The sequence below is a fragment of the Rattus norvegicus genome, chromosome 16 (assembly GCF_021556685.1).
Source record: "Rattus norvegicus strain SHRSP/BbbUtx chromosome 16, alternate assembly SHRSP_T2T, whole genome shotgun sequence".
Lineage (NCBI taxonomy): Eukaryota > Metazoa > Chordata > Mammalia > Rodentia > Muridae > Rattus > Rattus norvegicus.
In genome coordinates, this window is record NC_141549.1 from 91824388 (window position 1) to 91968566 (window position 144179).

A 144179-nucleotide genomic window follows, 5' to 3' on the forward strand; every position below is an offset into this window, starting at 1 on the left:
GCTACACACCTCCATTCAATTTCCAGACCCTCTCTCCTCCCCTATCCCTTCCCACACCTGATTCCCTGCTTTTTTCCTCCCTTGCCTCTCACCCTCCCAAAACCTTCCCTTTATCTATCTCCCATAAATATTTTGTTCCCTTTTCTAAATAGGACTGAGCATCAACACTTTGGTCTCCCTTCTTCTTGAGGTTCATATGGTCTCTCAGTTGTATTGTGGGTATTCTGAGCTTAGGGGCTAATATTAACTTATCAGCGAGGGCATTCCATGTGTACTCATTTGTAACTGGGTTACCTTACTTAGAATTACTGGTCTTCAATAACAGCAAAAACCACAGAAATCCCACATATACTTGGAAGCTGAGAAACTATCACAGGAGGAAAATGGAGACAAAGTTTGGAACAGAGACTGAAGGAAAGGCCATCCAGAGTCCGGGCCACCTGGGGATCCATCCTATATACAGCCACCAAACCCAGATAATATCTCAGAGGCCAAGAAGTACATGCTGACAGGAGCCTGATACAGCTGTCTCCTGAGAGGCTCTGCCAGAGTCTGACAAATATGGAGGTAGATGCTCACAGCCAACCATTGAACTGAGAACAGTGTCGCCAATGGAAGATTTAGAGAAAAGATTGAAGGAGCTGAAGGGGTTGCAACCCCATAAAAAGGACAACAATATCAACCAAGCAAACCCTCCAGAACTCCCAGGGACTAAACCACCATCCCAAGAGTACACAGGGATGGACCTATCGCTCCATCTGAATATGTAGTAGAGGATGGCCTTGTTGTGCATCATTAGGAAGAAAGATCCTTGGTCCTGTCAAGGCTTGATGCCCCAGTGTAGGGGAATGTCAGAGCAGAGAGGTGGGAGGGAATGAGTGTGTGGGTGGGGGAGCACCCTCATAGAAGCAGGGGGAGATAGCAGGTTTCTGGAGGGGAAACTGGGAAAGGGGATAACATTTGTAAATAAAAAGAAATCCAATAAAAGAAAAAAACATGGAAAAAAGAATTTCATCATTTCATTGTTTTTAATAGCTGTGTAATACTCTATTGTGTACATCTACCACATTTCTGTATCCATTCCTCTGTTGAGGGACATCTGGGTTGTATCCAGCTTCTGCCTATTATTAAATAAGCCTGCTATAAACAAAATGGAACATGTTTCCTTGTTATATGTTGGAGCATCTTTTGGGCATATGTCAAGGAGTAGTAGATCTGGGTTCTCAGGTAGAACTATTTCCAATTCTTTAAGGAACTGTAAGACTCTTTTCCAGAGTGGCTGTACCAGCTTGCATTCCTACCAGTTATGGGGTGTAGAAGAATTCAAAGTGGTCCATTTTTATCCTCTTGTACAAAGTTCAAGTCCAAATGGATCAAGAACCTCCACATAAATCCAGATACACTGATTCTAATAGAAGAGAAAGTGCAAAAGGGCCTGGAACACATTGACACAGGGGAAAATTTCCTGAATAGAACACCAATGGCTCAGACTCTAAGATCAACTATTGACAAATGGGATATCATAAAATTGAAAAGCTTCTGTGAGGCAAAGGACATTATCAATAGGACAAATTGGCAACCTACAGATTGGGAAAAGATCTTTACCAGCTCTACATCTGATACAGGGCTAAATATCCAATATATACAAAACCTCAAGAACTTAGATTCCAGAGAACCAAATAGCCCCACTAGAAATGGGGTACAGATCTAAACAAAGAATTTTCAACTGAGGAATCTCAAATAGCCAAGAAGCACCTAAAGAAATGTTCAGGCCTTCTGCCAGCTTCACAATCCAGGTCCGTGAGCTCAGTCTGATAGATGGCTCCAGGCATCTACATCTGCAATGGTTAGTTGCTGGCAGAACCTCCCAAGGAACAACCACACCAGGTTCCTTGTCAGCAAGTGCCTCTTGGCAACTGCATCAGTGTCAGGGTTTGGTGTCTGCACACAAGATAGATCCCCCCCCGAGGGGGGGCATTCCTGGATAGCCCTTCTTTCCGTCTCTGCTCCACTTTTTGTCTCTGTCTTTCCTTTAGACAGTAACATTTCTGGGTTATAAACATTGAGAAAGGTATCTGGGACATGCCAGTGGCTATCCCCTGTTCCTCATTCTCAACTGCTACATAATTTTATTTGATTTCCTGGTCCTTCACACCTCTCTTCCATCCCCGCTAGTACCTGATACTGCCCCCCTTATTTCCTCTCCCTCCTTTCTGCCTCCCAGGCTCCCCCTCTCTCCATCTCCCATAATCATCCTGCTCCCACCTCAATGCAGGACTGAAGCATCCGCACCCCAGTCTTCCTTTTAAGTTCCATACAGTCTGTGGGTTATATCATGGCAACCTCATAGGAAGAACAATGTTGGCTGGCCAGACCACCCAGTGCTCCCAGGGACTGGAGCACCAGCAAGGAGTTTACAGGGAGGGATCCATAGCTCCAGATAAATATGTAGCAGAAGATATCCTTGTCTAACCTGAGAGGGAGGAGAGGTCCTTGGTCCAGTGGAGGTTTGATGCCCCAGCATAGGGGGATTCTGGAACTGTGGGGTTGGCGATTATATGTGAGGGAGTACCCTCATAGTGGCAAAAGGAAGGGGAAAGAGGGCAGATGTGAGAGGGAATTCTGTGGAGGGGTAACTGGGAAGTGGGATATCATCTGAGAAATAAACAAATGGAATGATTAATACAAAGAAAAACAAAAAGAAAATAGAAGTGTTCAACATTCCAACATCCTTAGTTGTCAGGGAAATGCAAATCAAAATGACACAGAGACTCCAGATCACACCAGCCAGAATGACTAAGATCAAAAACCAGGGAACAGCAGATGCTGGCTAAGACGAAGAGGAAAAGGAACGCTCCCCCATTGCTAGCGGGAATGCAAGCTGGTTCTTCTGTCTTAAATACAAAAGTTGGAGAATCTTGATTGCAACGAAGGGCTAAATCAAGGTACATTTGTGACTCATTTCTTTTTTTTTTTTTTTAACTTGAGTATTTCTTATATACATTTCGAGTGTTATTCCCTTTCCCGGTTTCCGGGCAAACATCCCCCTCCCCCTCCCCTTCTCTATGGGTGTTCCCCTCCACATCCTCCCCCCATTGCCGCCCTCCCCCCAACAATCTAGTTCACTGGGGGTTCAGTCTTAGCAGGACCCAGGACTTCCCCTTCCACTGGTGCTCTTACTAGAATATTCATTGCTACCTATGAGGTCAGAGTCCAGGGTCAGTCCATGTATAGTCTTTAGGTAGTGGCTTAGTCCCTGGAAGCTCTGGTTGCTTGGCATTGTTGTACATACGGGGTCTCGAGCCCCTTCAAGCTCTTCCAGACTCATTTCTAAACTGGTTTTGTAAGTGCACCAATTATTATATGAGGTAGAATGATACCAGATTAACAAACTAACTTACTCATGAACCTGCCATGTTCAAAAGCTAAAATAGAGTATTAGCAATACAATATGACTCCTAGACTTTCCAGCAGTTGACAACTGGGAAGCAACCTGAGAAAGCTATTCATCCTCCTCCCTCCTCACCTCCTCACCCAAGGACATATACTCCAATTTCAGATGTAGCTGATAAAGATGATGGAAAGGAAAAAGTTTTAGAAAAAAAAAACGTGGAAGCTCATTTTAGAAAGTAGCTTGGACTTCATCAGAGAATACGTCTTATATTGAGGGTATAGAAACTAATACCCCTTCTCAGTGAGAACCTATACAGCTCTTGGCTAGTGGCTACTATCTGTCATCTTTACTGTGGTAACCCTGTGCCTACTCTACCATTATAGCTTTAAAAAAGAAAGGATATATAGAAAGAGCAAATTTATTTCATTTTCACTGTTCCAAAGTTGAGTTTAAGAACATGTTTCATGAACTGGGTCTATTCTAATGTTTTATTTTAAGCAATATTTGAGATATGATAAGATTTTTCATACCTTAAAAATAAGTTACCTTATAAGGAAGAATAGTTAACATACTCAGGTATGAATAGTAAAATTTCTGACTTTTAAAGAAGGTCCTAATACATTTGTAATCTGTGTTTAATTATTGGACTGGTATAATGTAATAGAAATGCCACGTCTCTCTTTCTATAAAGATAAAGAGTCAGATAAGGAGATTGATATTATTTCACAGGATTGTAGTTTGGTTGACAGTACCCATGTCTTGCAGCTCAGAGCCATGTGCTACTCCAGTTCCGAGGGACCCAGCTCCCTTTTCTGATTCTAAGTACCAACACACAGACACAGAGAATTAAAAAAAATAATTTTCTTTTTATGAGTAGAAGAAGCAGTGTGAGTCATTGTTGTGAATCCTGATACACATAGTTCCACAAATAACTGCTCTACCAGCAAAGGAAACAATGTGAGAATCAAAGACGAACTCCTGTTACATCTTGAAGTACTGCAGGCTCAAGGAGGAAAGCAATGTAGCTTTAGACAATTACAACCAGGCTTCTGTTACCTTGATTTCACTAATATACCTAGACCACAGCTTCTTAGATAGGGTTTACTGAGGACATTTTCCACCAAGATTTCACATAATCTCAATGTTTAAGTGTAGAAAATACATATGCAAATCAAATATTTACTTAAACCATAAAATTATTTTAAAACAACTTAATTGTGCATAATATTTATTAAGGATAGGAAATTTGCATTCTAATGAGGTGGAAGTGCTTATTTATTTTGACATAAAGAAGTAAAGCTTAGGTGAATATTTGGTACTACAAGATATACTGGATCTTCCACATTTTAGGGTTTAATTAATATGTTATTATAATCATCAGTGCAGAGAATGAGGCTTCCAGTAAACCTATCCAAATTCATTAGATAATATCTTATGAAACTCATCAGCAACTAAACAATATTTTTAACATCATACATTCTAACACAATTCAATAGAAAGATATAATAATTTGATACATTCTGAAGAGCGCCAATAGGAAAATATTGTCTTTGCTTTTCATAATTAAATCATTGTGCTTCTATGGCACTATAAAATGTGATTCACTGTAATTGATAACAATAATCTGGCATCTTAGTTTAGGTATTTCAGACAGTGTTTATTGATGTTGGCTGTGAGATGGTATGAACAGTACAAAAATGGCATGTTCAGTACCCAAACCTGCAGAGAAGTCAAGGACTGCAGCCATAAACACCACAGAGTCACTAAATGTTTGATAATAAATTTAGGTTTTCATCATTGTACACTGAAAACTTTTTACTGCAGCCAACCTACATAAAACGAGATACACTGAAACTAAGAGAAGAGAAAGAGGGGAAGAGCCTCGAACACAGGCACATTGGGAAATTTCCTGAACAGAATACCAATTACTTATGTTCTAAGATCAAGAATAGACAAATGGGATCTCATAAAACTTCAAATCTTCAGTACAGCAAAACATATGTCAATAGAACAAGATAGCAACCAACATATTGGGAAAATGTCTTTAACAACCCTACATCCAGTAGAGGGCTAATATCTAATATATATAAAGAACTCAAGAAGGTAGACTCTAGAGATTTAAATAATCCTATTTAAAAACAGAATACAGAGCTAAACAAAGAATTCTCAGTTGTGGAATATCTAATGGTTGAGAAGCACCTAAAGAAATGTTCAACATTCTTAATCATCAGGGAAATGCAAATCAAAGCAACCCTGAAATACAACCTCATACAAGTAAGAATGGCTAAGATCAAATCTAAGGTGAAAGTAGATGCTGGCAAGGATGTGGAGAAAAAGGAACAGTCCTCCATTGTTGGTGGGATTGCAAACTGGGACAACAACTATGGAAATCAGTCTGGAGGTTCCTCAGAAATTTGTACACAGTATTACCTGTGGACCCAGCTAGAGTGCTCCTGGACATACACCCAAAAGATGCTCCAACATATAACAAGGACACATGCTCCTCTATGTTCATAGCAGCCTTATTTATAATAGCCAGAAGCTGGAAAGAATCCAGATGTCCCTCAACAGAGGAATGGATACAGAAAATGTGGTATATTTACACAATGGAGTACTACTCAGCTACTAAAATCAATGACTGCATGAAATTCTTAGGCAAATAAATGGAACTAGAAAATATCGACCTGAGTGAGGTAACCCAGTCACAAAAGAACACTCATGGTATGTACTCACTGATAAGTGGATATTAGCCCAAAAGCTTGGAATGCCTAAGAAAAAATTAATAGATCATATAAATCCCAGGATGAAGGAAGACCAAAATGTGAATGCTTTAATCCTTCTTAGAAGGGAGAACAAAATACTCATGGGTGGACACCATGTTGAGCAGGGACTGAAGAAAAGTTCATCCAAAGACTGCCCCACCTGGGTGTCCATCCCATATGCAGCCACCAAACCCAGTCACTATTGCTGATGCCAAGAAGTGCTTGCTGACAGGAGCCAGATATGGGTGTCTTCTAAGATGCTCTACTAGAGCCCTACTGATACAGATGAGGATGATTGCAGCTAACCATTGGACTGAACAAGGGAGCCCCCGTGGAGGAATTAGAGAAAAGACTGAAGAAGCAGAAGTGGTTTGCAGCACCATAGGAAGAACAACTCTATCAACTAAACCCTACTACAGCTCCCAGGGAGTAAACCACCAACCATGAGTACACATGGAGGAATCCATGACTTCAACCACATATGTGGCAGAGGATGGCATTGACCAGAATCAATGGAAGGAAAAGCCCCTGTGAAGCTTTTTCTCAATGCAGGATAATGCCAGGACATTTAGGTTGTTGTGGGCTGGTGGGAATGGGAATATCCTTGTAAAAGTAGGGGGAAGCAGTATGGGAGAAAAAGTGGATAACATTTAAAATGTAAATATGTAAAATATCCAAGAAAAATAAAATTACTAAAAATAGCTTGACTAACAAATAAACATGACATAGAAATAAATGTTAAATATTTTATTTTATTTCTAGAAAATAGAAAAAACTAAAACAAAGGTGACCATAAAGTTTTGGTAGAGGAATATCATTCTGGAAAGCAAAGTCTGTAAGTCAATGCTCATCCACTGACAAGTAGAAGAGAGAAGAGGAAAGGAGAGGTGAGGAGAGGAGAGGGGAGAGAGAGAGAGAGAGAAATAGAGGTCCCCACTTACCACATCCTGACTACTAGGTAAGTGTAATATCTCTAAATGCCATTTTCTCCTTTAAAGACTCTCTGAGTCTTCTTTTTTTTCCCCATCACATTTTTATTAAACTTATTTAAAACAATTCTACAGAAAGTCATTGATTTGCAATGGAATTGTTTGTCTTGTGTTTTTTATTTTTTTTCACTCTTATAATTTTTAATCATCTTGAAATTTTAATCTCATAGCTATATTAAAGCAGCCACTCAAATACTTGCTCAATCCCCAAATCTATGAATCTCAGTAAATTTCTATAAACTTGGAATGGCTATTCTGTAGCCATGGAGCATTGCTTGATGTTTTACACATAAGTTACTTTCTTGCTGACTTATCCACCATGCACACACAAATACTCTGATGAAACAGAAACTTGGAAAACTATTATCTTTATATATTTTTCATGATTTGGGTTTTTTGTTTTGTTTTATTTTGTTTTGTTTGCTTTTTCAATACTTCCTTGTCACAGTGCTGTGCCTTCTTAGTCTCCTTTATAGATAGTATGCTTTGCTCACATTTACAGTCAAATATATGAATACATTATAGGCTAATACTCACATATGAGAGCGAATACGATGCTTTCCACCTTTAGAGTTAGGGTGACTTTACTAATGTTATAGATTATAAATCTGTGTATTTTCCTGTAAATTTCATGATTTTGCTTGGTTTTACAAATATATGGTATTTTTAGCTTGTGAATATGCACCATTTTATTTACCCATCTTGATAGATTTATTTCCTACCTAACATATAAATTTTTTACTGTCTAAGCTAATGAAGAAAACAATGACGTATTTGTGTGGCGATAAACTCTTTCATTTTAGTCTTTGACCTCACACAATTACCAACTCAGATCTTAAAGTCACTTGATATTTAAAACCAAAATTTGAGTACCTGACAAGTAAAACATGTTATTTCATTAGATGGAAAGCTGCCTTAAACAATGAAACAAAATTATGACATTAAAAATGTGTCAGTGTAAGGAAAAGGTAGAGTATTTCCTGTCACACTTATAAAAATATAATCCTTTAGAACTTTCAAATGGAGAGGGGTTCAGAACAAGATAGTTTTAGAGAGTAGAACACAGAGTAGATCTATGGGTCCTACCCTAAGTGGTTCTAGAGATGGTCCCATCCTCTAAGATATTTACCAGCTTCATAAAATAATTATGAGTTTAACACTGGCAGAAACAGATGATGGTGTCCACTACCTTTCAGTGCACAGAATTCATCCTCACCCCATGACAAATCATTACCAAGCTCAAAATCTTAACAGTGAAATTTGAACTACTCTCTTATAAAAGGTTCTAGAATTACACATAATAACTATGTTCCAAAATCTACCTGCACAAAACATATTTTTCCTAATGTTCATGAAGATTTCTTTAAAGAAATCATAAGATAATTTTCTAATATGGACATTTATATGTCAAATCAAAATACCTATAATGAATATAAATACTTTTCTTTCACCCAGATTTTACTTAAAATGCATTTTCTCATTATTAGCTTTTACTTCAGGCAAATGCATCAAATTGCAATCTTAATTTTTCATTTTATACAGAGAACAGAGGCATGCTTCCATTTCTGTAATGTTGTAAAGAAATAAGGTGTAATATTCAGAAGGAGGAAAAGGGACTAACAGAACTGGCCTGCATAGTTCTTGCCATCACTATCACAGTTTAGATGGGATTGTGGGAACACTCAAATACTGGGCTATTAAAATTGGAAAGGGCTAAGGAATGCTGATAATGTCCTACTGAATAACCAACGTAAAAGGATGCACAAATAATATATTATGTTTTTTTTCAGAATTTCCTGATTTGGTTAATTTCAGAAAGGTTTGGTGTTATATAAAATAAAAAATACACCATCCCATGCTAGTGCCATCTACTCTTGGGCCTCGGGCATCTTACTGTCTCCATGGCTCCCCATGGATTGCTGCCCATCTCACAGTTCTCTTGTGTGGATTCTGCTCACATTACCAGTCATCTGCCCTCTGTGGTTAGCAGTCACAAACCCCTGTAACCCAGTAAATCAAAATTCTAGAGGCTTGTAATTTATCAATCAGATTTATATCAGTAAATTCTCACCCCACAAAACATCCACACAATGAACTCAGAGCCAACTGATATTGATATAAACTGCCCACCTAGATAAGACAAATTGTCCTGTAATTATCCATCCCTTATAAGATACTTATAGCTACCTGTGGCTGTTTAAAGACACGAGGAATCTGGATTGTCTTTATCTTTCTCCATCTTCCTTCCCATTTCCTCTTAGTCTCTCTGTCCCAGCTCAAAAATAATCAGCCTGTCTTCCTTTTCCACTGCCCAATCACAGGATCTTGCCTTATCTTATTCCTGTCCTCACTTGCATATAGACAGCAATCCACAGTTTGGGATACAGCTGCAAAGGAAATCTTCTAGAGAAGTCAAAGGAAAATGATATAAACAATTTGGAGTGTTTCTCACCACAGATAGATAGATAGATAGATAGATAGATAGATAGATAGATAGATAGATAGATAGATAGACAGATAGATATTATGTAATCAGGGAAGTTGTACTGTAGATGCCCTTCAGTGACTCCTGAAAAGTTTTATCATCTCCTTAGATACAGATAAGAACAAAACCTAACAAATAAGAGATGGCTAAATAGACATTTAAGTCTGACAATTTTATCATAGTATATAGGATTGCATTTGAACTTCAAGAAAGACACCTATTGAGGTGACCACAAGAAAAGGAAGTCAAAGTCTTAAAGCCTGGGATAACCTTAAACATGATTTGTAAGTTACAGATCTTCAGCCATAATGATATTCTTCCAATACCAAAAGTACTATTGGTGTCATCCTTTCGCAGGGGGCATGTTAATCTTCCCTGCATCTTTCCAATTTTAGTATATGTGCTGCTGAAGCAAGTACATTTACACAATGGAGTACTACTCAGCTATTAAAAGCAATGACTTCAAGAAATTCACAGGCAAATGGATAGAACTTTAAAATATCATTCTGGGTGAGGTAACCCAGTCACAAAAGAACATACATGGTGTCTTCCTGTCTTAGGGTTTTCCTGATATGAATAGACACCATGACCAAGGCAAGTCTTATAAAAGACAACATTTAGTTGGGGCTGGCTTACAGGTTCAGAGGTTCAGTTCAATATCATCAAAAGAGGAGCATGGCAGCATCTAGGCAGGCCCAGTGCAAGCAGAGCTAAGAATTCTAACTTTCATCTGAAAGCTGCTAGGGCGAGGGGCTTAAGCCCAAACACACCTACTCCGCACCTCTTAATAGTGCCACTCTCTGGGCTAAGCACATACAAACATCACACATGGTACAGACCCATTGATAAGTGAATATTAGTCAAAAGGCAGCTTGGGATACCCACCATACAATTCACAGAACCAAGAAGGAAGAAGAATACACCAAAGTGTAGATGTTACAGTCCTACTCAGAGGGGGAAGAAAATAATCTCGGGAAGTAGAGAGAGGAGGTGGAAGGAAAAAGGGGGGCTGGTTCAGATACCGGAAGTGATGGGGAGAAAGAGGGTCAGGAATTTGAAAGGAGGTATGTAGCAGTGGAGCAAGGGGATATAGGAGTAGCCACTAGAAAGTCCCAGATGCCAGGGACCTAAGAGGTTCCCAGGACCCAAGAGGTAGAACAAAATACCCAACAAAGTGGAAATAGAACCTGTAGAGATCTTATCCAATGAATAGAGACAGGCCTCAGTAGAGGGATGGGGCCACCCACCCATTTTAAAAATATTAATACAGAATTCCTCCTGTCAAAAGAAAATTCAGGGAAACAGAGTAGAGCAGAGAATGGAGGAAAGGCCATCCAGAGATTGCCACACCTAGGGATTCAGCCCATCTACAGGCACCAAACTCAGGCACTATTGCTGATGCCAAGAAGAGCTTGCTGACAGAAATCTGGTATAGCTGTCTCCTGAGAGGCTCTGCCAGAGCTTGACAAATACATATGTGGATGCACCCAGCCAAACTGAGCAAAGTGTCTCCAATGGAGAAGTTAGAGAAAGGACTGAAGGAGCTGAAAGTGTTAGCAACTCATAGGAAGAACAAAAGTAACAACCAACCAGATTATCCAAAGCTCCCAGGGACTAAACCACCAGCCAAAGAGTACATATGGAGGAACCCATGGCTCCAGCTGGATATGTAGTAGAGGATTACATTATCTGGCATCACTGGGAGGGGAATCCTTTGGTCCTGTTGAATGTTCAATGAACCAGGGTTAGAAATGCTAGTGTGCTGAGGTAGGAGTGGGTGGCCATGGGTTGGGGAGCTCCTTCATAGAGGCAGGGGGAGGAGCATAGGAATAGAGGGAGAGTGAGGGGAAATTGGTAGAGGGTAACATTTGAAAGGTAAATAAATAAAATCAATTAAAAAAAGGTAGTACTTTGGAAAGTCAATGATTCCCTAGTTAAACTTCAAAGTTAGAGCCCAGGCCATATAATTTCCTGAATTTTAACAGGAGATGCTCTGAGCAAGAAATTTAGTTAGGCCTTTTCTGACCTAAAGCGACTGTAAAATATTAAGCACATTTAGGAAAAGCCACTGAGGATGTGACAATTTTGTATGCAACAAGAGAAAACAAAAGATTAGTTAATGGCATCACTAGTGACCTTAAAATAGAACTAATCTTAGATATCTAAAGAATTATCAAGGGGATACAGAATATAAGCAATTTACATGGATCAAACATCCATTATTTTTGTGTGATTCAACTATCATATAATCTGATTTCACAAAAATATTAGCACACACTTCCATATACTGACTCCTAGGAGAACAAAACTAATCACAGCAACAAAAATACATTTTTACTACTCTACTGACAATTCACAACTGGTTTGCAATAAATATATGTCCACATGAAAATTTTAAACACGGTCCATGGATAAATGGAAAACAACTTAGCCAGTTTACTAAGCATAAACGTTGTAGTTGGCAGTACTTGTATAACATCAATGTACTAGTAATCTTTATGTGAATTGCAAACATTGTAAAGCTTTTAGCATAATAAATAGCAAATATCACAGGTACATGGAAACTGAGGTTGTGACTAGTTATTGACCAAGAATAAGATCAAATTAAATGGACCCAGGGAAACCCTGTTACAGTTGAATCATTTAAAAACCATGACCAAATTTAAACAACATGTATGTCTCAGCTATACCTTCCTTTGTTTTACAAACTGCCAGAATGAAAGGCAATTTAAATTTATTAAAAAATTATGTTTCAGTGTAATCCTATTTAAGTATGAAGAAACAGTATGATGATCATAACAAAAGAAGTATCACTAAGAGCTATATTTCTGGGTCGTAAAAAAGTTTTGAACAAAACAAAAGGATAATTGCATGATGAAGGCAGCAGCATCCACAGGAGCCACACCCTCCCTCTGAAACTAATCAAGTCCAAGTGGAATGAAGATTTTCACATGAGAGCTAGTGACAGTATTGTTACAAAATATACAAGTATTTAAGGGATTGCAGAATTATTTAGGTGGTACAATGATGCAATATGGGACAGCATTTACACTAACCTTCTTGTTTATATAAATGTGTCATAATGTTGTGATGGAAATCAATTAGTTGTTATTGTACTTAAGCAAACATATAAATAAAGTATTAGGTAAAAAAAAACCCTCCATAATAAGCATTGACAATGTAGAATGATAACAACAATAAAGACTTTATTTCAAAAAAGCCTGAAAAGAAAAAGTAGGAGAAAGGTTAGTCAAATAATTTTGTTTTCCTTATATACACTAAATTAAATAATAATGCACATACTTATTCTCAGGATAAAACTAAATTACACTTAATAAAATAAATTTATTACACAGAATGTAGAATTTCTCATTGTTAGGTGTTGTTTCTTTAAAGCAATCCAATCTCTAAGGGAAACCATGTTACCTTTGATGCAAATTATAACTACTGAGAATTTTCACTGTGGATTCTCTGTTGAAAGACTCCCAATAAAAAAAAGCCTTTAAAGAATATCGTCCTGTATTATAAGATTCCAAAACCAAAGATGAGCCCAAAAGGTTATTTGTCTTCTTCCAACTCAGTACTAACATGATGTGAAAACCCACAGGCAACAAATCACTGCAGTGTGGTATCAAAAGGAAAAGAAAAAAAAAGAGAGAAAACACAAGGTTATGCTACGTTGAAAGTGTCTTTGGACAAGAAGATTCATGATTTATCTAAAAAAAAAAAAAGAAACAAACTAAAAAGCAAACTGGAAAACCAACTACAGTTAAAATGATAACACAAGTCATTTCCGAATAATTCTGAGTGAACTTTTCCAGGCAAGAACTCAAGGAGGGAAAAAAAAAGACTCTCACCCTAAAAAAAGTGAGCATAACCTGAAGAAAGGGTTGGTTATGGTGACAGAAGCTACTGTTTTACATCATTGCTCCAAAGTTTCCAAATAAACAAAGCATGATGACAACCTATTTTAGAAACAGGTGCTTTTCTTAGAAGCATTCCAAATAGAAGGGGCATCGGTAGTATTGTTAATTCTATCAACACACTGCTTGGCAAAGCTCAAATGAAGTAGATAAACAAATTCAAATAATCCTGCAAGCAAGCGCCTCCTGCAGCTCTCTGAGGTTTCTGAAGTGGTGGTGGTGACAGAGCATAATTCACAGGCTCTCTGGAGTGTTATAGTTTAATGGCATTTCACAGCCATGGTGCATCACATTACATTATGATCTCAGTGTCACCACATAAGCCACAGTACCATAAAGTGATAACATCGTATAATGAGACATACAAACCCAATGTAATGTGACATACAAGAAAATCAATGCAGCATATCACTGAAAGTATCCCCTCTTTGGAAAGGGGGTACCTATGGGCATTTCAAATGAATTTACAGATCATTCATTTTGTACATAATTTTACTTTATTTAATTTCTGTGCATCTGCAAGCTTCCACAGAGGAATCTCATGTTGAATTTGCAAGCTGTGCAACTGCACAGCCATGCTTCTTCTCCGGAGGAAGCCATGTAGTAAAATGCAAATATGTAACATAAAATATTTGAAGGAATTTAAAGCAGGGTAAGTATTTCATTTTTAGAAAGAATATTCTCCTTGCAATTATTGTGTAAAGGGCCACATATTCCTTAAGTTAACTGGCAGTATCATAGCATATCTACATTGAAAATGAAAGCATCTTGAAAATAAAGAAATGACACTGGTAAAAGGGCTAAAATTCAGAATTCATCATGAAAGGCAGTTTTGGGTATATACGGCACATGGAATGCTGGGTGGAATTAGACACTAAAGTAAGACTTCCCTTGGGAGTATAGTCTATTACAGGAGGAAATATAATCACAGATGAAAGCCAAGAACCAAGTTCCTAAAAGAACTGTACCTCCAGTACCCAGCCACTGGTATTACTACCTCTGTTCTTTATACAAGAAGCATAATAATACACTTAAAAACTTTTTTGGTGAGCCCAACAAGACACCAGTGAAACCAAGAACAAGGAGGTATGAATAAGAAATACTGAGGGCATCTGAGAGTCTGACTAGTCAGGGTGAATGCTGAACAAGAATCTGAAGTTCAAGACGATAATAAACACCTACTATTATTGAGCTACATGAAGGTATTATTAGTATATTACTTATAGAGTATGTATTTCATTTCCTGCATAATTTTACTATATTTTATTTCTATGCATCTGCATGCTTCCAGAGTTGAATACACACACACACACACACACACACACACACACACACACACACACACTTTTTTTTTTGCAGTATTGCTCTCAAGACAAATTCAAAGAAATTTAGGGAAAGAGATATTAAATGGTATTAAAGTGTAATGGAGGGTAGCCTTCCCAAATCCTCTGATTTACATTTTCACAAGTTCAGAATTCCATCTTATATAAGACTGTGTCACAGGATGCAAAACTTTTGACTCTATTTAACTTGAATTTCAAGATGGCCCCCGATGGAGTAATGGCAATATTTTGGGATGCGTGAAGAGCACACCAAGAAGTTCAATTTCTTTTCTCCCCAGTTTAAAAGCTATCCCCTTGTTTATTATGATCCTCTCAATATGAAACTTGGAAGATAAATAGGAACAATTTCAGAATTTGATTAGAAGCAATGTTAGACATTTAAGAGTGGAAATTATGTATTGTTTCAGTTGTTTTATCGTTACTTTTCATCACTGTCTTTTTTGCTGTTATTATTGTAGAACAAGACATACAAAATGAGACCTAGTATCCAAATACGTTTCCAGTTACTAGTGAACCCTTCTAAGCATTATAAGTATGGTATTAAATAATATCTTGATAAAGTTCCTCACTTTGTATGATTAACATTTTCATTATTTATTTATTCATTTTTGAATTTTTGTTTTATGAACTGTCTTCTAACTTACAACAGTCATCCTGCCTCAGCCTCTACGCCCTGGAATTATAGGCATATACTACTGCAACTGACTCACTTTCTGCACATTAAATGGTATTTTCACATTTTTCCCTCTTCACAACTGCTGACACTCAGTTCTACTCTTTGCTTAAATAACTTTGATTATGTTAGTTAGATAGCTCACACAGCCAATCATACAATATTTATGTTTCCAAGACAGGCTGTTTTACATAGAATAATGCAAGTTTCACTCATGCTGTCATATTTGACAGGATCCTCTTCTTTTAATGACAGATTAATATTATGTTTTATGTATTTAATAAAATTTTAGATGTTGTAAAAAGAAGCCACTATTATGTAAAATTAAGTAACATTTTCAATTATTTTTATACATTTCCATCTCTATTTCTTTGTAATTAAAAATAAAAATATATAGATTAAAGATAATATAAATGTATTACAGGTTTTGTTATAATATTTAACATACTTATCAAATCTTTCAATTTTCAACTTTAATAATCTATGAATTCAGTTTTATCTGCTGCCCAAATCCTGTTAGTCTATATTTGAGTATATGGTTTGTTTAAGAGTTAGTCTCCAATTAGTAAATTAAAATTAAATTGCCTTTGAGTTTCAAACATAAAATTCAAATAACAATAGAATTGTATAATCTTACAGATTTTCATAATTATGACAACATTATATATATTTTTTTGCCTATAAAACATATTGAAATGCTATAATCAAGAAAATTGATCACCAAAAATGACATGTTAAAAGTAAGCTGTTTTTATGCTCAAGTCCAAGGAATACAACATCATGAATCTCTGTTTTTTCACAAGGTCTATATTGTAGGACCGTTCCAAATTTTTACATGATATTTCATCATTAATAAAAGTTACTCCTGTATGCAAAAGATAGACTCAAGAGTTCAACTTTAATCAATGCCACACAGAAGGTAACATTTTTAAACTATTCCTTTCCAGCCCTTTTCTGCCCTATTGTCACTACTTTAAGAGCAAGAACATTCCCTTTTTTATACTTCCCAGTAAATATCCAGAACTTTTCTGCAAGGAGAGACATTTAGGAAGGAGACAGTCATCAATAGCATTAAAACATCTGATTCTGTAAAACTGACAGTCATGTGACTGTATTTCCCTTCTCTATCACCAAGAAGCAGCCAATGAAATTCTAAAAAGCATCTTTAGCAAGTGCTTGCATCCACACATTCACCAAGGGCATAAAGGAGTTAGAAATGATTATTCCCATTTCTTTCTTAAGTAAACACTGGAAATGAACAGAAATAGCTCCTCCTCTCTACCCTAATTTGAAATGGAATTTTCTAGGGTATGTATCTAAGACTGTTGCCTAAAATTCCTGGCATCAATTCTGGCACAACATTTTATTCTTTATGACAATGTGTCAGCACTATATTAGCCATTAGCAGAAAAATTTAGGGATACTTTGGGGGAGGTTTTCGCTGTTTGCCTACTCACTAGATTTCTAATTTAGAGATCATTGTGATTTCAGAAAAAACTTTATATTAGTAAAATTAATATTATTATAATTTGTATTTTACTTTTTTGTAATTGTTTAAAATATTTACTTATTTATTATATATAAGTACACTGTAGCTGTCTTCTCACACACCAGAGGAGGGCATCAGATCTTATTACAGATGATTGTGAGACACCATGTAGTTGCTGGGATTTGAACTCAGGATCTCTGGAAGAGCAGTCAGTGCTCTTAAACATTGAGCAATCTTTCTTTCCCCCTCTTAATTGACTTTTGAATACAAGGTCCCACACTAGCCTGGAACGCCATATCAAGCCCAGGGTGCCCTCGAATTCCTAACATCACCTCCTGCCTAAACCTCATAGGTGCTAAGGTTTTTGGGTATCACACTATTCTCTTTCTGGACTTTTAAAAGCAGCATCTCTAATAGCAGATTTATTTTATTTTTCTTTTACTTTAAATGATTCTTATAAAAGCAAAGATTGCTCTACAAATGTGCCTCCAAAGGAAAGTAATTTGAAAGTCACCACCAGTTTTTGACATGTGAAATACTGTAAAATTTGAGACAAGCTGAAGAGTTTTCCTCACATGCTTGAAAATGCATGTAGATCGCTCCTGAGAGACACAGCCAGAATACAGCAAATACAGAGGCGAATGCCAGCAGCAAACCACTGAACTGAGAATAGGACCCCCGTTGAAGGAATCAGAGAAAGAACTGGAAGAGCTTGAAGGGGCTCGAGACCCCATATGTACAACAATGCCAAGCAACCAGAGCTTCCAGGGACTAAGCCACTACCTAAAGACTATACATGGACTGACCCTGGACTCTGACCCCATAGGTAGCAATGAATATCCTAGTAAGAGCACCAGTGGAAGGGGAAGCCCTGGGTCCTGCTAAGACTGAACCCCCAGTGAACTAGTCTATGTGGGGAGGGCGGCAATGGGGGGAGGGTTGGGAGGGGAACACCCATAAAGAAGGGGAGGGGGAAGGGGGATGTTTGCCCGGAAACCGGGAAAGGGAATAACACTTGAAATGTATATAAGAAATACTCAAGTTAATAAAAAAAAAAAAAAAGAGAAAATGCCATGCCAAACTTTCAACAATTTTTCAACTATGCAAACTGCACAAATGAAAACTTAACTTGTCTAAATATTTCAGACTTGATGGGGTAAATACTTTATATGTAATGGTCAATCAGAACGCTTTATGTGTAATGGTCAATCAGAACAAGAAAACCGTTTTTGCCTAAATTGTTTTAATGGCCTAATTTTTGTCCTTATAAATAGACAAAGCTTCTTCGTGAGAACAAAACTCTACTTAAAAGTATTTTTAAATAAGAATGAAGTTATCCGCTTTTCACAAGGCTCTCAATCCTCATTACCCATCATAAGTAACCTTTAACAAGCTCTCTGTGGACACAACCACTCATTCACCACATCATTCAGTGTACTTGACCTCATTCTGCTGAAATGAAAATCACCCTAAGCATTTAGGTGGTTTCTATTTTTATTTTCAAATGCAGATCAAGAGACTTAAAAAGAAGAAAGTTGTGCCATGTTCTGATATGAATGTCTAGATGGGTGACTTTCAAGAGACAAATGGATGCTCTATGAGTTTAGCTGTCAGAAGTTCGCTTGTAACTTTTATTCACTTAGTGTTAAAACCAATGAATGTCATCTTCATCATCCTCATAGCTTCTGCAACAAAGGAAGAGAAAAACTCTCAGAAGCATCTTTACATTGCTTGCTAAATGGATGAAGTGTCTTTATACGCATGCTTAATGAAATGAGTAAGGAAATGGAAGGCCAGATTCTGACACAGAAAGATATTCTGAACACACATCTTTGAAGCAGATGTCGAGGATATTTATTGCTAAAAAGAAAACATTTTGATAGACATTGAACTCAAAAGCAAAATCAAATGCTATATTATTTTTAACCATACTGGACTATGTAATAAGCCTTCACTTCTTATGTTTGAAACTTTGTTTTTACATGGTGACAGTGACATTTTATATATTTAGCCCACAGTTTTAACAGCTCCTAAATATTCATAATGCTAATTTTAAGTCACAGCATGACTTGTTAATTCTTATAACTTTGCTAAACCTTGATAAATTGGGCTAAATTTGAACCAGATTTCCTAAGCTTCATAGAGACATATTAATTCAATATTATTACTGTCAAGTATAAAATGTGTTTCAAAGTTCTGCATCACATCGCACTACTTCACAGCTGAACTGGCACTCTATTCCCTTAAACTGACTGACTTATCTTCCATTGAAACAACCAATAATGTTTTCTATTGTTCTTGTGTTTCACGGTGTTCCTTCCTTTGGCCAATTCTGTGAAACAGGGAAGAATAATAAAGGAAATTAACAATGTTACGTAGCTTGGACAGTTAATGATCTGATTGAAAGTGAAGCATCATGTTTGACAGAATTTAGACCTGTCAAGAGGCTAATTGTTGGTCAGCTGAAAGATTAAAAACTGGTAAATCACTATAAATGAGCATACTATAACATGTCTCTTTTTATAGGGTCATTTCAAAACAAATAAATATAATTTATCACTTTTTGTAATTTGCTGTGTATTAAAATATATCAATATCTTACCAAGATAATCATATTTCTGCAATCTGGAAATTCTCTTGTGTCATCATCTTTGAGTATCAATTACTCAGAAGACAAATGGCATGAATATTTTTCTAGTAAAATAACCCCTCATATATTTTTACTCTTTGTTGACCAAATATAAATGGCTGATTCTATGGGAAGTTCTTTCTTCAATGAAACTTTGCTTACTCAGCTGGATCTGAACTTTTGATTTGGAAATGCTGCACTCTTTCTTGTAATTTCCATTTCCCCCTTTTGGTCTCATACTGCATGAACTGATTCCATCTTGGAATAGAAGCAAGAAAGTTTCATTGACTATGCTTCTTTCACTGGCTACCATTCCATCTCACCTCCTCTTTAGAACAAAACTTTCCTTGATATCTTTTTCACGATTCTCTCAAATTTCTCAAATTGCAATATATGTGTTTTCTACAAAGTGGCTGTTATTAAAATATGTTTGCTTCTTCCAGAAAAGAGGGTTTATTTTTAGAGCAGCCTTATCCAGTGACAAAAATTTAAGCAGAACCATCAGTGTTACCCTCTGTTATCCAAATGACTTCCAGCATCGTCTAGATGCCCCACACAAGAATTGCACACAGGATTTTTATAATCCATGAAACAACATTTACATGCAATTATTGATTAAAATGTATAGCTATATTAGGATTTATTCTTTAAGTTTTACCATCTATAGATTTTGATGAACTTATGAAAAACATGCATCCATCATTTAAGCTTTAGATTCAATGTTTCAATCTAATAAGATTGCTTTGTGGTTTATTACAGCCACTAATCTTATTAGTTATTTCATACTTTATCTTTAACATATATTTTTAATAATTTAAAGTGTTCTAAATCACCTACTATACATTATTACTGTTAGGATAACTAATAAGTTTGCTGAGCAATTTTCAGTGGGTAGCCTGTTATTAATGTGACCTTTGTTCAGTGTTTCAATTAATTAGCAGTTAATTCCCCCTCTCAATTGAAAAGATCATTTATTTTGTCTTTAGATGTTATCTTGTGATAGTTAATCATGTGTAATTTATTCTTTGAGAAGTTAATCCATGTATACAGTAAAATATGGTCATAGCCACCTTCATTTTCTCCTCAACATTCACCTAGATTCACTTTATATCTCCATGAAAACTGCATGTCCTCATTTAATTTCAAATTACTCAGTAAGTTTTACTAGTGTTATTAAAGTGTGCATTGGTATGGGACCATATACTAGAGCATGAGTAACCCATCAGTGGTCAAACTTCCCTGAAAGAATAATGATTATGCATCTTTCAACTGCTAAATTAACAGAAGTACATATATATATATATATATATATATATATATATATATATATATATCTCAGTAAAGATTAAGGAGAGAAATATATCTCTATAAATGAATAAGTAGACTTCTATGATATCATCAAAGATCTCACTATCAATTACATGAATGTACGCTATGCTTCTGCCACTTAGTCACTTGTTGGATAAATTATGAATAGTCCCAAATTAGTTTTATTGCCAATTAACTGTGTCTTCAATAGAATGCTATATATCTCAAATAAATAGTTTACTCAAAGCACTTTCCAGTGTATGATCTGTAACATTCTTCAAAGTACCAAAATTTACTATTAGTGTCAATTATGAGAATAACTGTTCCTGGGGTTGGGAATTTAGCTCAGTGGTAGAATTATGGCCTAGCAAGCACAAGGTCCTGGGCTCAGTCCTCAGCTCTTGGGAAAAAAAAAGAAAAAGAAAAGAATAACTATTCTTGATATGTTAGCTACCTTTTTCTCACTATGATGCAGGCCTACTTGATGTAGAAAGTATTTAGTTTAGCTAGTGAATGCCAGTGATTTCATTTTATCATGGCCACAATGTATAACACATGGCACTTGCTAGCAGAACTGGGACTAAGTTATATCATTACTGATGCTACAATCCAGGGAGCACTAGACAGGCTCACAAGAAGTCATCCAAGGCTAGCTCCTAGTAGCCTATGTATGCCATCTAGACAACCAGTTCTCATAACATCTCAAAGCAATACCAGCAACTGGCGAGCAAGTGATGAAACCCATGAGCCTACCCTATGGCAGACATTACACAAACAATGATTACCCTTGAGGAAGTGAGTCATAGGTCACGGTGGATCAAAACCTGCTAAGGCATGAAATCAAAAAGGTTTACAAAACTCCAAGATTAAGTTTTAAATATTGGTAAATGTTAAGAACATATGCATGTCGAGAGGAGAACATGCAGTTTTAGTGTTGATGATATTATTGTCCGTAATGAGCCACTCAGGATGTTAGAGAGCAAACAGCATGGTGATCACTGTATATTCAAATAGTGGTTCCAATAGCAAATAGAAGGAAGGTAGTCATGAGTGAATCAGGAAAACCAATTGAAAGGCTGTAAAGAATTCAAGAAGAGGATGGTAAAAGCCTGACCAACAAAGAGAAAATGAGGAAAAAATAATGACCCATATGAGAAGCAGTAATACATTTTTTGAATACAAGTGAACAGATTCACCAAAAAGAATCTCACAAAACAGTAATAGAAAGCAAAATGTGAAGACATCTTTTGAAATTGACATTTTACCATTATAGAACTTTGACCTTGAGGCACTTCAGAATTGTACCCAGCACCCTGATCATCTGTCTTAGATTTTCTTGTATTTCACCTCTGTGCCAAACAATCTGCTTCCTGCCAAGGATGAAGGCAGTGACTTACTGAATAGCTAGGAAACAATATCTTAAGTGCCTTGTTACACAATATGTAAGACTTACATCTTTCCCAATGACTCAGTTAGTGTGATGGTCACTTATAGAAGCCCTTAATTTGTGACTGTATTAAAGGAAGATGTTTTCTGCAGCTGAAAGTCTATGCATTGATGTCATGTTCTTCAGGGATGCCACCCACATATGCTGCCTGCAATTTCTTATTATGTGCTTCACATAATGGAATAGGGCACTGGTTCATTTTTTCCAATAAATATCACTCAGAATGACCTTGAAAATACCCTTTCTCCTTCAGCTATTCTTTTTTCTAGCTCTAGTCATTCATCAAAAGAGTCAACATAATAATGTTTGTGTTGATTTGAAAAGTAGAAAGCAATGAATAAATAATATGTTCACATAAATTTATTCTTTGATATGGCTAATTATATTAAATGATACATTACTGTGATAAACATAACTATGAATTAATGTATATACATCTAAATTGATATGCATGTACAAATTCAATTATATTATCTAATATTCATTTAATGTTATTCTGGCCAAACACATTTTCAGTGCTTTATACTTGCAACATTTTTTTCACAATACTAAGAGGATAGTTGTATTACTGCCATTAGATATTGAATAAGATGAAGTGCAGAGGGTAAAATGACACCAAAGAAAAGGCAGTTGTTTTTTATTAGATTACCCATCCAAAATTCATCTTCAAATTCAGTTGACATTGTAACAGTGCTGAAGAATGTTTCTGATCAAGAAACCACTGCCAATATGAGTATATCAGTGCAAATACTTTAAAACTGAGTATCTCTCAAAGTGGTATCCTGATGAAAGGATTGATAGGATTGTTTCAATGAGAATAATTTTCATAGGCTTATATATGTGAATGTTTAGATTCCAGTTAATGAAATTATTTAGAAAGGATTGGACATGTTGGACAAAGTTAATCACTGGAGGTGGAATTTGAAGTTACAAAACTCCACTCTATTCTCATCCTCCACCCCAATTCTTAATTGTCTCTATGAGTCTTTCAGCTACTATCCCAGCATCATATCTGCCTTCTTGCTGCTATGTTCACCACCATGATTGTCATGGACTCTACCACACTTTGAATCATGCACCCGAAGTCAAATTATTTCTTTTAAAAGATGTCTTGAAATACTGTCTCTTCACAGCACTAGAAAAGTAACTAAGAAAATTTTGTGTCTGCTATCTTCCCCTTGTGTCTCTCTATGTGCCATATATTATTGTTTCTCCCACCTTTCTACCATGGCATTATATAACACATCCATCCTTATGATATGCTAGTGCCATGCTTGTGGCTTGCAAGACTAAAGAATTGGGATTTCAACAAAATTCTATCATTAATAAGTACCCTGAGTAGTCAGTTAGATCTATAAAAATGAAATAGGATAATCATGAATGTAGTAAATTTGGCATGAGATCCTTAGTCATATCATGATGTAGGTTATTGTTTATTCTAATAAGTCTAAATCAGTTTGAAAATGCATGTGTAATATGCATTCAAAAGGAGATACACATACATATGATCTTGATTACATGCACTAACACATACATACACACACACACACACACACACACACACCTTAACATTGTACACCTCAACGCAGATGTTCTTTAAAGTCCCCTTTCATGAATAGTTGTCTTATGAGTTCAGTTTGTTATTTTTCTTCTTTCTTTCATTTATTCCTAATTCTATATTAAACTGTATGAAAGTCTACAATTATGCTCCCATCAACAGTAACACACTAATATTAACAATTAAATTAAATTTACAAAAAACACCTGGCAATTATTTTTAATGCATGATTTATAATTTCAAACTCTATAAGAAACTTACAAATATAAATACAAAGCTATATTAACTTAGGAAAGTTTGAAAGTATAATTTGTAAATAATTGAAATTATGGGAAAAAGGCTCTAACTCTCAAAACCAGCCTGAGGTATGACTATATACTAATGAGGGTGTTTTAAAAAGAAAATAACAATCAACCTTATATTATATAGCAGAGGTCAAAATTTGACATGCAAGAAGCAAGATTTTGCCATGAGATATATTATTTGTTTCACATATTGGTTGCTTGTTTAGCATTGTAAATCTTTAGGAATAATTACCTATGAAAGGTGTCAAAGAACACCTTTGACACAACAGAGTAAACTATGGTAGGTGGAAAAGTATGGCATTGGTGAACAGGGTCAGTGTTAATGGCACCTGACAGGAGTTGGTACTGATAGCAACTGACAGGGTGGCGCTACTGGCAGCCTGTTGAAGTCAAGTCAGGCCTAGTTCTTCCTCCCAGAAATAAGACTCAGACCCAAAATGTGTTTAAAAATACCTTTTCTATGTAGCTAGGCTGTCTCTGACTATTTATAATTTAAAATATCCCATTTGTTTTAGCTTACCTTTGGCCACATGGCTTGCTACCTGTACTCATGTACCATCTGTCTGTCTCATCACATATTCCTGGTGAGTCTGTTGCCTGGCTCTATCCCTGAATACTCTCTCTTCCCAGATGCCCCACCTTCTATTTTCTGCCTAAGCTATAGGCCATAGACTTTTAAATTGACAAATGATACACACACACACACACACACACACACACACACACACATACACACTGAGTGGTTAAAACAAAAGTAGGCTCCAACAACTTCCCACATACAAATAAACATATACAACATACATACATACATACATACACATACATACATACATGCGTATACACATATAAACACATACACATTCAAACACTGAATGGCTGGAGGAAACAAGTAGGCCCCAAGCGTTTCACACAAACACATATCTACATATCTAAATATCTACATGCTACATAAATACATGTATACATAAATGCATATGTGCATTATACCTATATACTTCACATATAAATCATGTATTCATCATTTACAAATATGTACACATACACAAATACAGATAATCACATATAAACATATATCTGGTGGATGGATGGAACAAAGTTCCAACAACTTTATCTTCCATATCTTATATATCTTATTAAACTCTATTATAGTCTATATTTCTTCTAGTGAATGATTATGAAAAATCAGTATGTTCTCAATTACTTTAGAAAAAAACATTATGTAATACAAGTAAAGAAAATTATTCCCAAGAACCCATGTACATTCATAACTAAGTAAATCATTATAGATTAACACAATGTGAACAAGCAAGATAATTTTGTCAGCCTGTTTTTTCTTACAAACAGGCAATAATTTACAGTTACAAAAAAGGACTAATTATTTTATTATTTACTTTTAAAAGTAATATTATAAAGATCTTAAAAGAATTACAGTTTCTGGTTTCCACATGTGGCCAGAGCTGACTGGGTCTCACAGCTCTCTGTAAACAGATCTCCAGGGGACAGAGCTGGACTATCAGAAGTATGGACAATCCTGAGAGCAGAGGGGGTATCACCACATCTGCTCACATCCCTGGCCCAAGAGAAAACTACCTGGAGACCTCTGGACACAGGAATTGAGGAGAAGTCTGTGACAGGAACCTTCTGGTTTCCCCTGTGTCAAAAGCTGACCCTGTGACACAGCTCTCTGTACCCAGATCCTGCTGGTAGAAAGCCAGTCTTCAAGATTGCTTGCTGACACACAGGCTTACAGGAGGGTCAGGCCACTGTTAGAGACAGCAAGAGCCGCTAACACACGAGAAAAACGGATGGCAAGAGGCAAGCACAGGAACTTGAGCAACAGAAACCAAGACTATTTGGCATCATCAGAGCTCAGTACTCCTACCAAAGCAACTACCAGATATCCCAACACGCCATAAAAGGAAGATTAGGATTTAGAATCAAATCTCATGATGATAATAGATGACATAAATAATGCCCTTAAAGATATACAGGACAACACAGGTAAGAAGTAGAAATCCTTAGAAAGGGAACACAAAATTCCCTTAAAGAATTATAGGAAAACACAACCAAACAGTTAAAGGAACTGAAGAAAATTACCCAGGATCTAAAAATGGAAATAGAAACAATAAAGAAATCATAAAGGAAAGAAACACTGGAAATAGGAGACCTATGAAAGAGATCAGGCAACATAGATACAAGCATCACCAATAGAATACAAGAGAAAGAGAGACAATCTCAGGGTCAGAATAACCATAGAAAACATTGACACAACTATCAAAGAAATTGTAAACCTCAAAAAGTTCCTAACACAAAACATCCAGAAAATCCAGCATACAACGAGAAAATCAAACATAAGGATAATAGATATAGACGAGAGCAAAGACTCTCAACTTAAAGGGCCAGTAAATATCTTCAACAAAATTATAGACAAAACCTTCCCTAACTTAAAGAAGGAGATGCTCATAAACATACAGGAAGCCTACAGAATTCTAAATAGATTGGACCAGAAAAAAAATACCCATCATATAATAGTCAAAACACCAAATGCACAAAACAAAGAAAGAATATTAAAAGCAGTAAGGGCAAAAAGTCAAGTCAGTTATGAAGGCAGACCTACCAGAACTGCACCAGACTTCTCACCAGAGACTGTGAAAGCCAGAAGATCCTAGTCAGAAGTCATACAGACACTAAGAGAACACAAATGCCAGCCCAGGATAATATATCCAGCAAAATTCTCAATTAACATAGATGGAAAAACCAAGATATTCCATAAAAAATCCAAATGTACACAGTATCTATTTACAAATCCAGCCCTACAAATGATGATAGATGGAAAACCTCCAACACAAGGAGGGACACTACATCCTAGAAAAAGCAAGAAAATAATCTTGCAACAAACACAATTAATTCCACCTCTAACAACAAAAATAAGAGGAAACAATAATCACTTTTCCTTAATATCTCTTAACATCAGTGGACTCAATTCCCCAATAAAAAGACAAAGACTAACAAACCAGATACAGAAAGAAGAACCAGCATTTTGCTGAATAAATGAAACACATCTCAGTGACAAAGACAGACACTAACTAGCTCAGAATAAAAGGCTGGAAAACAATTTTCCAAGCCAAATGGTCCGAAGAAACAAGCTGGAGTAGCCATTCTAATACTGAATAAAATTGACTTTCCTGCAAAATTCTCAAAAAGAGATAAGAAGGACACTTCATATTCATCAAAGGAAAAATACACCAAGATGAACTCTCAGTTCTGAATATCTATGTTCCAAGTGCAAGGGCACCTACATTCATAAAAGAAACTTCACTAAGCTCAAAGCACACAATGCACCTCACCCAAAAATAATAGGTTTCAAAACCTCACACTCTCAGCAATGGACAGATCAAAGAAACAGAAACTATACAGAGACATAGTGAAACTAAAAAACATTATGAACCAAAAGTATTTAAGAGATATCTATAGAGCATTTCATCCTAAAACAAAAGCACCTCATGCACCTTAGAAAGCATTTCAGCACCTCATGGTACCTTCCCCAAAACTGAACATATAATCAGTCACAAAACAGGCCTCAACAGATACAAGAAGGTTGAAATAATCCCATGTATCCTATCAGATCACCATGGACTAAGGCTGGTCTTCAATAACAACAAAAATGCCAGAAAGCCCACATACACATGGAAGCTCTCCTCAATGAAAACTGGGTCAATGAAGAAATAAAAAAAAAAGAAATTAAAGACTTTTTAGAATTTAATGAAAATGAAGGCACAACATACCCAAACTTATGGGACCCAATGAAAGTGGTGCTAAGATGAAAACTCATAGCTCAGAGTAGCCTCCAAAAAGAAACTGGAGAGAGCAAACTTTAGCAGCTTGACAGCCCACTTAAAAGTTCTAGAACAAAAAGAAGCAAAAACACCCAAGAAGAGTAGAAGGCAGGGAATAATCAATGTCAGGGCAGAAATCAACCAAGTAGAAACAAAAAGAATTATGCAAAGAATCAACAAAACCAGGAGCTGGTTCTTTGCCAAAATCAGCAAGATGGTTAAAACCTTAGCCAGAGTAAACAGAGGGCACAGAGAGAGTATTCAAATTAACAAAATCATAAATGAAAAGGGAGACATAAAAAGAAAAACTGAGAAAATTAAAAAAAACATTAATAGATCATCCTAAAAAAGCCTATACTCAATAAAACTGAAAAAATCTGGATGAAAAGGATAATTTTCTGAATAAATACCAGGTACAAAAGTTAAATCAGGATCAGATAAATCATCTAAACATTCCCATAAAAGCAGTTATTAAATGTGGAGAATTCTTTCAGATATTTATAAAAGACCTCCACATAAAACCAGATACACACAAACTAATAGAAGAAAAATCGGGAAAAGCCTCAAACACATGGGCAGTGGGGAAATTTTCCTTAAGAGAACACTAATGGCTTATGCTCTAAGATCAAGAATCTGTAGATGGGAACTCATAAAATTGCAAAGCTTCTGTAAGGCAAAGGACCCTGTCATTAGGACAAAACAGCAGCCAACAGATTAGGAAAAGGTCTTTATCAATCCTACATCAGAAAGTGGGCTAATATACAATATATACAAAGAGCTCAAGAAGTTAGACATCAGAGAATCAAATAACCCTATTAAAAATAGGGTACAGAGCTAAACAAAGAATTCTCAGCTGAGGAATATTCAATGACTAAGAAGTACATAAAACATGTTCAACATCTTTCGTTATCATCAGGGAAATGCAAATCAAAACAACCCTGAGATTCCATGTCATACCAGTCAGAATGGCTAAGATAAAAATATCAGATGAAAACAGATGCTGGCAAGGATGAGGAAAAAGAGGAACACTCCTCCATGGCTGGTGGGATTGCAAACTGGCATGACCACTCTGGAAATCAGTATGGAGGATCCTCAAAAAATTGGATATAGTACTACCTGAGGACTCAGCTGTACAACTCCTAGGCTTATACACAAAAGATGCTCCAAAATATTACAAGGACACCTGCTCCACTATGTTTATAGCAGCCTCATTTATAATAGCCAGAAGCTAGAAAGAACCCAGATGTCCTTCAACAGAAGAATGGGTAAATAAAATACGGTACACCAACACAATGATGTACTACTCAGCTGTTAAAAGCAATGACTTCATCTAATTCATAAGCAAATGGATGGAACTAGAAAAAATCTTCTTGACTGAGGTAACAATCACAAAAACCACTCATGGTATGTACTCACTGATAAGTGGATATTAGCCCCAAAGCTTGGCATACCAAACATACAATTATAGATTACATGAAGCTCAAGAAGAAGAAAGACAATAGTGTGGATACTTCAGTACTTCTTAGAAGTGGGAACAAAGATATTCAACAGGAGGAATTATGGAGACAAAGTTTGGAGCAATTTGGGCCATTCAGATCCTACTCCACCTGGGGATCCAGCCCATATACACACAGCCACCAAACCAGACAATTTGCTGATGCCAAAATATCCATGCTGACAGAAGCCTGATATAGCTGTCTCCTGAGAGGCTCTGCCAGAGCATGATACATACAGAGACGACTGCTCACAGCCAACAACTGAACTGAGAATGGGGTCCCTATTGTAGGAGTTAGAGAAAGGATTGAAGGAGCTGAGGGGGTTTGCAACCCCATCAGAACAATAGCAACCAACCAGAACTCCCAGGGACTAAACCACCATCCAAAGGGTACACAGGGACAGACTCATGGATACAGCTGCATATGTAGGAGAGGATGTCTTTGTTTGGCACCAAAGGGAGGAGAAGCCGTTGGTCCTACCAAAACCGTACCCCCCCATTGCAGGGGAATGTCAAGGTGGGCAGGCAGGAAGGGGTAAGTGATGGGGGAATGGGGATATTTGAAATGTAAAATAAAACATCCAATAAAATAAAACAAGTAAAAAAAGAATCACAAGTCTAAACTTTTATGTAAAAAAATCAGTAATCTATTTTAAATCCTCAGAATGTACATCTATTCATCAGTAAGTCATATAGTGAAGCTAAGGGCAAAAATGTGTACCAAAAATTAATCTTCACCTGTCTATCTTCATTGATAGACACATCAGCCCACGCTGCCATTTTTGTTACCTGATCTTAAAACTTCCCTAGCTCAATTTTTAGGAGTATGCCCTTCCAAATTTCAAATTGTTCCCTAAGTTTTTCCACATCAGAGCCACTAACAAAAACATCTTAACCTATCTTCACTAACAATATTGTATTACTAAATTCTTTTTAATAATGGTGGTCAGTACTGGCCATCTATATTCCTAAGCTCCTTCCTAGGGTGGTGATTAAATCATTAATCTGCCCCAGTAACAATGCCTAAAAGACATCAAGCATTATTATTGTGAATCACTGCTCAGTGATGGGCAAGAAACCCCCTTAGAATTTCATACAGTTCTTAGATTAAGAGGGATGTGAAGGCAACAGGCAGAACAAAACTCTATAACAGCATGAAGTCCTGAGGACATGAAGTTCTCAGGGCTATGCCTATCCTATGCCAAGCCACTGGGGCTGAGTTAATTGGTGAGCCACATTCCATGATATCTAAAGGCATTTGCCATTCTCCTGCTTGCCCCTTGGCAATTGCCAACATTTAAAAATTAAGAGATGCATTAAACCTGGCTTCCCATTTCTTTTCAATGGGTTGAGGATTTTGCATGTTTGACAATGTTTCTTTTGTGGCAGTTCTGATGGTAACTGGTTGATTTTAAGGCATTAAACTCCCCATGTTTCTGCTTCCTTTCTTTTCGTTGATCTACTACTGTTTTATTTTCAAAGCTCTGTGTTACCTTTATTCATTCATGTTATCTTTGTAGTATCTTTTACTTATTTGATATGTTCTTTGAAGTATGATTGTTTGGGAATGTCAGCTTTTGAATCTGTACTTCATATTTCTTTGTTAATAAATCTATTGGGCTGAATGGTATATACATCTCCTGAGAAATATACCCCTTCTCCTACAGACTCAAGTGGAGCATGAATCTTGACATAGTCATGAAACGATAGCTGTTATGAGTTCATCAGTATCTTTTGGCGAATCTAGTAGACAGTTTTTGCTCCAGTAATACTTGATTGACCTCTGAAGTGGAAATAAATTCATGAGCCCACACTCTCAACTGAGAAGTTATGAAAAAGTGATACATTCTAGAAGATTAGAAGACAGTCCTCATTAACAGAGGAACTCATAATAGGTCCATCATGCTCTAGTAGATGGCCTCAGATATAGAAATGTAAGGACAGCACAAATTTGACTTGATGAATTATTAACTTAAAAGAAAAAAAGAAGACAAGAATTAGGGTATGGGAAATTGGAGCAGGATCTTACATGGATCTGACTATCAATATGATCAAAATACAATGTAAAAAATACTCAAAGAATTAATGAAATGTTAATTAAAACATAGTGAGATAATCTAGGTAGGCTTGGTACAATGTAATGAGATTTTTATTCTAGGTTAGTTATTTATCTGACAGACAAGAGAGGAGGGTGTGGGCAATTGCATTGTTGTTGTCTGGGGAGACCAGAGTAGCCACTGAGAACAATATCAAGGGCCAACCAACCAAGAACTGTGATACAGATAGAATGTATTCCCCAGCAGAAATCTAGGAAAAAATAAAACTCCTCCCCCTACAAATACTAGAAAGTGTTCTCTGTTCAAAAGCATGCTAGGTAGAAAAAAAGCTTGGTTCAGATGAGAACCGCAGTGCTCTGCTCATTGGATTCTTGAATAGAAAGTTGAGTCAAGGTGTGCACAGTTTATAAGCAGAAATGCAAAGGTGATATTCTTTGATTTTTAAGCTTTAGGTTTCTTGGTACTTTTAAGGTAGTTGTAGAAATATAATTCTGTAGCCAACAATACTTCCGGTAATCCTGGAAGTATTAAACCTAAATATCAATGTCAATATCACAATTTCAACTTAGTTACCTGGAAATGTTGGTTTCACCCAACTTGCTACTTTAAATTTTACTCACTAGTCTCTGAAATTAGGTTGGCCTGTGACCTAGCTTCAATATCTGTGATGGTTGGCTCAGGGAGTGGCACTATTAGTAGTTGTGGCCTTATTGTTATAGGTGTGTCACTGTGGGCATGGGCTTTAAGACCCTAGTCTTAGCTACCAGGAAGTCAGTCTTCTGTTTGCCTTCTGAACAAGATGTAGAACTCTCAGCTCCTCCTATACTATGTCTGTTTAGACAAAGTCTTGCTCCTGCCTTGATGATAATGGACTGAACCTCTGAAACTCTAAAGCAGTCCTAACTCAATGTTGTCCTTGTAAGAGTTCCACATGGTATCTGTTTACAGCAGTAAAACCCTAACTTAGACAATATGTCTAGGTTTTTCTTCATGATATAAATACATGACAGCAACAGTTCCTTTATAATGCTTTTAGAAGCACTTTCCAAATACTTTAGTAGTCCCTATTGATGCATTAAAGAGTGAGATGTGCTCCCAACACTTCCTTTGTCACTTGAATTCTGCTTATTTGCAGGTTCAGTGTTTCTCATCCTTTTTGAACTTTCAAAAGCCTAATCTAATTAAAGGTAAGCAACTGACACTTTTATTGATGAGTTTGTTAGGTTGTGAATTCATTGGAGTAATAGGACCCATTAGAAAATAATCATCATTCTGAGGCATATAGATTTATATTCCTTAATTTCAGTTTCCTCAAAAACATTAAAATTATATTTATGTTTTCACTGTTTATCATTTCCTTAAATCAAGTGTAAGACTATTAAACCAATCAAAATAAAGATTAATGCTATCCAAGGTGAGTTGTGCATATATATATATATATATATATATATATATTTATAATCTCCAGGTGAAGTCATATTATATGGACTGTCATTCATTCTGAGTTCAGCTGCAAAGGAGACCTAATTATGGAGATTGATGCTTCATGCCAAAAGTCAGGGCCAAATGGTGTCATAGCAAATGTGATGAAAAATTCAGAGTTGTTTAAATGAAAAATGAAACAGAACTATGAAAGAGTTGGATGACAATTGGCTCATTAGTATAAATTCATTATGTTTATTTGGGGATTAACAATTTAGTTTGGCAAAGCCAAGCCAACACATGTATAATTACATTAATTTTGTTAGTTGGATGTTATTTTATCATAGAACTTATATCTAATTTATAAACTATGTTTTGGATTTATAGTTATTTGTTTATTTAGAGATTAGATATGATTTTTTGTTTGTAAATGTTGTAATAATGGGACACAAATAATTGAAGCTGATGTAGAGAGAGTAGTGTATTTATACCCATAGTTTTCTTCTTCATGAAGAATTTATATTTTAATTTAATGTGTAGAAAAGACGATCTATAATTAAGAATGAGAGTTTTATTGCTTTTTTGATACAGTGTCACAGGTAGTGCAAACCAATCTTTATGTGATTCCTGATCTACCTTTTACCACCTTTTAAGTACTGGTGTTACAGACAAGCTGTATCACACAGAGCATCAATAATATGAGACTTTAAAAACTTAAAATTTAGTTTCAAGTATCATTTTTCTACTTGTAATCTTCAAAAGGCTAATTTTATAAAATTATCCCATAATTTTTCTCATCAGAATCAGAACATTAAAATTATGCCCTCTCGAGATAGTTTTATTGCAAGAAAGAATCACTTTTTATTATTCATTATGTTAAAATCTTGCTTGCAGTAAAGCTGCCAGTTTTTACTTATTAGGACAAATTCATTCTATATATTTTATGTCTTAGGGAAATCTTGACTTTTCAAGAGTGTTGACTATTAGAATATTAACCCCACACTCAGTTTTCCAGATTATTTATTTTGAAAGGAAGTGTTGCATTTTCAGCACATAACAAGCCACTCTCTGTCATGATTACTCAATTTTTATTTGATATTTAATTTATATCATGAGATTTCGTCTTGAACATGATGTGTTACTTACTCATTTTATTAGTTGACTGAAATAATGGTATATTCATCTATTATTTACATATGCAGAGGTTAGTAAGCCACAGACTTTTCATTCTTATGGTACAAGCCAGGTTGATCTTGGACTTAATATCCTTCTACTTCAGCATCTTGAGTAGTAGATTTACAGGATTGTATTATCATCTCAGCCTATAACAGAACATTGTAGCAGGAATTGTGTGGATAATCATGTATGTTTTTCAAAATTATACATGACAAAATTCATTATTAACACACACACACATATTAAATCTTTGAACATTTGGCTTGATTAGTAATGTGCGTCTTATGAACAAGAGCCTGAGTTCAAAACTTTGGTAAAAAACTGAGAATGGTTAGCTTGTTTAGTCAATCCAATGAGATCTAGACTCAAGGTGGTGGGGAGAACACTTTCTCAAAAATTAAGACAAAAAAACTGCAAAAGACAAATTTAACAATCTCTAGCCTCAACATGCATGTACATACATATGTAAACACTACTGAATATATGCACACAAGCATACATATACATACACAAAATAAAATATAGACATGTTTCTGAGATATCTTATGAAATGCCTGAAAATACAAAAATATGACTGGAAATAAAATTAAATAAGGACTAATCAAACTTTAACAATTTAAAAAGTACTTTTTCTGAAACAGGTAACAGATCATCAAATCTATCATCCTATTTTCTGTGATAATTGAGTGGTACAGAATTTATGGCAGGCTTTTATCTAAGGCAAAGGTCTATTTCTCCCAATGAATACTCATAGATCTTGCAGTCAACTCTTCAAAAATCAATTCTACACAGAACTGATGTGTAGAGCTTGTACTTTACTGCCTTAAAAATACTCTTGTATGTTTTCCTTGTCAATCTCCATCACAAGAGTTTTACTGGGACATGCTGGCACCCTGCCATACTATATACCTGTGGTGCATTAAGATGAAGGCATAGATGACTGAAGAAGTCTCCAGTGTGCCAATGTGGAGCATGCACGTTACCCAGGGAGATACATGTAATTGAAGCAACCACCTTTATTCAAACATTTTCACTTCTAATGTCTGAGGAAAATTGGTATATGAACAAGCAAAGCCAGAAGGGCCCAGGGCTTTTCGTGTTGACATAATAAAATAGTAAAAGCAAGTATTTGGCTAACACTGAGTCCACATGGCTATTATTTTAAATTAAATGTATAAGTTAAAGGGACAAGAAGCCAGATTAATGAGGTAAATAAATATTTGGAAATTTTCATGATTTATCTGTATTCATTAGTCTTATAGTAGAAATAAATAATTACCTTAGAAAAATATTTGAGAATTCTTTTTGATCAGATCCACTGGCGTCATGCATTTTCAGACAATAAATTTTAGGGAAATGAAAATCTGACTATCATGTAGAAATAAATTGACTCTCTGTACCCAAATCCTGTGGGGGAGAGAGCTGGACTCTCAGAAGTGCAGACAGTCCTGAGAGCCCAGGGGAGACCTCCACTTCTACTCACTTCTATTCATGACCCAAGAGGAATCTGCCTAGTACCCTCTGGATGCTGGAACCCAGAAACTGGAAAGAACTCAGATGCCTTGCAACGGAGGAATGGATACAGTAAATGTGGTACATCTACATAATGGTGTACTAGTCAATTATCAAAAACAATGACTTCATAGGCAAATTAACTGAACTAGAAAACATCATCCTGAGTGAGGTAAATCACAAAAAAAAACCACACATGATATGGACTCATTGATAAGTGGATATTAGCCAAAAAGCTCAAATTACAATCCACAGACCACATGAAGCTCTAGAAGGAGAGCCCAAGTTCAGATGCCCCAGTCCTTCTTAAAAGGAGGAACAAAAATATTCATAAGAGAGGATATGGAGACAATGTTTGGAGCAAAGTCTGAAGGAATGGCCATTCAGAGCCTGGGGATACAGTATATATATATATATATATATATATATATATATATATATATGGCCACCAAACATAGACAATATTGCTGATACCAAGATGTGCATGCTGGCAGGAGCCTGATATAGCCTTAGAAGCTCAGCCAGAGCATGTCAAATGCAGAGGTGAATGTTAGGAGAAAACCATTGAACTGAGAACAGAGTCCTCATTGGAGGATTTAGAAAAAAAAGGATTGAAGTAGCTGAAGGTGCTTGCAACCCCATAAGAACAACAATAGCAACCAACCATAGCTCCCAGGGTCTATACCACTACCCAAAGACTACAAATGGCCAGACTCATGGCTCCAGCTGCATATTTAGTGGAGGATGGCCTTGATGGGCACCAATGGCAGGAGAAGCTCTTGGTCCTGCCAAGGCTGGACCCCCCCTCCAGTGTAGGGGAATGTCAGGAGGAGGCGGGGAAAGGGGGGTGTTGCCAAGGGGAAAAGCCCTTATAGAAGAAGGTGAAGGGGTCTTATGGCCAGGAAACTGAGAAATAGAATAACATTTGAAATGTAAGTAAAAAATATCCAATAAAAAAGAAAGAAAATGAAAAAAAAAGAAATCGATGCTTGCCAAGATTAAGGGCAAGAAGTGCTAGAAGAAATAAACACATACAGACATGTCTTGAAGAAATGATCTTATATTTCACCCAGTTGCACAATCCTGATGCTCAAGGTGTAAAACCTCAGACAATATTGATAATTGCTTAGAAGCAAGAAAAGAACATCTTTGAGTTTTCTTTATATGATCAAACACTTGCTGCCATTTTTATGGGGTACAGTGTACTGAACTTTCCAATTAATTTCTGTAGTATAATGTTTTTTTTTTCTGGACTGACTGCATTGATTATCATGTGATTTTGTCTAAGCTGCACTGCCTTAATTAAAAATTCAATCCAGATTGCATTTGTTTGCTCTTTGCACTCCAAGTCTAAGATGCATGCAAGGATATTAACAGCACAGATAGGGACATAGCTGACATCCACAGATCACAACTCTGCCATCTTAACTAATAAATTGTATTTATACAGTACATATAAAAAGGGTCCAACCTAGTCATTCACAAAGCTTGTAAGACTAAGAAGTGCTTCGTAAATCACTAGTAAAACACAAGATAGAGATTTCAAGTTTTCTGAACTATGAGAGCATAAAGTGAGTACATGTTGTGGTTTGCCCTGAAGTTACTGTATTTTGATGCTAATTCCACTGCCCCAAGGACAGTTGCCTAGTCACATACTCAGGACTCAAGTGACTTCACCAGAACCACCTCCCCATTGAATTTGTAAAGTACAGGTGAAGGATAGAAGAAGGCCTGTCATTGGAGGAGAAGGAAGGATGGGAGGGAGAAAAGTTTGAAGGAGGAGGAGGAGACTAGAGGAGACAGGAGGGAGAGAGGAGAGAAGCCTTGGCAGTACAAGATGGCAGGTGATCTTAAGATGCTGCTCTGTGTATTTACAGGTTGTTATTAATGTTCTCAAGGGATGGATAGTACTGGGCTTTGTATGTTTAAGTGGGCAATTATATCTTACCAGTTGGATCTAAGATTATTGTGTTGTGTGTTCTTTTATGTGAGGGTTTGAGTGTAGGAAGTGTGTGGCTTGGATGTGTTTCCGCCAAGATAATCTAGCAGATATCTGGTCACCACAGTACAGAGCTAGCGGGGAAAAGACTACTATTCTTTTATATTTATATTATATATTTATTATATATAATATATTATTTATATTATTACAACAACAAGTACATCATAGAAATTAACTCTTGAATATTGGTTTTCTTTCATATGTGCGCTAAAGCCTGGTGGGACCTATGGTGTATAGGCTCTGAAGAATAAAAACCTCTGAGGAACCTGCCTCCAGTCTAACCCTGTACTTCAACAGTCATGGATGCCCTGTAATCTTTTGAGTGAAGAAGCTTCTCTTGTCACACTCTTTAAAAGCCCCATTGTCTAACAACCATACCTCAATATCCTGGGAAAGACACCTAGAGTCTGAAAGTCACACCTCCAGATGATTCTTACTACCTGCTAAATCGTGCCAAATTTTGTTCTCCAGCTCTCAAATACATCCTATTTTCTTTACTTATTCTTCTGAGGTGAGCTGATCTTTTGTCTTTGAAAAACCCTCTTTACATTTAACTGTGCAGATTAAGTAGCACTTCTGCCCCTATCTGCTCACAGAACATCTAAATTTTGTTATATGCCTTTTTACTTTCTTCAGCTATTTTATTTAGTGGTGCGTGACATTTTCTGTGAGGGCCTAAGTTACCATGCTCAAACCAAAAACTTTCTAACGGATTTCTTATCATTCCATAGGCTTCCTTCCACCCTCTTAAATGAAACACACAGGCCTTTGCACTGAGAGAACAAAATGCCGCAGGCTCATACACGTGAGCTCTTAGGATTCTTTCATCTCTTTAAGCAGTAAACTACAGATAAAACTAAAAAAATAACTTACACTTATTGAACAAATGACATTTTCTTTTTACTTTATGCAGCAGTGCTGCAGATATGACAATGCTGTTACAAATTCAAGTATCAGTAAATAGATATATTCTATAAACTCTCTTATGATTGCTCAGGCAAGTTCATAATAGAGAACAGAAATTTTATTCCATGAGTGGAATATAATTTAAAATATTGTCATGAAAAGTATTTAAGGGTTATAGGTTAGTTGGGGTTATTAAGGTATAAATTTAAACAAAAATACTTTATAGCTGAGAATGAGTTCAGAAATTGAAAAGCAAAAAAAAAAAAATCCCAACTTAAACTTGGTTTAAGCCTTAAATTGAACCACCAATTGTCATATCTGTCTCTGTTCTTCAGTTGTCTTTAATTTCAGACTACATCTAGAATCTTTGTGGACTTAAGGAGTAGATATCTTTTTATTCCCTGTATCTGCTGTTTGAGGTCTTGTTACTAACTGATGAAATTAATAACTTAAGCTTAAGAGCTGTAATCTAGTCTAGGTAGAGAGGGAGAAAGTGTGATGAAGGGGACAGTGAAAGAATATAGTAAAGGAGAGAAAACAATTAAAAATAAGGGATTGAAGGCAATGAATGTTGAGGAAGACATGGTTAATATATTAGAGACTGTAGTTAATATAATGAGACTGTAGTACCACGGATTTGATGTCCACTTCTAGAGTTCATGGGCGTTCTAAACATTTGCATATACATGAATTCAGACATACACACAATCCAAAATAGCAAATGATTCTTTTTAAAAGTGTGCTAAAGTAACAAAAATGTCTGGTTCATAACCACAAAAAAAAAATCAATTCATCGGGAATACAAAATTATCATAAATAGAGATTTCCTTAAGGACAAACTCTTGAAGTAGATGAAACAACACTCACAAAATTAGAAATGCTACTTACAAAGAGAAATATTAACAACTTTTTGCTCAGTAGTTGATGAAGAATCTAAGAAGTATGAATATAAACTTTGCTGACTATATTAACATTTACAGAACATTGTACTTTATGCCTTCAGCAATTTCCAGTAACAATTTCAGTAATATATTCAGAAAAAATTATTTTTAAATTCACACTGCTACAGGTGCCAATCCTTATATAGGGTCATTGTAAACCAGATGTGCTTTGAAAGATTTAAATGTGCAATTGTCCATAGAATGTGTGCAGTGATGTATAATGAATGGAGCATCAAGTCTCATTTTAAAATCCCCCAATGAATGAACAACTAGCTTGCTCATTTTAAAGAGCCAAATACATCGCAGTGATTAGTTATGAATGTTTCAACAGGAATTGATCTTGGACTGTAAATTTTATGCTTAATGCATTGCACCACTAATATGTGATGCCTGAAACAATATAGTGTTCTTTATTTATCTGAAGCTAGAATATCAGAGTATTTACAAAAAAAGTTGAAAACATTAAGAGGTTAACAATGCTCATCTTTAGTCCTTAACATGTGCACTGCTTTCGTTTATGACTTAAGCTATTAGAAAGTCAAATTCTAAGACTTTATGTTATAATAAAGTTAGAAGTTTCAAGACACTCCAGCTATATGAGAAATTTTCTGTTTATTCTCATACAGGACTTGCCTTCAATTGATGTTTGATATAGATGCTATAGTAAATTAGGAGTAGTGAAATTATCAAAATATTTTACTGTATTTTTAATTAAGAAATTCCCAGAAAGCAATATGACTGCGTATAGGAAGTTGGAATTTTGCATATTTATCAAAGAAATAAATGAAGGTAACGAATGAATCTTTTCTATTCTATCATGGAAAATGAAATCTCAAACATTTGGCTATTATTTTAAACATTATATGAACTGTTCTTTCTGTCTTTAGCATTGAAATGATTTTACTTTCAATGTGCATAGATTATATTCATTATTTTCACAACTCATTTTGTGAGTATATTTTCAATATAGGTATTTTGCATTTATATTATGGGAAAGGCTTTATAAAAACAAGATGGCCTTTATAAACAAGAAAGTTTAGACAATAGGAAGGATGGTATTTCTTAAGATGTAGCCCATCTTGTGCTGTACTTGATAAGAAAAAGTCAAACAATAACCACAATGTGTCTTATAAAAAGAAACTCAATTGTCTATAACCAACTTGAGGAGACTATAATGGAATATTAAGAAGAAAGGATGATTCTGGAGAGATTTTACAGCCTTGGTTTGCAATGCCATTGGCAAAGACAGTGAAAGAAAAAAATAGTCAAGCACTTGAGTAAACAGTTAAACATGAAATTACTGGCTGGTAACAAATCTGTGGTCAAATACACCTGCCACCCTGCTCCTGGAGGAGGGAATGGCTTAGCACTGCTTGCAAATCAATGGAAGTCTATGTGTAAGGGTCAACACACAGGCAGGCAGAAAGGAAGAGAATGTCAATCACCAAGTGCTACCTCTCCATGTATATCACATTGGAATTCAGCTGGTAGCTGAGACCTGAAAAGTGAATTTATTGTTGGAAGAAAGTCAATATTTTACAATAACTTTGGACAGTGATTTAAAAGGCCATTTTGTGCACACCATTTACTTCTTCATACACATACATATTGCTATTCATCACTACAGATATCAAGAAGCAATGAGATTCTGTAAGACTACTATATTTTAAACAAGGATTCTTTCTTTACAAAGGAAAGGCTGTGGGTCCTTCTGGGTTATTAGAACAAACTCTCTGAATTTCAAAGAGTACCACATTTCTTTACTTTTCCTATTTTTATTAACTAGACTCCATTTTCAATGAAATCTATCTCAAAATTACTGTGGAATTTAACCTTTCTACCCTTTACATTGCCACATGATTCTATAAGAACGAGCCCATAAAAAAGCAAATTTCACTTTCAGAAGTGAAGTAACTGGGTAAAAAAGCAAAACACACATATACTTTTCCATAAGACCTAGTATTCCATTCTGAACTTTGATTTTCATCCTTAATTTTATATAAACACAATATTATTGGAAGTTACTTGAAAAAGAGACTAGTATTTTGTATAAATATCAGTTATGTATGTGTTTATATGTATAAATACTTATGACATAAACACAAATTTAAGAAATTAAAAAGATTAGCTCTTGTTGTTCAAAGTACGTTTTCAGTTAATATAACCATGTGGAGAAAAATGAGTTTTCTAAATGTAGTTATTTGTACTATAAAAACATTAGCTTTAGGCTTGTGCTTGTGGAAGAGGGGGGAAATCAGAATCCAAGTCCACTGACTCATCATTAGTTAATTGTGAGCTTGATAGAACCTAGAATCACATGGATGAACATCCCGATGAAAGAGTGTATAGAACAGGTTGACTTGTAGCATGATTGAGCAATTGCCATAGTTGTTATTTTAAGTGGATACCACCACTGCTTGACTTTGTGTCCTGGACTGAATACTCACAAGCAAGGTTAACCAGACCAGCATGCATACATGCATGGATCCATTCTCTGTTCTGGATGGAGGATGTGACGAGCTATCAGTTATTGTCACTTTCACTTCACTGCAATGAAAGACTCAAACCTGGTATTCTAAACTAAATAACTACTTTCTCCCTCAAAATTGATTCTTCACAGTTATTTTATCACAGCAATTAGAAAAGACATCATGATGAAAATCACTATTGATGAGTTTGGCTGTTGTGACAAACTGGATAGTATAGCGTTTTTAGCTTTAGGAAATGTTTTTGGGAAGAAAGTGAAATGATTTTAAACTTTGGATTAGAAAAGCCAGGACATACTGTGGGAAGAGCTTAGTGAGACATTCGAGCTAAAGTTAAGAATGTTGAAGAAAAATAGAGTCTATTTTGTTTCCGAGAAGAGCTAGGATTATATTAGAAACTGGAGAGAACCCATTCAGGAAATATTTTTGCCAGGGCTATGGTTCTATTCTGACTGTATTCTGAGAGATTAAATGAAGTTGATTTTAAAGAAAACACATTAATTTTTATTTAAAGAAACTATTCTGAATTTTCTGAGAGACTGCCAAACTAGTTTCCAAAGTAGTGTAACAGTTTTCACTCTTACGAGCAATGGACGAGTGTTCCCCTTGCTCCACATCCTCACCAGCATGTGCTGTCCCTTGAGTTTTTGATCTTAGCCATTCTGATGAGGATATGATGGAATTTTGAATTATTTTGATTTTCATTTTATTGATGAATAAGGAGTTTGTATATTTCTTTAAGTGGTCCTCTGCCGCTTGAGATTTCTCTCTTGAAATATCTATTTAGTTCTCTACCCCATTTTTAATTGGGTTATTCATTTTTCTGATGTCCAATTTCTTGTTTTCTTCATATATTTAAGTCCAAGTGGATCAAGGATCTCCATATAAAGCTAGATACACTCAAACTACCAGAAGAAAATGTGGTGATGAGTATTGATCACATGGGCACTGGAGAAAATACCCTGAACAAATAAACCAATGGCTTATGCTCTAAGATCAAGAATCAACAAATAGGAACTCATAAAACTTCAAAGTTTCGATGAGGCAAAAACACTGTCATTAGGACATAATGGCAACCAACAGATTGGGAAAACATCTTTACCAATCTTACATCTGATAGAGGGCTAATATCGAAAATGTACAAAGAACTCAAGAAGTTAGACTCCAGGAGCCAAATAACCCTATTAAACATGGGGTACAGAGCTAAACAAAGAATTCTCAGCTGAGGAATATCGAATGGCTAAGAAGAACCTGAAGAAATGTTTAACATCATTAGTCATCAGAGAAATACAAATCAAAACAACACTGAGATTCCACCTCACACCAATCAGAATGCCTAAGATCAAAAACTCTGGAGACAACAGATGCTGGTGAGGATGTGCTACATCTACAAATGGAATATTACTCAGCTATCAGAAACAATGACTTCATGAAATTCATAGGCAAATGGATGGAACTGGAAAATATCATCCTGAGTGAGGTAACCCAATCACAGAAAAACACACATGGTATGCACTCATTGATAAGTGGCTATTAGCCAAAATGCTTGAATTGCCCTAGATGCACAGAACACATGTAACTCAAGAGAGATGACCAAAATGGGAATGCTTCACTCCTTCTTTAAAAGGGGAACAAGAATACCATTGGCAGGGAATAGGGAGGCAAAGTTTAAAACAGAGGCAGAAGGAACACCCATTCAGAGCCTGTCAAACATGAGGCCCATACTTATACAGCCACCCAATTAGATAAGATGGATGAGGCAAAGAAGTGCAGGCTGACAGGAACCAGATCTCTCCTGAGAGACACAGCCAGAATACAGCAAATACTAGGTGAATGCCAGCAGCAAACCACTGAACTGAGAATGGGACCCACGTTGAAGGAATCAGAGAAAGGACTGAAAGAGCTTGAAGGGGCTTGATACCCCATGTGAACAAAAATGCCAACCAACCAGAGCTTCTAGGGACTAAGCCACTACCCAAAGACTATACATGGACTGACCCTGGGCTCCAACCTCATAGGTAGAAATGAATAGCCTAGTAAGAGCACCAGTGGAAGGGAAGCCTTTGGTCCTGCCAAGACTGAACCCCCAGTGAACATGATTCTTGGGGGGAGGGTGGGAGGATGGGGAGGGGAACACCCATATAGCAAGGGAGAGGGAGGGGTTAGGGGGATGTTCGCTGGGAAACCGGGAAAGGGAATAACAATCGAAATGTAAATAAGAAATACTCAAGTTAATAACGATTAAAAAAAAAAAAGCTGTGGTCTGATTTGAGACGTATTAGGCCCAATCATGTTTTGTGTTTCTATCTCCTGACTATATAACATGGTGTAAGTTCAAATTTATTGCTCCTTTTCCACAAGTGTCTGACTGCCACCATGTTCCCTACCATGATGAATGTGAAATAACCCTCTGAAATTGTAAGCAATTCCCAATTAAATGCCATCTTCCAGATATTATCTTTATCATGGTGTTGCTCTTCAGCAATAGAATAGTAACTAGGATACTTGTCATGCGCTACTCTGACTCTTGTCTCTGAAGAAGGCTGGGTCTGCACCACTGTATATAGGGAGTGTATCCCTATTTTGTTTTTGTTATTGTTGTTTTGGGCTTTTATCTTACAGATAAAAGCTGAAAGAATATTTCTGAGTACTGAAAAATGGAATTTTTAGAGTATGAGGACTTTAAAAGTTGAACTATTTTACATTACACTAAGATAAAACAAATGAAACTTTGGGGACAGGATTAGAAGTTTTGAACATGATGTGTTTGCATGTGAAGTTGACAAAAGTTTGTGTTGTGAAACTCAAGACGGATGATCAAAATGTGAATGCTTCACTCCTTCTTTAAAAGGGGAACAAGAATACCCTTGGCAGGGAAGGGAGAGGCAAAGATTAAAACAGAGACTGAAGGAACACCCATTCAGAGCCTGCCCCACATGTGGCCCATACATATACAACCACCCAATTAGACAAGATGGATGAAGCAAAGAAGTGCAGACCGACAGGAGCCGGATGTAGATCGCTCCTGAGAGACACAGCCAGAATACAGCAAATACTGAGGCGAATGCCAGCAGCAACCCACTGAACTGAGAATAGGACCCCCGTTGAAGGAATCAGAGAAAGAACTGGAAGAGCTTGAAGGGGCTCGAGACCCCAAAAGTACAACAATGCCAAGCAACCAGAGCTTCCAGGAACTAAGCCACTACCTAAAGACTATACATGGACTGACCCTGGACGCTGACCCCATAGGTAGCAATGAATATCCTAGTAAGAGCACCAGTGGAAGGGGAAGCCCTGGGTCCTGCTAAGACTGAACCCCCAGTGAACTAGTCTATGGGGGGAGGGCGGCAATGGGGGGAGGTTTGGGAGGGGAACACCCATAAGGAAGGGGAGGGGGGAGGGGGATGTTTGCCCGGAAACCGGGAAAGGGAATAACACTTGAAATGTATATAAGAAATACTCAAGTTAATAAAAAAAAAAAAGTTTGTGTTGTGATGGTACTTTTTAAGTGTCAGCTTGAACCAACTGGGAAGAGAGTCTCAGTGCTGGTTTTGTAGATCAGGTTGGTTTGTTAGAGTGTCATTTGAACTTTTTAATTGACAAAAATAGGAAGATCTTCCCATTGTACTAAAATTGGGCAGCACCATTGCACAGTTTGAGTCTTAAAGGGTACAAATGAGGAGAAAGAAAGCTGAATGTAAGCTTATAAACACCCATTCTCTCTGTGGATTTGACTTGCTATCCCAAGTTCATGCTGACTGGACTTTACTACAGTGACAAACTACACACAGAGGTAGAAAGTGAATAAAACTTTTCTCTCTTAAGGTTGCTTTAGTTAGAGCATTTTGTCACAGCAAGTGAAAAGGTAAGCAGGATGCTAACATCTGTGATATTTTGATGTTTCGGTTGATGATTATTCTTTCTTTTCAGTTTTTTACTAGTAGTAAAAATCGCACTTCTGAAACATAATGTTAGCTGCAGAATAAACCAGCTAAAGAGAATATTAAAAAGCATGAAAAGATAAAGGTTATCTTCCAATTTGTTTAGTCACTAAAATCACAGAAAATAATCACAACCTCACTGCGTATGTGCAGCACTGCAGATTCCCCTAATACTGGAGTTGTCAAAAGACTCTCTAGGTAAAGGAATTCTTGCAAGATCACTACACAATAAGCTTTATTATGCAAGTTAATCATGATGAATTAATGTCCCAATAAAGGACAAATGAACCAACTTTCTAGCTTACAAATACTGTATCATTTGCTGTATTTACTCACAAAAGTCTATATAATATTTGAGAGCGATGGCAAGTTCATTGCATACCTCCAAAGTTGAACCATTGGATAGCTGACAAAATTTAATGGTGGATTGTGGCCCTATCCAATTAAAAATACTTAAATTGATCTTGGTAGTGGCAGAGTTACTCGCTACCAGCCACAAAGTTCTTGATTCCTGAATGAAAGACAAGCATACACTCACCCTTTATATTTCTATGTACTTTAAACAGTTCAATGGTTGGCCACATCCTAACCTCCATGTGGCTAATCCACCTCCCTCTGATATTCCTGAGCTATTTCTAAAACCCATATTCCATCTGTGCTGCTGTGGACCTAGTCAGAGAGCCTTCTTGGGGCAATTCCTCCTGTCCTGAGCTTCTATATGGTGGCTATGCTCTCTGTCCTGCACCTTCTCAGGCATGGCACCTCTCCTTTCCCCGCCCTTACTCCTTCCCCTTACTCCTCCCCTCTCTTCCCCTCCCCTCCCTCTCCCCCCTTCCCCTCCCCCTCCCCCTTCCCCCTCCTTTTCCTCTTCCTCCCTCTCCTCCCAGCATGGCAAATCACCTCTCCTTCCCCTTGGTCCCTGGCCAGTAACTTTATTTACAGATCAATTAGGGGCAGGGTCCCTCAATGTATTGATTGTGGATTTTCAGACAAATAATTTGGGGAACCCAAATTTATCTAACACATGCAGCATTAGGCCCAACCCACTACAGTGGAGTTCTAACTGGTTCACAACTTAGAATAATTCTTCCATTTCCACATCCTCCACTAGTATTACCTCTCTAGATCTATCCTCAGCAATCATTTCAGTATTGAGGTTCCATTAAGTTTCTCTTTCTGTATTCCCTGTTTCCTTTATCTTCCTCTAGTTATTTATATGCTATTGGCTGTCTTAGATAGGGTTTCTATTTGTGTAATAATACCAAGACAAAGATGAAGACAACTCCAAAGAAACTCAAAACAAAGCATTTAATATTTAATTGGATGCTTATTTGCAGTTTTAGAGGGTTAACCCATAATCATCATTGCAAGAAGCAGAAATGCATGTCATTAGTGTAGTACTTGGAAAATTTACATCCTGATTCACAGGTGTGTGTGTGTGTGTGTGTGTGTGAGAGAGAGAGAGAGAGAGAGAGAGAGAGAGAGAGAGAGAGAGAGAGACAGAGACAGAGAGAGACAGAGAGACAGAGAGACAGAGAGACAGAGACAGAGAGAGACAGAGAGAGACAAAGAGACAGAGACAGAGACAGAGAGAAAGACAGAGAGAAACAGAGAGAGACAGAGAGAGAGACAGAGTGAGACAGAGTGACAGAGACACACAGAAAGAGAAAGAGAATGGGTCTTTGAAATCTCAGATCTCACTCCCAGTGACCCACCTTTTCCAATGAGGCTACACCTCCTAATCTTTCGCAAAGATTCTACAACATGAGGTATAGACAATGAATTAAACAATCAGATTTTTGAACCTATGTGGCCATTCTCATTCAAACCATCACATTAGTGTATTTCCATTCTATATATCACTAAGCTTTGCAAATTTTTCATATATAAATATCTAATTTTTATTATTTTCCCCCATGTGTTCCACAGCATCTCATTATTTTCTCCATTGTAGCCCCATTACTCCCCTCCTTTCTTAGCTTTGTTACTATGTTCCTGTCACATATAAATATGTGCTTCTATAAATCTACATAAATTTGGGGACTGCAAATAAGAGTAATTAAAAACTAATTATCTTCTTGAATGTGACTTAATTTAGTTACTATGAAATCTCTGGTTCATTCAAATTTCATGCAAACAATCTCCCTTTATTCTCTGTGGCTGTATAAAATGTTGTCAAGTATATATAACACATTTTCTTAATCCATTCCTCTGTAGATGTACATCTGGGATGTATCTATAACTTGGCTGTTGTAGCCTTTTTTCTTTCACCTGGCTCTGGTCTGTAAAGGGTACTTCTGTGAGCAGACTTGCATGGCTTGACTTCCAGCTGCTCTTCTGAAATCATTCAGGTTTGTAGTGAGCAAACGAAGCAGTACATGCTCCATCTTCGCTGTTGAAGTCACAACTGAAATTATAACTGTTTTCTGTCCTTTTTTTCAGTTCTGTCTGGTTGAAAATAGAAATGCTTCATATGATGAAATCCTTTTCAAGTCACTTGTAAAATTTTAAAATTTGCTGCTTAAAAAATTACACCACTTAATGGTTTATGTTTATGCGGTCGACTATCAAGGAGAAATGCTAACCTCTATGAGCTACCACTTGAAAGATGACTTGGACAGAACAGATTGTTTGGCAATATTTTATCTCTATGAATCATTTGTTTTCATTTGAAGGGAAATTCTTTCCTGTCATTGAAGTACCAGAAGCCACTTCCCATAATTATATTTTATTGAAAACGGATGACAGTTTATTTTATGTAAAACTGTTATTTCCATTTAAAAAAATTTTATTTACTTTTACACTCCAGAGTTTATTCCCTTCCTGGTTCCCCCTCCAACTGTTCCACATCCCATATCTCCTACCCCTACCACCCTCATCTCCACCAGGTTGTCCCCACCCCAACCCCACCCCACCAGACCTTTAAACTTCCTGGAAGTTCCAGTCTCTTGAGGGTTGGGTGCATCTTCTTTGACTGAACCCAGAGCCAGGAGTCCTTTGCTCTATATGTGTTGGGGACCTCATCTCAGCTGGTATATGCTGCCTGGTTGGTGATCCAGTGTCTAGGAGATCTTGGCAGTCCAGGTTAAATGAGACTGCTGGTCCTCCTACAGGGCTGCCCTCTTCCTCAGTTTCCTCAAGCTTTCCCCTAATTCAACCAGAGGGAACAGCAGCTTCTGTTCATTGGTTGGGTGCACAGATCTGCATCTGACTCTTTGAGCTGTTTGTTGGGTCTTTCAGAGGGCAGTCATGATAGTCCCCTTTTTGTGAGCACCCCATAGCCTCAGTAATGGTGTTAGGTGATGGGGCCTCCCTTTGAGCTGGATCCCACTTTGTGTTTGTCACTGAACATTCTTTTCCTCAGGCTTTTCTCCATTTCTTCCCTGCATTTCTTCAGACAGGAAGAATTATGGGTCAGAATTTTGACTGTGGGATATCAACCTCAACCCTCACTTAATGTCCTGTCTTTCTGCTGGAGGTGACCTCAACAATTTCCCTCTTCCCACTGCAGGGCATTTCATCAAAGGTCCCCCCTTTGAGTCCTGAGAGTCCTTCAAGTCCTCAAGAAAGAAATCAAAGAAGATCTCAGAAAATGGAGAGACCTCCCGTGCTCATGGATTGGGAGAATTAACATAGTAAAAATGGCCATCCTACCAAAGGCAATCTACAGATTCAGTGCAAACCCCATCAAAATTCCAACACAATTCTTCAAAACATGGAAAGAGCAATTCTCAAATTTATCTGGAAAGGCCAAAAAACCCAGAATAGCATAAACAATTCTTAACAATAAAAGAATGGCTGGGCAAATCACCATCCCTGACCTCAAGCTGTACTACAGAGCAATAGTGATGAAAATTTCATGGTATTGGTACAGAGACGGTTGATTAATGGAATAGAATTGAAGACCCAGAAATAAAACCACACACTAACGCACACTTGATCTTTGACAAAGAAGTCAAAATATCCAATGGAAATAAAAGAAAGCATCTTCAGTGAATGGTGCTGCTCTAACTGGCTGTCTGTATGTAGAAAAATGAAAATAGACCCTTATTTGTCACCATGCACAAAGCTCAAGTCCAACTGGTCAAGGACCTCAACATAAAACCAGATACAGTCAATCTAATAGAAGATAAAGTGGGACAGAGCCTTGAACTCATTGGCACAGGGGAAAATTCCTAAACTGAACTCCAGTGGCCCATGCTTTAAGATCAAGGATTGATAAATGGGACCTCATGAAACTGGAAAGCTTCTGTCAGGCAAAGGATATAGTCAATAAGACAAATCAGCAACCTACAGATTGGGAAAATATAAAACAAACAAACAAAAATCCTTTTGCTTGTTTACAGCATTGCATCTACCATTCATGAGAGTGCATTTACCATACATAAGAGTGTACTTTAGTATGCTTCTTTATCTTAGATCTATTGTGCTGTCAAAATACATTAGCATTTAAAGGCACATGTTTTCTACTGAAGACCTGAGCTCTGCTTTCAAAACTCACATTACAGAAGGAATGAATCAATTAATTTCTGAATGCTGACCTCTACATGTGTACTGTTATTTGGCATGTACCAAAAGACATAAACACATACATACACATTATAAATAAATTCATATATGTCTGTATACATACATATATGTAATACATATAATAGAACTCAAAACCAGCTTAAATGTGATAAATATAAGACAGTTTAATAAAAGAAGTTATATATTATAATGAAACTGTATACATTGACATTATTAAGTAATTCACCATTAAAAGCCTTACCCTCGATCCCATCCTATAGCTGTCAGTTGAGGGTCATAGGTTTATGTACAATGGTACATGGGGTTTAGCTTTCTGATAAAAAATAATTTCTGCATAAAATCAGTTTATCACAAATTACCAAAGTTACCTGGAAAATTAATCTTCATAATTACTTTAAATTAGGTTGTCAAAACTGTGTAGCTCCTTTTGAGTAAAATTGCAAGAGCTCATGAAAAATATTAGTGTGATTAGTAACATTTTTACGCAAAATGGGTAATACCAGAAAGCATCTGAAATGGAAAAGTGGATGCCGTTCCAACAGCCAACCTCCCTGGAGCTTTTAAGACAATCAAGGGCCCTAAAGTGCTGGGGCAAATTAAATGAATCCATGCACATTTTCATCCATCATCCCTTTGAGAGATGGAGCACGTAAACAAGAAGCAAAATTGATAATCACGGAAGCAGCTTTTCCAAGAACTCTGGTGTACTCACCTCAAATACTATGTTCATAGTCAATCAGCACATATCTTGTATCAAAAATGCTAAATGGCACATATCTACAAAGCCAGGACTAGAAGGATAAATGAAACCCTTTGAAAAATCAAAAGCCAGTGATTCTGATTTACAAGCTATAGTTTGTGTATAAGAAACAAAAATGAGGAACAGAATAAATCATAAAACAGAATGTACTACTGATGCATTCAATAAAACGAATGACAGTCAAAGGCATGAGGCTGAAAGAAAGATACAAACTATATGCTGTATGCCAGCATGAAATTATATACAATTGCAGGGTGGTTTTAGCTAGTCATATTGATATGAAAGAAATCAATATTTTTTTTTACTGTTTTACAACTTAAAAAGCTGACTGGTAAAAGGGTGTATTTACAGAGAGCCTGGAAATGTCTTTGAAGTTTAAGATCTATCATGTTTTCTATATAAATACTAAACAATTCTTAAAGTTCAAATGGTGTAGCTTCATACAGCACCTTTAAGAATAGAGTAAACTTTTATGGACAAACTCATTTACATAAATATGCAAAAACGTACTTGATGTGTATTTTCTGGATACGATATAGATGATGAAAACCATTTTTTGGGCTGATAAAATATCAGGAATCAATTATAAAAGTGGCCTATGTTTACCCGTCAGACAACAGAGTTAAGGAAGGACAAATACCTGTTAGAATGGCAAGAGTGAAATGTTGTACACTTGTAAAAATACACGGCAAGTTATGTAAATTAGGAGTGTTCAGAGAACAGAGTGTTGGGGTGAATTCTGAAGAAATGGCCAGCCCAGGTCTTAATTGAATAAAGAAAACAGAAGTCAAAGCACAATGACAAGTGAAATTCAAGCTAGAGGTCAAACTTCATATTTTCTGGCCTATTAAATAATAATAGTGTTACATATTAAAAAGAAAGAGAATAATAAAGGAAAGACAAACATTTATCAGAGCTACTCAGAAGTAAAATCATATTAGAAGCCAGTTCTCAATTCTTTTCTCATTAATATAAGCAAAATGAGTGACAAAGTAAAATCTCAGGAGTGTCTCCTGATCATCCATCCAAGAGAAGAAATACGAGCACTCGAAAGAGAGGCCAGGCAGGGAATGTGAGACATGAATTATTTTAAACTTCTTAGGATGATGCATACAAGCTCCTATTCACATGGCATCTATTTCTGAATTCAGATTATTTTATCACCTACACTAATTGCAGCAGTCTTCATCTAAGAAGCCCACAAATATTTCGGAAGAGTAAACATGTGTGTGTCTCTTCTGTTGGGATTTCTTCTTTTATTGGGTATTTTAGTTATTTACATTTCAAATGTTATCTCCTTTCCCACTCCTCCATTGCTGGTGAGATTGCAAGCTGCTACAATCTCTGTGAAATCAGTCTGGGAGTTCTCAGAAAATTGGATATAGTATTACCTGAGGACCCAGCTATATCACTCCTGGGCATCTACCTAAAAGATGCTCCAATATATAACAAGGACTCATGCTCAATTCACTATGTTCATAGAAGCATTATTTATAATAGCCAGAAGCTGGAAAGAACCCAGATGTCCTTCATTGGAGGAATGGATACAGAAAGTGTGGTTCATTTACACAATGGAGTACTACTCGGCTATTACAAGCAATGACTTCATGAAATTCTTAGGCAAATGGATGGAATTAGAAAATATCATCCTGAATGAGGAAACCCACTCACAAAAGAACATACTTGGTATGCACTCACTAATAAGTGGATATTAGCCCAAAAGCTAGAAATACTCAAGATACAATTTTCTTGAGATTTCAACTCCTAGTTTTCTCAGATGTTCCTTAGTTTCTACTCTTAAAATTCATTCTTTTCTTATAGGGTATTTAGTGAACTTTAATTGAAGCCACTAAAGTTTCAACTTACTATTGATCCTGGCAAACATAAGGTAAATGTTTGGGTTTTTGTTTGTTTGTTTTGTTTTGTTTTGCTTTGCTTTGTTTGGAGTTTGACTTTTCTTGGGAAGAGGTAAACTGATTTCTATTAATTCCAGGTTATCAAATTTGGCACTAAGAGCAAATCTAAGAAAATCATGGGTAAAAAGCTGCTTCAGCTGGGCTCCCTTTACAAAGTACAAGCAGCTCCACTAATGTGTTGTTCGTTTGTAAGCTATGGAAGAGTCTCCTGAGGCTGATGGGCTTTCTGAGCTCCTGGATTCCATTAGTGTTTAAGTGTTATAAACTTTTCTCTTCCACAAATTAGAAATAGCTATGCAAGAGTTTGGTTCAAGGGTTTGTTTTAATTAGTGCTGTTGCTGCATAGGGTCTCAATTATAACCCAGGCTAGCATTGAATTTGCAAATTCCATGTCTTTTCCACCAAAGTGCTAGAATAATAAGCAGGTACCACTATGTCTGGCTTCTTTATCTATACCCTACATCCCTACAAATAAATACAATTATTATATTTTTCTGAATTTTGTAATTCAGTAGGTATTTAATGTAACTAGAACTGAAATGAGTATTAAGTGTTTTTAAACTTAAAACACGCCATTAAACAGATCACATCACCCATGTGGCATATTTTATTTTATTATTCAGATTACATAGTTCCACCCAGCATATTATTCCATCAGTATGGTTGCTTTCCACTTAAGATTCATTTTCACATTTGTTTTTCTGTTTGCTGAACCAAAGGGTTGGCCATTTGCTTAGGGATGTAGCTCAATGGTAGCATACTTTCCTAGCACACTGTTCTTGACTATATTCCTAGCAACCCCTGCAACAAAAGATTCTCCTTCATTCTCGTGTGTCCTGACACACAACTGAGTTACAACTCCTTTAAAGTAAAAACTGGGTGTTCTGCAAAGGTATACGATGCTTAAAATTCAGCACAAAGTGAAAGGATAGATTTAAATCCTATTATAAATGCTGGTGTTAACAATTTTATTATATATAGATATTCTCCATGTTATTGCTATTCTGTTCTTTACTTTCTTCCTTAACTGGAAACAGGTAAAATTATAGAATATACTAACAGTGCTTATATAAAATTTATTTTAATAAATATTTTAAAGGTTGTTAAATATTATAGATTTGTTCTAGGTTACAATGATTAAAAACATCCTTTTCTCACAAAAGCACTAGGTGCCATCCCCACTATTTTGAAATCATCACTGAAGGCATATCGAGATGCAGATGTGTATGTATATGCATATGCATACGTTTATGTGTAGAAATCAAGTTATCTGACAAAAGTCTAGTTAGTAGATGCTGTTTGAATAAAGAGAAAGTAGCTAAGGTTGAGAAAGTTAAAAATTATGACCTTAGGCAAAGTAGAAAATTTGTTTAAAGAAATAAAATGTTTTTCTCCATAGCAGATTTGAGTAAGTTAAGAAATATTCACAAAAAAGCATCTCTGTGCAAGAAAGAAGACTAACAGTAGTTTTCAGCATGGCCAGTGGTAACAAATGTTGGAAACACTTCTTAATAACAAAGAAATACAGCAAAATTGAAGGCATATTATTGATTTCATTGATACCTATGTACCTACATTTACCTATGTAAAATACATAAGCTTTTGTTGCTGATGTTGTTGTAGTAGTTGTTATGTTTTTCAAAGTAGGACCCATCCTCTTAAGCATACTCCACATTAAGGAGCTAGGAACATCTTTTTCGGGTGCACCTAGAACATAAATCCATGAGAAAGACCATAACCCTGGGTTCTGTGAATGACTTACTATGATCAATAAGGCACGCAGCATGGCCTTGGTTGAAAGGGGAATGTGGTTTGGGGACCCAATTCAGTTTCCTTTATTTTAAGTGTGGTTTTACTAATAAAGACACAGAATGGAAGGAGTAGAAAAAATAAAATGTGACCCATTAACCGCTCCTCAAATATGAACCTCATTAACTTACCTGTGATATTCCATGCAGTAAATTAAATACTATAGTGGAAATATGGACCATGTGTTTTTACTGCCCATCCTGTCATGAGCTGCAAATTAAATCACTGAACCAAGTTTAGAATCAACGGTAGGAAAGGACGCTGAACAACAGCCAGATAAAATGCAGTCATCTGTAAGTTTGTTACTATTATTGTAAGAATTAGAACAGACCTCGTATGGCAAAGGATACAACCCAGACAGGGTATATGACCTGAAGAGACCAGAAATCTCACTCTCTAGATGCTGCATAGGGAACAGGAATGCAATTTTTTAATTAAGGCCACAAATTATTCAATATACTTATTTAATTATCAACATATCTTAATCCAGCATTTAGAACTTCATTAAGACAACACATAACAAAAGTGTATAACCATGCAAGATGCCTGTCTTATGCTTGCCATTTAGAAGACAGAGAGGGTCACTATATAATGAAAGCCAGTGAAACACCATTGAACATGACAGGCATTGGGGAGTAACAGAGAGATCCATATTATTATTCCCCTTAACATTTAAATAAACACATTCCTTGACTTAGGAAAGTGTACCCCCATAATGCCAACATTAGTTGACAATACCCTGAGGAGAAAAGGCATTTAAGTTATGTAACCTAACAGACATCATAGCTTCACATAGCCTGCCTTAAACTTATTTAGAACACAAATTAGCTGTCATTTTGTCCGAATCATTAGATCCAAGGTGCATTCTACAACAAAAGATTGAATATGTCACCTTCAAACTGAGAGGTCACAGTGCACTTGTAGGGGCTCAGCTGCCTTTTTCATGACTTGAGACTTTATACCAATATTAAGAAAAAAGTGGTGATTGCATATTGTTATCATAAGGAAAGATTAAAATTCAAACTTTGAATTTTTGGAGCACACATAGTGTTTTCAAAATGTCAGTAAATAATAATAATTTAAAAAAGCTACAGGGAATCAAGGAATGATGAAAGCATGAGAAATAGTCTTTCCCAGAAATGGGCTACCTGATTGGTTATTGAATACCAAATGGTCAGTTCTAGGATCATTCACATATTAGTAAAGATAGAATGAGTATGTTGCATTTATATATTTATTTGTTTTATATATATATATGTGTGTGTGTGTATATATATATGTATGTATATAAATCTGTATATGTATGTATGTGTGTGCATTATTGTCAATTAATTTAATTAATTACAATTAGAATCTTATAGAAAACTTTTAAAATCACTGTTATATATAATCATAATAATATGATTTCTACTGAACCTTCGGCAAAGGCCAGGTTTCTAGACACTAGCTACTTAAAATATGGATTGTGTCACCAAGATGTTATCATTAAAATGAATGGGAGGGTCACAAAACAAACAGTAATAAAAATGGTATTAATGTTTAATGACATACTTTTTTCAAAAGCAAGTATGTTTTTCCTATAGAAAGAACAACAATATCAACCAACCTTTAGACTCCCATCTTCCCACTTAGAGCTCCCAGAGATTAAACCACCAACTAAAGAGTACACATGGAGGGACCCATGGCTCCAGCTGCATATGTAGTGGAGGATGGCCTTCTCTGTCATCAATGGGAGGAGAGGCCCTTGGTCCTGTGAAGTCTTGATTCCAGTGTCGGGGAATGCTAGGGTGGTGAGGTAGGAGTGGGTGGGTGAATGGGTGAGCACCCTCATAGAAACAGGGGGAGGAGGGATGGGATAGGGGGATTTGTGGAGGGGAAACTGGGAAAGGGGTTAACATTTGAAATGTAAATAATTAAAATATCCAATAAAAAAATCACAAAAAGGCAAATGTGTAATGAATTTAACATATTTCTGATGATGATGACCAAGACATCATGTCACCTCACTTTAGCCCTCTCTCTTAAGTACACATGTGTACTTCATACTAACCCTGATGAAAAGAGTAGAGTTCAGATGTGAAAATGGGACTTGTCTTATAGTAAGTATAAGGTTTTCTGTTCTTATAGAAGCATAATTATTTACAAAGTGTACTCAATATTCTCCTAATATCATTCCACTGCATCCATCAAGTGAGGACTTTTAGTATCTTATTGTGTGAGAATGTAGCATATGAAGATGTTACAGTTTGATTTTTAAAATTATTGTATCATCATCATCATCATCATCATCATCATCATCATCATCATTATTATTATTATTATTATTATTTGCTCTCCAGATTTTATTCTCCCTTGGTCTACCCTCCAACTCTTCCACATCCCATACCTCATTCCTGCCTCAACTGTCTGCACCAGGAATTCCCTATCCCACCCACCCCACCAGACCTCTAAACTTCCTGGGCCTCTACCCTCTTGAGCGTTAGGTGAATCTTCTCTGACTGTCTCCAAGAGGATGTCCCCATCACCCCCACAACCCCTCTACCAGACCTCTAAACTTCCTGGGGCCTCCAGCATCTTGGGGATTAGGTGCATCTTCTCTGACTGAAACCAGACCCTGCAGTCCTCTACTATATATGGGATGGTGGCCTCATCTCAGCTTGTTTATGGTACCTGGTTGGTGATCCAGTGTCTGAGAGATCTCAGGGGTCCAGGTTAATTGAGATTGCTGGTCCTCCTACAGTATCGTCCTCCTCCTCAGCTTCTTCCCTAATTCAACCACAGGTTCTATTCATTAGTTGGGTGCAAATATCTGCATCTGACTCTTTCAGCTGCTTGTTGGGTCTTTCGGTGGGCAGTCATGATTGGTCCCTTTAGGTGAGGGCTTCATAGCCTCAGTAATAGTAACAGGCCTTCCGGCCTCCCCTTGAGCTGAATTCCACTTTGGATCTGTCACTGGACCTTCTTTTCCTCAGGCTCTTCTCCATTTCCAGCCCTGCAGTTCTTTCAGACGTGAATTTGTGTTGACATTTTGAATTTTATAAAAATGCCTATCTTAGAATAATTAAAAAATTTACAATATTTTCTATAATTGCTTGAACACATCTTTGCCATTTTGTATGAAATATCTTTTCAAAGTTCTATTACCAGTACTGACAATAAAATAACAATATAAATAAACTGAAAAATGTTTTGAAGGTGCACTACATCCTATGGCATCACATATTCAGTCAAGATTTAATTCATTATACAAAATTAAATGAGCATATCCATCCCGGTAGTATGCAAATTTACCTTCATGTTTATTAAATGATATAATTACATTCATACCAAGAAAATAATTCAAATAAACTTTCTTTATGTTTTACTAGCAGTAAATGTTTTATTTATATAATTGTTCTAAAGAAATATATATTTAATATATCTTTTTATTTATCTTTAATATGTTTGCAACATCAGTACTATATTATACATCATATACATTATATTATATATACTTAATTTTAAATTATTTATTATACTATAAATATAAATATTAAATTAGGTTATATATTTAATTTTTATAATCTCAGTCAAATAATGGTTATGGGCAATAAAATTTAAATATCTGTTATAGCAAATATTTTGTTAAGTTGTGTACTAGTGGCTTTTTCCTTAACATTTTCTCTTTTAGAAGCAATTTGCTTCTCCTGTCCTATAGTCACACTAGCCATCTTCATGAAAATGCAAATCAATCACTCCTATTTCTCTCTTATGCAACTTTGAACATAAATATGCTCAATGTCTTTTCCTCATTACAGTAATATTTTTACTATTTAATGACTATCGCTTTCCTCCTCTATCAGCAAACCAATCTAGTAGCATGGATTTTCTTCAAACTAGCCATATAAATAGTAATTATAACTTGTGTAAAAAAACAGTGTTCACAAAGTTAATACAATGTACTTCACACATAAATAAAGTATTATTTTCAAGAGCAAACCTGAGAATTCATGTTCCGGAGTAGAAAATTTGAAACACAAAGATTTTTATGGAAAACATAATTCGAAATAGGATGTCTCACATTCATTACATTAAAGAATAAATGAAAGTAGCATTGTGACTTTTTTTTATACTTCAGCAAGTATGTGGCTCATGTCAGGTTTGTGCACTGGTTAACTTGGTGGTTGGTAATACAAGATTCCTTTTTGTAAGCAACAAGATGTCATGTTTCGAAAACTAAAAATTAATCTAGTTTCTCTATTATATTTTTTCCAATAAAGTCTGGGCCCTCTATAACTCTTGATCCCCATACAGAAGTTCTATTGATGTTTCTCAGAGATGTGCACATGAATCAAGCCTACCAAATGACATATGATTAGTAAGGACTATAGTGCTTATGGGATTAGTAATAGGCCTGTGACCTATAGGTCAACCACTTGAATGAAGTCTTAGTTAACAGTAGCTAACAATTACTACAGTGTGATGGGAAGTTGACAGTCAGTAAAGAGATCTATCATCTCCATGGTATACCAAGTGAACAGGTGCCTGTCTTCCAGAAATACAGAAACAATACAAATTTAAAAGTATGAAATTAAATTGCTCTGGATATCCAGTTACCTTCTTATTGGTGCTGCTGTCCTCTGCAGTTCTTGCTTGTGTATATACAGTGGGAAATAACACCTGTTTCACATATGAAGATGACATACTCTTCAACTGCAAGATCAGCAGAGCAACACAACTTAGAATATAAAACTGTATATATGTTGAAGAATTTATTGATAGTATAGAAGAAATATAATTTATACATTAAATAAAATAAAGCAGATCATATTCTCCCACTTAACATAGTTTGTAGGAAATCAACATCTATAATATATATGTTGGGAAATGTCTCTGGTAAAATAGCACATTATTGTTGTTATAATGTGAGAACGAGTTATCAGAAATATAGTTTTAATTTTTTCTTGTTAAAATCTAAAATCATTTGCAACAAAGATCTTGAACTATTACATTATTATCTAATCATGCTTGGTTCCACTAATTTATAAGCATTTGAATTATATAACAATTTGTGCCTTTTCCTCAATCATCACACCAGAAATCCATCATCTATTTGAAATGATTCAAGCAATCCTAAATGAACTCTTGTAACCTAAGCATGTGTGATACGATGGAACCTTCTCTATAGCACAGAAACAAAAAGGACATAAAAAGAAAAATATGTTTAAAATATATTGTTCGAGAATTTAATACAGGATACTCCTGTATAATTCTCACAGCATATTAGAAATGACCCAAAACCTTTTCTCAGATAATTTTAATCATCTTCACTTCACTTATATCAAAACTCTTTGCTCTTTTTGCTTCTTAATAAGGCGATCTATTTACAGGCAGAGCAGGAAGGCCAGCCTTGAGATATGATGGCCTCCCAGGGTCTTTAAGTGGTTTTCAAAAGGGCAGATACTATTGACCTTTATATGACAGGAGAAGCTGATCTTACAAAGAAGCCACTTTTCCATTCTTGATTGGACTTGAGATTGCTTTTCTCAGTTAAAGCAATAGAAATAGGTGGTAGTTACTGTGTTTGTTTAACATGATTCTTTAACATCTAAATATTATAATATTTCTCTGTATTAGTAAGATTTCTCCTCCGAACATAGTAGGTATATTGTACCTGAGGTATATCCAAATGCATCTGAACTCTTGATTGCTATTTTAAAACATTCAAAATCAACAATTGTGTCTAATTCTAAGTCATATTGAGTTGTTATTCATTCTCAGAAGCCTATACTTTTCCTCATTTCAAAGAGCTTGGGGATAAGCCAAACCATCATTAAATAAATAAATAAATAAATAAATAAATAAATAAATATTATAAGCAATTAAAGAAATAGACTATAAAATGGAAATAAACACACACCTCAAAATCTTTAATATAAAAATTTAAATTATATATGTGTATGTGACTTTGTTGATATATATATATATATATATATACATATATACATATATATATATACATATAGTCCACAAAGTCCAGAAGCATGCATCATAATCTCTTAAGTTTAAGTCTCAGGCAGTTATGAACCACTTGATGTAGGCAATTAGAGTCACACTAAGTTTCTCAGCCTGAGTACTTATGTGCTATTAATCACTGTGCCATTGTCTCTCCAACAAAACATAGACCAAGTTTGATAGGCTTAATTAATAACCAATTGAGTGCGAGTTATGTCTACATGTAAGGAAGCTTATGCATGCAGATCTGAGAGAGAGAGAGAGAGAGAGAGAGAGAGAGAGAGAGAAAGAGAGAGAGATTGATTTTCAATTCCCTCAATAAATAAACTATAAATTTTAAGGAATTACATTATGCAATAGCAGCTTTAGAGAGATTTATAGTCTAAACCAATCAAGGAAAAAATTTTGACACAAACCAATTACAAAAACATAGTGAACAGTAGACATAGAAATTGAGATTCTATATGACTATTGATGCTGACTTTGTGGTCTTCATGTCACGATAGGTAAGTAACTCCCTAAAGTATAGGATATTATCTATGAATGACTTTGTTAGGTTACAGAGGGAAAAATAAAGAAAAAGAAGAACAAAAACAAGTATGGAAAGAGTAAAAGGTAAACAAAACCTTTGATATTTGTGATATTTCCTGTCAAGTTGTAAACACTACCATTAATTCAGCAAAACATGACACTGGTGAGTATATCAAAGTAATTAGCACAAGTACCAAGAAGTAAGGAGATGAATATCAAAAGAATTAAGACAGTTTTCTAAGAAGAAGGTGTAGTTAGGCATAAAACTGAAAGATTTCACTCAAGGAGAGTTTGAGTGATGTTACATTGTAGAAAAATACCAAATAAGATGTTTTATTCATTAATGGTCAAGCTTTACTTCATTATCTAATAGCTATTTATTATTTTAACCTCTGAATCAATACAGAAAATATTTTTTTATTTTTTTATTTTTTTTTTGAATTTTGTATCATATACCCCAATCCCATTCATCTCCTCTATACCCTCCCCCTCAATCCTTGAAAACTCCCTTAAAAAAAAGCATAACAAACAATCAAACAAAACTTGTGGAAGCTGTAGTGTGTCACAGTGTGTCCCACATTTTTGTCCACACTTCATTGCTTACAAATGTTCATTGCAATGAGTCACTGGCCTGGTTCCAGGCCTCTGGCTTCTGCTATGCTATCAATATAAGAACATCACTGGGACTCCTCTCAGATATCCTGCTGTTGTCCTGTGTCATGTAGATCCTTAGTTTGGGTCTGTAGGACCAATCCCTTCATGTACTCTAGCAGTTCATTGATAGGGTAGATGTTAGGATAGGCCAATTAAAAGCCCTGGATCTGGGCCTGAGAAGTATGTGAGCTTGTCAGTCTGTCAATTCTCCTGTACCACGCCTAGGTCTCTTGCCTTGCCCTCACTGACCCATTCAATGTCACAGCTAGCAAACGGCAGTGACAGCTCTCTCACTCTCATGATCTAAAGGCTTATCCTTGCCTATGCCCTGCTCTACTATGATGTGCAAGTGAGGTACAGGGCCAGCTCTTGTGCTCTCATAACCCTGTCTGGGCCAGCTCCATCCCCCTGCAAGTGGTCAGGGTAAAAGGGAATCTCTGCCACAGAAGACAAGAATCAGGGCTGGCTCTCCTGCCCTCACACCCTTAGAGTTGACTAACCCACAACCCCTTCCAGGAGGGCAAGCTTTACTTTGGTGTACAGGCTAAGTGCTGTAGCAGGTGATGGACAGGACCAGCACTCCACTCTGATGATCTTCAGGCCAGCTCTCTTGCCTGTCATTGGTGAAAAGGAGTGTGCTTACATGTGTGCGTGTGTACATGTGTGCATGTGTGTTGGAGAGGGCATCACTCCCTCACCCATGCCACCTATTGGTGGACAAGTGGTGGGACCAGCTCTTCCATACTCACATCTCAGGTCAGGCTCATCTGCCTCCCACTAGAGTCAGCTTTACTATGCTGCCCAGGTGAGGGTCAGGGCCCACCATCCCAAATCCTAAAGCTGGTGAGAGTCAGGGGCAGCTCTCTTGCTCTCATGATCCCAGAGCCATATTTCTTGCCTGCAGTAGATGGTTTAGGGCAAGTGGCAAGGAGATATCTCTCTTTCAATCCTGCCACTGCAGTGGAGATGAGTGGTAAGGCCATCCATCCCATTCTCATACCCTCAGGGTTGCTTACCTAAAACTCCCAAAACCAGACTCAGACAGGGCCCCTAGTGTTAGCATATGGAAGGACTCACTCTGTTCCTTGTTGGCAGCACCGTCCCTAGCACCGTCAGGTTGTTCATCATAACTGTTAAGTCTCCAATGCTGCCTCTCTTCATTCTGTCCACATCCTTCTGCTTCTCTTTTTTTCCCACTTTTGAGCCATTAACTTGCTCCCCTTAGTGGTGCCCAGTGCCTGGACTCTCCTTTGGAGTAGTCTCAGAAGTGCATCTTGGCGCCAGGCAGGGATCATCTCTAGCATGGTCTCTTCCTGCACCAGACTAGTGAACATCTCAAACTACCACCCTGTCTGGGTCCTGTTACTCTGGACTGGAGTTGTCTCAGGCTCACTGCTTACCTGGGTCCTGTGCTGTCAGGTTGGTGATAAGTGTCTGGCTCACTTCCATCTGGGCCATGAGGTCCAAGATAAGGTTCAGCTTAGTGATCCAGGAAATGAAAATCAAAGGGACCCTGAGGTTCCACCTTATACCAATCAGAATGGCTAAGATCAAAAACTCAGGTGAACAGCACATGTTGGCAAGAGAGTGGAGAAAGAGGAACACTCCTTGATTGCTGGTGGGATTGCAAACTGGTACAATAACTCTAGAAATGAATGTGGAAATTCCTCAGAAAATTGAAAATAGATCTACCTGAGGACTCAGCTATACCTCTCTTGGGCATATACCCAAATGATGCTCCAACATACAACAAAGACACATGATCCACTATGTTCATAGCAATCTTATATATAATAGCCAGAAGCTGGAAAGAACCCAGATGCCGTCAACAGAGAAATGGATATAGAAAATGTGGTACTTCTACCCAATGGAGTTCTACTCAGCTATCAAAAGAATGACTTCATGAAATTCATAAGCAAATGGATGGAACTAGAAAATATTATCCTGACTGAGGTAACTCAGATCCAAAAGGACAAGCATGGTATATACTCATTGATAAGTGGATATTAGCCAAAAAGTACAGAATACCCAGAATACCGTCCATAGATCTCAAGCAGGTTAACAAGCCAAATGGCTCAAGTGATGATGCTTCAATACCACTTGGGAGGGAGAAAAAAGTAATCACGAGGTGGGGGAGGGCAGAGGAAGGGAGGGTCATGGGTTAGAGAGGGCAGCAGAGGGGAAAAGGGGATCACGATCATGTAGGTATTGGGGGGAAGGCAGGAGTGAAGCCCCAAGGTTCAGCACAATGAATAGAAACATGCAACCTCAGAAGATGGGAGGTGGGAGGACCATTTGGAATGTACCAGAGACCTGGGAAGTGAGAGAATTTCAGACTGAAATGAGAGAACCTTAGATGAAATGCCCAACAGTGGAGGGAGGAAACTTGTAGAATCCGCTTCCAACAGAAAGACAGAGCATCAAGTGGAGGGATGGGGTTGCCATCCCACAGTCAAAAACTGACCATGAATTGTTCCTGTTTAAAAGATCTGAAAGGACAAAAATGGAGACGATACTGAGGGAAAGAAAGTCCAGTGATTGGCCCAAATTGGGATTCATCTCAAGGGGAGGCTCCAAGACTTGATGCTATTACTGATGTTATGGTGTGCAGGAGCCTAGCATGACTACCCTCCAAGAGGTACAACAAGCATCTAAAGGTGTTATATACAGATACTTACACCCAACCAATGGACTGAAGTCAGTTTGAGTTAAATCTCCCAGGTCAAAGCAAACAAAAAGGTAGCACTATTACCTGTGAGGCATATTATTCTTTTGGCAAAGCAAACAAAAAATTAGTTTTAGAGGACTTGGCTTTTAGATTAATATACAACATGTTGGTATTGCTAATTCTCAAATCTTTTCATATAGTTGCAGCTCCTGGAAGGGGTCACCTCAAAGGGTACAATGATGTCAGCTTAGTTCTTTAAAAGGAATCATACTCTGTTCATCATTAATTTTTCTCAGCCTTTATTTTGAAACAATATCAAAATACCCCAGAATTGCATATAAATATAACCCCTAAATGTCTTTATTCTTGCTTGTCTATTACTTAATAACTTAATTTATCATAAAACAGAAATTTAAGAATATAGCATTGGTAAAAATAATGAGAAATTATCAATCTTAATCTGATCTTATTGGGTTTATACTTTTCCGATTGTTTTTTGTAGAGTCAAATATCCAAGGGATCATGTGCATTTCCCTCTAATCCTCCTAGTCTCTCCAAACTTAAAAATGCTTCTAGATGTTCCTGTCTTTCATGGACCCATTTACCAAGTGTCTGTCTGTATGTCCTTGTGAAGAAAGCAAAGGTGTTCATTACCGTATACTAACCCTGAACACCTGTTTAAGATGGAGACAGCTAGAATTATTCCTTATAAGCCTCCTGTATATTCCTTGGTAAAACCTAAATATTTAACACATAATACTATAAATATACACTTATGTCCTGCTTTTTAAAAATTGTATGCACTGATTTAGTATCTAGTCACTCACCTGGTCTGTGGCAACTGTAGTGTCCTAATGGTGATTTTCTGTTTTTATCAGTCTTTTAACACATACTAATTGGATTTGTTCTCTATGGCAAAGCTACCCTTTCTCTTTCTGTTTGCCTATCTGTTTAGTTAGTTTGTTATCTGTTTCTGTTTGCCTATCTGTTTAGTTAGTTTGTTATCTGTTGTGCTGCTTGGTTCCATATGTGTATTAGTGCAAGCTTCAGGACCTTTATTTTTGTGTGTTTATGATCTAATTTAGCTCTCACATTAGTCTCCATTTTGTCACTATGAGGACCTAAAGGTTTGTTTTCATGGCTTTTTCAGACATTCCTATTGCTGGACATTTATATTTTAAACCGTTTAATTGCTTCTTTATTATAGGTTGTGTTGTGAGTTAGTGATAAGTTCTGCTCCTCACTTGTTGAAGAAATGTTCTCTTTTAATCATGAAGAAAATAGAAAATGGTGCTAAACACCTTGTACAATCAATTAACCTGAGATTTTCTTGGACACATACTGATTTTCTTTCCAGGGTTGAAAGATTCACTGTACTTGTCATGAATTATTCCTTTTATGTATTGCTAGATTATACTTGTTGGTATTCCTCTAAGTGTGTTTTGTAAATATGTGTTCAGAGGGTTGGGTGTGAAATTTCCTGTATTTTCAATCCCTTTGTTCCCTTTATTTGTAATCAACATTTACAATTAAGATAATCAACATTATTTTAATTAACATAAACTGAGTTGAAAATCTTTAGTTTCCTTCTGATTTCTGAAGAAAATATATAGAACAGTTTGACAGCTCTTTCAATAAAGTGATTTGTGTTGCATGCACAAAGACTGGAGTATGATCCTTAGAACTCACAAAAAGAGCCAAGCAGGATGTTGTATTGTTTTAATTCTAGAACTGGGGAGGTAGAGATGGGCAAGAGTGCTGAGGTTTGCTAGAGAGCAAGCCTTGCCTCACCAGTGAGCACAGGAGAGTAAAATATCAGTTAGAGTGTCAAATAGGTTGACACAAGAGGAATGACATCTCGATGCCCAAGGTTGCCCTTTGATACTTTGATCTCCATCAGCATTTAGACACACACACACACACACACACACACACACACACACACACACACACACACACACACACACAAAGAGCCCACCAACATACTCAATACTCACATATGTATATCTCTTCCCATATAAACCTCCAGTCACACAAACTGCAGATCTAAATTCTCAAATGCCTTCCATTTATATTTGACAGAATTCACTTCTCAAATAATTTGGGACTGGAATTAGCATTTGTTTTTATTTTTAATGCATAAGCAGTTTCTGTGAGATATTCTGCCTCCAAACTGGCCATTTGTATATTTCTCAAAAGATTTTGGTAATCCATGTCTTACAAAGAATGGCTCCATTTTCAGGAAAACAGTTTCTGGGTTTTAGGATCTGCAGTTGATTCTTCGTTGCCACTTTCATAGGGTTCACTCTGCAGTCATTGCTTTAATTCCTTCCTATTTTCTAGCAGATAATCAGTATTATAACTTCTCATCCGTAGCGCATGTAGTGAATCTACATATTTTGATTCTGTGGGCTTTTTCTATTTAGTTCAAATATTGTTGAATTTCACCTGAGACTTTTGCTTTGACCCCACGATAACTTGTAATAAGCTAGTTAGCAACTTCAAATTGTTATAATGACACTTATCTTCTCGTTGTTAATTTCTAATTTTGTTCACTTAGGATTTGAGAACAGACTTGTATGGTGTGCTTTCCATTAAACGTGCTAAGATGTGTTATGACTTAGAATATGGTTAGCCTAGATACATGTTTATTTGGTATGTGAAAAAAAAAACTAAAGAGTTCCATAAAAGTCAAATGGTTGTAGTCTTCCAGACCCTGGTGATTTTAAGTAAAATCATTACGTTAACATGAGTTTTCATTGTAAGAAAAACGGCAATCTGTAGGGCTCCGGTGCCTCTGGGCCCTTCCCAGAGAGCTCTGGCTCAGCTGGGCCTGTGGATTTGGCAAAGGGAAGGAAGAGAGCCAGGGAAGGGAGGGGCAACAGTTTTCACTGCACCCTCTGGTAGTTCTTTGTGCTGCTGCTGCTGCTGCTGCTGCTGCTGCTGCTGCTGCTGCTGCTGCTGCTGCTGCTGCTGCTGCTGCTGCTGCTTGGGTTGCGTGGGCTTGACTGAGCCAGCAGGAGATTGACTAGCTGGTAAGGGGTGAAAGGGAGTTTCTGATTTCAGGAGAGCAAATCTGTTCCCCAAGAGGCAGTGTTACAGCTCTTAAGACAGAAGTTCTTGGATGATGGAATAATTCCTGCACACCATTAATTCTGAACACGACCCTTAAATACAGTTTTGTTTGTTTGTTTGTTTGTTTTTGTTTTTGTTTTTGTTTTTTGGATTTTTTGGTTTTTTTTTTTTTTTTTTTTGTTTTTGGATGGGTCAGTGTCTGACAGCAGGTACTTTCTATTGGTTTGGCCTGAGAGCTTGGGAAGACCTCATCTACATATTTGGGGCTGTGGTCCTGCTTCTGTGTCTGATCTGTCTTGAGCCCTGACCTGTGATCACATCTTCACCAGTGGAAAAGGGGCTTGGGGCATTGCCTATGTAAGCTATGGTCACATCCTCACCTGTGGAGGAGGGGTTTGAGGTGTTGTCTTCTGTGACTGTCTTGAGGCTATGTAAACTGTGGTCACGTTTTCACCTGTAGAGGAGGGGCTTGGAGCATTGCTGTACAAGACTGGTCTGTCACAAACCTCTCTACAGGGATCTTCTGTGGGGGGTCGAAGCTATGTGAGGCCCTGATATTCTGAGAGACTGGAAATGCACCTGCCACCCCTTTTATGGTCTCCCGGATATTCGACCTATTTCAACGAGGAATCAGACTACCTTTTACTGTCTGCTTCCCCACAGCTATCCTTCTTGCTTTTATTTACCTAGTCAAGAGCCAGAAATTTTAGACCTCTCCCTCTCCCTCTCCCTCTCCCTCTCCCTCTCCCTCTCCCTCTCCCTCTCCCTCTCCCTCTCCCTCTCCCTCTCCCTCTCCCTCTCCCTCTCCCTCTCCCTCTCCCTCTCCCTCTCCCTCTCCCTCTCCCTCTCCCTCTCCCTCTCCCTCTCCCTCTCCCTCTCCCTCTCCCTCTCCCTCTCCCTCTCCCTCTCCCTCTCCCTCTCCCTCCTCTTCGCCCTCCTCCTCGCCCTCCTCCTCCCATCCTCCTCCACCAACTCCCCTCTCAATTTCATAAACATCACCCACTACAATCCTTTCCACATTTCCATCTCCTCCCAACTTACAAATATACATTATAAATAATTTTGTACAGTGTAATGTACAAAAATATGTGATATATTATCTAAATTGACTAATAACAGTTACTTTGCTATCATTATTTTAAATCCATGTTGGAAATCCTATTGTAAATATGGTTAGCTAAAAATCTACTTTCAAATTTTTAGTTTTAAATGACTACTAATGTACTTTTGTGAGTAAATTTATTTTATGCCTACATTCTTTTTCTGTAAGTTATTACAAACTTAATCATCTATCTAAAAATCATTTATATACCAATTTGCCTTCTAATAATTTTCTGAGTTATTTTAACACACCCCAAACTTAATATCTTAAAGCCACATAGGTGCATTATCATTCATTATCAAAGCTGTGTCTTGATGTAAAATCAGGTACCCCAAATCACTCTCAATGACAGATGATTGCAGGAGAGCCAAGGAAGCAGCACAGTTTATTCTTCTTGAGGTCCAGTCTCTCAGTTCTGGATGTTAGTATACATTCATGACCATTGCTTGATTCAGTAATCTCATATTTTAATAACTATAATCACTCTGTCCAGTACTTGTAGGGACTGCCATAATTACATAAGTACAATCTGTGTAAATTGGGATAACTGCCACTTGAAGAGCCGTGATTTGTACGCAAAGTACTTTAACCATATAGGGAGAATATTGACAGGTTTCTGATAGCAAGAATGGGATACCATTGGGCTGTTAGTCAGACTATTCAGTGAACTGTTGTGTTTTATGCAAGGTACTAATGGACTTTAGTGAGTTTTCCCTAGTTTTTCTATGCCAGGTAAATTTTCCCAAGTTAATTATTTAAAAGTATTTTTCAAAATTAATAAAATGTCATATTAGATGGTAAACTAAACATAGAGGTTCAACATTCCATTTCTTGATATAAAAATCTTCTATATGCAAATTTATTTACCTATTCCAGACCAAGCATTTACTTTTATACAGCCATTCAGATAACTAGAGAAAAGAAAACATTTAAGTAGAAAAGAGAATAACTGTCCTGTTATTCTCTTAGAAACACACTCATCTTCTGAAATAACCAAAGCTGAAACATTATATTTGAAAAACCAGTGAAGAATAAATTTCATTGTTTCTTTCCAAATCAAATGCAGGAAATCAAGCATATTAAAATTATATTCCACTTTCATCTTCTGAATATAAATTAAGAAATGTTGATGGAAATAATTATGTAGAGAATGAACAAAGAGTTTTAAATTAATTAAATACAATCAGACTGATACTCCACTACTCTCAGAAGACAGGAAAGAGACAATTTGAAAAGATTAGTGCATGGTATCTGGAAAATACAAAAGATAGACTTGGGGCATTGATTATCAATTAACAGGAAAATAAAGAAAAGATTCATATTCAAATTGTCATTTTCATCTTCACTATATGTAGTTACACAGGAAAAGTATTTATTCTACAGAATAGGACTCATTAGGTATCTATTCAATAAAAATATGTATTTAAAATTATATATCCTAACATTCTGGCTTACTATACAGTTATAATTATTTCATTTGTGTGGAATTTTATCAGAACCAAATGTATTAACCTTTAGAAAGTGAACCACTTCAAAAGCCCAGTGTGATGTAGAAAATTTATTTACCTATTCCAGACCAAGCATCATCTATCTAAAGTCATTTGTATACCAATTTGCCATCTAATAATTTCCTGAGTTATTTTAACACACCCCAAACTTAATATCTTAAAACCACATAGGTGCATTATCATTCATTATCAAAGCTGTGTCTCACTGTAAAATCAGGTACCCCATGCTTTTCAAAAACATGGAAATGAAGACCTGTGTCTCAATGTAAAATCAGTGGCTTAATGCTTGATACCTACAGATGAATTATGAAAATCAAATAGCTCTCATCAGCACATGAAAATCCTGATTAATTGATTAAGAAGATATATTTTATATGTTACAAATTAACCCAGTACATATAAATAATTGACACAAATGTACTTTTATTCCAAAATGAAGAAATATTTGGTATATTCAATTTTAGAAATCATATGGGAATATTTTCTCAGATTAATACACATATCACTTTTTCTATAAGAGATACATACCATATCTTCCTGTCTTTACCATTTTACCCAATAAAGGGAAAATGAGATACTCAAGACATTTACAAACAAACCTAGTAACTCCTTTCCTCCTCCTTCTCTGTCTATATCCATGCTTAGTCCTATAACCCCGAGTATTCCGTGGTCATTTCTCACTTTAAATGTTTTACCATCCCTCCACATACTTTTGCAAACATGGATTGTGAGACAGTAGGCTTCAGTATGGATTTTCACACCCCTTTTATTGGGCTTATCTTCCTTTTATCTCCAGATCTCCCAACACTCCCAAGTCCCTTCCTCCTTTGCCTTTCTGTTCCCAATTTACTACTCCTACCTATACCTTCTCCCAGTCCCACCCAAACACGCACCTTATTTTTCCCTTCCCTTCTCCTCAGAGAAAGGGAGGGTCCCCATGGATTACAGCCAGCCTTGGGACATCAAGTCCCAGCAATACTAGACCTGTCATCTCCTGTTGAAACCAAAGAAGGGACCCAGCTAAGGAGAAGAGATCCAGAGGCAGGCAACAGAGTCAGAGATGCCCCCCGCTTTAATTGTTAGGGGCTGCACATGAAGACCAAGCTCTACATCTGCTACATATGTTTAGGGGGCCTAGGTCCAGCCCTTGCCTGCTCTTTGCTTGGTGGTTCTGTCTCTGTGAGCTCACATGGGCCAAGGTTTGTTGATTCTGTTGGTCTTACTGTGGTATCCTTGACTCCTCTGACTCCCTCAGTCTTTCTCTCCAGTCTTCCATAAAACTCCATGATCTCTGCTATTTGGCTATGGTTCGCTGACTCTGTTTCTATCAGCTGCTACTTAAAGCTCTTAGAAAAAAGACAGTTTAAGCTAGGCTTACATCTGCAATCATAACAGAATATCATTCGTCTGAATTCACTACTTTTAATTCACCTGTAATCTACTGTCATTACTCCCTAACATCTCTCTACCACCAAGGCCCTTTTGCTGTCTCATGGCTTTCACTTTTGCTTCAAGAATATTTCATACACTATAATGAATTGCCACTGCACCGGAGCACACATGGGCAGTACTAACTGTACTTAGTGAGTTGCCAGAAAGCAAAGACATAAATTTGGGATAGGGAGAAGGGGGACTGGTTAGGGAAGAAACCAGAGGTTTTGAAGGGTATACATGATCACGTTTCATTGTGTACATGTATGAAATTTTCAAGAAAAAAAATAAGTCTTAATATTTCTCAAAGACTATTTTAGATATGACTCAAAAGAGACCATCTCCAATAGCTAGACAGGACTCCCAGTAGACAGATGGGAACACCCACCCACCCATCTTCAAATATTTGACCCAGAATTGTTCCTGTCTAAAGGAAATGTAGGAACAAAAAATGAAGCAGAAACTGAAGAAAAGGCCATCCAATGACTGGCCCAAAATGAATCACATGGGTGGGCACCAAACCCTGAAACTATTATTGATGCCATGTTGTGCTTGCAGAGAGGAGCTTAGTATGGCTGTCCTCTGAGAGGCTTTACCAGAGCTTACTGAGACAGATGCAGATACTTACAGCCAAGCATTGGACTGAAGTTGGGGATCCCTATGGGAGGGTTAGAGGTTGAATAAGCTGAAGGGGATGGCAACAGCATAGAAAGAACAAAAGTATCAACTAACATGGACCCCTCACAGCTCCCAGAGAATAAGCCTCCAACCAAGGAGCATACATGGGCAGGGCTGTCCCTGGCATGTTTAGCAGAGGACTGTCCTTCTCTGGCCTCAGTGGGAGAGGATGTGCCTAATCCTGTAGAAACTTGATGCTTCAGGGAAGGAGGGATGCTGGGAGAAGGTGAGATGGTGGTGAATGGGTGCATGAGGGGGTGAAGGATGATTGGGTCGAGGAGCACCCTCTTAGGTGCAAAGGGAAGGGTGGATGGGATGAAGGACTCTGGGAGGGGAGACCAGGAATGGGTGCAATATTTGGAATGTAAATAAATAAAATAATTTAATAATTTTTAAAAATCATTATAAAACAAGACTCAGAAAAAAGTTTCTGTCAAGGCTAAGTGAATTTGAAAAAATGCAAAGAAAATATTTAAATAACTGTAAAAATATATTAATACAACTCAATTGATACAAAAAGCATTGCATTAATGCACTACAAAGAAAAGTCATAGAATATTTATAACATTTCTCTCAGTGGCCTTAAGGAAAAACAGTCTATATTGCAAAAGTCAGAGCAGTTTCTTCAATAAAACTGAAGAAGCATTTGTATGCATTACAGGAAGAGATGAAAGAAATCATATATTTTAAAATACTGTTTGTATTCTAAAATGCACTTACATATTTCAAGCTGTTCCCTGGAGTACAGGCTCTCAGAACAGAAGGGATGTTGCATTTTGAATAATGGGCACTAAGGAATAGTAAACAAATGTGTCCATCATAGATAACGTGAAGTCATATGGCTGTGTAGTTCACCACAGAAGCTTTTATACAAAGTATCTTTGTCTCATATGTGTTTGAGTGGCAGTGTGGTTCTTTCCCCTTATTCCTCAACCTATAAAACATGGACTGCTTTTTACTGAATTGATTTTACTATATTCCTTAACCACACAGTAATATAGTTAACAAATTATAGGACATTGATTGTTTTAGCTGAGGACACAGCAAACCTCTACTATCTGTAAGATATTCTGTTAAGTAATATTGATAACAAAACATACACAGAACACACCCTCTCTCTAAGGAGCTTAAGAGTCTCAATGGGGGAATTAACATACAAATAAATTATAGACACATGTGTCTGTGTTTTGTTTAAGTTAAATTCCATTAACACCATGCAGAATCGTTTTTAAATGGTTCTAACAACATGACTAACATGGACTTTCTGGAATGGAAGAGATCTTACATGTTAATCATTATTTCCAACAACTCCAGGCATTTTATTTTATTGTATATTTTAATTTTGTATAATGTTTTAATTATATATAGTAAATTCTTCGCTCACACAATACATTCCTACCACAGTTTCCCTCCCCTCTCTTCACTTTTTCTAACTCCATCGCCCAAGTCCCCTCTTCTTCCCCAAAACCTCTTGCCCTCCATTTCATTTTCAGGAAAGTGCAGACCTCCAAAAGATGACAACAAAACAGTACATAACAAAATACAATAATTCAAGGTAAAAGGCCCCATATCAGGCTAGAAAAAGCAACCCAATAAAAGGAAAAGAGATTCAAGATCAGGCAAAGGAGTCAGAATTACACTTGCTTTCACTGTTAGGAATCCCATAAAATTACCAAGCTAACAGACATAACCATATACTCAGAGAACCCAGTATAGATACCAACAGGTCCCCACACTTGCTATTCAGTTTGTGTGGGTCCATGTGATCACTGTTTCCTTGATTTGATTGGCCATTTTCTCCATCCCATCTGTTTTCTACAGTTTTTTTTTCTTTTTTGCCATGAGCTTCCACAATCTCTGAAGTGACCGACTCAATGGAGATTTCCAATCTGTATTTTCTACCTGCAGTAATGTCTGGCTCTGGGTCTCAGTACTTTTCCATTTGCTACAAGAGGAAGCCTTTCTGATGCTCCCAAACAAAAAAAGTCTGGGCCCAATGGTTTAGCACATAATTCTAACAGATTTCAAATGACAGTTAATGCCAATACTCTTCAAATTATTCCACAAACCAGAAAGAGAAGAAGCATGCATTACCAAATTCATCTTATGAAGCCACGGTTACCCTTATACCTAAACAACATGAAGACTCAGGAAATAAAGAGAACTACAAACCAATTTCTCTCATGAACACATGAAAATTACTTAATAAAATACTTGTATATCAAATCCAAAAACACATTTAGAAGATCATCCACTAAGATAAAGTAGGCTTCATCACAGAGATACAGGGATGATTCAACATATGAAAACTGATAAATGTAATCCACCATATAAATAAACTGAAGAAAAACTAAAAATCAGATGATCATCCCATTAGATGCTGAAAAAGCTTTTGCCAAAATCAAACACTCCTTTATGATGAAAGTTTTAGAGAAATTTAGGGATATAAAGGGCTTATTTGAACATAATAAAGGAAAATTAGAGAAAACTCATAGCCAACATCAAATTAGATGGACAGAAACTCAAAGCAATTCTACTAAAATCTGGAACAAGACAATGTTTTCCATTCTCTGCATATCTATTTGATATAGTAACTGAAATTTAGCTACAGCAATAAGACAGATGAAAGAGGTGAAGAATTATATACATCTCAAATAATCTGGTCAACATTTGCTAAATAAAAAAATCAGCACTAGTTCATTTTTGTAGTACATATGCTCACAGAAACTTTCACATCTGTATTTATGGTACAACTATTTGAAACAGTGAAGACATAGAACCAGTGTAAATGCCAATACACATATGAATGAAAAGGTGATAAATGTACACAAAGGAGTTTTATTCAGCCATGAAGAAAGAAAGTATGCCATTTTCAGGAAAATGGGGACCTCCTTGGTTAATAAAATAAGGTAGATTACTCACTAATATTCATCAGCTTGCTTCGAATATTTAAGTTCAAGACCTCATCAATGGGTCTATTTCAGAATACATTTTTGAAGCGAATAAGTAATATATTACTCACCAATATTTATCAGATTGTTTGAAATATTTAAATTCAAGACTTTGTCAATAGACACATTCAAATAAAACCAAAATAGTTGCTCAACTTTTTAACAGTATGCTTAGACATGGACGGGTATAATACTCATTTCATGGTACTGTCTTCCCCTTTCAGCTATAGGCAATATATCTAACTAAGGCCATATCTTGCCAGCTTAATATGTAATATGTAATATGTAAAAAATACACAGGTATTTTTCCACTTCCATTCTCTTTTCTTTCCACAAAATATCCCAATTCATTTTCTTCCAGATGTCAACATTAAGGCCATTGCCAGGAACCTGCCTGATTCGAGATCTCACTGGAAGGAAGAAATCGGAGGCAGTGTTGAAAGGTTTTGGGGGCAAAAACTTAATTTTGTGAGCTAAAAGTTGCTTACTTTCTGTAGTGTTTATCTTTCTTAACTTTTCACTATTCTGTGCCCAGAAACCCCTGGCTTCTGACTATTAACACCTTGTATTTAGCCATGGGAATTAAGTAAAGTGAAGAAATTAGTTTTGGGGGAACTCTTTCTTGATTTACTTGTGAGCTCCTTACTGATCTACAAAGGGTTCAGAGTTTGATTTAACTCCTTTTAAACCAGAGGAAAAAAGAACAGAAAGCCACTCACACAGAAAGAAAATCTTTTATGCAGGCAATATGCACAAATGTATATATACTCATACATTTATACACCCACATGCACCTTCTGGTCAGGCCCAACTGTATCATCAGCTCTACAAGTATTCATACATGTTACAAACACACACACACACACACACACACACACACACGCACGCACGCACGCACGCACACACACACACACACACACACACACACATACAAACAAATGTACACATATACACATTTGGATGAATGGGGCAGAGCCTCCCAAACTATCACCTCATTTCTTTTCTCTGAACTTTCTATAGATTCTTTTAAAAAATTCTTTAGAGGGGGTTGGGGATTTAGCTCAGTGGTAGAGCGCTTGCCTAGTAATTGCAAGGGTTCAGTCCTCAGCTCCAAAAAAAAAAAAATTCTTTAGAAAATTACTTCATATATAAATTATTATATAAAAATGAATTATAGAAAATGTTGCTATTAAGATCAAAACAGTATTTCATTCTATAAGTTTATTACAAGTTCAAACAATGGTTTCACATGGACTTGTTTTATCATACTGCGTATGTGTATCTTTGAATCTAACCTAGAATGACTGTTTTCCCTTGATCACAAATTGCCCCAAGCCTATTTCTATTTTTAGCACAATAGTGAAAGCTCATTGTATCCCTTATTATGCAGCCTTTACTTACTATTCTATGAGGAGTGGGCACATTCTATTATTGATTCAAACTTTATTCAATACAGCCATCTCTTAAAACTTTCTTTCGAAATTATTTGAATCAAATCAGGAATTCTAAAATATCATTAATTCTTCCAAACAGCGTTAATCCATCTTTATGTTGACCTTCAAGAAATCTGCCCAATAGGGTTGGCTAATGTCCAGGAATTATTAGGCAATATAATAGTGGTAGGAAAAGGCATATCAGCAGTAAGACTCAGCAAGAAGCCTCTCTTCTCTCAGAGCTCACCCATCGTAGGCCATGCAAACTAGAAAGATAAAAGACTTACTTATTTGCCTTCAGCTTTTCCTAAATGGCTCTTGTGGGATCATATTCAGTCAGACATTTCCTCATTAGCCAATGGACCGATCTGTAACCTCTAGAAACAGGTATGTGAAGATGACTTCATGCACCCAGTAATTTCTGTGTTTGGACTTTCTGTCAATACAATTGTGTAGATTTTGCACAGACAGTGCTGATGATTGTCTATTGAGAAGCAGTCCCTCTAAGGGGCACAAAGTTGAGTCTTTTGTAATTGTGTCAGCATTTAAATTCTATCCAGAAACTTCTAGACACCTCGTAGTCTTGATCCGCTTAGTTTTGTCACTCTAGGTTTAGGTACTCCTGTCATGTAGTGGAAACTTATCCAGGAAAAGCCAGTTACACAGAACTGCTACCTTGAACCAATATCATCAGCTGCCTCCTCTCTTTTACAGTTAAATTATCAGATGTTTTCTATAACTCCATCCACTGTTATACCAACCCCACTTTTAACTACATCCACATAAGACATTTTTGTCATTATATGATTCCTTCATCACTAACTTAAATCTTTTGTTTTCAATGAGGCCCTAGTTTTCCCCACTATAATATTCATTAGCATAGATGATCTTTTTTCTCCTTCAGAGAACACTGAAAAACTCTCCTTCTGACCATGACCCATCAGAAGCAACGATACCTTCTCCTTGCCTCCATTTTAAAGTCACTCTCATCTAGCCAATTGCAGTATTGCTCCGTCTACTTTCCCTTTCTTTTCTGAGGACTTAATTTTTCTTCCTGCTTCAGATTTCTTTACTTGGATGATTACTTTATATTAGTCTTTTTAAAGTCTTCCCATGATTAAACACAATTAAAGGGTAACAAGATACCTTGATTATGTTTTGTACGATCAACTCCAGCCAAATTATTTCCACTATAATGATATTTCTATGGAGCAGATTACATTTCTGATTTACAGTTTAGCCATTGGCCTTGTACATTTCACTTACATAAAAGTGCAAAATAAGCATAAGGAAATGATGCAGTTCCTCAGAGCATGTGGATTCCTGTACTACTTATACAATTTGTACCTTTCATTATTCTTTATATTGTGAAATTCTCAATATCTTTTATATTAAATTACAGTCCTCTTTCTGAATATTTTTTCGTTAGTGCATCCCATGCTTCTCATATGATGAATATAGAGAGAATTTGTCCTCTCCCCTATGGATTCCTGCAAATTTTTAAGTTTAAAAAATTATACCAAATTTTATTTTTATATCAAATATTCATGTACAACTTTCATGACATATTTATAAAAGTTTGAACTTATACACGTAAGAGCTTATCAAGAATCTACATTTGGATATGCAATGATTGGTTCAAAATTAGCATAACAGAATGAATTTCTTAATTAAAATGATCTGTTCTATACCACAGTGCCTTCTGAAGTCAATATTATAGTATGTAATGTATATTATGAATTTAAAGTTCCATCAAAATAGGTTTCATATTAAATATTTTTATCACAGAAATAAACAATCAAAAATGAGGCAAAAATAACTTTTGGAGATATTAGAGTTATCTTCTACCTTGTGTGTATTGATGATCTTAGAGAACATGCCTTATTCAAGTCAATCTAATTATATAGAATAAATATGTGTGCTTTATTACACATCAATTATGCATGTATATAACTAAATAACAGAAATGGAATCACTACATTTTAATTTGGCTTATAAAATGTGATAAAAGTCATTGTGATGGGTCCATCATATTCCCACCCCATAAACTGTATTATGTCCTAACATTTATTACTTCCAATTTATCGTTACCTTTCAACAATTCCTATTCATTCCACAGTCATCATGTTCCATATTGTTTATCACCACTGTTTTAATGAATACTTTTATTAAGCCTAAGTAGCACAACTTCTGAAGTCTTGAATTTGGCTTTCGTAGCTCCCAGTATGATTGAGACATTCCTCTCTCTGGAACAAAAATCAAATTTTATATTTTCACCCTTATAAAGTCTTGACTAAATTCCTATCTCCTGTAACACAAAATATAGATAACATGCAAACACTAATATCACTAACGTTGTGTTCTCTGGTCTTGTTTTAGGTTACTTCCTACAAAGAAATTTACACTCAAGAAATGGCAATCTGTTTATTTGGTCCACCTAAGATGCTTTATTTCTTCCTGTGTTCTCTCCACTATTTTTTTACACTGTAATACTCTTCCTTTATGTCAGCAGTTATAAACCTGTGGGTGATATACAACCCTTTCACAGGAGCATCCTTTAACAGAATTTTATATTAAAATTCATAACTAGCAAAATTACAGTTATGAAGTAGCAACAAAAATAATTTTATGGTTAGTGGTACCACAACAAGCAGAACTGTATTAAAGGGTCAAAAGATTAGGAAGGTTAAGAAGCACTACTTACATGGTTCCTGTACATATCTCAGGACTCTGTGTCTCTATAGAGAAGATCACCCACCTGCAAATCAATGACCTTTTCCTGACCCTCTGGATCCACCATATGTCTCACAATTTATGGTGATGCTTTGTTTGTTGTGAAACTCTTATAACCAGATGCTCATTATCTCTTTCACTGAAGGCCAATAATTAGACTAATGTGTTCAACAAATATTTTCCTAATGAGCAACTGAAACTCTGGCCCCATTCACCACTCAATCATTTGACTTACAATTACATTTTCTTTCTTGATGATGAAACACATAGGGAAAGCTTGATGTCTTAAAGCAACATAATTATGTCTTGTTAGAAATCTGAATGACAAAAAAGAAATCTGAATGACAATGGAGGAGTTAGAGAAAGAATTGAAGGGGCTGAAGGGATTAGCAAGCCCACCACCACCAAAAACAACAATATCAACTAACCAGACCCACCAGAGTTGCAGGGACTAAACCACCAATCAAAGTACACATGAAGCAACCCATGGCTCCAGCTGCATATGTAGCAGAGAATGGCCTTGTTGAACATCAATGGAGGAGAGGCCCTTAGTCCTGTGATGGCAAGATGTGATGTCCCAGGGAAATGCCATGGTGGGAAGGTGGGAGGAAGTGGAGGGGGGAGCACCCTCATAGAAGCAGGGCATGGAGGATTGGATAGGGAGATTCGAGAGGGAACCTGGAAAGGGGGATAACATTTGAAATGTAGATAAAGAAAATATCCAAAAAAAGAAAAAAAGGGGAAAAAAGAAATCTGATTGACACACCTGCAATGAATCTAATGAGTTGTACTACTTTAGGAGGTTCTAGGATATTATCTTAATCATAGCTGCTTCAGTGTCCTGTCACGTTGATACTTGACCCACTTCTTCCAGTTAAGGCCAGCAGCACAGAATCTACCCACTGAACTCTTATTATCTATCCTCAAGTCAACTTACTAACACTCTTGTTTTTCTAATTTCTCATTTAGGGACCTTATGACCACAACACAAGACAATAATCACATTTTATGATTTTTAATTCACAATATCTCTGAGATTTCATTTTCCATCCAGTGTGTGATAGCTATAGTCTTCAGCACTCTACAATTAACCTTTGGAAGGTGACTAGGTCATAAGCTACAAATATCTAAGGAATTAGTTTCTCATTTTAGAGGTCTAAGAGTACTACCTACCCATACTGCTCCCATTATGTGAGATCATCACATGAAGCCTCCATCTGTGAGTGAACAAGCAGCTCTCACCAAACACTGCATACATCAGCAATTTGAAATTGAATTGCCAGCCTCCAACTTATGAGAAGCGAATTTTTCTTTGCAAGCTTTCCAGTTTACAATGGCGATATAAAGCAAGACATTATCAGTAGTGTAACACTGTTATGTCTATCAAGGCAGTGCGACTGCAAGCTTCTTAAAATTATACCATATAATATTGATTCATTTCTTCACAAAATAATCATTCATTACCTCTTTTCTTTTTTTCCTGGATTATGAATTGAAAATATTACACTGAACAATTGCTTGTTTAGTCATTCCATCAGCATATCCGCTTCTATTTAGTTTATGACTTTATCTGACTCCCCTAGTACCAGAGCTAGTTTTCCATCAAGACACTATGTAAGCCCTTAAGGTTCTCTTGTCAAAGATTTTATATAATCACTCCATTCTCAAACTTCTAGTGGTTTCTGTCCCTCATGTAAAACATTTAATGAGTTCAGCCTGTGATGGAGTTGTTTACTGGAAATGTAAAAATGCAACTGACTTTATTTGTTTAATTCATTTACTCCCTTTGACACACTAGGGTACATTTCTGAGCCTGTTGTTTTGCTTTATACCAATTCTTCACTATTCCTGATACATTTATAGCAGGAATTCTGTGACCAAATTAAAAAAAAAACTTAATTCAGTCAAAAAGATGTGGGCATTGTAAGATTGAATATTCAAAATTTAGAATTAGAAATATTAATATATATTCAGATATAGTATATAAGATGTAAATTTTGTAATGTCTACAATAGAAATAAATTACATGTATCTACTAGTCAAAATGTATTAAATATATTTCTGTATACATTAAAAATTTAATACCACTTCCGTATTTCTATAAAATTACTTTTATACATGCATATTAGGAAATATTTATTACATAATTTCATGACATATTTTTATCAAATATCATATAATATGATGAATATTTTATCTAAACTTTTGGATGCTGTAAGTCATTTGTTGTTTAAAAATAAATTGAAATAATATGTCAAACTTTTCTCTTCATACACGTTTTTGTCATTACATATAGATGGGTGGGGGAGAGAAGGGATTGAATATGTGCACGTGATTATCTACTTCCAAAATAAGTTTTCTAGAGTCACTAAGAAAGTAATAATTTATTTTAAAAGTGTATAAAGGCAGTATTGACAGAGTAAAATAAACATATGGTTTAAAGATACTGTAATATAAACCTGAATTAGGACTAGACAGAAATTAAAAGTGATAGGGACATGCAAATTGCTTTCTGTGACAAATATCAGATCCTAAAAAAAATACTAAGGACATTTATTCTGTAGAATCTATCTTTGTTTCTTAAGATACAAAACTAGAAGGTGGATAGAAAAATTAATGAAACTTTTATACACTGTTGACCAAAAGTTCTTACTACAAATCCAAACCTTAAATTCTGTTATTTCTCTGTTCCTTTTAACTTTATAATCAATGGTTAATTCTGTATCTTATATTCTATATTTGGAGAAATATTATTTTTTAATCATTTCAAAATATTATGTATGTTTAAATTTAAATTTAATTATTTTTATCTTACTTTTAGTTTAAAATGTGACCTAGAAGTGTTATTAACTAAAAACTCTCAGTACAGGCACAGGTTACATTCCTATAAGACATCACTCAGAGAAGCCCAAGAAACACACAAAAGAGTTTGAAACATTATTTTTGGTTACCCACCATAACTTGATTATAAAATCCCACCATAGAAGACACCATACATTTTGATCATAGGACAATTTTTTGGTAAAATGCAAGTCTTCAGCTCCTGCTCCAGCATCATTCTTGCCTGCTTCCTGCCATGTTCCTTACCATGATGGTCACATGCACTAAACCTTTGAAATTGTAAGCAAGCCCCCAATTAAATGTTTTCTTTTATAAGATGTCTTGTTAATGGTGTCTCGTCACAGAAACATAATATTAAGAATCTAAGAAAGTTAAAGGGATACAAATTGGAACGGAAGAAATCAAAATATCACGATTTGCAGATGATATGATAGTGTATTTAAGCAACCCCAAAAGTTCTACCAGAGAACTACTTAACCTGATAAACAACTTCAGCAAAGTGTCGGGGTATAAAGTTAACTCAAACAAATCAGTAGCTTTCCTCTACTCAAAGGATAAACAGGGTGAGAAAGAAATTAGGGAAATGACACCCTTCACAATGGTCCCAAATAATATAAAATATCTTAGTGTAACTTTAACCAAACAAGTGAAAGATCTGTACGACAAGAACTTCAAATCTCTGAAGAAAGAAATTGAGGAAGATATCAGAAGATGGAAAGATCTTTCATGCTCATGGATTGACAGGATTAATATAGTTAAGATGGCCATATTGCCAAAAGCAATCTACACATTCAATGCAATCCCCATCAAAATTCCAACTCAATTCTTCATAGAGTTAGAGAGAGCAATTTGCAAATTCATTTGGAATAGCAAAAAACCCAGGATAGTGAAAAATATACTCAACAATAAAAGAACTTCTTGGGGAATCACCATCCCTGACGTCAAGCAGTATTATAGAGCAATAGTCATAAAAACTGTATGGCATTGGTACAGAGACAGGCAGATAGATCAGTGGAACAGAATTGAAGACCCAGAAATGAATCCATACAACTATGGTCACTTGATCTTTGAGCCAAAACCATCCAATGGAAGAAAGAGCATTTTCAACAAATAGTGTTGGTTCAACTGGAGGTCAGCATGTAGAAGAATGAAAATCGATCCATTCTTATCACCATGTAAAAAGCTTAAGTCCAATTGTATCATGGATTTGCCAAGCAAGTAAAAGATCTCTATGACAAGAACTTCAAGTCTCTGAAGAAAGAAATTGAAGATGGAAAAATCTCCCATTCTCAGGTATTGGCAGGATTATATTGTAAAAATGGTCATCTTATCAGAAGCAATCTATAGATTCATTGCAATCCCCATAAAAATTCCAACTGAATTCTTCATAGAGTTAGAAAGATAAATTTTCAAGTTCATTTGGAATAACAAAGACTCCAGGATAGAGAAAACTCTCCTCAACAATAAGAGAACTTCTGAGGGAATGACCATCCCTGACCTCAACCTGTATTACAGAGCAAGAGTGATAAAAACTGTATGGTATTGGTACAGAGACAGGCAGGTAGATCAATGGAGTAGGATTCAAGATGCAGAAATTAACCCACACACCTATGGTCACTTGGTCTTTGTCACAAGAGCTAAAACAATCCAGTGCAAAATAAGATAGCATTTTCAGCAAATGGTGCTGGAAACTAGTGGTCAGCATGTAGAAGAATGCAAACAATCTATTCGTATCACCTTGTACAAAGCTCAAGACCAATTGTATCATGGATTGTCATAAAACCAATACACTCAAACTAATAGAAGAAAAAGTTGGAAAGAGTCTCAAATACATGGGCACTGGGGAAATTTACTGAACAGAAAAACAATGCCTTATGCTCTAAATGCAAGAATCAACAAATGGGACCTCATAAAACTGCAAAGCTTCTATATGGCAAAGGACACTGACATTATGACAAAATGGCAACTAACAGATTTGGAAAAGATCTTTACCCATCCTACATCTGATAGAGGGCTAATATCCAATATATAAAAAGAACTCAAGAAGAAAGAGTCCAGAGAATTAAATAGCCCTATTAAAAATGGGGTACAGAGCTAAACAAAGAATTCTCAGCTGAAGAATATAGAATGGCTTAGAAGTACCTAAAGGAATCAAACAACCCTGAGATTCCACCTCACACCATTCAGAATGGCTAAGATAAAAAAACTCATGTGACAGCAGATGATTGTAAGGATGTAGAGAAAGAGGAACACTCCTCCATTGTTGGTGAGATTGCAAGCTGGTACAATCACTTTGGAAATCAAGCTGGAGTTTCTTCAGAAAATTGGACATAGTAGTACCTGATGACCCAGCTATACCATTCCTTGGCATATACCCAAAAGATGCTCTGACATATAACAAGGACACATGCTCCACTATGTTTATAGCAACCCTTTTTCAGCCAGATGCTGAAAAGAATCCAGATATCTTTCAACAGAGGCATGGTTACTGAAAATATGGGACATTTACACAATGTAGTACTACTCAGCTACTAAAAATAATGACTTCATGAAATTCATAGGCAAATGGATAGAATTAGAATATATCATCCTTAGTGCAGTAAGCCAATCACAAAAAAAAAAACCCACACACATTGTATGCACTCACTGATAAATGGATATTAGCCCAAAAGCTCCTATTACCCAAGGTACAATACACACACCACATGCAGCTGAAGGACAAACAAAGTGGGATGCTTCTGTCCTTCTTAGAAGGGGGAACAAAAATATTCATGAGTAGATGTGTGGAGCAGAGAGTGAAGAAAAAGCCATTCAGAGCCTGCCCCATTGGGATCCAGCATATAGCTTTCTTTTGAGATGCTTTGCTATAGCATGACAAATACAGAGGCGAATGCTAGCAGTCAACCATTCAACTGAGAATGGGGTCTCCATTGGAGGAGTTAGAGAAAGGATTGAAGGAGCTAAAGGGGTTTACAACCCCATAAGAACAACAATACCAACCAACCAGAGCTCCCAGGGACTAAACCACCATCTAAAGAGTACACACAGACAGACTCATGGTTCCAGTGGCATATGTAGCAAAGGATGGCCTTGTTGGCATCAATACGAGGAGAAGACTTTAGTCCTGCCAAGGCTGGATCCCCAGTGTAGGGGAATGACAGGGTCTGGAGGCAGGAAGGTGTGGGTGTATGGATGGGGGAACACCCTCAAATAAGAAGAGAGAGGGAGAACTGGATAGGGGATTTATGGATGGGAAACTGGGAAAGGGGATAACATTTGAAATGTAAATAAAAAAAATCCAATAAAAAGATTAAACTAAATTTGGCTTTATGTTTGGTATATCTTAGTGTAATCTTAGTGTAAACATCACATAATACTAATTAGATGTTATGCATTATTTAAGAAAGTATTTGAAACCCAGATCTTGTTTTACAGTAATAATATTTCTCAATTCACACAGTAGATTTTCATATGAAAGTCTTAAATCCTTATTTCAATGTAGAAGTAACCATGCTTCCTGGTCTCCATGTAGAAAAACCACCTGGTGGTAAAGAACAGTTGTATTAAATCCCTACATGAGCTATTAAGAAAGTACTTTGAGTTTATCACAACAGGTTAGGATATCACAAATATTGTATATATTGACTTCAACTTTCTATCATTTGTACTTTAAAATAATATAAATTGCAGTTATAAAATACTAAATGTTAATTTAGTGAAATGAATTAGAATTAAGATTTTGTATCATGCAAAGAGAATAAATGTACTCAATTTGTAATCTATTTTTAAAATAATTTGTACATTTGAAGAATAGTCTACTGTAACTTGAATTACCTATAGTCTTCAAGTTAATTCATAAATTAATAATAACTCCTCTTTCTTTTATGATATTATAAATTATTTGTCACCTACAAAAATAATATAAGTACTATAAATTGAAATAACAGAAAATACATGTTCCTAAAAAGCATTATTTTGGCTATAACAATATGTGGCTTCTCTTTTCCCCTTCTGAGGGCTTGTATGGATGTTGTTTGTGATAGCATGTGTTCAGTAAATCCAGACACTGATGAAGTGTGAGCTATGTCCCCGTATGCAGCTGTGGAAACATTCTCACTGTGAGGACCCAGCCTAACCCCAACACTCAAACAGCTTTAAGGTCACCTACCAAATATTATTTCCTTTCCACATTCAAGGTTAGAAGTAGTATAAAGGTTTTATATTTCAGGGTTGTTTTTTTTTTTTGATTGACTTTCATGTAATTTCCAGTTGTGTCTAGGAGAAAGATATTAGAATCTTTCACCTTAAGCAGCTATCATGGAACTTCATGGCAACATTGAAATAAAATCCTGTTTAAATTCTCCCATGGGGAGACATCTAGAGCTTATAATTGTCAGTGTCTAAAGTTCATTGACTCATATTTAGATATGACAAATAAATATAAAAATAAATAGTACCAATGTTCTTTATTATAAGCATAATAGTTTCTAGGGATTACATCCTTTTTCATGATTCTTAAAACTTCTGTAAATACATTGACAAAAATACAGTTATTAATGCATGTATAAGAAGTAATTTTTACTTCATTTTAATTTTTGAAACATTAAATAAGGCAAAACAAATTTGCTTATGCAGATATTTATTTCATTGTGTATATTCATACCTGTGTGCCATTGTTCAGGCTTACTAATATTTATCACTACTCCAAGGTTTATTTTAAAGGAACAGCCAAGTGGATGTCTGTGGATGTCTGTGGTCCATGCTGTCACCAGATATCATGTGGAAGTTCATGGTCTCTGCTCCTGTTGACTGTAAAGATTCTTTGGCACTGGTATCAATGACTGTAGACTCACACTTAAGGAAGAGAGACTTAGAAAGCTTCTGTGACAATTTCTACAAACCCTCAAAGGTAAAATCTTAAACAGAAAGACATTCAATAAAAAAAAAACTCTTAAAATTGATGATAAGGAAAATGGATTGTATATGTCTCCACAATAGATGGCTTCAGGCAGGGATCAGGATGGGAAAGAACTCACTTTTCCTTACAGACCTGGCCACCTTGAGTTTGACCACTCTCCAGTGACTATATAGACAATTCAAATTGGACTTTTCTTTCTTCCTTCCTTCCTTCCTTCCTTCCTTCCTTCCTTCCTTCCTTCCTTCCTTTCATCCTTCCTTCTTCCCACCCTCCCTCCCTCCCTCCCTCCCTTCCTTCCTTCCTTTTGTTCTTTCTTTCTTCATTCTTTCCAGTTTTTGATTTTTTTTTTGAGAAGAAAGGCCACAAGGATGTGGGGTGGACCTAGAAAGACTGGAAAGTAAGGGTGATCAGGTGCCTTGTCTGAAATTCCCAAATAATTAATATAAATTTTATGTATATTAAAGAAACAATTATAGGATGAAGGAGTGGAGAAGTGCCTGGTATGCCTATGCAATATGGTGAGGAATTTCTGAAAAATCATAAAAGCTATGAACATAACTTTTGGAATGCTGACTGTTAACGGAAATTACTTGAATGACCTTTAGAACAAATTGAAGTAAATCATTTAGGTGAAAACAGTGGCTAATTGTATAGGCATTCTCTAACATGCCCTCTGTCCTTGTGTTTACCAAGTAAGGTACATTTAAATCAGTATAAGAATCTGATTTCATAGCACACTACTTGAGGTCACTGTGTTGAACCACCTAACAGGAAAGCCTTTGGAAAAGCTTTCAAATTGCAAAGTCCATAAATAACATTTGTGCTTCACATTTTAGACACAAGCTAACTTAGAGTTCATTCATACACAAACATTGTTCATGCCATTCAAAATAGGAAAACTCATCACAGTGTAATGGATATGAGCTCTTTTGTAATGAATACGTAAATACTTGAAGTATGAGAAAATTTTCAGGTTTAATTCCAAGATAAATTTCTGGAATAAAATTCCAGATAAATGAAATTCTGAGAAGCTGTATATTAAAACCTAATCAAAGTAAACACCAATGAAAATTTCCTATTTTTTCACAGTCCAACTTAGCAAAAATTTCAAAGTATTAATGGCTTGAAGGTAATCATCTTTCAAACATGGTGGAAGGTAAGACTGTTATTATACCTGTAATTATACATGATGGCTCACAGGTGCCTGAACACACACACACACACACACACACACACACACACACACACACATACACATACACATACACAAACACACAAATATATGCACATTGAGTTCTGATAATTAAAGCTTTCATAATATGCTTGAAATACTTAGGAAATTAACATAATGAAGTTTCTTCAAAGCATGAATTACAAAATTATTATTTAAAAAGCTAAGATATTGCCTAATTCATGTCAAAGTCACTTGTAGATATTACAGAAAAATCGAGCATCAAAAATTTCAATGCTCAATGCTAAAATGCTGTTTGTTAGAATTAAAAAATATGTAAAATTATTAGTCTCATCTTTATTCATAAAAGCAAAATAATATCTATTAAATACATTTTAATAATTATTTAACAATATGTTAATATTTAATAATAATAAAAATCTTAGGCAAATTTATGCTCTCAATTATTTAAATATTAAAAAGGATTTAAAAATTATTTCTTTGAGCCATAAGTGTAGTTTACCTAGGAAACTACATGGTCAGAATGAGTTCATTAACAGTTTGTGATATTGGTTGAATTTATTCAATGCATATTAAGATTACAAACATTAAAAATTAAATATTTTTTGGTTAAATAACTTTACAAAGATGTATGTTTTCCCTAAGAGCACGGTTCTTCCAATATATTGAACAAACTATTTTTTTAAAGATTTAGTTTTTGTTAATAATATACATTTCTGTAGATGGATGTTCAGGAAAACAGATGACCACACAGATGATACACAGCTTTGAACTGCACAAGTCGTATGCTGGAACTGAGGTCCCTTTAAGTTCTCTACAAAAGCAGAAAGTGCTTATAAAGCTAAGTCATCTATGCACCATCAAAAATAGACTTTTTAAAGAAATATTCTGTAAAATAATATTAAATTGTTAACTACTGCATAAAAATAAATTCCTAGACAAAGTGTAGGATTTGGGCCTTGACCCCTAGAAAATTGTGATGGTAAATATCTGGACGATGCAAATCAAAAACTATTTTTTCTAAGTCTTCAAATTATATAGTTCTGTTTTTCCATTTGTTTTTTTTTAATTTTTCATTTATTTTTACACTCTCAATCTTATTTATTTCCCGGTCCACCCTCCAATTGTTCCATATCTCATAACTACCCCACCCTCTGCGAGGATTCTCTTAAGGCATAAGCTCATCTTCTCCAACTGAACCCAGACCCAGGAGTCCTCTGCTCTATGTGTGTTGTTGGTCTCATCTCAGCCTCTGTATGCTGTCTGGTTGGTGATCCAGTGTCTGAGAGATCTTTGGGGTCCAGGTTAACTGAGACTGCTGGACCTCTATAGAGTTGCCCTCCTTCTCAGCTTCATCCAGCTTTTCCCTAATTCAACCAGAGGGGTCAGCAGTTTCTGTTCATTGGTTGGGTGCACAGATCTCCATCTGACTCTTTGGGCTGCTTGTTGGGTCTTTTGGAGGGCAGTCATGATAGGTCCCTTTTTGTGAGCACCCCATAGCCTCAGTAACGGTGTTAGGTTGTGGAACCTCCCCTTGAACTGGATCCTACATTGGGTCTGTCCCTGGACATTCTTTATCTCAGGTGCTTCTCCATTTCCATCCCTGCATGTCTTCCAGACAGGGAAAAGTATGAGTCAAAAGTTTTGATTGTGGGATAACAACCCCACCCCTCACTTGATGCCCTGTCTTTCTGCTGGAGGTGGGCTCAACAAATTCCCTCTCCCCACTATAGGACTGTAGGGCATTTCATCTAAGGTTCCCTCCTTTGAGTCCTGAGAGTCTCTCACTTCCCAGGTCTCTGGTACATTCTGAAAGGTCCTCCCAACCTCCTTCCAACCAAAGCCCCCTGTTTCCATGCTTTCTGCTGGCCTTCGGGGATTCAGTACTTTCTTCCTACCCAATACCAGATCATCACCCTTTCTGTCCCCTCTCCCTCCATATCTACCCCTTTGTGATTGCTTTCTTCTCCCTCCCAAGGGGGACTGAGAGGTCCTCACTTGGGTCCTTCAGTTTGTTAACCTTTTTGAGTTCTGTAGACTGTATCGTGGGTTTCTGTACTTTTGTTGGCTAATATCTACTTATCGATGCCTTAGCTGTTAAAAGCTAGGCTCACAACCAAAAACTAATTTTTTATCAGAGTTTTGATTATGCATCTACTGAATGAAATAGCTATTGGTAGATGGGTGTGACCACCAAAAGGGTAGCTTAGATTATAAGTAGATTGTAAATCAATGTGTGACTATCTGGGCCCAGCAACCCCAAAACTACCTTCAAAGTCAATGACAGAGATGAATAGTAGCTGCATTCTCCTGTTCCAACTTTACTATATGCTGCAACTCTTTGTATATTGAGAATAAACTTTAACAAGCAATCTTGATTCATCAACACAAATGTAATTATATCTCTCATAATTAGAAAGAATCTATAAAATAAAACATATATTGTGGAAACCAGAATCCTTGCATAGTAAACAACTTGAAGAAATGTATAAGGCAAACTGTAAATACTTATCTTAATTCCAAACTTCATAAACAAAAATAAAGTATAGTTGTTTTATGTTGCAAAATATTTGCATAATATAATGGAAGTTGCATTTTGTCTTAGTAATCGTTTAAGAAACTCTTCTAATCCTACACATAAGTTATCAATGAGCACTTTTATTTTGAGAGCATTCTGAAGTAACTGTCAACCTATGACACTTTTTGTAGGACATATTGTTTCTGTTTAGCTTCCTGCTGAGTCTGTATATTCCAGTTGCATTGCGAAAAGACTGTGTATGATGAAGATTTAACTGCCACGTAAAATGTGGAGTCCATTCTAAAAGCATTATCTGGGGACCTGAACTAGGTGCATTTATCCGTGATTGCACTTGTAACACTCACTGACTTCAGGATAAATATGGGACTAATGGAAGCTGGGACCAAACTGGAGAGTTTGTTGTCATCAACATCCATCTTCAGAAAAACACATTTCGTTTTATTCCCTCTAGGTCTAAATTTTGGAAGTGCTTAGAAATAATTATGATAAATCATTGAAGCACTTCAGAGCATGCCATTCAGCCTGGAGATGGCTTGATCCACGACTGCAGCCATAAGATGTGTTCGTCAGTTTAGTGGCGTAAAGTTAGTTTCCTTAATTACTGTATTCATGCAGTTATTTGGGAACTGAAACTCTGAAGTTCTTGGATCCTTTGTATTTATGTATAAGGTTCCCTTGGAATAAAGTAAAAGAAACCAAAAATTGCCTGCTAAATGGCATTTTTCTTCAATTTTTCTGGTAAAATTCACATTCATTTGAAGCTATAGAGATCTGGAATACTCTCTCTTCCTCTCTCTCTCTCTTTTTCTCTCTCTCTTTCTCTCTCTCTCTCTCTCTGTGTGTGTATGTGTGTATGTGTGTATGTGTGTGTTTCCGTTTTTGTGTCTCTGTGTATTATATCATGTGTACATAAGTATGAATGCAGGCATAATGAAGGCCTACTCTCATGTTTCTGCATGTTCCTCACTCATGAAAGTATGTAAGTAGAAAAAGCAACCATAATGAGTGCACAGAATAGTGACTTTTTGCATTTGCTTTGCATGTGATGAAAGCTAAAACCTACAGAAATATCTAATTAGATCTAAGCCTACAGTTTGGAATGGAATCTTTAATAAAAATGGGAGTAATGATGCACAAATGAAGAACTAAACCCTAGTATTATAAACACAAAAGTTTTCACATGATACCTGTTGATATTTTAAATTTGGGTTTGGCTTATTTGATTTTTCTTGTGTCTATGTGTATAAAATATATTTGTTCGTATGTCTGCATACTGATGTACATGAGTATAGGTGTTTGTGTGGAGGTCAAAGGACAAGCTTGGGTATCTGTCCATGCCTCCTGATTAAGTCAGAGTCTTCTTTCTTTGCTTTTTGTGTACAGCAGGCTTTCTGAGATGCTCCTACCTAATCCTTCTGTAGCAATGTGAGAGGTTGAGATTACATATATATGTAACCCAATTTTATACAGATTATAGGGAGAGAAATTCAAATCTTTACATTTGTGAACAAGCATATTACCCACTGTATCATCTCCCTAGTCCAGTTCCAGGTGTTTTAATGGATATGTTAATATCTATACATTAATATGAATATTTTCTTGGAAAAGTTTTGTCAACTATGGAATAATATGTGTTGTAAGATGTGAATGAAACTTTTATGTCAGACACATACAGAAAAGCGTGTGAAATATTCTCCATGGGGAAATGATAACTATGTCAGAGTTTTAGTGTAAAAATCAGTATGAAACAAGGAAGAAAACAGTACTCAGTGAGATATGAGTACAGTTGAATTAAATTAGAGCAGCAATTAGCATATCATGAAAAGTTTTTATCCAAATCTGCACCCTGCATTTTAATCATTCATAAGTTATTCTCTGTTATATACAGAGAAATGACTGTGAATGAAGAGACAATTTCTTATTATACACAATTAAATAAATAACAAACAAACTGCAATGCTGTCAAATTATTAAAGTTACTTTCAAATTATATTTTGTTTATACTTCTTTCTCTGGACAACATTAAATATAAGCCACAGGAGCACATTGTGCTTCTGTTTAAAAACCAGTCTAAAAGAGAGCTCTCTCTGTTGTCACATAGTAGTCTCATATGTTATGTATATGAAGCATTAGTTTATGGTTCATTTTGGTAGACATATAAAAAAATCTCTATTTTCCCAGAATTTCAATGATTAAAATATAGTTTCATACCATGAAATAATATCTAAAAATACTACCAGTGTTAGCTTCATTTTTCCTTTTAGATACAATGGGGGTAATGCAAATGAATAGAACAAACAGAATAAGAATAAAACAATCAGAAAACTGTTCAGTTGGCCTCAAGCTATACTACAGAGCAATGGTGATAAAAACCACATGGCATTGGTACAGAGACAGACAGGTAGATCAATGGAATAGAATTGAAGTCCCAGAAATAACAAAGAAGCCAAAAGCATACAGTGGAAAAAAGGCAGAATTTTCAACAAATGCTGCTGTTCTAATGAGTGGGCTGCATATAGAAGAATGCAAATTGATACACTTTTATCTCCTTATACAAAACTCAAGTTCAAGCGAATCACAAGGACCTCCACATAAAACCAGAATGAGAGAAAGAGCCTTGAACATATCATCACAGGGGGAAATTTCCTGAACAGAATACTAATGGCTCAGGCTCTAAGATCAACAATTTACAAATGGGACCGCATGAAACTGAAAAGCTTCTAGAAGTCAAAGGACATAGACAATAGGACAAACAGCAACGTACAGAATGGGAAAAGATTTTTACCAACCCTAAATCAAAAAGAGGGCTAATATCTGAAATATTCAAATAATTTAAGAAATTAGACTTCAGAAACCAAATAAACTTATTAAGAATGGGGTACAGAGCTAAACAAAGAATTCTCAACTGAGGAATCTCAATTGGCTGAGAAGCACTTAAAGAAATGGTCAACATCCTTAGTCATCAGAGAAATGCAAATCAAATGACACTGAGATGTCACCTCACACCAATCAAAAAGGTTAAGGTGAAAATTTCAAGTGACAGCAGATGCTGGCAAGGATGTGGAGAAAGAGGAACACTCCTCCACTGCTGGTGGAATTGCAAGCAGGTACAACCACTTTGGAAATCAATCTGGTTGTTCCTCAGAAAATTGGGAATAGTTCTACCTGAAGATCCAGCTATACCACTCCTGGAATATACCTAAAAGATGCTCCAACATGTAACAAGGACAGTTGAACTATTATAAGCTGTAACTCCAATATTAAATATGCTATGACCTATCCTATACTTAGAAATTGCACTGTGCAAACGTTTTTCAACCACTCAAACTCTTTGTCTTTATAGTCTGCATTTGAATTTGAGATAATAATACCGTATTTTGAACTCTTCCTTTTAGCTTGCAAATAATGAATACCCACTTATATAGTGTCACAGTAAATTATTTTTATTTTATATGTAAAACTCTCTTTGTCTAAAATGATTTCCCAGAGCTCTGTAATTGTTTCCTATTTCTCTGCCATCCTATTAAATATTGAGTCCAAAAAATTGTCAATAAGAATAAAGATTATATTTTACTATAAATTGCCTGGAACAATTTAAATGTCGAAACAATTCATATATTTTATTCTAAATTATATTCTAATTATATGAATATTGTAGGAAAAACAAAAGCATGTCAACCTTCAGGCCAGCCCTGGAGCAAAGTGGCAGGTAGTTAGATTGAGCACAAGAAAATATCTGACCTAAAAATTAGAATAGAGATTTAAATCTCAAAGCAAGCAAGGTGTGTGACAGGTAGGCTCACCTAAAATTCATCAATCCAATTCTCTATGACATTGCGTGCAGCACAGGTAACACAGAAGCATTCCTGTGCTTCATTTGCTTCTAAAAAGAACAGTTTAATAATTCATAATTCTATTTATTTTATTTAGATTTACTAAATAAAATTATTCAGAATTAAGTCACAATTCATTTTTGTCTATAAAAGTAACCTCTACCCTACTAGGCTACCCCTAAGGTTAGTTACTGCATATAGTTTACTGCTTAATGAAAGTCTTCAAATTTACTGTCCAAACATATTTTTGCATATTAAATATACTACAAAGTAATGAAAGTAGCATTTCACTCTTTCCTTATTCCAGGTGTTTCACGTGTCTTTGTGGACAATGTTCTCTGCTTCAGACTTTATCCCACAGTTTATTGTCCTGCAAAGATGAATGCTGGACTGGGTAATAGGTGTGCTGATGTGATGTAGAAGTCAGTTTTGTTTTTCCCTAATCTTAGGCTTGATAGTCAACAATAAAAGAACTTGGTAAGGTTTTTTCTTTAGTTGAACTTGTTCTAGTTCAATTTTGGGGATTTTGGAAGGTTTTTTGTTTTTTGTTTTTACTATCTTGTAAATTTTTAGACACATTAGTTTTTTTTGAGATGGTCTCATGTGGCACAAGTTGACCACCACTTGTCAACTATGTAGTAGAGTCATTTATTTTATTTTTTCTTTCTGAGACAGGTCTTCAACTACACCAAGCTAGCCTCAAGCTTGAGCTTTTGATCACTCTGTTGCACCTCTCAAGGTTTGGGTATGTGGGTTTGTGCCACCACATACAGCTTCAAGTCATCCTTGAAACTAGTTTCTATTAAGAAAAGCACTCCTTAATGTATAATGACTTGAGGGAGTCAAGACCAATCAAATAAAAGTGCATAGATTTATTCAGAGAAACTTAAGAATATGATCAAATATTTGTCCTGTTCACCTTGTAAACATAAATTCATACCACTTGATAGTGAGACATCTAAAGATTTCACATACCTCCCTTGAAGTAACCCAGTTTGCACAATCAATTTTAGGCAATGCTCATGACATCTTTCTGTATATGCTAGCATTCCTTTGTTGAAAGTTACTAACTGTGTGAGGAGAGGGCAGTAAAGAGTAGAGTTGTACATTTATCTAGGTTTGAAAGAAATGAGCCAATTGTTGCTAGGCCTACCCAGAAGGAATAGAGCCTTCCACTTCTTCCACTTGTTCCTATTTTGCTATAATTCATTGTGGGGTTTTGTTTTTTTTTTTTTTTTTTGTTGTTGCTGCTGCTGTTGTTTTGGGTTTTATCTGTTTGTTTGTTTGTTTGTTTGTTTCTTTTTCATGATATCTATTCCTCTTTAAGCTTGAAATTATTGTTCTTGGATTTTCTTCTTCTTTTTTTTTTTTTTTAAAGATTTATTTATTTATTATATATAAGTACACTGTAGCTGTCTTCAGATACACCAGAAGAGGGCATCAGATCTCTTTACAGATGGTTGTGAGCCACCATGTGGTTGCTGGGAATTGAACTCATGACCTCTGAAAGAGCAGTCGGGTGCTCTTAACCGCTGAGCCATCTCTCCAGCCCCGGATTTTCTTCTTTTCTCTGCTCTTTAGAGAGATTCTATCTCTCAACTGGTGCTAGACTCATACTTTCCATTGTGTATGTCAGGGAGAGAGCTGTGCTTGCTCTGCCTTTTATTCATAGTCACATTTAGACAGAAGTTGTGCATTTGGCCCTTAGAAGAGTATGTTCCTAGAGAGTAGCTGGTTTTGCGATATAAAGTTAATAAATAAATTAATAATTTAAAACTATTTTAATTTTTATATTATAATATCGTTGTATATCACCTTTCCTTCCTTCCTACAATCATATATCCACACTTATATGTGCATATACATTTGCATATGCATAAATATATCATTAAATACATAAATACACCTTGTTCTGTGTGTACAATGTTATTTGTATGCTTTCAGGAATGAGATTTTTTTTACAGTTTAAAATGTCTATGGGATCACTAATTCATCCATTTTTAAAATAAAAATATTCTCACTCTAATTTACTACTTTTGTAGTAAAGACTTTCTCTTCTCTGAGACTGATTGCACTTCTTGGTTATCGTCTGTATTTAGCTATTATATTCAATTTTATAACTGATTATAAGTAAACATGGACTCAAAAATTTTTGTATATATTTCAACATATTTTTGATTTGATATTCATTTGAATTTCCAAGGTCCTTCTCACCGTGTTCCATTACCAATATATCCCACTTTTACATAACATCGGCTTCATGTATATACATTACCTGATTCCTGAATATATGTCCCTTTTGTCTTCATGCCTGTCTTAAAATTCATAACAAATTGATGTTGTCAAATACCTTCCAGTCATCTCTTGTAGCTGCCTGAACATGCATTTCCTAAAACCCATAGTTCTCAGTTCCAAGTTCCGGAGTTTTCTGTCGGGGGTATGGATAAATGCATGTTTTTATATTCTATGCTTTGCTCTCACCAAGTCCATCTCTGGTCTTTCTTTGTTATCCATGAAAGAGTGCAAATGGAAATGCATTTTGATATCTCTCAAGTTTAGATCTCTCACAAATATGATATTGGAAACCTTTTCTTCCTTGTGTCAAACTTTCCATGACACCCATCAGTTCTAGACTGCTTAACAGTATGTCTGCGTGCTTGGCTTTGTTTCTTCACCTGTGTCTCATGTACGGAGTGAACATAGTCCTAACATTCATGTATGGAATAAATTTACCATAGAAAGTATCTTTCTGACAATCATTTAGCCAGAAAATCCTCCACAGAAACCATTCATGTATTAAATCACCACTGGAACAGATCAGTGGCAGCTGTCTTGGTTGTTTTGGAATTTCACCAAGCCTAGGTCAGCTTCCAGCTAGAATGCACCATGTTGGAAAACGTGTACAGCTCTATCTTGCTCTCAGTAGAATGGTTTCACTAGGCATTGGTAAAGAATTTTTGCTATTTTAAAATACAATCCTGTTGACTACCCTCTTAATGAAAATGTTAGCATCAATGAAAAAAAAATAATGTCAGCCTGTCCCTAAACTCTACCTATATTTATAGATAAAAAGAGTAACTCACAACTAGTCCAGTGTTTTCTCGCTCTCTCTGCTTTTTCTCTTCCCCCTCTCTCTTCAGTTTTTCTCCTTTCCTCCTTATTTTCTCTTTTGATTTGCCTATATAAATCTATATTACAATAAATAAATGTATTTTAAAATGTTTTCTCAATAAATTCTTATGCCTCCCAAAAATTCAAAGAAAATTTTATTTGATAAAGTTAATCCTTTTCAAATTATTTTCTTCCTCACGTTACAATTAATTTCTACTTTAATATACCTAGGGTTAAAATAGAAATTTCATTATATTATTCTATTAGATAGACTCTATCTCTATATTCAAACATTTCTAAAATGAGTCTATAACTTACATGCATTTCACACCATCATTCTCCAGTTTTCTTATTATTTTATGTTTTCCCTTCTTTAATCCAAAAAAGTCCAAGAGGCTCAGATTAGCTATGCTATTATGCAAAATTATTGGTAGTATTAAAGGATCCCCTTCTGGGAGACTGTCCATCCAGCATGTCTCAGGCTTGCCATGTAGTTGAAAATGGATAGGGTTATCAGGATACCATGAGTTGGACATTCATCCACATTTCTACAGCCATGACAGATATCTTGTGTAATAGGTTATGGGATGTCAGGATATGCTACCCTGCATTTTTCATTTTTCATGTTGCTTGCTGCCTCCTCCTAAAATGTGAAGAGAAAAATTACTAGACCGTTCCAGTCTGAAACATGCTTGACTCCACAGGCAGTTACAGCTCTTACCTTCAGTGACATTTCCTTAGGCTTCAGATAGATTGAATTCAGGAAGTATTTGAGTAAACCCGTGTTTCATTGACTCAGGCTGAAATAGTACTATGTCGATGAATCCAATGTGTCTCAGCCTTTAAATCACCTAAGAACCTGATATGCAAAAAGATTTATATTTTATTATTGGCCACTATGGAATTCATCCTTCTACTCTTCTTAACTTTACTTGCATGAATTCTAATGTGCAATAAAATTGACAAAATATTTGAATTATCTACTTGAAGTAATTGTACAGTAGTAACAGGGACTTCTGTTCAAACTATTTTCTTAAGATTATTTCTGTAGTTAAATGACTAAATACACCTATTTTATAATAAATTATCAAACTAATATTGTTGGAGCTGAGAATCAGTTACAAATTTTGAGATAATTATGATACAATTTCAATAAAAATGAGCAGTAAATATTTGAAACAGTAGTCATAATAAAAACAATTGAGCATGTATATTTAGTAGAAACTTAAGAGAAATATCAGCAAAACTATGAAATAAATACTATCAAAGAAAAGGTATATATTTAAATTTGTTATAAGCTTTGGAAGAAAGCCTGTACACTGGGAATAATTAGACGCATTTTCTAATATGCCACTTTAGGCAATATCTCACTTTTTACAGTTAACTCAGAACTTTCCTTCTAATCATTAGTTCTTTTGTGCCCTATGAGTCTGCAATGACAAAAAGATGGAATCATGTAATTGGCCAGTTCAGACTTATTTAATTCTTGTGTTTGCAAAACTGGTAATTATACATTGGAAAACAGACTGAGCATGGGTGTCTTAAAATAAATGAAAGTCATCATCTGTAGTGGTATGATAGGTCCACATACCCAAAACTATGAATGTCATTTTTTTTCTTCTTTATTTTTTTTTTATTATTAACTTGAGTACTTCTTATATACAATTCGAGTGTTATTCACTTTCCCGGTTTCCGGGCAAACATCCCCCTCCCCCCTCCCCTTCCTTATGGATGTTCCCCTCCCAACCCTCCCCCCATTGCCGCCCTCCCCCCATAGATTAGTTCACTGGGGGTTCAGTCTTAGCAGGACCCAGGGCTTCCCCTTCCACTGCTGCTCTTACTAGGATATTCATTGCTACCTATGGGGTCAGAGTCCAGGGTCAGTCCATGTATAGTCTTTAGGTAGTGGCTTAGTCCCTGGAAGCTCTGATTGCTTGGCATTGTTGTACTTTTGGGGTCTCGAGCCCCTTCAAGCTCTTCCAGTTCTTTCTCTGATTCCTTCAATAGGGGACCTATTCTCAGTTCAGTGGTTTGCTGCTGGCATTCGCCTCTGTATTTGCTGTATTCTGGCTGTGTCTCTCAGGAGCGATCTACATCCGGCTCCTGTCGGTCTGCACTTCTTTGCTTCATCCATCTTGTCTAATTGGGTGGCTGTATATGTATGGGCCACATGTGGGGCAGGCTCTGAATGGGTGTTCCTTCAGTCTCTGTTTTAATCTTTGCCTCTCCCTTCCCTGCCAAGGGTATTCTTTTTCCTCATTTAAAGAAGGAGTGAAGCATTCATATTTTGATCATCCGTCTTGAGTTTCGTTTGTTCTAGGGATCTAGGGTAATTCAAGCATTTGGGCTAATAGCCACTTATCAATGAGTGCATACCATGTATGTCTTTCTGTGATTGGGTTAGCTCACTCAGGATGATATTTTCCAGTTCCAACCATTTGCCTACGAATTTCATAAACTCGTTGTTTTTGATAGCTGAGTAATATTCCATTGTGTAGATGTACCACATTTTCTGTATCCATTCCTCTGTTGAAGGGCATCTGGGTTCTTTCCAGTTTCTGGCTATTATAAATAAGGCTGCGATGAACATAGTGGAGCACGTGTCTCTTTTATATGTTGAGGCATCTTTTGGGTATATGCCCAAGAGAGGTATAGCTGGATCCTCAGGCAGTTCAATGTCCAATTTTCTGAGGAACCTCCAGACTGATTTCCAGAATGGTTTTACCAGTCTGCAATCCCACCAACAATGGAGGAGTGTTCCTCTTTCTCCACACCCTCGCCAGCATCTGCTGTCACCTGAGTTTTTGATCTTAGCCATTCTCACTGGTGTGAGGTGAAATCTCAGGGTTGTTTTGATTTGCATTTCCCTTATGACTAAAGATGTTGAACATTTCTTTAGGTGTTTCTCAGCCATTCGGCATTCCTCAGCTGTGAATTCTTTGTTTAGCTCTGAACCCCATTTTTTAATAGGGTTATTTGTTTCCCTGCGGTCTAACTTCTTGATTTCTTTGTATATTTTGGATATAAGGCCTCTATCTGTTGTAGGATTGGTAAAGATCTTTTCCCAATCTGTTGGTTGCCGTTTTGTCCTAACCACAGTGTCCTTTGCCTTACAGAAGCTTTGCAGTTTTATGAGATCCCATTTGTCCATTCTTGATCTTTGAGCATAAGCCATTGGTGTTTTGTTCAGGAAATTTTTTCCAGTGCCCATGTGTTCCAGATGCTTCCCTAGTTTTTCTTCTATTAGTTTGAGTGTGTCTAGTTTGATGTGGAGGTCCTTGATCCACTTGGACTTAAGCTTTGTACAGGGTGATAAGCATGGATCGATCTGCATTCTTCTACATGTTGCCCTCCAGTTGAACCAGCACCATTTGCTGAAAATGCTATCTTTTTTCCATTGGATGGTTTTGGCTCCTTTGTCAAAAATCAAGTGACCATAGGTGTGTGGGTTCATTTCTGGGTCTTCAATTCTATTCCATTGGTCTATCTGTCTGTCTCTGTACCAATACCATGCAGTTTTTATCACTATTGCTCTGTAATACTGCTTGAGTTCAGGGATAGTGATTCCCCCTGAAGTCCTTTTATTGTTGAGGATAGCTTTAGCTATCCTGGGTTTTTTGTTATTCCAGATGAATTTGCAAATTGTTCTGTCTAACTCTTTGAAGAATTGGATTGGTATTTTGATGGGGATTGCATTGAATCTGTAGATTGCTTTTGGTAAAATGGCCATTTTTACTATATTAATCCTGCCAATCCATGAGCATGGGAGATCTTTCCATCTTCTGAGGTCTTCTTCAATTTCTTTCCTCAGTGTCTTGAAGTTCTTATTGTACAGATTTTTTACTTGCTTGGTTAAAGTCACACCGAGGTACTTTATATTATTTGGGTCTATTATGAAGGGTGTCGTTTCCCTAATTTCTTTCTCGGCTTGTTTCTCTTTTGTATAGAGGAAGGCAACTGATTTATTTGAGTTAATTTTATACCCAGCCACTTTGCTGAAGTTGTTTATCAGCTTTAGTAGTTCTCTGGTGGAACTTTTGGGATCACTTAAATATACTATCATGTCATCTGCAAATAGTGATATTTTGACCTCTTCTTCTCCGATCTGTATCCCCTTGATCTCCTTTTGTTGTCTGATTGCTCTGGCTAGAACTTCAAGAACTATATTGAATAAGTAGGGAGAGAGTGGGCAGCCTTGTCTAGTCCCTGATTTTAGTGGGATTGCTTCAAGTTTCTCTCCATTTAGTTTAATGTCAGCAATTGGTTTGCTGTATATGGCTTTTACTATGTTTAGGTATGGGCCTTGAATTCCTATTCTTTCCAGGACTTTTATCATGAAGGGGTGTTGAATTTTGTCAAATGCTTTCTCAGCATCTAATGAAATGATCATGTGGTTCTGTTCTTTCAGTTTGTTTATATGATGGATCACGTTGATGGTTTTCCGTATATTAAACCATCCCTGCATGCCTGGGATGAAGCCTACTTGATCATGGTGGATGATTGTTTTGATGTGCTCTTGAATTCGGTTTTCCAGAATTTTATTGAGTATTTTTGCGTCGATATTCATAAGGGAAATTGGTCTGAAGTTCTCTTTCTTTGTTGTGTCTTTGTGTGGTTTAGGTATAAGAGTAATTGTGGCTTCGTAGAAGGAATTCGGTAGTGCTCCATCTGTTTCAATTTTGTGGAATAGTTTGGATAATATTGGTATGAGGTCTTCTATGAAGGTTTGATAGAATTCTGCACTAAACCCGTCTGGACCTGGGCTCTTTTTGGTTGGGAGACCTTTAATGACTGCTTCTATTTCCTTAGGAGTTATGGGGTTGTTTAACTGGTTTATCTGTTCCTGATTTAACTTCGATACCTGGTATCTGTCTAGGAAATTGTCCATTTCCTGAAGATTTTCAAATTTTGTTGAATATAGGTTTTTATAGTAAGATCTGATGATTTTTTGAATTTCCTCCGAATCTGTAGTTATGTCTCCCTTTTCATTTCTGATTTTGTTAATTTGGACACACTCTCTGTGTCCTCTTGTTAGTCTGGCTAAGGGTTTATCTATCTTGTTGATTTTCTCAAAGAACCAACTTTTGGTTCTGTTGATTCTTTCTATGGTCCTTTTTGTTTCTACTTGGTTGATTTCAGCTCTGAGTTTGATTATTTCCTGCCTTCTACTCCTCCTGGGTGTATTTGCTTCTTTTTGTTCTAGAGCTTTTAGGTGTGCTGTCACGCTGCTGACATATGCTCTTTCCTGTTTCTTTCTGCAGGCACTCAGCGCTATGAGTTTTCCTCTTAGCACAGCTTTCATTGTGTCCCATAAGTTTGAGTATGTTGTATCTTCATTTTCATTAAATTCTAAAAAGTTTTTAATTTCTTTCTTTATTTCTTCCTTGACCAGGTTATCATTGAGTAGAGCATTGTTCAATTTCCACGTATATGTGGGCATTCTTCCCTTATTGTTATTGAAGACCAGTTTTAGGCCGTGGTGGTCCGATAGCACGCATGGGATTATTTCTATCTTTCTGTACCTGTGGAGGCCCGTTTTTTGACCAATTATATGGTCAATTTTGGAGAAAGTACCATGAGGAGCTGAGAAGAAGGTATATCCTTTTGCTTTAGGATAGAATGTTCTATAAATATCCGTTAAGTCCATTTGGCTCATGACTTCTCTTAGTCTGTCGACATCACTGTTTAATTTCTGTTTCCATGATCTGTCCATTGATGAGAGAGGGGTGTTGAAATCTCCCACTATTATTGTGTGAGGTGCAATGTGTGTTTTGAGCTTTAGTAAGGTTTCTTTTACGTATGTAGGTGCCCTTGTATTTGGGGCATAGATATTTAGGATTGAGAGTTCATCTTGGTGGATTTTTCCTTTGATGAATATGAAGTGTCCTTCCTTATCTTTTTTGATGACTTTTAGTTGGAAATTGATTTTATTTGATATTAGAATGGCTACTCCAGCTTGCTTCTTCTGACCATTTGCTTGGAAAGTTGTTTTCCAGCCTTTCACTCTGAGGTAGTGTCTGTCTTTGTCTCTTAGGTGTGTTTCCTGTAGGCAGCAGAATGCAGGGTCCTCGTTGCTTATCCAGTTTGTTAATCTATGTCTTTTTATTGGGGAGTTGAGGCCATTGATATTGAGAGATATTAAGGAATAGTGATTATTGTTTCCCTTTATATTCATATTTGGATGTGAGGTTATGTTTGTGTGCTTTCATTCTCTTTGTTTTGTTGCCAAGACGATTAGTTTCTTGCTTCTTCTAGGGTATAGCTTGCCTCCTTATGTTGGGCTTTACCATTTATTATCCTTTGTAGTGCTGGATTTGTAGAAAGATATTGTGTAAATTTGGTTTTGTCATGGAATATCTTGGTTTCTCCATCAATGTTAATTGAGAGTTTTGCTGGATACAGTAACCTGGGCTGGCATTTGTGTTCTCTTAGGGTCTGTATAACATCAGTCCAGGATCTTCTGGCCTTCATAGTTTCTGGCGAGAAGTCTGGTGTGATTCTGATAGGTCTCCCTTTATATGTTACTTGACCTTTTTCCCTTACTGCTTTTAATATTCTTTCTTTATTTTGTGCGTTTGGTGTTTTGACAATTATGTGACGGGAGGTGTTTCTTTTCTGGTCCAATCTATTTGGAGTTCTGTAGGCTTCTTGTATGTCTATGGGTATCTCTTTTTTTAGGTTAGGGAAGTTTTCTTCTATGATTTTGTTGAAGATATTTACTGGTCCTTTGAGCTGGGAGTCTTCACTCTCTTCTATACCTATTATCCTTAGGTTTGATCTTCTCATTGAGTCCTGGATTTCCTGTATGTTTTGGACCAGTAGCTTTTTCCGCTTTACATTATCTTTGACAGTTGAGTCAATGATTTCTATGGAATCTTCTGCTCCTGAGATTCTCTCTTCCATCTCTTGTATTCTGTTGGTGAAGCTTGTATCTACAGCTCCTTGTCTCTTCTTTTGGTTTTCTATATCCAGGGTTGTTTCCATGTGTTCTTTCTTGATTGCTTCTATTTCCATTTTTAATTCCTTCAACTGTTTGATTGTGTTTTCCTGGAATTCTTTCAGGGATTTTTGTGATTCCTCTCTGTAGGCTTTTACTTGTTTATTAATGTTTTCCTGTGCCTCCCTAAGTGTGTTCATGTCTTTCTTGAAGTCCTCCAGCATCATGATCAAATATGATTTTGAAACTAGATCTTGCTTTTCTGGTGTGTTTGGATATTCCGTGTTCGCTTTGGTGGGAGAATTGGGCTCCGATGATGCCATGTAGTCTTGGTTTCTATTGCTTGGGTTCCTGCGCTTGCCTCTCGCCATCAGATTATCTCTAGTGTTACTTTGTTCTGCTATTTCTGACAGTGGCTAGACTGTCCTAGAAGCCTGTGTGTCAGGAGTGCTGTAGACCTGTTTTCCTCTCTTTCAGTCAGTTATGGGGACAGAGTGTTCTGCTTTCGGGCGTGTAGTTTTTCCTCTCTACAGGTCTTCAGCTGTTCCTGTGGGCCTGTGTCTTGAGTTCACCAGGCAGCTTTCTTGCAGCAGAAAATTTGGTCTTACCTGTGGTCCCGAGGCTCAGGTTCGCTCGTGGGGTGCTGCCCAGGGGCTCTCTGCAGCGGCAGCAACCAGGAAGACCTGTGCCGCCCCTTCTGGGAGCTTCAGTGCACCAGGGTTCCAGATGGTCTTTGGCTTTTTCCTCTGGCGTCCGAGATGTGTGTGCAGGGAGCAGTCTCTTCTGGTTTCCCAGGCTTGTCTGCCTCTCTGAAGGTTTAGCTCTCCCTCCCACGGGATTTGGGTGCAGAGAACTGTTTATCCGGTCTGTTTCTTTCAGGGTCCGGCGTTGTCTCTGGCAGGGGTCCTGCCGCTCCTGGGCCCTCCCCCACGGGAGCCCAGAGGCCTTATACAGTTTCCTCTTGGGCCAGGGATGTGGGCAGGGGTGAGCAGTGTTGGTGGTCTCTTCTGCTCTGCAGCCTCAGGAGTGCCCACCTGACCAGGCGGTTGGGTCTCTCTCTCACCGGGTCTGGGAGCAGAGAGCTGCTGCGGGCCGGGATCCGCGGGTGTGGGACTTACGCTAAACACAGAACGTGCCCGGTCCTAGAGAAATTCTGCTTCCGTGTGTCCCAAGCTCACCAGGCAGCTTTCTTGCAGCAGAAATTTTGGTCTTACCTGTGGTCCCGAGGCTCAGGTTCGCTCGTGGGGTGCTGCCCAGGGACTCTCTGCAGTGGCAGCCTTTTTTCTTCTTTATTAACTTGAGTATTTCTTATTTACATTTCGATTGTTAATCCCTTTCCCGGTTTCCGGGCCAACATCCCCCTAACTCCTCCTCCCCTTCTATATGGGTGTTCCCCTCCCCACCCTCCCCCCATTACCGCCCTCCCCGCAACAATCACGTTCACTGCGGGTTCAGTCTTGGCAGGTCCAAGGGCTTCCCCTTCAACTGGTGCTCTTACTAGGATATTCATTACTACCTATGAGGTTGGAGCCCAGGGTCATTCCATGTATAGTCTTTGGGTAGTGGCTTAGTCCCTGGAAGCTCTGGTTGCTTGGCATTGTTGTTCATATGAGGTCTCAAGCCCCTTCAAACTCTTCCAGTTCTTTCTCTGATTCCTTCAACAGGGGTCCCGTTCTCAGTTCAGTGGTTTGCTGCTGGCATTCACCTATGTATTTGCTGTATTCTGGCTGTGTCTCTCAGGAGAGATCTACATCCTGTTTCTGTCATCCTGCACTTCTTTGCTTCATCCATCTTGTTTAATTGGGTGGCTGTATATGTATGGGCCACATGTGGGGCAGGCTTTGAATGGGTGTTCCTTCTGCCTCTGTTTTAATCTTTGCCACCCTATTTCCTGCCAATGGTATTCTTGTTCCCCTTTTAAAGGATTGAAGCATTTGCATTTTGATCATCTGTCTTAAGTTTATGAGTGTCATTTTTAATTAATTACTTTAATTTACATACTGAGCACAATTTCCCTTCCCTCCTCTCCTTCCTGTCCTCCTCCCCACCCCATCTATTTCTTCTCCCTTTGTCTTTGGAAAAGGAGCAACCTTCCATGGTTATTAACCAGCCTTGGAATACATATCAAGCTACAATTAGACTAGGGACATCTTCTTCTATTGAGGCTAGACAAGGCAGTTCAGAAGTAGGAAAGGATCTGAAAGGCATGCAACAGTATCAGAGACAAGCCCTGCTCCTGTTGTTAGGAGTTCCACAAGAAGACCATGCCACACAACTGTTACATATGTACAGAGGTTCTAGGTCAGCCTGATGCGTGCTCTCTTGTTGTCAATTCCGTCTCTGAACCACTATGAGTTGGTTTTATAGGTTTCATTGTGGTATTCTTGATTCCTCTGGCTCCTACAATCCATCTCCCCTTTTCCACAGATTTCTCCAAGCTCTACCTAAAGTTTAGCTGGTGTATCTTTGCCTCTGTTTCTATCAGTTGCTGAGTGAAGCCTCTCTGATAATGACTATGATACGTTCCTGCTCTGCACACTTGTAAGCAGGACAAATTGCAGGTCAAAGTTTTTTTGACCAGGTTGGTGTCCCAATCCCTCCATTGGAATATGAGTGCTATTTAAAGGGCTATTATGGATTTAATTAAACTATTGAAAGATAGATTAGTTTGCATTGTCCAAACAGAATCTTCCAAGTCCTATTATAAGTATGCCTAAAAAGAAAAAAGAGACGTGATTATAGAACAGCAGCCAGTCGTAAAACTAGAGAGAGGGATCTTGGAAAAAGAAAGTAGAGGGAGGGTAAAGGGGGGCAGTTCAGATAGGGGGAGATGGGGGAAAAGTACAGTTGATCAGGAATTTGAAAGTAGGTGGGTAGAAGTAGGGGAGAGGGAACTAGAGTAACCACTAGAAAGTCCCAGATGCCAGGACTCAAGAGTTTCCCAGGACCCAATATGGAAGATGTTAGCTAAAATACCCAATGAACGGGGAGAAAACCCTATAGTGACCATATATACGGGATAGGCAGGGCCACCTCAAAAATATTAATCCATAATTCCTCCTGTCAAAAGGAAATGTAGGGACAGAGTGGAGCAGAAACTGAAGGAAAGCCATCCAGAGACTACCTAGGGATCCATCCCATCTGCTGACACCAAATCTAGACACTATTACTGATGCCAAGAAGTGCTTACTGACAAAAGCCTGGTGTAGCTGTCCCCTAAGAGGCTCTTCACCAATCTAGATGCAGATGTACACAACCAAACATTCAACTGAGTGTGGGGACCTCAATGCAGAAGACAGGGAAAGGACTGTAGGAGCTGAAGGGGTTTGCAACCTAATAGGAAGAATCAAACAGTATCAAAAATCCAGACCCCTTTAGTCCCTCCAAGGGACTAAATCACCAATCAAAGAGTACACAGGGAGTACCCATAGCTGCAGCTGGATTGTAGCAGAGGATTGCCTTATCTGGCATCACTGAGAGGGGAGCCCCTTGGTCCTGTGGAGTCTTGATGACTCAGGATAGGGGAATGCTAGGCCTCTGAGTCAGAAGTGGCTGGGCTGAGGGTTGGGGGTGGGGGGTGGAAGCATCCTCATAAAGGCAAGGGGAGGGAGGAGGATAGGAGCTTTGTGTAGGGCATTCTGGGAAGGGAGATAACATTTGGAATGTAAATAAATAGAATAAATTAAATTAAAAAGAAAAGACAAGGGAATCAAAGAATTAAAATGACAAAAAGAAGGAAAGAAAAAGGAAAGAAGGAAGAGAAGAAAGAAGGAAAGGAAGGAAGGAAGGAAGGAAGGAAGAAAGGAAGGAAGGAAGAAAGGAAGGAAAGAGAAAAATGAAAGGAGATTGGAGGTATGCGGCAGCAAGCCAAGAAGCACCAAAGACACCAGATAATGAAAGAGATTACTGGCTATATAAAGACAACAAAGCCAATCACAAAAGTATATGAAATACAGTATATTTTATCACAATTTGAGTAACTGACTCCTACTTTGATATTGGCACAGGTCTTAGCACATTTCTGGTGGTCTCTAGCAAAATAATGCAACTCTGTGAAACTCTTCAATATTAATTTAAGATGAATTTAGATTTATTATTTTTTCTAAGTTCTCTGATATCTTTTCATTGTCTTCTATTTCATCACCATCATAAGTTTTCATGTATAGATGTGCATTTCAAATTAAACAAATATTTTCTAAATGCTCAAAATTAACTCTTGCTTTTTCAAAAGTTTGAGAAAAGATCTCTGAAATTATCTTTAGCTTTTTAAAATCATCGTCCAACAATTCTTATGAATTTATTATTGCAGTGAAAAAAACCTATCCTAACCAAAGTTCTTTCTTTGCAACTAAATCCTCTTTACATTATTAATATTTCTTCTATTGATTTCAAATATTATTTATTATTAAATACTATGTTATTTCTTTCTTCACTCACTCTCCTTTTTTATGATTACTTTGTTACCCTTCTAAGTAGGATTGAAGAATCCTCACTTGTGCTTTATTTTTTGTTTGACTTCTTGGGGTCTATGAGTTGTACTGTGTGTATTTTGTACCTTTTGGCTAATATCCATACATCCATGAGTACATACATGCATGTCGTTTGGGTCTGGGTAACCGCACTCAGGATAATGTATTCTAGTTTCACCCATTTGTCTGCAAAATTCATGATGTTCATGTTTTTAATAGCTGAATTATATTCACTTGTGTAAATGAACTGCATTTTCTGTATCCATTCTTTGGTTGAGGGATATCTGGTATGCTTTCAATTTCTGGCTATTATGAATAAGGCTGCTATGAACATAGTGGACCATATGTCCTTGAGATAATGGAGAGCATCTTTTGAGTATATTCCTAGGCATGGTATAGCTGGATCTTCAGGTCAAACTATTACCCATTTTCTGAGAAACTGCCATATTGTTTTCCTGAGTGGTGGTATCAGTTTCCAATCCCACCAGCTATAACAGAGTGATCCCATCTCCAAATCCTCACCAGCATGTGCTGTTGTTGAGTTTTTGATCTTAGTTGTTCTGATTTGTGTAAGGAGAAATCTTAGGGGTGTTTTAATTTGTTCAGCTTTATATTTATTAGATCATTCTACTAAAATAAAATGTGCTCCATTGTAGAAAGCTGATAATCAATGATAAGCTGCTTTATAACAGCTTTCTTTTTTATTTCTTTTAATTTTTAATTTTTATTGGATATTTTATTTACATTTCAAATGTTATCTCCTTTCCCCAACCCAACCACCCAATCCTTAATGCCTAAACATTATATATTCCCCTACATTAGAGTAGGGGAGACAGCTATCAGGCTCCTGCCAGCATGCACTTCTTGGTATCAGCAATATTGTCTGGGTTTGGTGGCTGTATGTATATGGGCTGGATCCCCAGGTGGGGCAGCCTCCGAATGGCCATTCCTTCAGTCTCTGCCCCAAACTTTGTCTCCACAACTCCTTCTATGAATATTTTTTGTTCCCCCTTCTAAAAAGGACTGAAGCATCTGCACTTTGATCATCCTTCTTCATGTGGTCTTTGGATTTTATCTAGGGAAATCCAGGTTTTCAGTTAATACTCATTTACCAATGAGTGCATACCATTTGAGATTTTTTGTGATTGGGTTATCTCACTCAAGATGATATTTTCTAGATTGATCCATTTTCCTATGAATTTCATAAAGTCATTTTTAATAGCTGAGTAGTGTAGCTATGGTGTAGATGTACCACATTTTCTATTTCCATTCCTTTGTTGAAGGATATCTGGGCTCTTTCCAGCATCTGGCTAGTATAAATAAGGCAGCTATGAACATAGTGGAACATCTGTCCTTGTTAGATGTGGAGCATCATTTCTGGGTATATGCCCAGAAATGGTATAGCTGGGTCCTCAGGTAGTGCCATGTCCAATTTTCTGAGGAACCTCCTGACTGATTTGCAGAGTGGTTGTACCAGTCTGCAATCCCACCAACAATAAAGGAGTATTCCTCTTTCTTCACATCCTCACCAGTATCTGTTGTCACTTGCATTTTTTACCTTAACAATACTGACTGGTGTGAGGTAAAATCTCAGAGTTTTTTATTTGAATTTCTCTTATGACTAAGGATGTTGCACATTTCCTTGGGTACTTCTCAGCCATTCAATATTCCTCACCTAAGAATTCTTTGTTTAGCTCTGTACCATATTTTTAATAGGCTTATTTGATTTGTGGAGTCTCACTTCTTGAGTTGTATATATTGGATATGAGCCCTCTATTGGGTACACGATTGGTAAAGATCTTTTCCAAATCAGTTGGTTGCCATTTTGTCCTAATGACAGTGTCTTTTAAATTACAAAAGCTTTGCAATTTTATGAGATCCTATTTATTGATTCTTGATCTTAGAGCATGAGTCATTGGCATTCTATTCCTGAAGTTTTCTCCAGTGGCCATTTATTCCAGTCTCTTCCCAACTTTTTCTTCTATAGTTTGAGTGTATCTGTTTTTATGTGGAGGTCCTTGATCCACTTGATCTTGAACTTTGTGCAGGGGATAAGAATGGATTGATAAGCATTCTTCTACATGCTGACCTCCAGTTGAACCAGCACACATTTGTTTAAAATGGGGGGAGGATGGGGAAGGGAACACCCATAAAGAAGGGGAGGGGGAGGGATTAGGGGGATATTGGCCCGTAAACCGGGAAAGGGAATAACACTCGATATGTAAATAAGAAATACTCAAGTTTAAAAAAAAGTAAAATAAAATAAAAAGCTAAAAAAAAAAATGCTATCTTTTCTCCACTGGAGGGTTTTAGCTCCTTTGTCAAAGACCAAGTGACCATAGTTGTGTGGGATCATTTTTGGGTCTTGATCTATTCCATTAATCTTCCTGCCTGTTTCTTTAAAAATACCATACAGTTTTTATCACCATTGCTCTATAATACAGCTGGAGGTAGATTGGTTTTTGGCAAGATGGTCATTTTTACAATACAAATCCTGCCAAACCATGAGCCTGGGAGGTCTTTCCATCTACTGAAATGTTCTTCAATTTCTTTCTTAAGAGATGTGAAGTTCTTGTCATACGGATCATTCACTTGTTTGGTGCCAGTCACACCGAGGAATTTTATGTTATTTGTAACTATTGTCAAAAGCGTCATTTCCCTAATTTGTTTCTCAGTCTGTATATCTGCAGCATAAAGAAGGCTACTAATTTCCTTGAGTTAATTTCATATCAAGCAACTTTGCTGAAGTTGTTTATCAGGCTTAGTTGTTCTCTGGTGAAACTTTAGGGTCACCTAGGTATACTTTCATATCATTTGCAAAGACTGATATTTTGACTTCTTCCTTTCCAATTTGTATTCTTTGACTTCCTTTTGGTGTCTGGTTGCTCTGGCTAGGACTTGGAGTACTTTGAATAAATAGGGAGAGAGTGTGCAGCCTTGTCTAGTCCCTGATTTTATTGGGAATGCCTCAACTTTCTCTCCATTTAGATTGATGTCAGCTACTGGTTTGCTGTATATTGCCTTTACAATGTTTATGTATGGACCTTGAATTTCTGTTCATTCAAAGACTTTTAACCTGAAGGAGTGTTGAATTTTGACAAATGCTTTCTCAGCATCTAATGAGATGATCATGTTGGTTTTTCTTTGAGTTTGTTTACCTAGTGGATTATGTTGATGGTTTTCCATATATTGAACCATCTCTGCATTCCTGCGATGAAGATTACTTGATCATGATAGAAGTACATTTTGATGTGTTCTTGGATTCAGTTTGCAACAATTTTATTGAGTATTTTTGCATCAATATTCATAAGAGAAATTGATCTAAAGTTCTCTTTCTTTGTTGGATCTTTGTGTGGTTTAGGTATAAGCATAATTGTGACTTCATGAAAGGAATTGGGTAGTGCTCCTCCTGTTTCTATTTTGTGGAATAGTTTGGACAGTATTGGTATGAGGTCTTCTATGAAGGTCTGATAGAATTCTGTACTGAAGCCATCTGGACCTGGGATCTTTTTGTTTGGGAGTCTTTTAATGACTGCTTCTATTTCTTTAGGAGTTATGGTACTGTTTAGATGGTTTACCTAATCCTGATTTAACTTTTGTACCTGGTATCTGTCTAGAAAATTGTCCATTTCATCCAGATGTTTCAGTTTTGTTGAATATAAGCTTTTGGAGTATGATCTGATGATTTCTTTCAATTTCCTCAGGTTCTGTTGTTATGTCTTCCTTTTCATTTCTGATTTTGTTAATTTGGATACTCTTTCTATGCCCTCTGGTTAGTCTGGATAAGGGTTTATCTCTTGTTGATTTTCTCAAAGAACCAGCTCCTGGTTTGTTTGATTCTTTGTATAGTTCTTTTTGTTTCTGCCTGGTTGATATCAGGCATGTGTTTATTTCCTGCAGTCTACTCTTCCTGGGTGTATTTGCTTCTTTTTGTTCTAGAGCTTTTAGGTGTGCTGTCATGCTTTTAGGTGTATGCTTTCTTCATTTTCTTTTTCGTTTAGAGCTATCAGTTTTTCCTCTTAGCACTGCTTTCATCATGTCCTATAAGTTTGGGTATGTTGTGCCTTAACCTTTAAATTCTAAAAAGTCTTTAATTTTTTTCTTTATTCCTTGACCAAGTTATCAGTGAGTAGAACATTGTTCAACTTCCATGTGTATGTGGGCTTTCTGTTGTTTTTGTTGTTTTTGAAGATCCGTGGTGATCTGATAGGCTGCATGGTTTTATTTCAATCTTCTTGTATCTGTTGAGGCCTCTTTTGTGACTGATTATAGGGTCAACTTTGGAGATGTTACAATGAGGTACTGAGAAGAAGAAGATATATTTTTTGTTTTAGGATGAAATATTCCATAGATATCTGTTAAATCCATTTGGTTCCTAACTTCTGTTAGTTTCTCTGTGTCTCTATTTAGTTTTTATTTCCATGGTTTGTCCATTGCTGTGAGTGGGGTGTTGAAGTCTCCCACTATTACTGCGTGAGGTGCAATGTGTGCTTTGAGCTTTAATAAGGTTTCTTTTATGAATTTAGGTAGCCTTGCTTTTGGAGCATAGATATTCAGGATTGAAAATTCATCTTGATGTATTTTTCCTTTGATGAATATGAATTAACTTTTCTTATCTTTTTTGATAATTTTTGGGTGAATGTTGATTTTATTAGATATTAGATATTAGAAACTAGTCCCAACAAGTTTCTTGGGACCATTTGCTTGGAATTTTTTTCAGCCTTTTCCTCTGAGGTAGTGTCTGTCTTTGTCACTTATGTGTGTTTCCTGTATGCAGTAAAATGTTGATTCCTCTTTACATATCCAGTCTGTTAGTCTATGTCTTTTCATTGGGGAATTAAGTTCATTGATATTAAGACATATTAAGGAATAGTGATTGTTGTTTCCTGTTATTTTTGTTCTTCGAGGTAGAATTGTGTTTGTGTAGTTCTCTTCTTTTGGGTGTGTTGCAAAAGATTCCTTTCTTGCTTTTCCTAAGGTGTAGTTTCCCTCCTTGTGTTGGAGTTTATCTTCTATTATCCTTTGTAGTGCTGGATTTGTAGAAAGATATTGTGTAAATTTGGTTTTGTCATGGAATATCTTGGTTTCTCCATCTATGTTAATTGAATGTTTTTCTGGATATAGTAGCCTGGGCTGGCATTTGTGTTCTCTTATGGTATGTATGACATCTGCCTAGGATCTTCCTGACTATCATAGTCTCTGGTGAGAAGTCTGGTGTAATTCTGATAGATCTGCCATTTTATGTTATTTGACCTTTTTCCCTTACTACCTTTTAATATTCTTTGTTTGTGCATTTAGTGTTTAGCCTATTATATGACAGGAGAAATTCCCTTTCTGGCCCAATCTATTCAGATATCTGTAGGCTTCTTGTATGTTTATGGGCATCTCTTTCTTTAGGTTAGGGAAGTTTTCTCTATAATTTTGTTAAAGATATTTACTGGTCCTTGAAGTTGGTAGTCTTTGCTCTCTTCTATACTTTTATCCTTAGGTTTGATCTTCTCATTGTGTTTTGAATTTCCTGGATGGGTTGGCTTAGGAGCTTTTGGAGTTTTACATTTCCTTTGGCCATTGTGTACATATTTTCTATGGTATCTTCTGCCCTGAAATTCTTTCTTCTATCTCTTGTAGTCTGTTGGTCTATGCATCTATACATTCTGCTGAATCGATGACTCCTGATCTCTTTCCTAGATTTTCTATCTCCAGGGTTGTCTCACTTTGTGATTTCTCTATTGTTTCTATTTCCATGATTAGATCCTGAATTGTTTTATTCAATTCCTTCACCTTCTTGCTTGTGTTTTCCTGTAATTATTTAAGGGACTTTGGTGTTTCATCTTTAAGGGTTTCTAGTTGTTTACCTGTGTTTTCCTATATTTCTTTAAGAGTGTGTTATTTATACCCTTCTTAAAGTCCTCTATCATCATTATGAGATATGACTTTAAATCCAAATTATGCCTTTCCAGAGTACTGGGATATTCAGTATTTTCTTTCTGTCCTGTCTTGATGCCAAGTAGTCTTGATTTCTGCTGCTTATTTTCCTGTACTTGCCTCTTGTCCTCTGGTTGTCTTTGGTGTTAGCTGTTGCTGCTGTCTCTGAAAATGGCTTGCCCCTCCTGTAAGCCTGTGTGTCAGCAATCATGGAGCCCAACTTTCTCCCAGCAGGATCTGGATACAGAGAGCTGTGTCACTTTCTAAGTAACATTTTAAATTTTCTTTTATTTTAAAATTTACTTTTATTTTAAAAGGTTTTGTAATTAAAACCTTTCTATATATTCTTGCTTTATTTTTGACATTTATGCATTTTCTTGAATGATCAAGTTTTAGTATTTGTCATTTTAATTGTATCATTAATATGAAAATATTTTAAAATCTCTACTTAATATACTCAGTGATCTTTCATACAAAGATCATTTTTATCATTGTCCTTAATGAGGCTGACAATTTTAACAGTTTCACAATCTACTTTACCTCTGTCTTAGAAGTTTACATTGATCAACAATGTGTTTTCTATTTCTTGTGGAATGCCTTCCTTGATGTTTTGGTAATTTAAGGGTGTGCTGTTCTAGTCCTGTATACATGCATATTTTTAAAATCTTCTTTTTACGACTTCTGGTCTTATTCTATTATATTTAGTGTGTATACAGTGTATGATCACTATGCTTTTAAATTTATGGAGGCAGAAATTTATTATGCTTCAAATAAAACATCCTGTATTGACTTTTCAGATCAGTTTTAGATGATGATTAAACCTGCATCCATTGAATGGCCATTCATCTTTAGGAGCCCCGGACTTATGTCAACATTATTTAAGAAGGTAATGACAGGGCACATATGTTCTTCAAAGTCATGTTGACACTTTAATTTCTATTTTAATGATTCATCGTTTTCTTTGACAAATAAGCTTCCAGTATATTTAAGGGAATTATATTTCATTATTACTAATACAAGAAAAATCAGACACCTAATTAATTATTAATTTATTTCATTAGTTTAAATATCTTTTAGAGTAGCATGTAATATTTCTAGCATTAACTTCACATTTGGCATATTTTACACAACCAATCTATGTAATCTATTAGTCTTTAAAAATCATTATTTCTGTGTATCAATTTGTTATTAGAGATAATGGTTGGTGCTCTCAAAAGATAGAAAAGCTCGAGGTGGGAAGAAGAGTGCACTGAAAATATTGAGTATATTAGTATTCCACACTGCATTTCAATGAGCATAAATAAGAAAACTCATTTTTTCAAGTTTCACATAGCTTAATCATGATAACAGCATGAGTTACTAAAAAATAGACACAGATCATACCAGCTCAATTTCTAGATGTAACATTTACATAACACCTATATCTTGAAATGAGAAAGATATTTGTATTTGCAACTATGCCCAGACTTGTACAGATCATCACATATTAGGAAACATGTTACTTAATACACTCTCTATTGACAGAAATTTAAATTTGATGACTAAGTGTATACCCCTTAGGTGACACATATCCTAAAACCAAAGGTTTTTATTACATGAATGAGATATTCATTTTATTTATCATCCATAAGTCTGACAATGTATTTGAAGTACATTACATTTACTCTGATAGTACAATTGTTTGTATAACTTATAACCTATACATTTTATTTAATTATATATTTCTGCTATGACATTTATTTTGCTTTCACTAATCTTACCTATTTTTTAAAAAAATAATAAATGATATGAATTGATTGTATTACACAAAGTATTTGAAAAGGTAATATTTCATTCTTGAAAATTTGGTCTTGACTTTGAACTGCTCTATTTACATTGTAATATAAAAGACTACAGAGTCACAAAAGTATTTAAAAGCCATCTACTTTATTATTTTAATCATTCATGAAATTATAGTTCTAAGATGATAAGTTTTCTTAATCAATGTATACATTCTATATGAATTTCCGTTAAAAATTCATACTTAGTTCTAATGCCCTTCCAGAGATCTAATATTTTTTCACGTAAATTGAAGCATTTGAAATTTTGTTGATATACAAAATTCTGTCTACTTAAAACTCATACCTACCTGTGACATCAGAATGGGATTTCCTTTGAATCTATGAAAATGTAGTTTGAAACATGAAAGAGAAGGAAAAAAGAGACATAACAAAAACAAGGCCAGGTATAACCTAGAGGCCAGGTACAACCTAGAATGTAAGTCATAGTTTAGGTTTTAATTGGTTTTACTTATAACAGTCTTCAGTTATAGATTGAATCCAATATGATTCCTATACCACAGAACTATTGCTAAATGAGCAGGAATTGAAAGTTATTAAAGTCTTTAGTTAAATAGTTTGAAAATAATTTGTAATTTATTATATTTTATTACTTAAAACATTTTTAAATTTAAGTATATTTTGATAATATTTTCTCCTTCCCAAGTTTGTCCAAATTTTCTTCTCACTGGCCTATACACCTAACTTCAAATTCTTTCTCAAAAGTTTTCTATTTTAGTAGCAATATAAACTCAGTACATCTGTCCTCTAAATTTATTTATTTTAATTTCTTCTTGAAGTCATTTGAATTTTAATCCTGATACATAAAATAAGTTTCTAAATTTTCTGATTTCACCAAGCATTCTAGATTTAGTGGTGATGCAAATCATCTTGTGATCATGATGAAAAGAAGACATTCTGGATGTATTATGCTTTGGGCTCCATGATTGCTTGCACCATCTGTGATATGGGATGAACTTATGTTCTTGGGTCCTAGCCAAACCAATTATGGATAACAAAAGTATTTTCTTAGATGCTCAGTGTCAATATACAGATTCAATTGTTATAATTATGATTATATATCTTGCTAGCATAGTGTTTAATATTAATTCCTCCCACCTACCCACCCCCAGTCTCCAAGAGATTTTCCCACCTCATGAGACCTCTCCACTCCCTGGGGACTCAAGTCTCTCAGTCTCTCACAGGTTAGGTGCATCTTCTCTCCCTGAGGCCAGACCAGGTAGCCCTCTGCTGTATATGAGTTGTGGGCCTCATATCAGCTAGTGTATGCTACCTGTTTGATGGCTCACTGTCTGAGAAATCTTGGGGGTTCAGGTCAATTGAGACTGCTGGGCTTTCTATGGGGTCACCCTTGTGGAATAATACATAAAATATTTAAAATCTAGCTTAGGCTGATACAAATGATCAAATTACTAAGTAACTTTTATATGGTATGGTAGTATACAACTTTTATTCTGAAACTTAGAGGACAGGTACATGTGGATCTCTGTTAATTTGAGGCCAGCCTGTTCTTCAAGTAAGTTCCAGCCTAGCCATGATTGTTCATTGAAATTCCATCTAAATGAAACTTAAAATTTAAAACTGAACTTCTAATTAAAAATTAAATGTGGCATGGAGCAATACTATGGACCTTCAAGGTATGTAGGTATTCATGTTACTCTGCACATGTGTGTTTGTCTGTGTATGGGTAGGTACAAGTACATGTACATATATGTACATATATGTCTGGAGGGCAAGGACAGTCATTCCTCATGTCTCATAAACTTTTAATATATTTTTGAGACAGAGATTCTCAGTGTTCTAAATGTTCCTAATAAGTGAGGTTAGGTTGACCAGGGAACTCCAGGAACCTTCCTTCTTTGACTACCTGTCTCTTGGATTACAAATATGTCCCAATGTATCAGATTTACTAAATGTATTTTCGGGAAATTGAACTCATCTTCTCCTGTTCGTAAATTAAGAAGCTTGCTAACAGCTCTTTTCCCAGATGTATTCTAAAATTCAAAGATGGACTTTTTAGAGACAGTTTCTAAACTGATTCATATTGAAATTTCTAAGCTCCATAATGTCATAATACATATTGACATATTTAGAGAAATTATTTGGAACAGGTTTATATAAATGTACCATTATTGGATGCATTTTCATAGACTGTACATTTGAGTTAAAGATTCTATGTTTGTATTTGTTGTGTTCCATTTCTAACTAAATGAGTACTGCTAAACACTTGCTTCCCAACACAGGATGGTCACACAATGGTGGACACATTCTGAGTGTAGCTGCCCCCATGCATAAACAACTTCACAGTTTCTGCCTTTCTCCTGTGCACATGGCAGTACTGACTGTGAAACTTGAAAATATTGTCATATATTTCGGTTCAAGCTGCAATAATCTATCAATATTGCCAGCTACTGATCTTACCTCATAATGTTCCTTTTATTACTGTCTTCAAACTTTTGTGGTGATGCTTATCTAAGCATTCAATGATTTAATATGTTTCATTAAGTTATCTTTTCAAAGTAAGAATCATGTGCATATGCTCACTCTGTATCTATAGACAAAAGTCCTGACTTACTTTATGGAAAATAACCTCTTTTGATGTAACTACAATCCTGCAGCTAATATGCTATAGACATTTTAGACCAAAATATACTATATAGCAACAGCATTAGCTTGCTGTAAAGCTAAATTTATGCAAAGTATTCCAGTAATAACTTCAGTATTTATTCAAAGTTCATACAGATTCAAAGCAGTATCTTCTCTACTAGGTGGCTCTCTAAGAAAATTCAAAGTTTTATTACAGTTTTATTTTATTTTGCGTGTTTTACAATTAAATTTATTAATACTGAGGCAGAATTACAAAGGGAAATTATTAAGCGAGAACATGACTAACCCCTACATCTTTGGAAGACCATGAGTGTTTTCCATGTTGAATCTACCAGGTGACTTCTAAAGCTCACTTGAGATTTTGTGGTATCATGCCACAGATTTAATGATCTGCTATGTAATTTGATGAGACTTGTTTTCATATTATTCTGTGAACTAGGGAGAGTCTCTTAATTTTCAAGAGAATGAGACTTTTCTGGCCTTATGATTTATTTTTTTCCTGCCTTCCCCCTTTCTCTCCTTTCTCCTTGTATTTTTAAAGTATGCATTAGTGTTTATTTGTCTTTGTAAACAATATGATTGATAGAAGCAGGAAGGAAAGCAAAACTGCTCAGTGAATCTCTATTACATCTGGGACTCTGATCCTTAATTGACTGTCACAGGCACTGAGCCATGCAGCCGGCAGGGCTGCCACCTCCTGTTTGGTCAAGTTGTCATCTCCTATTAATGTGAACCCTGTTGTTTTCCCCTTGCTTCTACTTTCTCACTCTAGATGTGATGAAAATCTATTTTCTGCATGTGCTATGAGTGTACCAAAATTTTATCTTTGAAGAAAAAAAAATAAAAAGAAATACAAAGGCTTTCACTTAGTGACTTTTCTCACAAGGGCCACATGATATTTTCTCTACTGTGCCAATTATAATAGTTTGCATATTTTTGCATTTTTTGTATCACTTGATTATGTTCATAGCAATAAGGGTCATTGGAAAAACGCAATAAACCAAAAGCAAAAGCAAAATACAATGCAGGGAGAGAACTTGAAACAAGGTTGAATATATCCAAAAATGTTTGTTTTTCTAAAAAACTTTAGGAAAAATAAACATAATTGAAGATCCTGCTCTTTTGTGACTCTACTCCATCAGCACAAGAGGCAAATTTCACATTATAATCACTAATAGAATTTGTGATCATGTTTGTTTGTTAATTTATTTATTTATGTGTTTATTTATTTCCTCTGCCATCAATACACTTGCAAAATCCTCGTCATCCAAGTTTAACTAGAAGGCTTCCTCTATGAGAGAAGATTGTCGGAATATAGCCCAAATCTTTGTTTTGAAAAGACAAGAAAGCAACCAATATTTTGGTGGTAGATATTGTTTTGTTGTGAATATGAAATTCCCTAATAAATGCTGATGTGTAAAACATTGGAATTCCAGCTGGGGATGTAACTTGGGAAGGAAGTTGAAATATTTAGATGTGAAACATATTTAGGAATAGCAGGTTGCCAAAGGAAGGTTGTGCCTAGAATCTTCTTTACCTTTTTCCTGTATTCCACTCTCCTTTCTGTCTACCACTGTATGTTATATGTAGTTTATCTTCCCATCCACTTTGATGCAATCTTATTCTTGTTGCCTTTGCCACCTTTGTCAACATTGATGGCTGGAAATATGAAATGATATAAAAATTGATTTCCTTAAATTGCTCATGTATTAAAAACAGTGATGAGAAAAGTAACTGACAAGATAACCTAGTTTTGGAGAGGTGATGCCATCACTGACACTACCCAAAATGTGTCTTAGAAGCTTTTGAAACTAGTGTTCAAGGTGAAGTTGGATTAATACCTAATGGGTGGTGTGTATGTGTGTGTGTGTGCGTGCGTGCGTGCGTGTGTGTGTTTGTGTGTGTGTGGTGTGGTCATGTGTCTAATCAGATGTCAGAAATTCGGAGTCCTGCTGTAGAAAGCTTCACACAGTGAGTAGAACCAGTCTTAAAACTAATGACATAAGAACTGCAAATGACAAGAACATAGGTCTGAGGGGCCCCAAACTATTGGGTTTCACATTAAAATATCACCTGTTCTGATTACCAGACATGGATTCATAGGATTTGATTTTTTTTTTTTCTGCTGGTTTTCATTCTTTGGCCTATGCCTTCCTTTCTATTATATTATTGACATTTGCAATGGAAAATGTTAGTCTGTGCCATTTTATATTCAAAGTATGTAGGGTGAGTTTTCACAGGGGCTCGCAATTGAAACTGCCATAAGTCTCAGAAGAGAACCCAGGCTTTTGAATATTGTTACAATAGTTAAAACTTTGGTACCTCAAATTAAGTATAAAATAAGATAAACTAAGTATATTTTGCATTGTGAAATATCCAAGTGCTTTGGGTTCCTGAGTACACTAGGTTTTGTATGAAGTGTTCTGCAAAGGCTATATGCCTTACCCCAAACTTATGATAGACTAAGAATAATAGGACATAAGATATACTTTCTAGGAATCTTTGTATTCATATTTCACTTCTTTCATGATTGATTCCTGGTATCTGGAGCTTCCAATACTTTAGCTAACTATATTGAATTTCCAGAGCACTCATAAGCAGAAATTTTCATTACATGTGTGTTTTAGTCACTACTTCCTATATGTTTTGAAGGTGATGTGTTCAATAAGCAACCCAGAAGAAACTTGAGATAGGGTATGCAAAGTATTCATGGTGACATCCCCTGCTCCCTTACCACTTTTCTAATTATTTGTTGTTAATAGAAAACAGAAACTATGTGGCTACTCAATTTCTTGAAGGAAAAAATTTTGCCCAGAACAAAAAAAGCTGTGCATGTGGTATCTTCAGTGGGTATCCTCTGTGTTGAACATGACTACATTTTGTAAACTCTTCTGTGGGGTACACCCTGGTGCATTGCAGAATGTTCATGATGAGATAAGGAAGCTTATACTGAGAAGATTTTGAATATGAATGGTATCACATCAAGTTTCCTTTAAGGATTCAGGATTCACTCTGAAAAGCTTACTGGAGAAAGTAATTTTGCAGTCTGAAGTACCCGGCAGCTCTCTTTACTCACATATGCATAGAAAGGGAGTACAGAATACATTTAATGAGGATCTAGAAAGGCAAGAGAGGCTTCTCTTTATTCAAAGGGAAGGGTTTCAACAATCCCCAGTTTTTACGGCAGTATTGTACATAGACAATTCTAAATCTTCTCTCTCTAAAATTCAGTCAGTAAGATTTACATGCAAAGTAAATGAAATACAGTCAAAGAAGTTAGTGTTGAGATTTTGCCAATCTAAGTAACTTGATAGAAAAGTTTTCTTTTTGAATATTTTCCTTAGTTGCTTCCTATGTATACTTCATGAAATACAGACTGTAATTTGTAGATCTTAATGCATACCTCAATATAAAGGTCATCCTTTGCATAACAATCTGTCCAAACTTATCTCCTCTTTCTGCCTTTCTGCCTCAATACAATTCTATACTTTCTCCAGAAATTATCAACTCAATTCACATTTAAAGAACTGTTTTCACCAGTGTGTCTATCAATTGCACCTTTATTCCAACCAAAATTTCATAGCATACATCTTGATACAGTACAGATAATTTAGAAACTGTGAGGTACTTTGTACTCAGTCTAACATGTGTTAATATTTTACATAATACTTTATTTAGAATGGATATAATATTTTAAAAGATAAGTTGAGGGGCTGGAGAGATGGCTCATAGGTTAAGAACATAGACTGCTCTTCTAGAAAAATCTAGATTCAATTACCAGCACCTTTACGGTGTTTCACAACCATATGAAACTCCAGTTTCAGGAAATCCAATAGCTTCTTCTGGCCTTGGAAGATATATATATATATATATATATATATATATATATATATATATATATACATACATACACATACATGCAGACAAAACACCCATCAACATAAAACAATAAATAAATAAATCAAAAAGAATTTAAAACATAAAAAGATAAATGTATAGCTTTAGATGAAAATCAAAACATTCAAGGTTTCCTTTATTAAAGGGTAATATATCTGAAAGTCATATTCTTATATTTTGGAACCATTTTTATCCCCCTAAGGGCAAGGTTGGGGACTAAAGCAAAAAATGCATAAGAAATTAAAATGTACTTAAACAAGGCCAGTGCTCATTCACTGAGGAAGATGTAAAATAGAGAATCAGCCTTCTGTTTGATTTATTAATTAGTTGCTTGGGACTGAGAAAATCCAGGTTGAGGTATCTCCAGCTGATACTGTGATCCTGAGCAGAAAATAATAAAGAAATCACATATTAACTATATTTTTTCCTGGATCTGTACACAATAGTGATTGTGGTAACACAAAATAGTTTAACACTTGGGTAACAATATGGTATATCACCTCGCATATGTGAAGCATGTAATTTCCTTAGCTCTAACACATGTTCTTCCTGTAATTATTTTCATTGAGTTTACAAAATGGGAATCTATAGACTAAGTGGGTTAGAGCCTGGCACTTAATCTATACATATTCATCTTAGTACAGTTGCTTAGTGGTTTAGAATCAACCTAAATTTTATCCTCAGCACATAGATGAATATGTGTTCTAGTCCTGCCATTGAGTCATATTTTATCTTTCTCTTAAGTCTAATAGCTACATTACATCATTATTTACTGACTCTGAAATAACAGCCTTGATACTTCTTGACCATTCTGAAAGCTTTTGTTTATTCCCATTCCCACAGAAAATGAGACTTGGATTTTGTTGTTTGTTTTGTTTTGTTTCATGTTTTCAGGTGCCTTTCTTCTGGACTGATTTTTAGCCTACCCTGATATGTAAGTTATCTGTTATTATAAGTATAAGGTTTATTATTTTAGTTGTGAGACATAACTTCTGAACCCTCACTCTAGCTTTTCCATAATTGACTTCCCGTTTACCTGTGTCCCCATCAGATTCCATGCCTCTTTACCTTCTTGTTTGTCAATGTTAGCAGCCATTTTCACACTTAGGAAAGCACCAAGCTTCTACTGCAAAGACTAACCCAGCATTTACACTATGTCCTTGACCTATCCATCAGCACAAAAGCCGCTGCTATGTAAATTCAGCCTGAGTAAGTTAGTCTCTGCCTTCCCCTTTTCAGATCAGCATTTCAGCTCATCTACTATTCTCCAATATTTACACAGTTTTGGAACAAAACACATACACATGCCAATAAGGAAAGGAAAGTGCTTTGGGTCAAAAATGCAATATGTTTGCCACACAGAAATGAATTTATTTTCTTAAGCTTCAATTTCTCTATTCTCTCTTGTCTAATTTTGCTGGGAAAGAGTTCAGGGAAGAATCTATTTTGTACTTTGTGGTACTCTATTATCGCTACCTGCTACACAGATAGGTAACAAAACAATACCCTGTCAAGTATTAAAGACTTAGATAAAAATAGAATAAAATGATTTTTTATGGCCTACACCAGGAAAGACGAAGCAAATTGAAAAGACTGCTACAAAGTTTGTGCACTGAAAAGCAGAAAACCAACCTGTTATGGAGAGCTATGCCTAAGCCATAATTTGGTCCTATCCAAAAACCTCTGAAGGAACCCAGAATAAGTCAGTTATTCATAGCATGGAATCCCAGATCAGGTAAAAATAAAATAAAATAGATGCATGAGAAATAATCAGTTTTCTTATAGGAAAGAGGAGAGGAGAGTCTATGAAGACAAGTAACAAACAGGTTTAAGGCACTGTGTCTCTTTCTTAACCTTTGAACAATGCAAATGCTTGCTCTAAGGTACAAAATAAGACTTTAAAATGTAACAGAAAACTGAGCAAAGAAACACCCAACAAGAAAACTGAAAAGTTGTTCCCTGGGAACACCAGGTGGAACTGAGTTGTGTGTTGTGTTTGAATATTTGCTTCCCTGCTGGTGGAGCTATTTTGGAAGCTTATATAACCTTTAGGAGGTACAGTACTGCTAGAGGAAGTGTTTCAGGAGCAGGCCTTGGGGTTTTGTAACATAGGAAACTTCCTGTAGTTTCTCCATCTCCTGACCACGGATGCAATTTGATCAGCTGTCTCATTCTCCTGCCACCACATCTCCTTTTCTATGATCTGTCATATTTCATGACACTGAGACCTGAATAAACTCTTTCTACCTCAGGTTGATTATTGGGAGGTATTTGGTCATAGCAATGAGAAAAGGAACTTTCAGAACTGATTTCGGATTCATGTATCCTAGTAAGAAAAATACATAAAAACCTTTATTCTTCATGGTGAAATTCTCAACTTCTGCAGTTTGGGCTTACTGATAGTTAATATATACCATCCTTATTTTTACTTAAATACCAGAAACTGTCAGTTAAATCTTGTCTGAGCTATGGGTATTGAGGGCAAAATGATTCTACAGCTTCCACTGTGGAAGGTAGCTTATGTTTTTCCCAATGGGATATAGGTAGAAATTCATGTCTACCTTGAATATCCCACTTCTAATTCTTATACTCTTTTGTCTCTCCTCTAATCAAAATTAGAAGGTCTTGGGGAGCAGAGATTGCCTTGGACTACCTGATTGAAATACTTCTATTCCCAGATTGGAAAAAAAAAGTCTTCTATGAGAGACACAGATTGATCTAATCCAAGAAATGCTTATGTAAAAAATGTTTCTTTGATAAAACTGAAGTAAACTGCTTTGGAAAAAACTGATAATCCTACCAATGATCCCATAATGAAACAACACCAGGAGGGTCATTTCGAGCATAAGTGTTGGTTTTACCTCTGTTCTCAGGTATATCAGTGCTCCTGGAGATAGGCTTTCAGCTCTGGGCGCAGGCAGAAACTGGAAGGGTCCTGCCTCTGCTCCTAGGTTCCTGTGCCTAGAGGACAAGGAGGGCACTAGGTGTCTTCCTCTTGGGCCAGGAATATGAGAAGAATTAGTTGTCTCCTCTGAGCTTTCACGATTGTCTGCACTTCTGAGAGTCCAGCTCTCTCTCCCATGCGATGTGGGTACAGAGAGCTGTGGGACTGGTTCAGTTCCAGGCACAGGCAGAAACCAGTTGGTTCCTGCTGCTGACTGCTCCTATGATCCTGTATCCAGAGGGCACTGGGCAGGTTCCTCTTGAGACAGAAATGTGAGCAGAAGTGGTGGTCTCCCCTGAGCGCTCGGATTGTCCACACTTCTGAGAGTCCAACTCTCTCCCCCATAGGATTTAGGTACAGAGCAAACATAAACATTTTTAATTGTTTAAAAATCATATAGGTTCTATGCAAAGCATTAAAATTTTGAATATATAAAGTTACTGATTCCTATGGAAGCTACAAATATAGGTCATTTAGTTATGAATAAGAACGATGTCAAAGCAAAAAATTTATTCTTACCGAAAAGACAACCCAAAAAAATGGGGCTCAGAGCTAAACAAAACATACTCAGCTCAGGAATATCGAATGGCCAAAAAGCACCTAAAGAAATGTTCAATATCCTTAGTCATCATCAGGGAAATGCAAACCAAAACAACCCTGAGATTCCACCTCACACCAGTCAGAATGGCTAATATGAAAAACTCAGGTGACAGCAGATGCTGGCGAGGATGTGGAGAAAGAGGAACACTCCTCCATTGTTGGTGGGATTGCAGACTGGTAAAACCATTCTGGAAATCAGTCTGGAGGTTCCTCAGAAAATTGGACATTGAAATACCTGAGGATCCAGCTATACCTCTCTTGGGCATATACCCAAAAGATGCCCCAACATATAAAAAAGACACATGCTCCACTATGTTCATAGCAGCCTTATTTATAATAGCCAGAAGCTGGAAAGAACCCAGATGCCCTTCAACAGAGGAATGGATAAAAAATGTGGTACATCTACACAATGGAGTACTACTCAGCTATCAAAAACAATGACTTCATGAAATTCATAGGCAAATGGAGGGAACTGGAAAATATCATCCTGAGTGAGGTAACTCAATCACAGAAAAACACACTTGGTATGCACTCATTGATAAATAGATATTAGCCCAAAAGCTCGAATTACCCAAGATGCAATCCACAGACCACAGGAAGCTCAAGAAGAAGGATGACCAAAATGTGGATGCTCCCACTCCTTCTTAAAAGGGGAAAAATATCTATAGGAGGGGATATGGAAGTAAATTTTAGAGCAGTGACTGAAGGAACGTCCATTCAGAGCCCGCCCAATAAGTAGCCCATGTGGCCTATATATGTACAGCCACCAAAACTAGGTAAGATTGATGAAGCTAAAAAGTGCATGCTGAAAAGGACCGGATATAGATCTCTCCAGAGAGACACATCCAGAGCATGTCCAATACAGAGGTCAATGCTAGCAGCAAACCACTGAATTGAGAATAGGACCCCCTTTGGGGGAATTACAGGAAGGATTGAAAGAGCTGAAGGAGCTTGCAACCCCTTAAGAACAACAATGCCAACCAACCAGAGCTTCCAGGGACTAAACCACTACCAAAAGACTATACATGGACTGATCCAGGACTCCAGCTGCATATGTAGCAGAGAATAGACTTGTTGGAGCACCAGTGGAAGGGGAAGCCCTTGGTCCTGCCAAGGTTGGACCCCCAGTGCAGGGGAATGTCAGGGGGGTGGTAAGGGGTGTGGATGAGGGAACACCTGTATGGGGGAGGGGATGGAGCTTATGGACAGGAAACCAGGAAAGGGAAAATCATTTGAAATGTAAGTAATAAAAAAATAAAAAGGAAAAAAGATATAATTATAGGTAGTATGAAGGTATATTCAGTAATAAAACCTACAGGGATAATGAAAACACAGGGTCTAACCCAGACAGTCATTCTAAGACAAAAAAAGAAAGAATGTGACATGAAAGTATTTCAAAACAACTTATATTTTAGAGAGATTGGTGGAATTGATGATTGGTATGTACTAGACAATTAAGCAAACGAAAACAGAAACCTATTATTAATTCTAGAGAAGGTACATCTTTAGAAAGGGACATATAATCATAGACTCAGCATGACTGAATGACATGTATTATTGTTTCGCTATATAATAAAGACATGTATTATTGACTTAGCACAAAATTCCTTTGTACTAACTCTAACATCAGGAAATGTGTGTATTTGCATGTTCTTTTTCTGTGTATGCATGTATGTTTGTGTGCATCTGCACACTTGTTATGGATTTAAGAAAGGTGAATTGGAATTTTGTAGTTAAAATAAAATAGTAATATTATTTGCAAAGTTATTAATATAAATGTACAAACTAGGATATGTATTTTAAATGCATAAAATTATTGACACAGAACCCAGTGATTTTCATTATATTATTATATTGCTAAAAAGGCTTAGGGCATCTATTTCATAATATCATATCTTTTCATATATTGCTTTGACTTTAAATTAAATGAACACATTTAAAAAATAAGCAATATTTCTAAAAATATAGCTCTACCTCATACATTCAAACCTGTGTATGGCCACCTATCATCAAACTCAGAGTTTGGAATATTACATATTGGTAAATATTTATATCTCTCTTTTCATCTACAAACATTAATTTATTTGAGAATATTTCTATGACATTTTTAAATTTGATAATGAAATATAAAGATATATTTCTAATATCTTACTTTTGTGATTTAGATGATGAGATGTTTCTGTTCAAGGGCCTATTCAAAATATGCTATAAATCATGTTTTTGAATGAGTCAAGAAGACACAGAAACAAATAATGGATAGCCCTCTCTGTGCTCTTAATTCTTAGAAATGAAAATTATTTGTCTTGATGTGTACATGTGTGTGTGTGGAAACATGCCTGCATATGCATGTATTTGTTGCCTGCATGAGTGTGAGAACATGGGTACATATAACTCTGTGTGTGTGTGTGTGTGTGTGTGTGTTTTTGTGTGTGTGTGTGTTGTGAATACTATGGAACACCAAAGAAGAGCTAATCATTTTCTTCTTCAGTTTGCAAATATTCATCCTTGACTAGGGAGGTAGTTTGCAAATATTTTAGATTATTGGTCAGCTGAAAATGTTTGTTCAAAACAAGCAAATGTCTGCTATACCCACTTTCCATACATAACAGATCAGTGAAAGCATGAGTTGGCTTTGTCCTAAGATTCACTTCTGGGTCAAAATTTATTTTGAGAATTTTCCTTCTTTCTGTCATAGATGGGAAAGTGAATATTAAGTCAACCATGAAGAGTTTTCTAAAGATTCAATGAAATAATTAATAAGCCAATGTATGGTACCTTGTACATACTAAGTTAAATAGTTTTTGCCATGTAGACCTCTCTTGCATTCTACTAATAAGCGCTGAACTAGCTTAAAAGCTTTTATGATAGTCTATGAACCTGTATCAATTGCTTTCCTGACCTCCTACCAGTTAGCAAAGCAAATGTCAACCTTGTTTTCTACTGTGGTTCAAAGACTAATCAGATTACCCAAAGAAAACAGGACCTGAAACAACATGTATTTAAGAACTTAACAGTTAGCTCCTCCAACTTCCAGTATACAAAGCCTAAAAGTTACAAAAGCAGCTAATATAATTGCTTATTGCATTCTAAAAACTAATAGTACCGATATAAATAGGTCTCACCCATCATCAAAGAAGCTTTGTAGCTGATGGAAATACACAACTGTTCAAAATGAAAAAAAAAAAAAAATAGAACGTCAGTTGCCCAACCCCAAATGGTACATCTTCAATACAACCTCTACATTATGCTCAGGGCACATGGCAAAGGAGGGGCAGAATGATTAGAAGAGCCATAGAACTACCAAGACTGCTGCAAAATTGTATTTTCTAAGTTTACTAGTGGAATCAACACCCAAGATCCAAATAATATTAATAAAACCAGAACAATGACAACACCAATCAATCTGCCAGTATGGATAAAGGAAATATCACATGTCCTAGCCCTCAACAAAAAGCTACTTAATATTTAGGGGATGACTTTTTAGTGGCTTAAATTTTTAGCCAAAATGGAAATCTGAAGGCATTAAAGGGGCAGAAGAAGGAAAAGGGAGGAAGAGGTGGTAGAAATGATACATTTATAAATTAATGAAAAAAGGAAAAGAAAAACAAAGTCAACAGCATTTTGCAATGGATTATCTATGTGCTTCAGAATAAATATGAACTTTTATAAGTTGTGCTTAATGACTATTAAGTAGCCAATACTATCAATTATATTAATTATATGTATACAGGAATATATATACAAGAAATTTTTTTCGTTTTCTTTTTTTCTCCATCTTTATTAACTTGAGTATTTCTCATTTACATTTCAATTGTTATTACCTTTGCAGGTTTCCAGGCAAACATCCACCTAGCCCCTCCCCTCCTCTATACCATTGTTCAAGTCCCCATCCTCCTCCCATTACAGTCCTTCCCCCAACAATCCCATTCACTGGGGGTTTAGTCTTGGCAGGACCAAGGGCTTCCCCTTCCACTGGTGCCCTTACTAGGTAATTCATTGCTACTTACATGCAGTTGGAGCCCAGGGTCAGTCCATATATAGTCTTTGGGTAGTGGCTTAGTCCCTGGAAGCTCTGGTTGCTTGGCATTGTTGCTCATATGGGATCTCAAGCCCCTTCAAGCTCCTTCAGTCCTTTCTCTGATTCCTTCAACGGGGGTCCCATTGTTCTCAGTTCAGTGGTTTGCTGCTGGCATTCGCCTATGTATTTGCCATATTCTGATTGTGTCTCTCAGCAGAGATCTACATCCGGTTCCTGTCAGCCTGCACTTCTTTGCTTCATCCATCTTATCTAGTTTGGTGGCTGTATATGTATGGGCCACATGTGGGGCAGGCTCTGAATGGGTGTTCCTTCTGCCTCTGTTCTAAACTTTGCCTCCCTATCCCCTGCTAAGGGTATTCTTGTTTCCCTTTTAAAGAAGGAGTGAAGCATTCGCATTTTGGTCATCCTTCTTGAGTTTCATGTGTTCTGTGCATCTAGGGTAATTTGAGCATTTGGGCTAATAGCCACTTATCAATGAGTGCATACCATGTGTGTTTTTCTGTGATTGGGTTACCTCACTCAGGATGATATTTTCCAGTTCCATCCATTTGCCTATGAATTTCATAAAGTCACTGTTTTTGGTAGCAGAGTAGTATTCCATTGTGTAGATGTACCACATTTTCTGTATCCATTCCTCTGTTGAAGGGCATCTGGGTTCTTTCCGGCTTCTGGCTATTATAGATAAGGCTGCGATGAACATAGTGGAGCACGTGTCTTTTTTATATGTTGGGGCATCTTTTGGGTATATGCCCAAGAGAGGTATAGCTGGGTCCTCAGGTAGTTCAATGTCCAATTTTCTGAGGAACCTCCAGACTGATTTCCAGAGTGTTTGTACCAGTCTGCAATCCCACCAACAATGGAGGAGTGTTCCTCTTTCTCCACATCCTTGCCAGCATCTGCTGTCACCGGAGTTTTTGATTTTAGCCATTCTGACTGGTGTGAGGTGGAATCTCAGGGTTATACAAGAAATTTTTATCCATGTACTCTAACATATGAATTTTTTATCAGAAAACCATTAAATCTATTTTTATTAAATCAGAGAAAAAGGAGTAAGAACTGATAAGAAGTCTTTTCCATAGTATTAGATAAAAATTCCAAAATATTAAACTCATTTGACAAATAAGTTAATCTGATACTTCATTGTCACTAATGTTCCATAGTTTTGATATTTACCAGTTCCGTTTTGTATGATTGATTGTGAATACTTTTAGTATTTTGTGATAAAGTAGACAAATAAAATTATTACGAATGACTCAAAGGAAGAGCAGAAATGGGCAGAGACAGAAGAGATTCTTATTGTTGCTTTTTGCTTAAATCGTAAGATCCATTCATCTAAAGCCAATGGTCATTGAATGTCTCCCCTCAACTTGGCCATTCATTGTGATTCCACCCACTATTTTCCTTAAATATTTACTAACAGTACTGCAAATTCCTACTTCTGCCTTTGTCTTCTTTTTGTTGCATTCTGTTAGTGTGCCAGATTCACTTTCTGTGCCTCTGGATATTGCTAAGCCATATGCCTGACCCCATGTTAACTAAGTTTCTAAGCCTTAGAAATAGGCTGTTCAGCTGGGAATGTTCTCTCCTTTGTCCTTCTCAATGATAACTTCCTAATGAACACATTTAGAAATGCTCATCTTGATTGTATTTCACCTGTGGCATCACACACCGTAGAAATAAAAATAGTTTTGCTTTAAATGGGGAATCTCAGCAAAGACAAAGTGCTAATACAGAGTGGCCTGTCTGTGGCATCCTGTCTTGACTGATGACAGGAAGTGAAATGGAACTGGACGCAGAGCAAATTGCTTCATTAGCAACGTGGGTCAAAATAGCTGTGAAACCACAACCTGCACTTCCTGATACATGGGCCGTGTAATTTGATCATTTACAACCTACCACTATCCCTTCTACTTAAGCTGGGAGTGTTTTAAGTTTCAGTAAGTTCTATGTTAAAACGCAAATAAAGATGATGAAGATGAGGAGGAGGAAGACAAATGATATAATATATTTCTCATTATTGAAATATAGAAGAATGTGTTCTTTATTTACTGTATTTATTTAACATGTTTTTTATTTGCTGGTGCAAATAAAATTGTAATGAGGTGATGGAAATTATTGACCTGTTGTTTAATGTTCTAGCACATTCATAGCCAAAATATTTCCAAGAGAAATAAAACACTGATTATGAATCAGTAAACAAACAAAAACCAAAATCTTTTCATTGTTGTTTACTGATCCAGTTAGAGTTGAAAAGAATTAATATTTTATAATCATCAGAATTAGCTGGATATTGTAGTACATGCACATGGGAAGCGGAGGCATAGGGAAGATTAAAACACATCCATGGTCATCTCGGCTATATAAGAGTTCAGGGACAGATTGAGCTGTATCAGGCCCTGTTTCAAAATATGAGAACGATGATATTGATGATATTGATGATGGTGATGATGATGATGATGACGATGATGACATAAAAATTAAAAAAAAACAATAAAATATAGCTGTGATGATATCACATGAGTGAAAATGAAATTAGTTTTAATGTATCCTTACTATCCTCTAAGAAAGAGCTTTCTGGGCACACACCTCTTGCTGATGCTGCTATGTGGTAGCAGTTGACAGCTGGATACAAACCAAAAAAGGAAACATGGTATTCACAACTGAGATGATTGATTGCTACATGTAGTCTCAGTGAATGAAAACTTCAACAAATGTGGAAATGAAAGGGGTTTTGTTTTGTTTTGTATCTGGGTTTTTCCTCTGTTGAAGAATTACATTACATAAATTAAAGTAAAATGCCTTTATCGTTGTTTGAAAATTATAAATGATATAATACAAAATAGTTGAAGACCCATTGACAATTACTTCAAAGTATTTCCAGGTATGGTATGATGAGACAGACAGCACACAGGCAGAGAAACAGAGAGGCAACAGAGACAGAGAAAGACAGATATACAGAGACAAAGACAAACAGACAGAAACAGAGAGAGAAAGAAAAAAAAGGGAGAAACTGGGATCTCAAAATGTTGGGAGCTGCTGCATTCTTTAAAAGACAGTGTACTAGGAAGTCTTTTGATCAGGTGTGTACATGACCTTGAGATGGATTTCAGATACTCATTACCTATGTAACTTTCTCTCTCTCTGCTAGCAGGCTGCACCTAGGCAAGTAGCTTCTTAAGCAGTTTCAAGCATGATAGTTCCTTCCCACAAGTCCAAAAGAAAAGGGAAACGTGATCCTAAACTGAATACTTCAAAGCTGTGAAGTAGACTTTAATCAATATTCTAGTATTAATATTGTATCAATAATTAATATTTTAGACTGATCACCTCAGATACTTTTGTTATAGCGATAAAAAGCTGGTGAACAAAGAGCAAGAAATAAAAAAATGGGTGTCTTTTGTTAAACACTACATTGTCAATTATTTGTAGAACAAGTCTGGACAAACTCTATCCAAGAAAGTCTGGTTGATGACTATGTTAAACCTGGTGAGTTATACAATCTCTTTAAGAAATACCCAACTCCTCAGCTATTCGGCATTCACAGTTGAGGAATGCCGAATGGCTGAGAAACACCTAAAGAAATGTTCAACATCTTTAGTCATAAGGGAAATGCAAATCAAAACAACCCTGAGATTTCACCTCACACCAGTGAGAATGGCTAAGATCAAAAACTCAGGTGACAGCAGATGCTGGCGAGGATGTGGAGAAAGAGGAACACTCCTCCATTGTTGGTGGGATTGCAGACTGGTAAAACCATTCTGGAAATCAGTCTGGAGGTTCCTCAGAAAATTGGACATTGAAATGCCTGAGGATCCAGCTATACCTCTCTTGGGCATATACCCAAAAGATGCCTCAACATATAAAAGAGACACGTGCTCCACTATGTTCATCGCAGCCTTATTTATAATAGCCAGAAGCTGGAAAGAACCCAGATGCCCTTCAACAGAGGAATGGATACAGAAAATGTGGTACATCTACACAATGGAATATTACTCAGCTATCAAAAACAACGAGTTTATGAAATTCGTAGGCAAATGGTTGGAACTGGAAAATATCATCCTGAGTGAGCTAACCCAATCACAGAAAGACATACATGGTATGCACTCATTGATAAGTGGCTATTAGCCCAAATGCTTGAATTACCCTAGATCCCTAGAACAAACGAAACTCAAGACGGATGATCAAAATGTGAATGCTTCACTCCTTCTTTAAATGAGGAAAAAGAATACCCTTGGCAGGGAAGGGAGAGGCAAAGATTAAAACAGAGACTGAAGGAACACCCATTCAGAGCCTGCCCCACATGTGGCCCATACATATACAGCCACCCAATTAGACAAGATGGATGAAGCAAAGAAGTGCAGACCGACAGGAGCCGGATGTAGATCGCTCCTGAGAGACACAGCCAGAATATAGCAAATACTTAGGCGAATGCCAGCAGCAAACCACTGAACTGAGAATAGGTCCCCTGTTGAAGGAATCAGAGAAAGAACTGGAAGAGCTTGAAGGGGCTCGAGACCCCAAAAGTACAACAATGCCAAGCAACCAGAGCTTCCAGGGACTAAGCCACTACCTAAAGACTATACATGGACTGACCCTGGACTCTGACCCCATAGGTAGCAATGAATATCCTAGTAAGAGCACCAGTGGAAGGGGAAGCCCTGGGTCCTGCTAAGACTGAACCCCCAGTGAACTAGTCTATGGGGGGAGGGCGGCAATGGGGGGAGGGTTGGGAGGGGAACACCCATAAGGAAGGGGAGGGGGGAGGGGGATGTTTGCCCGGAAACCGGGAAAGGGAATAACACTCGAAATGTATATAAGAAATACTCAAGTTAATAAAAAATAAAAATAAAAAAATAAAAAAAAGAAATACCCAACTCAGTTTATTCAGTACAAAACACACACTGATGTGTATGTGTAGTTACATTTTAATATGACTTGTTGATCAGCAAGGTTGGCCTGAGAGTAACAATTTTCCAAATAGTTAGCATAGATAAATATTAGAGACTCATTTCCAAAAAAGATTTTGTTATCCAGGTAAGTTAATGAATCAAAAATGTTTTAGTTTGCCAGAAAGATTATAAAGGGTTCATGGAATATTGTAATTAAATCTGTGTGTTTAGGGGTCACTTGTAATTCAACCTACATTTGAAGCAGTTATTTTGACCTCTGTAGAATATTCAGTTTAAGAGTCAAGCTAAGGGTAAGTTCTGCCCACCTTTGTTTAGAATGTTTAAAACCAAGAAGACAAGATATGTGAAATGTTTTAATTTTTAGAATATTTGCAAATACATGATGAAATGAGTTATTTTGGGGAGTAAACACAAGTCTAAGATGATATTCAGTCTCAGTTCCTGTACACTATATCCAAGAGATTGGGACAGTTTTACACACTATTATTAGTGTGTTTGTGTCTTCATCTGGTCTATCACAAGAATTCAGGGGTAGAATTCTACACTTGTTACATCTTAATGTACTCAAAAATTTAAAGAAACATTTTGTATTTTGTGTTTTTAGTGTAGAAATGTTTGACTGCACATTAGTAAACAATCCTGTTGTTGCAATATACCAGGTTTTGGAAATTATTAATTTTCATTGGATTAAACTACACAGCATATATTAGCCACACTTTAATCCAAGTTCAAGTTAACTTCTGAGGACAGTTTTCTTTTCCTTTCACTATTCCAAAGGAGTTTAGGATAAATAGAGGATGAGCTAATTTGCACAGCTCTGGTTTCATAACCACAGGTATACGTTTTCTTTATAAATGAACATTTTTTCATTACCAGTTTTTATTAATTTTGAATATTAAAATAACACAGGATAAAACCATGCTAAACTAAAACAGCAACAATATAAACTGCATCTTTCCATTATGTCTCATTTCTCTTTAGAACAACAGTATGGGTAATAGTCACTTTCAAATTTTTAAATTTATTTTATTTTTAGAGGGATAAATTCTTTGCCTGCCCAATCACAGAAAGACACACATGGTATGCACTCATTGCTAAGTGGCTATTAGCCCAAATGCTTGAATTACCCTAGATGCCTAGAACAAATGAAACTCAAGACGGATGATCAAAATGTGAATGCTTCACTCCTTCTTTAAAAGGGGAACAAGAATACCCTTAGCAGGGAATAGAGAGGCAAAGATTAAAACAGAGACTGAAGGAACACCCATTCAGAGCCTGCCCCACATGTGGCCCATACATATACAGCCACCCAATTAGACAAGATGGATGAAGCAAAGAAGTGCAGACCTACAGGAGCCGGATGTAGATCGCTCCTGAGAGACACAGCCAGAATACAGCAAATACAGAGGCGAATGCCAGCAGCAAACCACTGAACTGAGAATAGGACCCCCGTTGAAGGAATCAGAGAAAGAACTGGAAGAGCTTGAAGGGGCTCGAGACCCCATATGTACAACAATACCAAGCAACCAGAGCTTCCAGGGACTAAGCCACTACCTAAAGACTATACATGGACTGACCCTGGACTCTGACCTCATAGGTAGCAATGAATATTCTAGTAAGAGCACCAGTGGAAGGGGAAGCCCTGGGTCCTGCTAAGACTGAACCCCTAGTGAACTAGACTGGTGGGGGGAGGGTGGCAATGGGGGGAGGGTGGGGAGGGAAACACCCATAAGTAAGGGGGGGAGGGGGATGTTTGCCCGGAAACCGGGAAAGGGACTAACACTCGAAAGGTATATAAGAAATACTCAAGTTAATAAAAAAAAAAAATTCTTTGCCTGCATGCAACTCTGTGCATCATGTGCATGCCTAGGGCCTACAGAAGCCAAAGTATGCATCAGATATCCTGGAACAGGTGTTACAAATGTCTGTGAGCCACTATATGGTGCTGAGAAGTGAACTGGGATCCCTGGAAGATCAGCCAGTGCTCTTAACCGTTGAACGATCTCTCTAGACCTGATATTCTTATTTTAGCAACAAACATAACTGGAGTTAAGAAATTAAAATAACTCAAAATGAGACAAACCACTGTGATTTTTATACTCCTTGACTGATTGCATGTGTTTATGATATAGATCAAACCATGGAGTACTTTTCTCTAATCTATGGTCAAGAATCAAAAAAAAGTTTTCCTTGATTTTCACATTGACACAAAGAGAAGCAAAGTAAGCATCCTAATGTTTGGATACCTTTTTAAAGATTTGAAGATTTCCTACGGTTTTCTATAGGCTCATCTCTCCCCAGTTTTATACTGCTCTCTATATATTTGTAGAATTTACAAATACTAAAATGACCACATCATGACAATGTGCTATGGATTTATTTTGAAATCTGATAATCTATTCACTTCAATAAAAGACAGAAAAAATGAAAATACATCATACTATGTTAATTTGTTAGCCAGTGTGGACCTACTCATTGTCTCATCCCACCCTTGAGTGTGATTCTTACTTACATGGTCTGTTCCTTTGTGCCACTTAGCTAATTCCCAGCATGCTGGATCTACTCTTAAGGTTCCTTATCAATTCCAGGGAGGGTTAAGAGTGCCACTTCAATTTAGTTAGTGTGTCATCTTGGAGAAAGCTGTTTAGCTGTACAGAAAAGCAATTCTCAGTGGTCTCCAGATATTTTAACCTGCTACTTTCAATTCTAACTAGAAGCATTAGCATTAAGTTCCAATCTGGTCTAATCATTGCCTTGTTTGGCTCAGAGCTTCCCCATAGGAAATCAAATGTAAACATTGCTTTAAACCTCCGTTCCTTACAGTGCACCTCAGAGTGATGTTAACAGCCAAATGCCTTTATTTATTTGTTTTTGCTCATCTCCAAATGGGCATCAACAACATTAGTCTATGCATACAAATTGAAAGCCAGTTTAAAGCTTGTTTTCTAAACCATTATCAATTCAAGAATGTAAATATAAAAGACACAATTGAGAGTTGAGTAAAATCTCCCAGCATGCCCTGTTCCTGCCATTCCATGATTCTCTTGCAGGGATGGACAGAGCTGTAGAAGGACTCTTAAGGAATGTAAAAAAATGGAGTCTTCTCTGTGTGACTTTAGTGTCTAATATGGCATATATATAGCTTTGATTGCTTTTCCCCAACTCATTTCATGGGACACACAGTATTTAAGTGACAGAGTCAGTCAATGTTCCACTCTCTGCTCACCCATGTGAAACAGAAAGTACTTGGGAACTCTTTAGCGAGTGTGTTTATCTTATTTTTATCTGTTTTATATCGCTGGCTATAATATAATTATATAATTGTCTTCATTTCTTTTCCTCCCTTTAAACCTTCCTATATACACTTCTTTACTCTTTTTTCAAATTCATGGCCTCTTTTTTCATTGTTATAGCATGCCTATATGCATATGCATATACCTATACATCCCTAAATATAACTTGTTCAGTTCTCTGTACTACTACTACTTGTATGTATGCTTTTAGGCCTGATAATTTGATACTGGATAACAAATTTGGGTGCTTTTTCCTGGGGATGAATAGTTTCACCCACTCTCAGTATTTTTCAGGTGCATGCAATTCTTTGTGCAGTGTTGAAGCCTCATGGGCTTTTCTGTTGTGCCCTTTGACAAGTTTATTGGTGATGTCCTTGTTCAGTTCATGTTTGGGCAGTTATGTTGATGAGACTTTCTATCCCTCCTTGCTCCTTTCACACCCAGCCAGTGGAATGGTATTACCCACTTGAAAGACTGTGGGTTCCTTATCTTCCCTGTTGCTGATAAGATGCTCTGACAAAAGCAAGCCATTTAAGTGAAAGGGGGTTTATTACAGCTGACAGTTTGAGAGGATCTTTCATAATGGGAAAAACAATACTTTTCAGGCAGAGAAAGCATGACAGCAGGAACAGGATGCTAGCTGTTCACATTGCACTGATAAGGAAGCAGAAAGGTAGTTAGAAGTTGAGTTAGATTTTAGAACCTCAAGGCCCACTCCCAGTTTCTGACTTCCCCCAGCAAGGTTTCACCTTCTAAAGGCTCCACAGTCTTTGAAAATGTCACCCCAATCTGTAGCCCATTTCATACCAAAAGAACAGTAAAGTATCTTTGCTTCTCAAACTATGTAAAATGTAAAAAAATTATCTATAATCTTCACCAAATTATGCTCTTTATAATGCACTTGTGTGTGTGTGTGAGAGAGAGAGACAGACAGACAGACAGACAGAGACAGAGACAGACACAGACACAGACACAGAGAGACAGAGAAAGAAACAGAGAGACAGAGAGACAGAGAAAGAAACAGATAGACAGAGACAGAGAGACAGAGAAAGAAACAGAGAGACAGAGACAGAGAGACAGAGAAAGAAACAGAGAGACAGAGACAGAGAGAGAGAAAGAGAGAGAGAGAGAGAGAGAGAGAGAGAGAGAGAGAGAGAGAGAGAACACACTGGAATTTCTAGAAAGTGCTATTCTGTTTTATCAACAAAGTTGCAGTGAACATTGATTTAATTCTTCAAGCTGGGGGTTACCTACTCACATCTAAAATTTTAGAATTTTCACACAACATCCATTTAATTGTAGCTTGCATTTATAAGAATTATAATGCTTGTGAAGTAAGATATGACCAAAGTGTCTTGTGCATACCTCCTAGAAGCAAGCTTTTCTTAGTGTTGGATTGTACACTGTTGTGTTGTACTCTGCCTCTCAAGTTTTCAAAACAGAGTCTAACGCTTTTAAATCAGTTTTCTGGTTTGACTTTTATTAACAGCAGATTGAGCAATCACATACTACAGTTCACCAACTTGACCAGTAAAAAAATTGTTTCTGAAAAAATATGATTTCAAAAAGTAATATTGAGAAAAATCATATTCCAGATCTCAAACTTTAAAATGATTTTTGCTATTTCCAAAGTCTATCTGAATAACTCATCCAGATAGAAACAGAAGTACATATGAAAACAAGGTACATTCACATTTAAAGAGGCAAAAATAATAAAGGTGTATTAGGTTTTAAATTTATGAACTCATTTGCTATCAGCACAGGGTGTTAGGTATACGTTACATGGCATTTCTCAAACTCATTTGATAAAGAACCCTTTTCTCCTTGATATGCACATTTTTCATGCACTCTTTTGAATATACTATGTGGCTTTAGCAATAAAATTAGCCTTGGGTAACTATTAAGAAAATGTAGGTGCCTGGGATCTTGAAACCCATAGTGGAGTATTGTCATGGCTAACAGCAATTTACTAGTTTCCTCTGTTCACAGGAGTCACAGAGCCATGCTGAATAATGACTAAAGTATAATTAAATTTATTGAGAAATGCTTCACAATATAAAGTCTGGAAGCTAATATTAAACTCATAATGTGACCACCTAGAAAACACTAAGCCCAAGTAGAATTTCCAGAGTCTTCTGGGACTGCTGACAGTGAGTGGGGAAGTTGGCTCTGAAATAGGTAATAAATCATGGGCCATTTGACAAAGATGCCAAATGAGGCATGTGATACCAATAAAAATGAACTCTGAGCTTGTGCAGCAGGGGCAGGTGACAAAGAATTATGTCCACAGACAGAGCATATCTCATGTATGACATTATGTTTAAAATATAAATTAACTCTTTACAGTACCAAAGTGAATAAAAGGATAATGTCACAAAGATCCTCATGTAAGTTTTGTTCCCATCTAAAATCTTATTTTCCAATGGTGTTAACAGTTTTGTAAGAATCAAACAATTTTAGAATATAAGAAACCTTATGAATAAAACTTCATTGCAATCATACACAATTTGGATGTCTACCCCAACTATTCAGACATTGGAAACACGAGGCTAACACAAACTCCATTTTTTTTCACTTGTGTATTTCAGGAAGACTGGAAGTCTATTTAGAATCGAAAACATTAAATTTGTGAGTGTTTAATATTCATTTATAATATGTTTATAATAGGATTGTTCTGATATAGGATGAGCAAACCAGTTTGTTTTTGTTTTTGTTTTTGTTTTTTTTTCTTTTTTTTCAGAGCTGGGGACCAAACCCAGGGCCTTGTGCTCGATAGGCAAGCGCTCTACTGCTGACCTAAATCCCCAACCCAAACCAGTTTGTTTTAATTATTCTTCTATCCTCAGCACAAAAAAATGCTTGATTTCTATGCCAATTTTAAAATTTGCTAAGTAACATTTTCTATTTGGCAATAAGAAAACATGTCAGCAGATTTGCACAATGACCCAGAGAGAAACATACTTCTGCCAAACTTGAACACCTGAGCTTGATCCCAGTGATCCAAATGGTAGAAGAAAGAAATGAACTCTTGTAACCTGTTTCTGACATCCACACACATATGTAGTCATGCATGCATGAACTTATACATACACAGACACATGTACAATATAAATGACTACAAAATTAAATTTGAAGGGAACATCATGGATCTATACTTGAGGCACTGTTACTAGCTAGTAACAAATCAGGGATGAAAATTGCTCATTGTGTCATGTGGTGCAGACTCGCTTGATGTTTTGCTGAAGCAAGACCCATGAGAGAACATGTGATGTTTGGTGAGAATATAAGTATCACTCAACTGGCAGTGACTATAGCACTTGCACAGCTAGCCTTGAAACACTTTCTTGACCTCCCATCTTCATTTACAGAGACAGTAGAGAACTTCTGGCACCCCAACTGCTTCTGGTTGCTCTCGCCGACTCATTCCACAGAGACCTAGTTGTTTCTTTTGAATTGTGACACCATTGCTGACTCATGTTTCATATCCTAACATTACTGAACTAGACTGCTGGTATCCTGACAACAGAGATTGGAATCACCCCCAAAGAACTACTTCTAAACATGTTTACAACCCCTTGTCCTATTTATCTTCTTTTCTCCCCTACCTTTGGATAGTGGGCTAGAAGGGAGGTTGAAGCATTTGAGAACCCTTATTAAAGTAAGTTTTGAAAAATCTAAACCTTCATCTAGTTCTGACTTGCCTTAGCCAGCAATTATCACTGTATGCTAGAATATCCTCTGACTATGGTCAGGAGAGAGCTACTGTATTACCTCAGGTAAGAAAAGTCCATGGCTAAAGCAGATTTCTGATTGTAAGTTGACACATGGAGCTAATATAGTCAATAATAATAATAATAATGATGATAATAATTAAAGCATCAAAGATCTCTGTTAAAAATCTAGGCTATTATTTTCCCCTGATCTTCTTCTAGTTTACCATGTCTCCCTCCAACTACTGCAAATATACAAAGAAAAAAATTTTGGAACTGACAAGTTCCCTATAAAACAGAAAACAACTTAACTCCTGGGTAAACTGAAAACAAAGCTAATTGTGTTGAGCAGATGAATTCAGCCTGTGGCCTGTAGTCCATATTTGGCAGCATGAAGCCATAAATGGTTATGGATGCTGCCTGAAGTAAAATAGCAAACTTCAAAAAATTACAATATTTTTCAAGACTTTTTTAATTTATACATTGGTTTTGTGGTTTTGAGGGTTAATTTTATAGATGATAAATATTATATTAAACTATCAAAAGATCAGATATACCGGCTAGATAAAAGTTCATAAGCCCTAGTTACCTGGGATTCATCAGTTCTGTTGACTCTCATTTTTAGGTTATCCTTTCTCAACATGTGTCACTAGATAAAGAACTGTGATCTTAGACACTAGCACAATCAAACACTATCAGTTTTTAGTGTACATGTTTCAGCCAC

At 36.5% G+C, this 144179-nt stretch overlaps 1 non-coding gene across 1 annotated transcript; it reads right to left on the reverse strand.

The window, feature by feature from the left end:
- Positions 1-9941: 9941 nt before the first annotated feature.
- On the reverse strand, positions 9942-10049 carry LOC120097657 (U6 spliceosomal RNA). Its single transcript, XR_015640580.1, has one exon. It is a non-coding gene; the product is annotated as a U6 spliceosomal RNA (small nuclear RNA).
- Positions 10050-144179: the final 134130 nt, after the last annotated feature.